The 141,206-nt window shown below is 48.0% G+C and overlaps 7 protein-coding genes across 10 annotated transcripts in view; 2 read left to right on the plus strand and 5 right to left on the minus strand.

Moving 5' to 3' along the window:
• The first annotated feature begins 282 nt into the window (after positions 1-282).
• TMEM17 (transmembrane protein 17) lies at positions 283-6,464 on the plus strand. Its single transcript, XM_081175190.1, has 4 exons — positions 283-708; positions 2,967-3,070; positions 4,079-4,192; positions 5,781-6,464. The coding sequence occupies exons 1-4, from the start codon at positions 591-593 to the stop codon at positions 6,099-6,101; spliced, it is 657 nt and encodes a 218-aa protein (XP_081031316.1). The 5' UTR covers positions 283-590; the 3' UTR covers positions 6,102-6,464.
• A 656-nt stretch (positions 6,465-7,120) lies between these two features.
• On the minus strand, positions 7,121-24,940 carry P2RX6 (purinergic receptor P2X 6). The gene is given in 13 exon segments (XM_081174986.1): positions 7,121-7,997; positions 10,509-10,586; positions 10,773-10,838; positions 11,481-11,574; positions 12,577-12,686; positions 15,426-15,567; positions 17,252-17,332; positions 18,080-18,173; positions 19,890-19,965; positions 21,880-21,951; positions 22,308-22,458; positions 24,401-24,531; positions 24,534-24,940. Coding segments are annotated over 13 exon segments (1,428 nt in total). The 5' UTR covers positions 24,777-24,940; the 3' UTR covers positions 7,121-7,907.
• Positions 24,941-26,695: 1,755 nt separating this feature from the next.
• Positions 26,696-39,470, plus strand: LRRC74B (leucine rich repeat containing 74B). The gene is made up of 11 exons (XM_081175003.1): positions 26,696-26,868; positions 28,820-28,976; positions 29,517-29,659; positions 30,361-30,493; positions 32,166-32,372; positions 35,446-35,555; positions 36,778-36,893; positions 37,012-37,090; positions 37,656-37,751; positions 38,469-38,585; positions 39,376-39,470. The coding sequence occupies exons 1-11, from the start codon at positions 26,758-26,760 to the stop codon at positions 39,382-39,384; spliced, it is 1,278 nt and encodes a 425-aa protein (XP_081031129.1). The 5' UTR covers positions 26,696-26,757; the 3' UTR covers positions 39,385-39,470.
• A 336-nt stretch (positions 39,471-39,806) lies between these two features.
• SLC7A4 (solute carrier family 7 member 4) lies at positions 39,807-61,757 on the minus strand (the record flags this gene model as incomplete). Of its 4 annotated transcripts, none has more annotated exons than XM_081174859.1 (5): positions 39,807-44,624; positions 47,177-47,285; positions 49,213-49,895; positions 52,956-54,009; positions 59,516-61,757. In XM_081174859.1, the coding sequence occupies 4 exons, from the start codon at positions 53,935-53,937 to the stop codon at positions 44,428-44,430; spliced, it is 1,971 nt and encodes a 656-aa protein (XP_081030985.1). In that variant the 3' UTR covers positions 39,807-44,427. The 4 variants fall into 4 exon arrangements, with proteins under 4 accessions (XP_081030985.1, XP_081030984.1, XP_081030986.1 ...); XM_081174858.1 differs by lacking the exon at positions 59,516-61,757 and adding an exon at positions 59,177-59,428; XM_081174860.1 differs by lacking the exon at positions 59,516-61,757 and adding an exon at positions 59,054-59,157.
• A 98-nt stretch (positions 61,758-61,855) lies between these two features.
• DGCR6 (DiGeorge syndrome critical region gene 6) lies at positions 61,856-66,688 on the minus strand. The gene is made up of 5 exons (XM_081175182.1): positions 66,430-66,688; positions 63,363-63,523; positions 62,875-62,975; positions 62,443-62,583; positions 61,856-62,091 (listed from the first exon to the last, which is right to left on the minus strand). The coding sequence occupies exons 1-5, from the start codon at positions 66,609-66,611 to the stop codon at positions 62,008-62,010; spliced, it is 669 nt and encodes a 222-aa protein (XP_081031308.1). The 5' UTR covers positions 66,612-66,688; the 3' UTR covers positions 61,856-62,007.
• A 5,806-nt stretch (positions 66,689-72,494) lies between these two features.
• On the minus strand, positions 72,495-124,272 carry SCARF2 (scavenger receptor class F member 2). Its single transcript, XM_081174812.1, is given in 13 exon segments — positions 72,495-75,261; positions 78,844-78,996; positions 91,569-91,687; positions 92,843-92,960; positions 93,956-94,059; positions 101,693-101,821; positions 105,137-105,355; positions 107,484-108,003; positions 109,061-109,162; positions 117,004-117,062; positions 123,914-124,158; positions 124,160-124,251; positions 124,254-124,272. Coding segments are annotated over 13 exon segments (3,054 nt in total). The 5' UTR covers positions 124,270-124,272; the 3' UTR covers positions 72,495-74,083.
• Positions 124,273-130,764: 6,492 nt separating this feature from the next.
• Positions 130,765-141,206, minus strand: part of PRODH (proline dehydrogenase 1) — a 20,051-nt gene continuing 9,609 nt past the window's right edge. Inside the window, exons 7-14 of the mRNA XM_081174987.1 lie at positions 139,844-139,923; positions 137,743-137,824; positions 135,226-135,318; positions 133,926-134,072; positions 133,325-133,500; positions 132,605-132,703; positions 132,380-132,468; positions 130,765-131,390 (exon numbers count right to left, since the gene is read on the minus strand). Coding sequence (XP_081031113.1) covers positions 131,197-131,390; positions 132,380-132,468; positions 132,605-132,703; positions 133,325-133,500; positions 133,926-134,072; positions 135,226-135,318; positions 137,743-137,824; positions 139,844-139,923 — 960 coding nt within the window. The 3' untranslated portion in view covers positions 130,765-131,196. The remainder of the gene's footprint in view (positions 131,391-132,379; positions 132,469-132,604; positions 132,704-133,324; positions 133,501-133,925; positions 134,073-135,225; positions 135,319-137,742; positions 137,825-139,843; positions 139,924-141,206) is intronic.

Below are 141,206 nucleotides of genomic sequence, written 5' to 3' on the forward strand. Positions count from 1 at the left end.
CATTAGCTAAAGTGGTACCTCAGGTTAAGAACAGTTTCAGGTTAAGAATGGACCTCCAGAACGAATTAAGTTCTTAACCCGAGGTACCACTGTATCTGACTTTTAGAAGACACCTGAAGGCAGCCCTGTTTAGGGAAGTTTTTAATGACTGATGTTTTAATGTATTTTTAAAGTTTTGTTGGAAGCCCAGCCTGGTGGGCGGGGTATAAGTAATAAATTGTTGTTGTTACTGTTATTGTTATTATTAAATAAATAACAGCCCGGGAGACTTTTGCATCCCTTGCTAAGATCCATAGGCAGAAAGTGCTCATAAAGGCATAGGAGCAGCGAAAAGTTGGCAACATCTCTCCAAAAATGCACTAGAAAAGGGGCAAAGAAAGATGTGATAACCTTACCCAGGAAACTTTTGGGTTTTTTCCCCTCACAGCACAGCCGGATTAACCTCCTCCAGCCATATGTCTGAGTGACAGCTGTGCTGCCCGGTCTCTTAATGCAATTAGCAGATCTTCTTTCCCAGCGCTGCCTGATTCAGGTCAAGAGCAGCAGGGTGGGTGGGGGAACAGAGGGCGACCCCCCACACATTGGGGGTGATGGCCCTGCAGACTCCACTGCCTCCCAACCTGCGGAGGGGGCTGACAACTTTCAGCGGGTCCCTCTTCATCAACAACAAGACTGGCGACTGCGGCCTGGCACAGAGCTACCACCCAGGTATGATGAGATTTGAGGAGTGGGCTTTAGTAAGATCTGGGAAAGCTTTTAACCATGGGTAGGCAGACTAAGGCCTGGGGGCCGGATGCGGCCCAATCGCCTCAATCTGGCCCGCAGATGGTCTGGGAATCAGTGTGTTTTCACATGAGTAGAATGTGTGCTTTTATTTAAAATGCATTTCTGGGTTATTTGTGGGGCATAGGAATTCATTCATTTTTTTCTTCTTCTTCAAAATATAGTCCGGCCCATAGCTGTCAACTTTCAGATTTGAAAATAAGGGATCAGCAGCCTCAAAAATAAGGGATCAGCAGCCTCACCTGTCCCGGGGACAGTCTACGGGATATCTAACAATCCGGGATAGCAGCGGGAAACGGTGCTGGAATAAGGGAATTTCCCGCAAAAAAAGGGAAGGTTGACAGCTATGGTCCGGCCCCCCACAAGGTCTGAGGGGCAGTGGACCGGCCCCCTGCTCAAAAAATTTGCTGGCCCCTGCTTAACATTGAACTGGGGCAAACAAGGATTCCGATGAAAGCCCTTCCCAAGGGGGTGGTCTCCATGGCTGTAGATCAGTGGCAGAGCATCTATTTACAATTTTATGATTCTACCATTCTGTGGTTCTATAGTTTATTTGATCTGATTTAATATTTGGAATATTAAATCGTAAGAGTTGGATGGGACCACAAGGGCCACCTAATTTCAGCCCCGCCCCCCTGCAATGCAGGAATCTTTTGCCCAACATGGGGCTTAAACTCACATCCCTGACATTAAGCGTCTCATGCTCTACCGGCTGAGCTATCTCAGGAATGTGTTCCGCTTTGCCAGCAACAAATGTTGAGCTCAAAGCGGCTCACAACAGCACTGAGAACAACAAACACTGCAATCGCTATAACAGCAAAACGAGGCAGCATATTACGAAAGCAAAGAGCAGAAGCAAATTAAACTGTTGGGACTATGCCAAAATGGCAAAAACTGACCGGAAAGCTCAGGAACCAAGAAGACCAAAACTTTAACAAAGAATCGGGGAAATTTTTATAATTTTTCTTGGAGACCACTGTAAGCAGATGAAAACATTAGCAGGATTGTGATAACACTTGTAAGGTAGCAAGTACTGGGGGAGAAAATGGAGTTATATAAAGTATGGACTATTGAAAAAGATGCGGTAGAAAAGGTTTAATAATAGGACCCACTGAAGGGAAGGTGGGAAGTCCAGAGATTTGGAGGAATCTTTAAATGTGTATGTGTATGGTTGTATTATAATTTTATATTTGTAAAATCAAATAAAAATGATTTTAAGAAAAAAAGAAGAAAAGAAAGCAAAGAGCAAAAGCAAATTCATCAAAACAATTAATATGATTTAATAAAGTGGTCGTGATTCAGTTCAGTTGAATAAAATTCCTATATAAAGCGTTTGATATACAGCACTTCAAAGCGGTTTCCGAAAAGAATGAAATTACCGCTTAGAAGCAGCTCTTTAAAACATTCAAAAATAACAATAATAACTCAACAGTAAGTGAAAACCCAGAGTAAAATATAGGTCAGCATTGTACATGTCTGGGTAGGCTTGCCTAAACCAAAGTGTTTTTAGCAGGCGCCGAAGAGAGTACCGGGAAGATGCCTTCTTGATGTCAATCGGCAGGGAGTTCCGAAGTTAAAAACCTGTAAAAGTGCTAGTTCTGCAGATCAGAGCAGTTGAGTGGGAATGCATGGGGCAAGATGGTTTCGTAGGGAAACTGTAATCCAAACCAAGTTGACGTTTATAAGGGTGGGATATACTGTATTTTTTGCTCTATAAGACGCACCAGACCACAAGACGCACCTAGTTTTTGGAGGAGGAAAACAAGAAAAAAAATATTCTGAATCTCAGAAGCCAGAACAGCAAGAGGGATCGCTGCGCAGTGAAAGCAGCAATCCCTCTTGCTGTTCTGGTTTCTGTGATAGCTGTGCAGCCTGCATTCGCTCCATAACACACACACACACATTTCCCCTTACTTTTTAGGAGGAAAAAAGTGAGTCTTATATAGCAAAAAATACGGTAAATTCAACAAGTTAAAAGCTATGCAAGAGCCCCTGTTTGTTTCACAGTAATTTTGAATTGTATTAACTGCCGACCTTGTATTCAACCTTGGGACAATCCCTTGGCAAGATGCCTTATCCAAAGCTTTAATGAGAAAAAATACAGCGCCACTGGCAAACGGGTCCAGAGAAGGTTGTTTTCTCCCTGAGATGCTGCTGCTGCAAACTTTTGGCATCTTTTCCAGACCACACAGTGCTTTCCAGTCTTCCGTTACAGATGATGCTGTACTTCAATGCCTTCTTCTTCCCATTCTGGTGCCTGTCGGAGGGGGTCATGCTGGAACTGAAGGTAGTCAGGGTTTCCCCCCCTTTTCTTTTGTATGTTTCCGAGCACAATTCAAAGTGTTGGTGCTGACTTTTAAAGCCCTAAACAGCCTCGGTCCAGTATTCCTGGAGGAGCGTCTCCACCCCCATCATTCAGCCCGGACACTGAAGTCCAGTGCCAAGGGCCTTCTGGTGGTTCCCTCATTGCGAGAAGCCAAGTTACAGGGAACCAGGCAGAGGGCCTTCTCGGTAGTGGCGCCCTCCCTGTGGAACGCCTTCCCACCAGATGCCAAAAGAGAAAAATAACTACCAGACTTTTAGACGACATCTGAAGGCAGCCCTGTTTAGGGAAGCTTTTAATGTTTGATGCATTACTGTATTTTTATATTGTGTTGGAAGCCGCCCAGAGTGGCTGGGGAAACCGAGCCAGATGGGCGGGGTATAAATAATAAATTGTTGTTGTTGTTGTTGTAAACCGGAGCTGGCCTTTGGTTGGTCAGGCACAGCCTGACTCCCTCCTTTGGCAATCTTCACAGAACTTTAGCCTAATGGTTGCCATCAATTTGAGTTGAATTAATTTTATAATGAAATGATTTTAGAATGTTGTACTATTTTATTGTTGTTAGCTGCCCTGAGCTCGGCTTCGGCTGGGGAGGGCGGGATATAAATAACATTATTATTATTATTATTATTATTATTATTATTATTATTATTATTATTATTATTAGTTTGGCGGAAAAACATCTGCTTTACATGTGGAAGGAGTAGACCCCAGATTCAATTCCTGGCATCTCCAGGTGGGGAGGGACAGACCAGCCTGAAACCCCAAAGCTGTTGGGATCAAGTGTTGTTTTCTTTGGGGGGGGGCGTCATCTGCTGAAGATTCTTTAGCTGTGATTCCCTGCATTGCAGGGGTTGGGCTAGATGACCCTAGGGTCCCCTTCCTTCCTACGGTACAATCACATTTTTCTAAGTTAGAGGAAACACGATAGTCCTTTTCAACTAGTTCTCTCTCTTTCTACCCTCCTTCCAGTATAGCCTACTGCCCGCTTACTATCAGTTCCTGCTGGTCAGTGCATACCTGATGATCATCTCAGCCGAAGGCCTGCGGCTCTACCTGGGGTTTATCGGAAATCTGCAGGAGAAGGTAAGGCCTCAAGGCAGGGAGGACGAACCTTAGGGCTGAGAGCCAAGTGTGGCCCTCCATACCTCTTTGCCTGGCACCCAGGATTTTCTCCAGGCCACTCCCCTCTCTTCTTCGCACCCTCCTTCTTCTTTTTTTAAAAAATGTTTTTTTTATTAATAATTTCAACATATCAAAAGATCAAAACATATCATATTCATTATTTCCCCCCTTTCTGCCCCCACCTCTCCATCAAGCCCTCCCCCCCAGACTTCCCTCAGCTCCTCTCTCTGATTTTTCAGCACATATGATTCTCTGCATTCTGTGAAATTGTAGAAATCCTTATATTATCTATCTGCTATGTTAACAATCAATAAATGTGTGTATGTTTGTTCAAAACCTGCCAAGGAGTCCAATTCATTTTGTTGTCTTTTTAAGTAATTTGTAAAAAGTTCCCATTCTTCTTTGAAGTCACAGTTGTCCTTATCTCGCAGTTTATATGTTAGTTTAGCCAGCTCTGCATAGTTCATCACTCTTGTCCCTGTTCCTTTCTTCGCACCCTCCTTCAATGTGTTTTGCGCTGCCAGTCAGTGTAGACCATTACACAAAACAAAAGAATTGCCGTGAAAATCCCTGAAACGAGAGGTAATCGACTATAGAATTGAATAACAAAAATCAAAAAATTTAAGGAAAAATTAACCTAGAATTAAACAAAGACTTAACGAGATGCCGGCTACAAAACTCTTTTCACTGAACTAATCAGTTTCCTCAGAAGGAAATAAAGAATTTTAAACCTTAAATGATTTTAAGCGATATCAAACAAACTCAAGAGCAGGGCTGAGATGCTTCCTCGAGTTTACAAAAAAGGTATAAAAACCTCAATGACAAGTTTTAAACATAGCCCTATTTAAGAGAACATTATAAACCTTAAATGGTTTTCAGTGATTTCCAGCAAACTCAAGAGGAGCGCTGAAACGCATCCCTGAGTTTACAAAAAAGGTTTTAAGAAAAACTTACAAAGGAATGCGAGATAAGCTGTTTAAGTTTCAAACAAACTCAAAAACAGGGCTGAAGCGCTCCTGACTGCTGATGTTAAAGACTGATACAGAGTGTTTCCAATCACAGTTTTTTATACAGTGGTACCGTACCTCAGGTTAAGTACTTAATTTGTTCCGGAGGTCCGTACTTAACCTTAAACTGTTCTTAACCTGAAGCACCACTTTAGCTAATGGGGCCTTCTGCTGCTGCCGCACCACCGGAGCATGATTTCTGTTCTTATCCTGAAGCAAAGTTCTTAACCTGAAGCACTATTTCTGGGTTAGCGGAGTCTGTAACCTGAAGTGTATGTAACCTGAGGTTCCACTGTACTGTAAGGTGAAGGAATTTTTAAAGGGACAGAACATCTAGTTCGAACAAAGGGCGGGTTTGATAAAGTTTGCAAAGAATAACAAGAATAATATTAAATAGAGTTGTAAGAAATTATAAGAAGGAACTGAAGTCAATATAAGAATTGAGACATCTGGAGGGCCGAGGTTGAGGAAGCCTGGTGTAGGCAATACTGAGCTGGATGGATGGGTAAAAGGCACCTTCCCCTGTTCCTTGGCTCCTGCAGGTCCCGGAACTGGCCGGCTTTGTCCTTCTCTCCTTCCTGATTGAGACACCCGTCCTGCTGTTCATCCTGACCGACGAACACATCATCCGCCTGCCACTGGAGACGGCCGTCCACCTGGTCCTCCTCTTCTTCCTTGCCTCCGAGATCACGGCGGCTGTCTTTGCTCTCAAGGGGATGACCAGGCAGCTAGCCAGGCAGTTCTACCTGAAGCAATTTGAGGAGGGGCCCGGCGGGCTGGGCCCGGGTGCGAGGGGCAGCCAGCAGGGGGCTCGGTTGTCCGTCAGCCCTGACTCCGCCCTGCTTTCTGCACAGGGGCGCTAAATGAGTGACGGGCGGGGGGTGTCTTCCTTTTGAGGCGGTGGTCCTCACTGAGGGCCAGCATGCTGTCGTCGAGTAACATCTGAGAGAACAGAGTTCAAATCCTCACTCGGCCATACGAAGCTCCCTGGGAGACCCCAGGCGAGGCACTGTCTCCTGGGCCAACCTGAGAGCCTCACAGGGTTGTTGTAGGGACTGAACTGAGATGGGGAAGGGCTGTGTATGCTGCCTGGAGCTCCTTGGAGGAAAAGGTGAGATATAAATGCAATAATTATGTTATGTACTGAGTTGAATAGGATCCAAAAGGCAGCAGCCTGATTGGTCCTAGAACAATAGGATTCAGAATGCAGCAGTCTGATTGGTCCTAGAACAATAGGATCCAAAATGCAGCAGCCTGATTGGTCCTAGAACAATAGGATCCAGAATGCAGCAGTCTGGTTGGTCCGCAGGAGCCACCCAATCCAGCTTCAGGTGGAAGTGAATCTGCAACCTGATTGGCCTACAGGAGAATCCCGGAATTAGCCAATCACGTGGGGCCCATTGTGTAAATAATGTATATAAAGCAGACATTCTGGGGGAACTGGCATTCCTCACTACTATGAACTGAATAAAGAGCATGAAATCCACTCTCGACTCCAAGTATATTTCAAATTAAGTAAGAAATAAATAAATATGCAGGCAAACCCTAAAGATGTGGAACTCCCTCTTTACAGTGCTGCGTCGGGCATCATCATTGCATATGATTCATCGTATATTAAAGATGCTCCTCTTTATCCCTGCCTTTGCACAGCATTTGAAGCTGTTTGATATCCTGGGATGTGTTTGTTTGTTAAGGGTGCTGAGAGTTATGAGGCGAGCCCCTCTTCCCCCTCCCAGAGCTGCAGTTCCCAGAGTTCCTTAGGAAAAGGGATTGATTGCTAAACCACTCTGGGAATGTGTGTGTGTGTGTGTGTTTTAAACTGTTTTTATTATTTTTGTACATCGCCTTGAGAGGATTGTGTAGAAGGTGATTAATAAACTGATGATGGTGATAATAATAAATTAATTTTATTAATTGACCTGGGACCTGAGTACTTGATGGAGACCTGTCGTCATGTGCCCCAATACACAGTTTACAGTCAGAGAGAGAGAGAGAGAGAGAGAGAGACCCTTACAGAATCATAGAATTGGAAAGGGCGACAAGGGTCATCTAGTCCAACCCCCTGCAATGCAGGGACCTTCTCATCGTATGTATGCTGAGCACCTTTTCGGGGAGGTGTGGTGGGCTATAAATTTAAATAGACGCCAAGAAAATGCACCAGTTCCCCACGTAAGTAAAGAAAACCTGCAAGTCCCATAGCAAAGGGTGAAAAGAGCAGGTTTCATCTAAAAGTGATCTTTAGGCAGAAGCAGGAAGATAAACTAATGTGGGGAGGTTTTGATTCCCTCGACAGAAGTGTGGCTGAGAATTATTCCAATGGGATCTCTATATCTGAGAGAGGAAGAGAGAGGGGTGGGTTTGATGGGCTTCCCCCACCCTGGTATCTGAGACCCTTTATACCAGCCCTCCCCAAACTACAACTCCCAGGGTTGTTGGGAATTGTAGTCCCAAACCTCTGCAAGGCATCTATATCTACCTCTGTGTTGTTGCTACCCTCTGAAGGTTTTGAACTACAACTCCCATCAACCCCAGACAGCCCAGCCCTGGGGCTGATGGGAGTTGTACTCCAAAACACCTGGTTGGAGGAGTCTGTTTTCAAGCAATACCCCAGTTGGACACCAAATGCATCCAAAGCAGGGAGGAGAGATCTTGCCTGTCTGCTTGAGCATCTATCCCACATTAGGTCTCTCCTGAGATTTCTTGCCTGTGGTCTGTAGGGCTAGTGTGGCTGCGTCAACTTTGGTTTTCGGAGGCTTTGCCTGGAAAAGTAGAAAAGGGACCATATTAGAAAGGTACTGTGGGCATTGGAAAAAGGTTCAGAAAAGGGCAAGCAAAATAAAGAAGGGGACTAAAGATAGGTTGCAGTGTTTGGGACTTTTTAGTTTAGCGAAAAGGCACGCAAGACATGATAGAAGGGGACCAAAGGAGGCTTGGCAGGGAGACAGCAGATAGAGAAAAGTTTTCCCCCTCACACAGAACACCAGAACTCATGGAGAGCCAATGAAGATGAATTTTGGATGATTTGGGACAGAGAAAAAGAAGAGGAGTTTGGACTGTGATATGGTTTTATGAAATAATGATATTGGAAACTGCTATATATAACTACTAAGAAACTCAGATGGAATAGATTTGAGGAAGTCAAATAAATGTTTATGAAGATGGATTTTAATTGATTAATTAAGTTTTAGTTTATGTGGTGATTTGTTGTATTTTATGTTTTATATTCTTTTTTCTTTTTCTTTTTCCCGTTTCATTCTTTTCCCTTTATTATTGTTAACTTTTTCTTGTGTTATGTTTATGTATTGAAAATAATAAATATTATTATGAAAAAGAAGAAGAAGAGTTTGTACTTGATATCCCGCCTTTCACTCTCCTTAAGGCAGGCATGGACCACAGTCCATTTCGGGGTCCTAATCCGGCCCTCTGGTCGGTTTTAACTAGCCTCTGTGGCAGTTTATTTCCTGAGGTAACCCCCCCCCCCAAAAACCTCAACAACGTCAGTCCTAAAAGAAGCTCAACAACTTTGGTTGGCCCTTTGGTCTGCCCCCACGGCCCTTCACTTCATCAAATCTGGCCCTCTTTGAAAAAAGTTTGGCCCTTAAGGAGTCTCAAAGCGGCTAACCATCTCCTTTCCCTTCCTCCCCCACAACAAACACTCTGTGAGGTGAGTGGGGCTGAGAGACTTCAGAGAAGTGTGACTGGCCCAAGGTCACCCAGCAGCTGCATGTGGAGGAGTGGGGAAGCGAACCCGGTTCCCCAGATTACGAGTCTACCGCTCTTAACCACTACACCACACAGCACAGAGTTAAACTGTGGAACTGTTTCCCGTAAGGACCTCCAACTTGGATGGCTTTTAAACATGATTACACAAATGCATGGGAGATCAGACTATCAATGGCTCAATAGAGGCACTGCGTGGCTGGAGGCAGCGATGCTTCTGAATACCAGTTGCTGGAAACAGCAGGAGAGAGAGAGCTTGAATCCTGCTTGTGGATTTCCCACTGAGGCATCTGGTTGGCCACTGTGAGAACAGGATACTGAGCTAAAGGGGCCATTGGCCTGATCCAGCAGGTTCTCCTTGTGTTCTTTCACTTTTAATCTGCCCCCACGATCTGAGGGCTGGGTTTTAGCATGCAGAAAAGCCTGCTTTTACCAGGTAACAGGTAAAGGACCCCTGGATGGTTAAGTCCAGTCAAAGGCGACTATGGGGTTGTGGCTCTTCAGGCCAAGGGAGCTGGCGTTTGTCCACAGACAGCTTTCCGGGTCATGTGGCCAGCATGACTAAACCGCTTCTGGCGCAACGGAACACTGTGACAGAAACCAGAGTGCATCGAAACGCCGTTTACCATCCCGCTGCAGTGGTATCTATTTATCGCCAAGTGAATTTTTATTGTTTTCCTTACATATTCTTTTTCAACAAATTGTAATAGCACCATACATTTCCTTTGACTCTGCCGAGTCACGACCCCCCTCCCTCCCCACAACTGGTATATTTATCCTCTTTCCATCACACACATCATTCTCAAATTAGTACTATTATACATTGGAGGTATTATGTCAATCCTGCTAGTGTCTTGACCTCTTTACAATTCTTCTTTATATATTCAATAAATTTACTCCAGTTATTTTGGTATCTTTGATCTCCCTGGTCCCGGATCCTCCCTGACAGTTTGGCAAGTTCTGCATATTCTGTCAACTTCGCCTGCCACTCCTGTATAGTTGGTATATCTTGTACTTTCCATCTTTGGGCCAGAAGATGGACCCCCCAGTGGTATCTATTTATCTACTTGCACTGGCATGCTTTCGAACTGCTAGGTTGGCAGGTGCTGGGACAGAGCAATGGGAGCTCACCCCGTCACGGGGATTCGTACCGCCGACTTTCAAATTGGCAAGCCCAAATCGGCAAGCCCATGCTCAGTGGTTTAGACCGACGTTCCTCTGCTTTTAGCAGGGACACCCCCCAAAAAAATTTAAGTAAAGGCTTGGGGAGCCAAACACCTTCAGACACACAATCCCTCTCAGGATCCCTGACCGGTCGCTGCCAGTCCCCAGGGAGCATGAGGGGCTGCTGAGGCTGCGATTCCCCACAGCGGGACGATGGGGCGTGACAGCGAGTGCTAAATGGGATGGAACCGGAGCATGCAGGCAAGGCAGCAGCAAAGGGATGTTTACAGCAAAGGGCATGGTGGAGAGAGAGGGAATTCAAAGGAAGCCACATCCACATAAACAAAAGCAAGAGGCCAGATCAGCCCACATCCGATCGCTGTTACCTCCTCGTATTTCTCGCTCCGATAAAATTCGGCTTTCGTATCGAGGTACAGCAGGACGAGGTCGCAAACCACGGCAGCCTAGGATGGCAAGAGTCCAGTATGACATCATTCAGCATCCAGACCAGCCTCGGCCAACACGGCGCTCTCTGTTTGTTTGGATCTACAACTCCCATCAGCCCCAGGGACATCGTACAGCTGCAAGGCCAGGGGCTGATGGGAGTTGTAGTCCAAAAGGGCCTTTTTTATTCTACTGGTCATACTTACAGCTCCAAGGAAGGCAGCTCCTGTTCCCAAGTTGACAGCGGTGGGAATGATGCTGAACTTCCCAGCCTGAGTAATAAAAAGAGTGTAGGGTATTAGGGGAAGGGTAGTAACTCTGGTGGGGGACACATGTTGCACTCCTTCTGGGGTTTTTTGTCTGTCTTTCATCCCCACCCTGCACTCATCTGTGGCTCTTAGAAGCTGTCAGCATGCGACAGAAACCACACCCTGGGAACGGCTTTGACTGGTCGGCTAAACCAGGTGAGGGTAGCTGACGGGTCTCAAATACTTGGTGAGTTAGGGATTTCCCCTGCATTATATAGAAAACTCATCTACTAAGTCAGGCCACTGGTGCACTGAGCTTCTGTGGTAAATATAAGGCACAAATAATTGGGAATATAAGCTCCCCCCCCCCCTTTCTGCCTGTGGCGCAACAGAATATTAGGGGGTAGGTAGGGGAAGGTCTAGACTGTGTGAAAAATGAACATAATATTTTAGCTGCAGTTCACTCATTTTCAGCTTTGTATTCTTGTTATTAAAAAAGCTCACCTAGACATTCCGTTGTTGCACCCGTAACCTCAGTTTAAGGTGCCCTTTAGCTCCTAGCTTTCATATCTCTGTTTCTAACACTTGGGGGGCAATGAATGGGATCCCTGCATAGCACCTCCTCCCCTAGGGATCCGCTGCACATGGGGCCTCAGAGGTCCTTACCTGGCCGTGGACCGAAATGTCAAAGCGGATACCATAGAGTTTTAACAGGCTCCGAGACTGCCGGTTCAGGGGGTCCCGATAATAGGAGGCGGTTCTGAAGAAAGAAAGCAGGCAGATGAGCAGCGTACAGTGGTACCTTGGGTTAAGTACTTAATTCGTTCCGGAGGTCCGTTCTTAACCTGAAACTGTTCTTAACCTGACTCTTGCTTTCGCTAATGGGGCCTCCTACTGCCGCTGTGCCACGACTGCATGATTTGTGTTCTCATCCTGAAACAAAGTTCTTAACCCGAGGTACTATTTCTGGGTTAGCGGAGTCTGTAACCTGAAGCGTATGTAACCCGAGGTACCACTGTACTTGCAGAAGCTGTGGCTTGGCCCACATGCTATTGGACCACGTTTGAGGTTCTTGTATCGACTGGCAGGACCCTTGACGACTTGGGTTCAAGATAATGCGAGGAGTGCCTGACCTCTCATATTATTTATTTAGTTAGTTGGTTTTTAATTATATTTGTATCCCTCCTTTCTGCTAAATTGGGGGGGAAAGTTGGCTTAAAAGCAACATAACAAAATGCAAAGTGATAGCAATGAACTAGCTAAAAACAACCATCAAAATACATCAGAACACATGTGGAACCAGCTATTAAAACACCGTTTGCCCTGACAGCATCACCTGCGCTTCAGATTCCAAAGGCTTGTATGAATAGGAAGGTATAGGAGCACAGGTGGCGCTGTGGTCTAAACCACTGAGCCTCAGTTTTTTAGCACAGCTCTTTCCCAATACATATGCAATTTCCCCCAATATACAAATTATTGCAAAGTAGTTTCCCCTGGTGCATTTGCATATATTCTCTCTTTTTTTTTTGCTAACATATACATTTTTCTGCACATTTCTCGGCATTGCAAAATTCAGAGAAGTGTAGATTCCGAAAGGTTGCTGTGTTTCGTTTCACGTACTGTTTCAATAAACGTGAATTGGGCATGTTCGCCTTTAAATGCAAGCAGAATTGAATCCTCCCCGCCCCCATTCCTACTTAAGACAGAACGGCTGGCTTGCGCGCTGCTTCCTTCACACCCTCCTGCTTGCTGCTGTGCCCACCTGAAGTTGAATTTCTTTTCCAGCAGAGTGAAGGAGTAGCAGGGTCTGCATCTCGAAGGAGGCTGATCCAAGTCACAATCCCAGTTGATCCGCAGGCCAATAGCGCCCCCCTGTGTGGGATCCACCAAATGCCATAAGATTAATATTAATGGGGCAGAAGAACAGAGGGCACTGGGATCTATTAGTATTGAGATGATCATGATGATGATAATAATAATAATAATAATTTATACCCCGCCCTTCCTGGCCAGAGCTGGGCTCAGGGCGGCTAACACCAATAAAATCACAGTAAAAACATAATAGGGGAAAAAGGGGGGGGGGGAGGAAAAAACACCAATTTAAAATACAGGTTAAAATGCAATTTAAAATACAGCCTCATTTTAAAGTAGCTGATAAATCAAGACCATAAAGGGAGGGAAACATAAGGATCAGACCGAGTCCAAACCAAAGGCCAGGCGGAACAGCTCTGTCTTGCAGGCCCTGCGGAAAGATGTCAAGTCCAGCAGGGCCCTAGTCTCTTGTGACAGAGCGTTCCACCACGTCGGGGCCAGTACTGAAAAGGCCCTGGCCCTAGATGAAACCAATCTAACCTCCTTGAGGCTCGGGACCTCCAAATTGTTGTTATTTGTGGACCTGAAATGTGGCTTCAGTGGATCCCCTTCCCACACTGTTCCAAGATGAAGGTCACATCTACAGCGTATATTTCACACTTCCCCCAAAGAATCCTGGGTACTGTAGTTTATGCCTCACAGAGCTACCATTGCCAGCGCACTTAACAAACCACAGTTCCCAGGATTCTATGGAGGAAGCCATGTGCTTTAAAGAACCAAAATGCAGGTGCTGCAAGCTCTCTAATTCTCTCTCTTTTTTATAGCAATCATAGAATTGTAGAGTTGGAAGGAAACTTGAGGATCATCTCGCCCAACCCTCTGCAAGGGAAGAATTTCGACTAAAGCATCCATCACAGATGGTCATCCAACCTCTGCTTAAAAACCTCCAATGAAGGAGAGTCCACCACCTTCTAAGGTGGTCCGTCCCACTGTCAAACAGATCTCACCATTAGAAAGTTCTTCCTGATGTTTAGTTGGAATCTCCATTCTTGTAACTTGAAGCCATTGGAGCAGGAGAAAACAAGCTTGCTCCATCTTCTTTGTGACAGCCCTTTAGATAGTTGAAGATGGCTATCATATCAAGTCTCAGACTCCTTTTTCCCCAGACTAAACATACCCAATTCCCTCAACAGTTCCTTTTAAGGTTTGGTTTCCAGACCCTTAATCATCTTGGTGGCACATGTTTCAGCTCGTCAATATCCTTTGTAAATTGTGGCGCCCAGAACTGGACACAGTACTCCAGGTGTGGTCTGACCAAGGCAAAATAGTGCTAAGATAGGGTTACCAGGTGTCCCCGGTTCCCAGGGACAGTCCCTGGATTTGCAAATCTGTCCCCAGACAAATTCTGTCCCTGGAATGTCACCAGATTTGTAAATCTGTCCCTGGGAAATGTGGCAGTGGCAGCTTCAGCAGCCTGGAGCCAGTCTGATAGCACAGTTGGCTCTGGCTGGCTTCAGGAGCTGCTCGCTGCTGTGGCACCCGCCATTTTTCCTTGCTGGAAGTCCCCATATGATGTGTCTTGTGCTCTGGGCTGCTGACTGCCGCTGCTGCCACCACTGCAAAAGGGGAACCGGGGGCATCCGGCGGTACAGATCTCCTGCCCCCTTCCCCCTTTGTTTTGACTGATCGGGAGAGATTTGGGAGTTGCGGGCGGGCGGCTGTTGCCCAATTTTTTAAAAAGTCTGTGTCAGGGAACTGCCATCGGCTCAGGGATGAGAGGGGAAAAGCCAGATGGATTACAGAGAGCCCCCAAAGATTGTGGGAAGCAGCACCTCCTCAGCGGAGGAGAGTAGCCACGCCTCCAGTGGAGAGGAGCTTCAGGGCTTGGAGGAGGCGAGGCGGTGCCAGGACACCTTGCCTGGGCAAAGCGGGGAGGAGAGAGGTCCTCCGTTGCCCACACCCTCCCTGCACAGTAGGCTTCGGCGCCGAGAGGGGAGGCGCAGATTGGGCGTCAAAAAACTACTCTGCTGGGGAAGGTTTAAGGACCGCCCACTCACAGATTCTGCCAGTGAATGAGTGAGCCACTTAGTGGCACTCTGCATGGTGAAGGGTTTTTGGCACCAATAACGAGGCTTTACAGCCGACCAGGGAGGCATTTGCCTGATTGCTCTCGAGTAACCCCCTGATATCCTTACAGTCTGTGCATTTGTTTCACAGGGTACGAAAGAAGGGCTTTGCACCTTTATACAATATGCATGTGTGCTTGGACCCAGGGTCTTTTGCCTCACCATCCCCACTACTGACTCCCTGTTGCTACTCAGCTTCCAAAAAAAATATGTCCCCGGACTCATTGAAAAAAATCTGGTAACCATATGCTAAGAGTAAGACTTTCCTTGACCTGAACACTATACTTCTGTTGATGCAGCCTAGAATGGCGTTAGCTTTTTTTGCTGCCTTATGCTGCATCAGACTGTTGGTCCATCTAACTCAGTATTGTCTACACTGACTGGCAGCAGCTCTCCAGAGTTTTAGGCAGGAGGTTTCCTACCTGGAGATTTTGCCAGGGGCTGGGCATGGGATGTTCTGTATACAAAGCAGATGCTGAATCGCTCTGCTACGGCAGTGGCACTGCTGGATGGGACTTCATCCATTTCCCATAAGCCACCGCACTCCCTTTCTAAGGTTAATGTGACCTGGAGTTAATGGACTTTTCCTGGGAGGGAAGCAGTTCCCAAAGAGCCCTGGCCCTCCGCGCTTGCATTTGTGGGATGGGTTGCTGAAGCAAAAGGGGAGACCTACCTGGTGAGCCAGCTCCTCAAAGCTCTCCCCAGCTGCCTCGACCATGTCACGAATGCGAAAAACGGGGCAATAAGGGTCATCTACGGCATCATATCGACACCCCTTGAAGTAAGAGCCATCCGTCGTCTTCAGCGTGTTTGTCCTGAACGAAAGCATGAAAAAAATTAAAGTCTTTGGGAAATCTGTTGTAATAGCAGCTTGGGAGAAAGAGCCTTGTGGCAACTGAACTGTTTCCTTTATTTAAAGGTAAAGATAAAGGTAAAGGTACCCCTGCCCGTACGGGCCAGTCGTGTCCGACTCTGGGGTTGCGTGCTCATCTCGCTTAAGAGGCTGGGAGCCAGCGCTGTCCGAAGACACTTCCGGGTCACGTGGCCAGCGTGACGAAGCTGCTCTGGCGAGCCAGCGCCAGCGCAGCACACAGAAACACTGTTACCTACCCACTATAAAGCGGTACCTATTTATCTACTTGCACTTTAGGGGTGCTTTCGAACTGCTAGGTGGGCAGGAGCTGGGACCGAACAACGGGAGCTCACCCCACCGCTGGGATTCAAACCGCTGACCATGTGATCGGCAAGTCCTAGGCACTGAGGTTTTACCCACAGCGCCACCCGCGTCCCTTCCTTTATTTATATGCCACTTAATACTAAAATAGGGACGCAGGTGGGGCTGTGGGTTAAACCACAGAGCCTAGGACTTGCCGATCAGAAGGTTGGTGGTTCGAATCCCCGCGACGGGGTGAGCTCCCGTTGCTTGGTCCCTGTTCCTGCCAACCTAGCAGTTCGAAAGCACGTCAAAGTGCAAGTAGATAAATAGGTACAGCTCCAGCGGGAAGGTAAACGGCGTTTCCGTGCGCTGCTCTGGTTTGCCAGAAGCGGCTTAGTCATGCTGGCCACTTGACCCGGAAGCTGTACACCGGCTCACTCGGCCAATGAGCGCCGCAACCCCAGAGTCAGTCACGACTGGACCTAATGGTCAGGGGTCCCTTTACCTTTACCTAATACTAAAATAGTCACCAAACAGACGACAAAAACAGCAAATACCGTGCGCATGGAGACACACCCCATGAAGTTGAAAGGCTGCCATATCATATAGTGCAGAAAACTGGGAATTATAGTGACAGAACTACTTAAACTGTATAGAAATTTATTTACCGGTATGTATGCTACTACAGCAGCAAGAATGCTACTCACCCCAAAATGGAAAGAAGCAGAAGTCCCAGCAAAGGAAGAATGAATACAAAAACATATGGAAAATGCAGAAATGGTGAAACTTACCGAAAAAATAAGAAATCAAGATAAGCTTCTTTTATATATATAAAAGAACGGAAATGGTTTGTGGAATATTTACAGATAAGTTACAAACAGATAAAAACATTGGCAGGATTATTGTAATAACCTACAGTTTCCAAAGAGTATATATTTAAAGCAGATAATTAAATGAGCAAATTAAATGAATTTGGATATGCAGAAGATATTTAAAAAATAAATTTAAGGAACCGCAGAAGGAGGGGGAAGGATATGTTAAAATGATTGTAAAATTGAAATGTATAAATCTGAAAATTATAAATAAAAACTTTTTAAAAACCACCTGCAATACAATATAAAACAATAACATCCCCAAAAAGCAAGAACCCAAAGAGATATTTTGTGGCACTGTTATAAACTTTGCAGAGTTTCTAGACCATACAGAAACCTGCACAACCTATCTAACCTGTGTCAACAGTGCGTTGGGTGTTGGTGCCATGACTGACACTCCTGTTTGCAAACAGTATCCCAAACCCTCTGTGAAAACCGCCCCCACCCTGCTTTAAAGATCTCAGCCCTTACCTGGAGAAGTTAAACCTGGTAAAGTTGACAGTGTTTTTAATAAAGAGAGTGAAATTCTCCGCTTCAGCCAAGAGTGGTTTCCTAGGTAGAAGACAGAATAGGTGGGCCTTATGAACGCATTCGTGGAAGGAATGCAAGCATTTGGTTTTTACAACCTGCAGGCTCTTGGGGAATAAGTTAAGCTACCTTTCCATGAGAAATTGAAGTTTCTGGTGCATGTCTGATAATACGTGGTGGCAGATTCTTTATTTACTTACACATACAGCATGTCATTTATATGTTGCTTGGTTGTAAGAAGTAGAAAAAAACCCCTCAAAGCAGTTTATAAAAGAACGAATCAATAAAACAGTTAAAAGCAGCTATCTAAAACATTCAAAAAGTAATAAAAATAAAAGATTAGCTAAAAACAATGGCACCAGCCTACATATTTGTTAGGCTTAGCTAAACAAGTATTTAATTTGTTTTCATTTTTAAAAATAATTTGGGCAAAGTTCCCTCTTGGAGACCAAAAATAGTGTTAACTCCCCCCACCCTTGAAGGTGGTTTGAAAGAGGAGTTGGTACCAAGTGCGATGTAGTTGCCTTACTTTTCCCTCTGACTAAACAGATTCTCAAGGCTTTTGGTATCATCTGGGGGGAAAACCTGCAATGCCTATTTGACCAGCAATACACCTTGTGGGAGGGGCCACCTCTCTTAACCAAATGTCTTCTTTGGTTAGCAGCTACTACCTGTTCCCCAGCTGAAGATGTCTGGCTGGCTTGCGGTGGGTTTGGGGGACAGAGATACAGGTAGTCGTTGAAACAGGATCAAAGAGGACAACTTGCATACCTGGACAAGGTCTTGTTTTCCACCGGACACCACCCATAGATCTCACAGGTATTATGGGATGCATCAAACGGGACACACTTCCCTGTTTTTACTCCTGCAAGAGAACCAAACCACATATCAGTTATGTCTTCTTTTTACCGAAGCCCTTTATTCCTTTCAAGGTGCACTGCAGCCCAACTCCCCCATGTAAAGTATTGCTTTAGCCTATATTTTTGGAAACCACTTAGAAATTTTCTGACACTCAAGCTGTATGTGCATGCTGTTAAATAAATGAAATTGGGAAAAGCAGAAACTGAGAGATACTGAGATTGACGTATTTGCCCATTAGACCCCAGAAAGCTCAGATAATCCTGAGCTAGATGGGCAAATGGTTTAATTCAGTATGAGGTGGCTTCATCTGCTATATGTTTTAGAAAATATTCGCTATGCATTTCGACACCTCTTGGAATCATGTGGCCAAATTTTGCCTGCTGGTTCCTGAGATACAACTGGGTGCTGTTTAAATCAAGGTGGCTGACTGAACTTTTCCAAACTGCACTGATTTCCTTTTCCGACAAAATTGTATTCAATTTTCTGTTTTACATTTTAGAATATTCGTTTAAACAACCTTAAAATACCAATGACTTCTTCTCTTTCTATGATTCATTTTGTATAACATAAATCCCTGCATATTTTACATAAACTAAACCATTCAATATTCCATTATTACATCCATCAAAACTTATTTACACTGTTGAATTTATCTTAATGCTTGCCAACGTTTTCAAGTGTACATAATTTCCCCCATATAATCAATAAACATTTTCCAATCTTCTTTAAACATTATGTTCTTCTTGTTCTCCTGTTCTATATGTTAGGTCCACAAGCTGTGCATATTTCATCAATTTAAGTTGCCATTCTTCTTTAGTCGGGACCTTGCTCGCTTTCCATTTCTGGGCTAACAAAACACGGGCCGCAGTAAAGGTACCCCTGCCCGTACGGGCCAGTCTTGCCAGACTCTAGGGTTGTGCACTCATCTCACTCTATAGGCCGGGAGCCAGCGCTGTCCGCAGACACTTCCGGGTCACGTGGCCAGCGTGACAAGCTGCATCTGGCGAGCCAGCGCAGCACACGGAACGCCGTTTACCTTCCTGCTAGTAAGCGGTCCCTATTTATCTACTTGCACCCGGGGGTGCTTTCGAACTGCTAGGTTGGCAGGCGCTGGGACCAAACGACGGGAGCGCACCCCACCGCGGGGATTCGAAACGCCGACCATGCGATCGGCAAGTCCTAGGCACTGAGGTTTTACCCACAGCGCCACCCGCGTCCCCGGGCCGCAGTAGTGGCATACATAAATAGCCTTTTTTGACACCTGGGAATTTCTGTCTGAATTATCCCCAACATAAACTGCACTGATTTCCAATTGGCATCGGTGGTTTGGAATCCTTTAGCAACAACAGCTAACAAGGCTGCTAGTAAGAAATCGAGCAGTTTTTGTAACTTGTGGCACGGCTGGCTGCTTTTGGGGAATGGAGGGAAGGATGCAGAGGAGAAATGTAAAAACAAGAGGGAAGCTTTCCCCAACCCGGTGTCCTTCAGATATTCTCGGATTGCAACTTCCATTGGCAGGGTTCGCCAAGGGTTCGGCCCAGTACATTTTGCAGCCTGAGGCGAAACGGAAAATGGCTCCCCCTGCTGTTGGTTGGGGAAGGCTGCAAGAGGGAGCCTTGCAAGCTGCAACTGCTGAGAAACTGGTGCTATATTCGGTGTTCAGATGTGGGTGATGCAGAGAGCAGCGGGTAGGGACCAGGACTGAAACAGACCTCCTTACCATTTCCGTGGACTACCGGCTGTCCTGGCGAACAGTCCTCATCTTTCCTGCAATTCCCATCAGGGATGGAAGGATGCTGGAGGAGGGGAAGACAGTTGTTGAGAAGGAAAAGCATCTGCAGGGGACCCCTGTGAGACCGTCCGCTTGGCATGCCTTTATAAAGCTCTAGCGGGAAGGGGCACCCACAGACCTGACACAGGGTCTCAGGGCAACTTGGCCGGCCCCTTGCTGCTGCGATGATGTTGACAGGCATCCCGAAACTCGGCCCTCCAGCTATTTTGGGACTACAATTCCCATCATCCCTGACCACTGGTCCTGTTAGCTAGGGATGATGGGAGTTGTAGTCCCAAAACAGCCGGAGGGCCGAGTTTGGGGATGCCTGATGTTGGATTACCTGAACCGACACAGAATAAGCTGCTGTGATGCCTAAAGGTAAAGGGACCCCTGACCGTCAAGTCCAGTTGTGGATGACTCTGGGGTTGCAGCGCTCATCTTGCTTTACAGGCTGAGGGAGCTGGCGTTTGTCCGCAGACAGTCATGTGGCCAGCATGACTAAGCTGCTTCTGGTGAACCAGAGCAGCGCATGGAAACGCCGTTTACCTTCCCGCCAGAGTGGTACCTATTTATCTACTTGGCACTTTGACGTGCTTTCGAACTGCTAGGTTGGCAGGAGCAGGGACCGAGCAACGGGAGCTCACCCCATCACAGGGATTCGAACCACCAACCTTCTGATCAGCAAGCCCTAGGCTCTATTATGCCTACAGTGATGCAATCTGGTCTATGATTTGGGCTGAGAGCAGGCGAATGGTTGAGAGGTGCTTCTCCGGGGCTCGGGCAGAGAGGTCAAACTGCACAACAGGGGTGGGGGAGTTCCAGACTGAATGTGGCCCCCAGAACTCTCTATTTGGCCCTCCCGAAGCCAAACAACCCCTTCCAGGCCGCGTCTCTCCCAGGCCCTGCCTTGCACTCTCCTCAAGAGTTTTAGCCTAGCTGGGACATGTCCTTTTTTAAAAACAATAAAGGTTTGTTTTCATTTCGTTTAATACTGTATATAAAGCAGAGAGGACAAATATAATAACTGATGACTATCAAAAGATGAAAAACAAAACTGTAAAATAGGGACACAGAATGAGTACGGTTGCACATGGGTTAAAATAACAAAGACCAAGTAAAATCATGTATGATCTAGCTAAGATTCCTGAATTGCCTGGGGTTGGACTAGATGACCCTCGGGTTCCCTTCCAACTACTGCAACCCCTCCAACAATTAAATGATATTTTTGACATTTGCAAAAGAGTGCAATACTACCTGTGTAGTAATTTCATTGAGTTTCAATGAGTTTTCTGCAAGAAAACTGAAAGCAGATTTTGTTATGTACTGAAGTTAACCCTGGGCCAGCAGAGGGATACTGTAGATAGTTTTCACTCAGGTCCACATATGCAAATAAGGGATTGAAAGTGACATTCAGAGATTGGATAGTTACAGAAAATGGTTACTGAAGCGTTCTAGTGGAGCTCTATATAAGCAGGCTGGCTGAACCCTTCAGTTCAGTTCTGTTCTGGCCTGTGAATAAACAAGAGCAGTTTGAAGAATCGCTGTGTCGTCTGATATGTTCACCCACAACTTAACAGATTTTAAGGATTGTGATTCCCAAATTCTAGTCCAATCCTTGGGAAGAATTTGTGTGCCAATTCTAATAATTTTTCTATTTGTGTATTAATCTAGTTCCCATATCTTTTAAAGGGGCTGGGGTGTGTCCTTGAACCCTTGCTTCCCTGGATAGAGAACGGCATCGGATGTGATCTCTGCCTTGCATGTTACCTCTGCACTGGCACCAATTTGTTGTACAATGGTAAAATTTACATTTGTTGCTCCACCCACTTTTGCCTCTGGCCCCGCCCACCAGTCATACCTGGCTCCAAAAGGTTCCTGCCTCCAGCGACTGTAGAGGAAGCAAAAAATTACCGATAAAGAAAAGCCAGCGACGTACCTCTGGACATGATCCTTGCACTTGCTTCGGAGTAGCAATGAAATTGGTCACCACAAAGAACACGTTTTCCCCCTATGAAATGTTTCAAAACACGTACATTCAGTTGTTGGTTGTTGTTGTTTTTTTAATGCCCCATATTATTTGTTTTGATATGCATCTTATTGGTTTTATTTTTGGTTTAATGCTCTTGTTTGTTCTTATATGGTACACTGCTGAATTTTTAAGAAACAAAGTGGTGTATAAAAGATTTAAAATAAATAAACAACACAACTTTCCCAGTATTACTAACTTTACCACTACTTTACTACTGTTTGTAACTTTACTCCTAGTAGTAGTATTACTACCACAAACTTCTCCGTCTCAATTTTTCATATGGCCTGATCCAGATGGGTAATTCTTTTGTGGCCACAAGGCCAAAGAAAGGATACCTGAGGGGGTTTCACGTAATCTGCCACATCCCAGATTCGGTCCCCAAGCTCTCGGACGCGTGTGACCGAAATCCCTTTCAGTTTGGTGATCACTGAGATGTGAGGGTCAGTATCTTTCTCCTGGTAGCCCTTTTTGGCTAGAAACACCCACCTGCGAGGCAGCAGAAAGAACAGGGATCCAAGATGCTTAACATGCACACTTAAAAGAACCCCTCTTCCATGCTCCAGATATGTTGCCCCACCCTTGGAGATCATCTGCTAAAATTGCCTCAGCATTTCCAGATGGCTGCAAGGAGCGGGGCCTTTTTCTGTGGTGGCACCCCTGCAGTGGAACACCCTGACCAAGAAGCTCCTCAACCTTACTCATTTCCATCCCTTCAGAGATTAGACTGTTATTTAGTGTTCGACTATGTGTACAAAGGAGTCTGCCCTTTTGAAGGCCTTTTCCAACTTTACAATACCATAAATAAGCATGGATTTGAGCCTGCCTGTTCATTAAGGTCCTCTGCAGCAGGGAACCCCGGGAATGAATGCGGCCCTCCACTCCTCTCTATCTGGCCCTCGGAAGTCTCCCCAGCCACATCTCTCCCCAGCCCTGACTCATGCACTGCTTGGACTCTGCTACGTTAGTCAGAAAACAGCATCTTGAATGCATTATAAACATGCAACACCAGATGGCGCCAGAGAGCAAAAAATTCTATGCGATTTTCTATAGCGGTTTTTTTCCTTTTGTTATAACAATTTAATTTCTGACTTCTTTATAGCATTTCCCCCCTGTGTGTAGATCCATCCCTTGAGTGTGTTTTGCCTGTCTTGAACACTGATCATGCCCCTTGTTTAGGAGGAAGGTCGTGAGAGCTGCACAAGTGTGTGTTGAAACTAACCTACTGGGAAAAGGGGAAATTTGCATTCGTTGCTCCACCCACTTTCGCCTCTGGCCCCGCCCACCACTTTCATGTGGCCCTCAGTCATGTGGCCCCCATCCCTGAGCCTCAGCATGCACGATTGCAATAACTGGATGGGCGGGGTATAAATAATAAAATTATTATTATTAAGCCCGGAGCTATTTCCCTCTGCAGCCTTTCTTGAACTCGGTGCCTCACAGTTGTTTTGGACTGGGGTTGCCATCTTCACTCAGCGCTGGCTGTGCTGGCAGAGGCTCATGCAAGGACATTCCTGCCATGAACTTAAAGCCCAACCCTAAAAGACCCTGGGAGCTGTAGTTTGTTGAGGGTGTTGGGAATTGTAGCGCTGGGATGGGTAAACTGCAGTTCCCAATATGCTTGGGGGCGAGAGAGGGAGGCGTTAAATGTATGGTGTGTACCCAGCCTGAGTCCAAAAACTGCTTTGAGGTTTTGTTTTGTTTGACAGTCCAGGGTATATGAATGTTATGAAATAAATAAATAAACTTATTTACTCATTTCATAACATTTATACACTGCTTGATTGTAAAAAAAACCCCTCAAAGGGGTTTATAAAAAAGATAAAACAATAAAATTATCACTAAGAATAATAAGATTTCCAAAAAGTTAAAATAACAAAAGACTAAAAGCAAATTGAAACTTTCACCAGCTTTCTAAGCACCTGGGTCAGCTTGTCTAAACAGGAATTTTTTTTTTAATAGCAGACATTGAAAAGAATACAGTACAGAGAAGGTGCCTGCCTTATGTCAATAGGCAGGGAGTTCCAAAGTTCCAGGGTGGAGAAGACTGTGTGTTGCTTCCCATTCAGCGAATTGGGGACTGCGAGCAATCTACCTGCTTTCACCACCGTGATTCATTTGGGCAAAAACTCTGACGTCGGCGTTAAAAGGCAGAGGAGCAGGGCTAGCTGGAGGAATGTGGCAACCCCAGGCAAAGGTGGAACAAGGGTGGGATGTGTGAGGAAGCTGGATTCCTGCATGGCTGCAGTTCCTCCTGCAAAAGAGGCTGCTTCTAGGGCACTTAAAAAAGAGAGCCAGAAGTCAGGCTGGAGGACCGTAAATCCACCCAATGCAGCAATTCACCAGCTCACCAGCAACGTCTCAGAAACGTCAGTGACTTGCGATTTCAAAGGCTTCTCAACACCCGTCTCGCTGCTTCCGCAGCTCTTACCCGAGGATGTAGCCCACGATCCCGAGCTGGATCAGGCGGTGCAAGACTCCGACCTTCCTATTCCTGGTGAGCGCAAACTTCTCTGTTTTATAATCCAGAAAGCCGAAGCAGGAATGGCTCCAGGAATCCCCCATGGCCGGCTGGCTGTGAAATCCCGACAGCAGAAGCTGACGGAGGATGCCACATCCTCCTGGCCTGCTGCCCAGGTGGAGAAGAGCAGGCAAAGAGGCAACTTTTCAGAAAACGCAGAAGATGTGAGGATCTGTGTCAGCATCTTCCAAAGCAGCAAGGAGGGGAGGGTAAAATAAAGCTGGCCTGATAATGGGCGACTAAAATTGGAAAGGAGGGTCAACAAGGACGTGGCTGTTGTCTCCATGGGCTAACTGGAATCAGAACTGTAGAGCTGGAAGGGATCCAAGGATCATCTAGTCCAACCGCCTGCAATGCAGGAATCTCAACTAAAAAACATCCAACCTCTGCTGAAAAACTTCCAATGAAGGAGAGTCCTCCACCTTCTGAGGTACTCCGTCCAGTGCCCGGACACTGAGGTCCAGCGCCGAGGGCCTTCTGGCGGTTCCCTCACTATGAGAAGCCAAGTTACAGGGAACCAGGCAGAGGGCCTTTTCAGTAGTGGCACCCACCCTGTGGAATGCCATCCCATTAGATGTCAAAGAGAAAAATAACTACTAAACTTTTAGAAGACATCTGAAGGGAGCACTGTTTAGGGAAGCTTTTAATGTTTAATAGGTTATTGTATTTTAGTGTTTTGTTGGAAGCCGCCCAGAGTGGCTGGGGAAATCCAGCCAGATGAGCGGGGTATAAATAAATTATTATTATTATTATTATTATTATTATTATTATTATTATTATTATTATTATTTAGGTTTGATGAGGCCCTTAGCTACTGAAGGTAATGGGGCCCTTTATATGTCCAGCTGCCCTTTGTCAACAACAAATTGTTGCTGTTTTTTATGTTGCATACAGTGGTACGTCGGGTTAAGTACTTAATTTGTTCCGGAGGTCCATTCTTAACCTGAAACTGTTCTTAACCTGAAGCACCACTTTAGCTAATGGGGCCTCCTGCAGCTGCTGCGCCGCAGGAGCACAATTTCAGTTCTCAACCTGAAGCAAAGTTCTTAACCCGAGGTACTATTTCTGGGTTAGCAGAGTCTGTAACCTGAAGCGTATGTAACCTGAGGTACCACTGTATATGCTATATGGTAATTTATGGACTTAATAGGTATCTAAAGCCCTTTGCACATGTTGCCATGCAACCAGTCCATGTGGAATGTAGGCACCCTATATATATAAAGGTAAAGGTAAAGGGACCCCTGACCATTAGGTCGAGTTGTGGCCGACTCTGGGGTTGCGGTGCTCATCTCGCTTTATTGGCCGAGGGAGCCGGCGTACAGCTTCTGAGTCATGTGGCCAGCATGACTAAGCCGCTTCTGTCAAAGAGAAAAATAAATACCAGACTTCCAGAAGACATCTGAAGGCAGCCCTGTTTAGGGAAGCTTTTAATGTTTAATAGACTATTGTATTTTAATATTCTGTTGGAAGCCGCCCAGAGTGGCTGGGGAAACCCAGGTAGACCGGCGGGGTATAAATAAATTATTACTATTATTATTATTATTGCAAAATAAAATAGGAAATATCATCACAAATTAAAATGACCGCACCTTTCCTGGTGTTTTGGATTTCTGGGGCAGGGGCATCCTGGCATATGAAATGTAATGGTAACATTTATTTCCCTTTATTGAAAACATATTCACAGTAATATTATACTGGGGGGGCCTATTGGGCTTTTGTTTTTATTTTTATTAGGCATTTTGTGGTTTTATATCTTCATTTTATTCTGTGACCCGCCCTGAGACCCCTGGGGTATAAGGCGGTATTATTATTATTATTCAATTATTATTATTATTATTATTATTCAATATTATTCAATATTATTATTCAATATTATTATATTATTCATTATTATTATTATTCAATAAATAAAATTAATAAATAATAAATAAAATACTGTAATAATAACATAAAATTGCTTTGTAACCCCGCAAACCAACCCTGAACCCCGTTTTCGAACAGATTACAATTTTAATTCGAAATAAGCCACGGCGTTTCCGAGGGGGATCGAGCTTGCGATCCCCGGAGCAGCTCAGGACAAAGTTTCCAACTCCGCTCGACAGGACGAAGCTCGAAAACGACCTTACATCGCCCACAAATACTTGATAGGTTCGCCTAGTCACCTCCCCGTCCAATCGGCTTCCGCGATGCCGGGCTGTGCCCGCCCCTCCCTGGCGCGACGCCGTTGCCACGGCAACCGACTGGTAGACTAGGCCCGAGCCGCGCCGATGCCGAAGCTGCCGCTGTCGCCGGTGCCCGAGCAGGAGACCGACGTCGGGGATCGCCTTCCCAGTCGCGGCACTCCTGCCCCCGCTCGTCTGGGCTCCGGCGGCTCAGCGGTGAGGAAAAAAGAACCGAGGAAGAAGGCCGCGGTCTTAAGGAGGAGCGGGAGGCCTGCGGGCTGGTGGGCGGGGGACTAGCGTGTGACGTAGACCATGGGGGTTTCTGGGAATTGTAGTTTTAGAGGGAAAGGCTGGGGTCTGGGAAGCTCATGCAGCGCCTTTCTCTCAACGGGGCCGCTAAAAATAAGCAGCTAGGAAAAACCCACAGGCAAAAGGACACCACTTGTAGTATTCCTATAGATGCGATTGGACTACAACTCCCATCATGCATCAGCATGGGCAACGATCAAGGATGAGGCAGTGCGGTATAGTGGTTAGAGCAGGCATCCCCTAACTCGGCCCTTCAGCTGTTTTGGGACTACAACTCCCACCATCCCTAGCTGACAGGACCAGTGGTCAGGGATGATGGGAGTTGTAGTCCTAAAATAGCTGCCCGGGCCGAGTTTGGGGATGCCTGGGTTAGAGTGTTTGACTAGAACCCAGAAGGCCAAGGCTCATACCCCCACTTGGCCATGTGAAGCTCACCGGGTGACCTTGGGCCAGTCACTCACTGCCAGTTTAGCCTACCTCACAGGGTTGTTGTGAAGATTAATTTAGCTCCTTGGAGAAAAAGGTGGGCTATGAATGCCATGGTTAGAGTGTTGGACTAGGTGAGATTTTAAAAGATTCAATCAATAAATCCAGCCACATCTGGTTAGCAAAGCAGGTGCCTTTTTGGATGTTGCTGCACTACAACTCCCATCATCCCTGGCCATTGGCCGTGCTGGCTGGGGCTGATAGGAGTTGAAGTCCAGCAGCATCTGGAAGGCGAGAGGTTCCCCCAATCTTGCTTTAGAGGACTCTTCCCCAACCTGATGCAACTCATACTCTCCAATGTTTCTTCGATGTAAAAGGGGACATCCCAATTCCATAATGATAATTTTACCGTTTATACTCCACACATCTTACTGGGTTGCCCCAGCAACTCTAGGTAGCTTCCAACACATACAAAAGTAAAGGGACCCCTGACCATTAGGTCCAGTCGTGGCCGACTCTGGGGTTGCGGCACTCATCTTGCTTTATTGGCTGAGGGAGCCGGCGTTCAGCTTCCGGGTCATGTGGCCAGCATGACTTAGCTGCTTCTGGTGAACCAGAGCAGCGCACGGAAACGCCGTTTACCTTCCCCGCCAGAGCGGTACCTATTTATCTACTTGCACTTTGACGTGCTTTCAAACTGCTAGGTTGGCAGGAGCAGGGACCGAGCAACGGGAGCTCACCCCGTCGTGGGGATACAAACTGCTGACCTTCTGATCAGCAAGTCCTAGGCTCTGTGGTTTAACCCACAGCGCCACTCGCGTCCCCTCCAACATATATAAAAACAGAATAAAACATTAAACATTTTTGCCTAAACAACTAAACAGCTGAGCCAATAGATTTATTAAGAGGATACAGTGTTACGTATTGTGATTATATGTAAAACTAATAAAAATTATTTTTTTTTAAAAAAAAATAAACATTTTTTGAAAGCTTCAGTGTGCAGGATTGCATTTAGATGGCTCGGGGGTCCGATAACTCCATACCCTCCAACATTTCTCTAATGAAAATAGGGACATCCTAAGGAAAATGTGACATTCCATATTCAAATCAGAAACCGGGATGGCTTCTCTAAATCAGGGATGTCCCTGAAAATAGCAACACTTGGAGGGTCTGGCAACCATCCAGATGTTTTAGGTCAACATGGCCATATGATGTTGGGGCTGATGGGAATTGTAGTCCCAAACACGTTCTCAGTACGTCTGAACAGAAACAATGTCCTCCTGTGATTGTTCCAATTCATCACTCAGCACTCTGGCTGTTTGCTATCATTGTTTTCAAATCGACTTTCTCCTTAGTTCCCAGGGTTTGAGTAGATGAATTTTGACATGACTATTTGCTTGGAGTAAAATCCTATGCGTATGTCTTTCCTCAGACTTTTTTAAGGTCCGCTGACGAGCCCCAGACTGTACATGAGGAAAGTGGTGCCTGTTACCCAGAGAATGCTGGAAACGATTCTGAAGAGGAGGAAGAGGAGGAGGAGGAGGAGGAGGAAAGGGATGAAGACTGGGACACAGACCTTGAAATAGAAGGTATGACTTAGAGGAGGGGGTGATGGCTGATCTGCGGCCTTCCAGATGTGCTTGGACTGCAGCTGCCTTTGGCTGGGCTTCATAGGGTACTCACTATTTCTAGAATTATGAGAGAGGGAGAAACAACTATTTCTCGCCTTGTGACATGCAGTATAGTGGTACCTCGGGTTAAGTACTTAATTCGTTCCAGAGGTCTGTTCTTAACTTGAAACTGTTCTTAACCTGAAGCACCACTTTGGCTAATGGGGCCTCCCGCTGCTGCTGCACGATTTCTGTTCTCATCCTGAAGCAAAGTTCTTAACCCTAGGTACTATTTCTGGGTTAGCGGAGTCTGTAACCTGAAGCATATGTAACCTGAAGCGTATGTAACCCGAGGTATCACTGTACATCTTTTGTGATTCTGAAGGTCACAGTGCCCTTGGGTGGACTGTCCATTAACTGCAGATGCTTTAATGGCTTGCCTTACATCTAAATAGCTTTCTTGCTTTGCAGAGTTATCCCTCCCTACGTTGACTCTTTTTTTCTCCCTCCCAACATTAGATTCTAAGACATCCCATGACCCAACAGGAAAAGCGAAATATCTCAACACCTGCCGAATGCATGGCGTCGTTCCCATTTCATATTTTTTACGCCACATGAAAGATTCTGAACTGACCCTGAAGCACTACGGCCTTGGACCCAAGGTATCAATTCCCATCTGCCCCAGTAGACCGGGCTGTTTTGGACTACAAGTCCCATCAGCCCAAGTGAGCGCTTGTCGAGAACCTGCTCGACATCAGTAAGAAATCAGTCTCACACCAAGATAGGTTGAAGAAATATAGCTGCTCTGGCTCCTCCGGCTCCTCTGGCCCTTGGCTCCTGGCTCCTTTAGAGCTACTGCAGCACAGCCTTTATTGTGTGAAGTCAGAATGATACAAAATACAAGCAAAGCAATTTGTTCTCAGCCAACAGATAAGGGCCATCGCACTAGACCACGCAAGTGATCAGGCTATGTTAGTTGACCAATCATTTGGGACAGCACGAGCTATTCACGCGCTGTTCATGCTCCAAGGATGCTTTTAGCTATGAAATCACCCTGCAACAGTAAGAACTTTGCTCATGCTCTCATGTACAAGCAATCATTTTCCCACAAGCGCTAGCCTTGATTGTCAAAGGCAGTGATGCTGTTGAATACCACAGGAGGGGAGAGGGCTTTTGTGCTCAAGTCCTGGGTGGCATTTGGGTGGCAACTGTGAGGACAGAAAGCTGGGCTAGATGGGCCATTGGGCCCTCCTATGTTCTTATGACCACAGCCATGTGTAAGAGCGTTGGACCCAATGGGACTTTGCCCTGATCCAGCATGGACAATCCATGTATTTCTTCACTTTTCTCTTCTGTATCTCAGGGAGCCAAAGCTCTAGCTCCTTCCTTGGCAAACAACACATCCATTGTGAAGTTAAACCTGAGTGACAACTGGCTGGACGGAGAGGGAGCAGCAGCCGTGGCCGAGATGTTGAAAGAAAATTGTTACATTTCAGGTGTGTCCCTTAATTTTGAGGTTTCGAGAAGGTCTTTGTAGCAAGGACGTGGCAAAATAGAGGCCTTGTGACAGACAGGCCCGAGCTGCTTTTGCTGTGGAGGTTTTTTATGGTATAGCACGGTGCTTGCTGACCTAGTGTCCTCCAGAAGTTTTGGACTACAATTCCTTTTTTTAAAAAATGGTTTTCACATCTTACTTTACAATACAGATGTACCAAAGCTGTTATGTACTGAAGTTCTCACCCTGGGCCAGCAGGGGGATACTGTAGATAGTTATGCAAATGAAGGATGGAAAAGTGACGTTCAGTGATTGGATAGTTTGTATGCAAATGAAGGATCGAAAAGTGACGTTCAGCGATTGGATAGTTTTAGAAAATGGCAACAGTTACATTGTTCTGGAGCTCTATATAAGCAGGCTGACTGAGCTCCTCAGCTTTAGTTCTGTTCCAGCTTACAAATAAAGAGCTGCTTTGGAAGAATCGCTGTGTCATCTGATATGTTCGCCCACAACTTAACAAAAGCCAATACCATTTCCTCCCCACCCCCCATACATTTACATTTCTATTTCCTCAATCCATCATATTGTTCTTTTCTCCTTCCTCCCACTTCCCTCTGCCCCCACTCGATTTCCTCCACATTATACAATTTACAATAATCTTTGCATTCTACAACCTTCTCAAGTCATCTATATATTCTTATTATCTTTCCTTACTAATTTTTCTTCCATCCACTACTTCACATTTTAATCTAGGCATATTAGCATATATATTTTTGAGCAATATTTTGCCATATATTCATCAAAACATTTCCACTCCTTTTAAAATTTTTGATTCGACTGATTTCTTATTATAGCAGTTAATTTTGCCAACATTAAATATTCATTTAGTTTACAAATCCATTCCCCCTTTGTGGGTATAGTTTGTGACTTCCACCTAGTAGCAATCACTATTCTAGTAGCTGTACTTGCATATAGAAAAATTCTACAATTCCCATTAGCCCCAGCCAGCACAGCTACACACCCATCATATAGGCATGTTGGCTAGGTTGGATGGGATTTGTGGTCCCAAACATCTGGAGGGCACAAATTGGTGAAGACAGGTAAGAGTGGTTATAATGTCAAGACCAGGACCTGGGAATCTAGGATTCAAATCCCCCGTTAGTCAAAGCTCTATAGGCCTCCCTGAGCCAGTCTCTGTCTCTCAGTCTTCCGTACCTTGCAGGGTTGTTAGGAAATAAAACCAAACACACCCTCATGAGCTGCTTGGAGACGAGGCAGGAAATAAATGTAACAAATAAATACAAATAAAAGTGCGTAAGTGAGACCTAATAATACAGTGGAACAGCCCTAAGAAACCCATCCTCTCAGAGTTTATGTTCTGTATCCTGAGTTTGGTTATTCCTTTTTTTGTTTGTTTTCCAGAGTCCATGAGATAATATAATTGATATTTTTATGGCAAAGTGGGATTAGGGGAGGTGATTTTCTCCTTTGAGGAGCTGTCAACATGTTCAGTTTTTCAGAGGTGACCACTTCTTGACCTCCTCCGATCTGAGATTGTTCAAGGGGCCAACTGAAGGTCCTGGAAAGGTGGAAGGGGAATGGGTCTGAAATGAGAGATGGGTTTTATTTTGTGGGAGTCGGGGCTAAAAGTCTGTCTTGTTCTTCCCTCTCAGATGTTGATTTGTCAGAGAACAGGATTGGAGTGAAAGGGGTGAAGGCTTTGTCCTCCATGCTTGGGGAGAATAGGACACTACTAACCCTGAAGCTCTCTGGAAATGAATTAGATGAGCGTGCGGCCAAATACCTAGCAGATGCTTTTGTGATCAACAACAAACTGGAGTCCCTCGATCTGAGTCATAACATGCTTGAAGAGCTGGCAGGTAAAGCAGCTTCCCTTGCAAAGAAAGGCAGAGAACGGCCTTTGCCAACTTTGTGCTCTCCAGATGTTTTGGATTACAACATCCATCAGCCCCTGCCAACAGTAATGGCTCTGTCTGTTGAGGCTGGTCCTACTCCTAGTTTCCCAAAAGAGCTGGAGGGCACGAGGTTGATGAAAACTTAGTTGTTCTGAACTTCCCCTTTAAGAAAGAAGGTATGGAGTGGGGAAACTTTTTCAACTCAAGGGACACATTCCCTTATAGGCCACGTGCCGGTGGTGGGTGGAGCTTGGGGCAAGAGTGGGCGGGGCTATGGGTGTGACTCCATCTGCACCAAACAGTACATTGGAAGCTGTATCATACCACTTTAAACAGCCATGGCTTCCCCCACAAAATCCTGGGAGATGTAGTTTGTTAAGGGTTCTGAGAGCAGTTAGGATACCTCTATTCCTTTTTAAAAATAAATAAATATTGATTTGGTTTTTCAGATTAAAATTTTACAATCATATATCAAACATAAATCGTAACAAGAAGATTCCAAGGAATCTCCTGGACTTCCATCTTCCCCTTTGTGGGTCCTGTTATTAATCATTTCCTCCTGCATCTTTTATGATGATCCAAATCTTTTACATCTCCATTATATCCAAAATTCACCATTAAACTACAAGTGATATTCAATCCCACTAACGATTTTAACTGTTTACAATGGTCTTTAACATAAGTTATAAATTTTCCCCATTCTTTATTAATATTTTGGTTTTCCTGATTTCTGATTCTTCCGGTCATTGTAGCCATTTTGGCATAGTCCATCAACTTCATCTGCCATTCATCTCTGGTAGATGAAGCTCCCATCTCTGGGCAGGAAACCTCTATTCCTTTTCCAGAGCTACAATCCCCAGAGTTCCCTGGGAAGAGGGATTGACTGTTAAACCACTCTGGGAATTGCAGATCTGGGAGGGGAATAGGAGATCTCCTACCAACCTGGCATCCTCCTGATGCTTTGTTCCCCCCTCCAAAAAAACCTTCTGTCAGGCCCAGTCAGTACAGCCATAGGATGCTGCAGCTGATGGGAGTTGTAGTCCAAAGCATTTTGAGGGCGCCAAACTGGCAAAGTCTGCTTCAGGGACAATTAATATTTGATCAAGGAGCTGTGCTCTATTTACATCTGAGAACTCACCTGCATATTTTTGCTAGCAAAGGGATTTCCAGATGGAAATATCACTTGATCTGGGTTTTTTAAGTTATTTGCAAATGTGTGCTAACAGCTGTCAATATTATTTTCCAGGGTGCAACAGCCATGATTGTTCCCTCCTCTCCCTCATCCTCTGTACCAGCTCCTCTTCTGCTATTTCAATTTCTGCACCATTCTTGATTTCTTGCGCTATAGTACCGGGTAGTCGCTGCCTCCTACTTCTCAGTCCCCTTTTGCTATTCTTACAGCTGCCTTTCCCTTGTCCTTGGCTCCTTCCCTGCTGATATTTGGCATTCTCTCCTTCGCCTCCCTAACTGAAGAAAACCTCCTTCTCTGGCTGATCAGGTCTTTCTCCCTTCCCATTTACCTTTTGATGAGGTCACAGGGAGTTGATGGAAAACAGGAGGGGACAGACAGAGAGATTGAGAGAGAGCACAGGAAATAGCAACAGTCTAGGCTGAGTTGAGAGAGAGAGAGACAGAGAGAAAAAGTAAGAAAGGTAGGACTCAAAAGAGGTTTTAAAATTTATGTATTATTAATATTGTTTATTTATTTAGAGCATTTGTACCCCACTCCACAGCCAAAAAGACTTCCCGGAGAAGACACCTACCCACAGGCTTGCAATTTAAAAAACCACACGCAACACATAAGGGAAAAAGGAAAACATACAGACAATAATAAAAATGATTTTCATCCATGAACGGTACAAACAACATCAATGCAGTATTAAAAACTTTTAGGGCCTCGAGTTTATTGAGTATATGGAAAATAACTGTGTACAGCTGAAAACGCTGGCAGCATTAAGATAAATTCAACAGTGTAAATATTCTTTGATGGATGCAATCATGGAAAACCGATTGGTATAGTTATTGTAAAATATGCAGGGATGTAAGATACGCGAAATGAACCACGGAAAGAGAAGTAGTTGTTGATATTTTAAGTATGTAAAATGTTTATTTGAAATTGTAAAACAGGAAATTTAATAAAAATTATATAGATAACATAAAAACTTTGAGGGCCTTGAGCTTGCACCAATTTCCTGCCAAGGCCCAAGAAAACTGGTATGTTTTAACTTCGCAGCAGAATCCCCAAACAATAGTTTCCATCCATCTGAGTGGAGAATGAGGGCACACCCTGCCACCTGACTGCGGCTGGAAGAACCAGGGTGGAAGAGCAGTCCTACCTACCCCATCCAAATTAACACAGACACCAATCCACCAGGAAAGTCTCATCTGCAAGCCTTTGGGGTTTTTTTCTGGGTTTTTTTTTCGGTGGAGCACCAGCTCATTTCAGCAGGGCTACTGCAGGAGATCTTCCCATATACAGCTTTTAAAACACAGAATAATAGAATTGTAGAGTTGGAAGGTACCCCAAGGGTCCTCTAGTCCAATCCCATGGAATGCAGGAATCACAGCTAAAGCATCCATCCAATGGCCATCCAATCTCTTGTTGGTGTTCCTTCTGGTTGGAGAGTCATGTAAGCTGTTTTCTTTTCCCCAAGGTGCAGAAATTTGAAGTCCATGAATTCCTGCATTGTAGGGGGTTGGACTAGATGTCTCTTTGGGTTCCTTCCAACTCTGCAATTCTATGATTCTTTGAACTCCCCTGAGGTTTTTTGCTTCATACATACCTGCTTCCTGCAGAATGCTTTCTCTTTGCTTGTGGTTTCTACTCATCTCATCCCTCCCCTTTTTCTGCTCCATGGGGAGAGAGAGCAGTAGCGTAGGGGATATTGGGTCATGCTGATCTCCGATTGTGAGATTTCCAGCTTCCTAAGTCAGGGGGCACGTTGGCAAATGCTGGAGGGGACTTCTGGATGTTCCAGTTCTTCTTATCTAAGGCTTGTGCTTTTTGGCCCATTTCTTGTGTTCTGCGTTTAACCAGGCGGGGTTCTTGGAGCAGCGATTGCAGAAAACGTCGGCCTGAAGGAGCTTGATCTCAGCTGGAACCACTTCCGGGGCAAAGGAGCAGTTGCTATTGCCAAAGGCTTAGGGGTAGGAGAACTGCCTGATTACAGTTCAGCTACAGTTGTAATGTCATGTCTTAAGCATCTGTTCTGCATTTAGAAGGTCTCAGATTAAATCCTCAGCATCTCCAGGCAAGAAGGCTACTGCCTGAAATCTTTGAGAGCTGTGGACAATACTGACCTAGCTGGACCAGTGGTCTGAAGTTTGTAGTTTGAGTAGAAGCCCCTGCTTTGCTTGCAGAAGTTCTCTGCTTTATTCCACAGCAACATCTCCAAGTAGAGCCAGGAATGTCCTCCTGCCTGAAACCTTGGAGAGCTGCTGTCAGTCAGTGTTGACAATACTGAGCCTGAATCAGTTTAGGTCAGCTTTCCATGCTACTTGCCACTGGAAATATATTCTCACCAGTGCATGAAAAAACCTTGTGTCATGTTCAAAGGGATGCTTTGGTTCTCACTGTTCCAAATCCTTCCAGATTACAGCATTCCTATTTCCTTATTAAAAGCTTAGGAAAGTCTGCTTATGCGTCTCTGTTGTGAACACAGCAAAGCAACCCCAACTGGCCCCTGGCGTAAAGAAATCAAGAGTGGGGAAGGCATTAGCACATTGCCACATTCTGTTTCAAAAAGGTTGGAGGAGGCAGAGGTGGAGACTTAAGCAAAACTATTCTTCCTTTCTGGATCAAAATAGACCGATCTGAGTGATCAGGGGTGGCAACTTGCTCAGCGAGTGGCAGGGTGCCCTGAGACCCACCTCCCTCCAATGTAATAATGTTTATTTTATTTTATTTGCCGGATTTCTTACCCACCCTTCACCTTAAGGTCTGAGGATGGGTTACATTGATACAAAAGCACAAGTTTAAACAATTTGCAGTCAAGCAGAGTGGGCCCTAAAAACTTGCATCTCAGATGCCATATGATGAAAGCTGTACAGTGAAAATGCCAGATGCACTTCTGTGGGGAGGGAATTCCACCGCATAGGAGCATGCCCTCTCCTGGGCTGCCAAGCTTAGTACACAAGAGGGTCTGGAAGGAAGAAGGTGGTCTTTTAGATATTTCAGATCTGTTTAATCCTAGGGTGTCTGAGCAGGTAGGACATCAGAAGAAGCCTACTGAACTAGCCCATCCAGTCCTGTTCTCACAGTGACCACCCAGATATCTGTGGGAAACCCTCAGAAATGTTGAACCCAGAGCCCCAGAGGGTTTCCCCACCCAGAGCTTTGCTAAGGCTGCGTCGCTCCTTCCCTCCTCAGGCCAACATCTTCCTTCGGGTGCTGGACCTTTCGTACAACGGCTTTGGCAACAGCGGAGCGACTGCCCTGGGTGAGGCCCTGAAAGTCAACAATGTTCTGGAAGAGCTGAACGTTGGGTAAGTGTGCTCAGCACCCAGGTTCTGCTTGGCATCCTGGGTAGATTACAAAGAGAGATAAGAGAAGGGAAAGGGAAATGAGACGGTTGAGATGGTTTCCTCTTCTTCTCCTCCTCAGGAACAACCGTATTTCTCTGGAAGGAGCCCTCTGCCTAGCTTTGGGCCTGAAAGAAAACAAAACCCTCAAGATCTTCAGCGTAAGTGGCTTTTCAGAGAGTGTCTGATCCTCTAGTGTAGTAATAGCAAAACTGGGGGCAGTGGCAGACCTTGGGGTCTCGAATTTCAGCGATGCCCAAATTCTGTGATCCCTGCTTCTTGCGATCCATTCTAAATAATAGTTGTGGTGCCCCTGAGGCTCTGTGCCCAGTGCGACTAAACTGATCGCCCTCCCCGAAATCCGCCTCTGCTGTGGGCCTCCAGGTGTGGTTAAATTCCAACTCCCATAAGCCCCAGCAGGCAATGTCAGGGATGATGGAAGTTAGAGTCCAGCAGCTTTTGGAGAGCCACATGTTATCTGATCTAAGAAGTAGCATTCCATACCACATGCAAAAGATGGAGGAATTCCTCTAGAGAGAAGAGAGATTGCTTCTTCTGCAATCCGGGTGGAAAGTCTGCGACCCTCACCAGGTGTCATTGGACTCCATCTCCCATCAGCCCCAGCAGGCAGCATTGCCAATGGCAGTTGGGAGTCCAGTTGCCCAGCCCTGTTCTTAGTGCTTTGCCCTAAACAAACCCGGCACGTTTCTGTTCTCTGACCTGCAGGTGGCCAGGAACCCCATTCAGAGTGATGGCTGCATTGGGATCCTCAAAGCCCTCCAAGCAAATCTTAATGCTGCCTTGGAAGTCCTGGATTTTTCAGTAGGTATCAGTCAGTCAGTGGTTGGAAGAGTGGTGTGGTGTGCTTGTGATGTAGTGGCCCAATCTTCACCAGCCTGGTGCTCTCCAGTTTTGTTTTGTTTTTACTAGAGCTTTCAGCAGTTCCACGGTCACAAAACCACACTGAGGCCGCTCGGAGTTGTAGTCCAAACCATCTGGTGCAGGCACCATCTTGGCAAAGGCCATAGTAGGCAATGTGGGATTGGAGAAATATTTATGTACAGTGGTACCTCAGGTTACATACGCTTCAGGTTACATACGCTTCAGGTTACAGACTCCGCTAACCCAGAAATAGTGCTTCAGGTTAAGAACTTTGCTTCAAGATAAGAACAGAAATCGGGCTCTGGCGGCGCGGCGGCAGCAGGAGGACCCATTAGCTAAAGTGGTGCTTCAGGTTAAGAACAGACCTCCGGAACGAATTAAGTACTTAACCCGAGGTACCACTGTATGCAGTGAATCTTCTCCAACAATTCCATGCAGGGACTGGTGTGCCCTAAGTGAGGACAGCACTATGAATAGAGGTTCACATTTCATAGAAACTCAGGCTATAACTGCACAACCTGGATTGGCTGGAAGGTGATGGACTCCCACCCAAATGGAATAGGGGGATAAGACCCCCTGCCACACACCTCTTTGAGAACCGTCTCCACCATGCTCTTGATGTGGGAATGGAGAGGGTATCTTTTCTGTCTTTTTCAGGAGATTGTCATCAAGCAGGATTTTGCAGGGCTTTGCAATGGCATCCAGGTAATTTTCCCGAGCCTTCAGATCAAGCACAACTGGAGCAGCCGCTCGTTCAAAACAGACCCGTCAAAGGTACAGAAAGCCCAACCCCTCTGCTGGGCTGCAGGGTCTTTTTTGATGGCTCTCGGTGGGTTCTCATCATCCCACTGCCGCCTCTGATCAAATGGGTTTTTCTAGCATTAAAAAAAAGCAAAATACAGAACTTCCTGAATCGCAGGAGACAGCAGAGGAGAAAGGGGGGAAGGGGTGTCCGAAGAACAACGATGCCCCTAGCACACCTTCAGCTCTTGGGGGGACAGACCCAATTACCCTCTCTGTACCAGCCATTGAGCAAACACCCGGGGGGGGGGGATGCTAGGGGAAATAATGCAACACTTTCCCCCAAAAGCATTTCATTTGTTCTCCAGACCCTCCCTCCCTCCGCTAACTGGAAAACTTATGGTAGTGTCATAGTTGCTGGAAGTGGCATTTGAAGCAGTGGTCACTCTTAAGGACCCAATATTGTTAGCCTAACCTTCTCCACCCCCCATTGATTCCTGGGGCATGTCTCCCAGTTCTTTAGTCCAGAGACGTAGGGGTCATCTTCTCCAACCCCCTGCAATGCTGGTCATGTACTCCAACTTGTCTGCACTGGGTTTCTACAGCTGGCCCCAGGACTCTCACACGACACATTGGTGGATATTAAGCCAGGGCTTTCAGCTTCTCTGGCTAGAGCCTGCCTTGAATACCTATCCAAGGGATTTCTCTCCAAGGGCCATTAAGCCAAATCTGGTGCTTTGCAACTTCTTGGCTGGGAAAAAGCGTGGGAACGAGTGATGCCAGAGAGGGTTGCCACTGACTTATGGAATCCTTCTTTTTGTAGGTTTTCTGAGAAGACACCCCAGCTATGGACAGTCCTGGGAGGGATTGCTCATCTTTCCTTCCTTGACTACCTGAAAAGTGAAGAAGGAGCCCATTGTGTGTGTGTGTGTGTGTGTGTGTGTGTGTGTGAGAGAGAGAGAGAGAGAGAGAGAGAGGGAGGCTGTGCTGTTTCTCCCTGTCTTTTAGCATCTGTTAAAAACACTTTTGTTTAGACAGGCCTACCCAGATGTTTAGAAGGTTGATGCGAGTTTTAATCTGCTTTTGGTCTATTGCTATTTTAACTTTTTGAAAGTTGTAAATCATTGCTGTTAATATTTCTTATTCATAGCATTTTATCCTCTTTGTAAATCGCTTTGAGGGTTTTGGGGTTCTTGTTTTTTAGAATCAAGAGGTGTATACGTTTTATGCATAAAAATAAACTCACAGCCAAGGAACAGGGAAAAAAAATCTTTATATTAATTGGCTTCTTTGCCACAAGCTGTCGCACAGAGCAGAGTCACAGCATGACAGGCGAAGGCAGTAGCGAGGAGGGCTACTGCTACGAATCTAGTGATGGGAGCAAGCAAGCAAAGGTCAGAGCACAGAGCAAAACAGCAGGCGCTGCCTGTGGGATTCACCAGCAAACCGGTGAGACATATGTGTGGTAAAACCCAGCTTCCAGCATCTCATAAGCAGCTGCACAACCTCCCTCCATCTGTGGGTGAGAGCAAGGAAAGACTTTTGCTCTCTGGGCTTCCATTGCCAGCAATCTGCAAGAAAACCCTGCCTTCCTTCTTGGGACCTCTCTTGGCCTCTCAGTGTTTTTGCCCTGGCCTCTGAGACAACAGAAGCTGATGCATCCAAGAGTCAGCGTGAGCAACAGGTAAGTGATGCCACCCCTGATGGCGTGTCAGGCACAGCGGCAGCGGAGGTCCCCAGGCAAACTATTTTATACGGGAAAGATTGGCCCTTGGGATCTGCTTCTGGGAAAGCCAAATGCACACAGGTGAACACAGCCTGACAAAGTGGGGCTGGCAGTGGGTCGTGAAGGGCAGTTGCAGTGCTCAGATTCATGCTAAGCAGTTGAGCAAATACTCAGCCGGTTCTTTGGAGAAGGAGGGCAGCTTCACGAGAACAGGGAGGCCATTTTGAGATTCCTAAGCAGCCTGCGGCCTGTGCTATGGCAGGAGGTTTGGCCCTGAGTTAGTGTGTGACCCGGTGGGTGGCAGTATAAACGGTCCTTTTAAGAAGGCTGTGAAAACTTTGCCAGTCTGGTGCCCTCCAGATGTTTGGGACTATAATTCCCATCAGCTCCAACCTCCATAGCCATAATGGACTATAACTCCCATCAGCCTTTGCCAACATGCAGAGGCATACATAGGCTTCCTTGCACCCTTGGCAAATGGTGCCGCCCCCCACCCCTCTTTGAAAATAAATACATGACATAATTCAGTAATCACAAATTACTCAAAAACTGGATGTTTTAACAGCACAATCCTATAAATGTCTACTCAAAAGTTAAATCCCACCAAGTTCAATGGGGCTTACTCCCAGGAAAATGGGTACACAGGAATGCACCCTAAATCTGGCGAGCCAGAGGCAGGAACTTTGGACAATACTTTGCTTGCCTTCCTGTTACTTCTGACAAGGTGCCAGCAGAAAGGCAGTAACTCGGAGGTTGCACTCCCAGTGCACACTTTACTCGGAAACAAGCCCTGTTGAAGTGTCCTGGACCGCTGAGAGGCATCAGCTGGGGAACCCCCAAAGGAAAAAGGCTCGGGTCCTGGGGAGTGGTGATGGGACAACAATGAATGGTCAGAGGGAGAAGACTGGGAAGAGGCAACAGGGCTTGGTGAGAGGAAGAGTTGGTGGAAGAGAAGCCCAGAATCGGAGGCAGAAGCTGAAGTGGGTTATGGAGAGAAGGGAGACCAAGAGGCAGAGATGAGTAAGGCTGGTGAAGAGTCACGGGTGTTTCCTCCTGCTTCTGTGATAAGTTCCCTCCCCACTTTGTCTCCCAGAACCAGAAGAGAGCTGAAATGGGCAGAACAGTGGCAGGCTGCACCCAGGCATAGTCTCTGGTTGCTTGGAAAAAGCCGTGGAGTGGAGGGGACTTAGACAGCTGTAGGGAGGCGGGGACTTTCTGCAGCTGATTCATGGGGCCAGGCCTACTGGGGATGAGCTGCTATGCTTATTAGACCCGACACTTGGCCGACTGTGAAAATTGTGCTTTGGCTAGTAACAAGTTAACTCCAACTTTGCCAGTGCAATTTACATCTGGCTGGTTCTTTGACATTAAGTCAACAGTCCTTGCTTTCTGGGTTAAACCCACGGCGTCACATGCCCCAGAAATTGGTCAAGGCGGAAAAGAAACCGGGGGAAAGCAACTCGGCTGTGCTAAATGAAGAGCCTCGCCTGACATTTCTTAGCCACCACATCAGCTGAAAGTCCCTTCTGGGGGCACGCAGTGGGAGTGGAGGGTGGGACATAGTGTAGAGAGGACAGAGGACCAGGCAGGGATGTTGTCACGGGGAGCCCCACTGCACAAACTAACCACCAGCGCTGCCAGGAAGGTGGTTCTGCAGGGCTGCTATGACGGCGTCCAGATTCCTCTGCCAAGGCGCTGAGAGAGATGCCATTTTTGTGCCCTCTGTGCCTGTGCAGTTGGCAGGGACCAACCTGGCCAATCCCTAGGTATGTCCCAACCAGCATGGTTGGGTTGTCTGGGGGCGATGGCGGCGGCCGTCCAAACCAAGCTGGGAGGCACCACATGGGGGGGGGGGGAGAGCAAGTGTTTTCCTCACTCAAAATTGAACACAACAATTCCATTTTTCAGAAAGACTTAGCAGTGCAGCCCCCCTCCAGGTCTAATCAAAAGCAAAACCCCTCAGAGTTCAGTGAAACGTTCTCCCAGTTATCTGCTGCAAGTTATCTGCAGCAACCCCTAAGTTCTGTGCTATGGAATGAATTAAAGACAAACCCGTAAGTGGCCATAGAGGAAGCTCCCTGCTGGATTTGTGCACGAGTCCAGGCTGTGGCCTTGCCATGAGCCTCACTATTAGCAGGTGGGGTTCTCTAAAATAGGTACAATTGGATGGTTTAGCCACTGCTACTGCAGAAAGCTGCCCTGGAAGAGTCTCTGACATGGAAACAGGGCAGATGGTCTCCCAAGGACAGGTATCTACTTTATGAACCAGTGGATTCAAGTCACAAGGAAGGAGATTTCGACTAAACTTCAAGAAGAACTTTCTGATGGTAAGAGCTGTTTAACGGTGGTGGATTCTCCTTCCTTGGAGGTTTATAAGCAGAAGTTGGATGACCATTTGTCGTGTATCATTAGTTGAGATTCCTGCTTTGCAGGGGGTTGGATTCAATGACCCTCAGGGTCCCTTCCAGCTCTACCATTGTATGATTTCACCTTTTTGTATATAGCCCCTTCCCACTGGAATATTTCCAGAATGAGGAATGGCCACACACACACTTAACTTTTCTAGTGTGATTTTTTTTTAAAGTACATGTCCAAGTTCAATTCTGGGAGCTACTAGTATTGTGGGGCATACTTGAGTTGTCACCAATTAAGGTATCGTTTGCCTGGCTGGCACCTGTTCAATCCATGCCATCTTTGAGCTGCTGAGAGGGGGGAGTTGGTTATCGAACACTAAAAGGCAGAAGGGGCTGAGAAATGGTAAGTTGATTTGGTGGAGAAGGTGATAAATCCCTTCCCTTCTTCACCAACCTGGACTTTAACACCCACCCCCAAGCTCTTTTAACTTCCAGACTGGATTACTGCAATGCAGTCTACGTGGGGCTACCCTTGAAGATGATTTAGAAACTTCACTTAGTCTAAAACACAGCAGTCTGATTACTGGCTAGGGTAATCCATTTAGATCTCCCGCATTTTAAAACAGATGCGCTGGTTGACAGCTCGCTTCTGGACCCAATTCAAGGTGCTGATGTTGGTGTTTAAAGCCCGAAATGACTCAGGCCCCAAATACTGACAGACCACAGTCTTCCCTAGAGACCATCGGATTTTGAGATCAGCAGGGCAGTCCCTCCTGGTAGTTCCTCTGCCCTCAGGGGCTTGGGGTGGGGGCGGTCTGGGAGAGGGCCTTCTCTGTGGTGGCCCCTAAACTGGAGAAGTCCCTCCCCGCAGAAGTGCATCTGGCACCTTCATTGTGCAGCTTTTAGAGGATCCTGAAGATGCACCTCTTTACTCTGGCTTTTGACATGAGGTGTATATTTTTAGGACCCAACTTATAGTTATGGTTGCAAGTTGTTTGAAATTGCTTTTAATGTTGTGTTTTAATGCTGTAAACCACCCTGGGACCTTAGGGTGAAGGGCAGGTTGTCAATCAATCAATCAATCATCATCACCATCAGGCTATGCCGGCTGGGGATGATGGCAGTTGTGGTCCACGCTTTCTGGCATACACAATCCACCAGGCATCATTGAGAGACAGACGCACTCACAGTGCGAAAATGCCTACTGCCTCGTTCTATGCAGAGATGCCATTTACTCTAGCGTATTTTGTGGCAGGCAAGAGACAGCCTTCTGTCAAAGCAGAGCCAACTCAGTCAGGGAATGAGAACCGACCCCTGAAGCTGGCACAGCGGTGCCCCTCCCATCTTGCCCTTTTGTACAAACCCATCAAACAGGAGCCACCCCAAAATAATCTAAACGGGACACCTGGAATGAAGGTTGCAGGCAGCCAGAGCAGCAGCCTGGAGGAAAGAAAAGGGGGGAACACGTAGATAATGGAAAAGTACAAAGACAGCCTGCCCCCTGTCTGCTGCGGGTTGAGACGGGCTGTCTGCAGATCAGCTCTCGGTTCCAAGCTGGAGGGCAGGATAGACTGGGCAGTTTTCAATGGCAAGATGGGTCCAGCTTTCCAGAGCAGAAATACAGACCAAGCAGGAAAGCAGCAGCAGTGGGTCTCTGCTCAATAACACTCCCAGAGTCTTCCTGGCTGAATCAGACGAGGGCTCCTCTTCTTTCTGCCAAAACACTGGAGAGTAGTGGGTGGGCTGGGGGTGGTGGTCAAAGGGAAGGGTCTCCTTCAAGTTAGGCCTCTCTGCATCACCTCTTGGCTTCTTCCTCGCCTGCCATTTCCTCCAATCCCTGAGAGGGCTGAGTGCTGGGCTGCACAGCCTGGACTGTCTCTTCCAGGCTGCCACTTGGGAAAACCACGTAGCGGGCACAGACCGAGTGTGCCGTGGGCTCCCGTAGGTTCTCTTTGCTGTGCCAGATGCCGTAACCAAAATAAACCAGCAGACCTGGAAACGAACGCACAAAGAGACAGATCAGCAGCCTTAACCCCCCAAACCCAACACCAGAGCCCAGAATGGTGGCATGCATCTAAGACCAACATTCCCCAACCTGGTGCCCTCCCCGGGTGGTTTGGATTACAACTCCAGCCCCAGCCAGCTGGCACAGACTCTCATTGGCCGCTCTTGTTTCCTGGCAGATGGGAAAAGGGCAGACTCTGCTTTTTCTACTTGCAGGCTTTTGGTGAAATATGATGGGCTGCTTTAAGGTAAAGGGACCCCTGACCATTAGGTCCAGTCATGGCCGACTCTGGGGTTGTGGAGCTCATCTCGCTTTATTGGCCAAAGGAGCCGGTGTACAGCTTCCTGGCCATGTGGCCAGCATGACTAAGCCGCTTCTGGCGAACCAGAGCAGCGCACAGAAACACCGTTTACCTTCCTGCCAGAGTGGTACCTATTTATCTACTTGCACTCTGAACTGCTAGGTTGGCAGGAGCAGGGACCAAGCAACAGGAGCTCACCCCGTCATGGGGATTTGAACCACCGACCTTCTGATTGGCAAGTCCTAGGCTCTGTGGTTTAACCCACAGCGCCACCCGCGTCCCTTGATGGGCTGCTTTATATGTTACTAATTTCCTATTTTTTCTCAGTTAATAATTATCTTGCTGGTGTTGATTTCCTTGTGAGGTTGTGTAATTTTCAATACTTTGCAGAGAAATTGTTATTCTACAGTTTCGTTTTTGACTTTTTGCACTTTGTATTTCTGTAGGGAGAAAGGCGTCTAACAAATTTAATAAATGCTAATTCAGATAACATCTGAAGGGCACTGCTTTGGCTAACCCCCAGTTGCAATGCTTAGATCCAGCTCCACCTGCCATTATACATATGTCAAGGACCGCCTATCTCCAGATGAACCAACCAGGACCCTGTGATCAACATCTGAGGCCCTTCTTCATGTGCTCCTTCTGCGAGAGGTCTGGAAGGTTGCAACCAGTGGCGTAGCGTGGGGGGTGCAGGGGGGGCCGGCCGCACAGGGCGCAACATCTGGGGGTTAGGGTTAGGGGGCGCAAATCCACGGGTTAGGGGGCGCAAATTACTTGCCTTGCCCCGGGTGCTGACAACCCATGCTACGCCACTGGTTGCAACACAAGACCTTTTCTGTGGTGGCTCCCCATTTGTGGAATGTTCTCCCCAGGGAGGCTCATCTGGTGCCTTCATTACATATTTTTAGGTGCCATGCAAAAACATTCCTCTTCTCTCAGGCCTTTGGCTAATTAAACAATCTATGGCCTTTTAAACTGCGTGTGTGGATTATTGTTTTTGTTAATTACCACAACTCCCATTAGCCGTAGCATGAGACAACTACTGACTGAGGGTGATGAGAATTGCAGTCCAAACTGTCTGGAGGGCCCCAGGTAGGGGAAGACTGCTTTAGACATTAAGGGTGGGCAAATCTGTCAAACCCGGTTTCTCCTTTTCCCAGCCTTAAGTTCAGTAGTTCCCCACCTTCCCATAGTGGTCTGCAATTTATTTATTTTTTAAGTCCTCATGAACATTCACCAGCATTTCGGTGTGAATTTCTTCTCAAAGCCATTTCCCCCAATGGAATGGATTTTTGTCTGCTATCCTCTTTAATTACAGGGGAGCCAAGTAGAGGGGGGCAGCCCCACAAATTTCCAATGAAAGGGTTGGGGTCCCCAAAGTTGATGGGCATTGCCATTCAAATGGTGTGTGTGTGCCATGTCATGTGATCAATTATGTGGTGTAGGCCTTACCTGCCCCCCAATATATTATTCAAGTTGGTGTTAGGATATAGTTCCGTTCCACCTTATAAGGGTACAGGTATGACTGTTGTGTGTCACATGCCTGTTTACTTCTAGCGCTTGCTGGGAACTTCCGTTTGTATATACCTTTTGTATTGCTGCTGTTTTGCTGGAGACGAAGGGAAGCAGACATGTTTTTTCCTTTGTTCCTGCTGCTGAATAAAATGCTGTAATATACTGCTTACACATGGCTCTGTCCGCCTCTTCTCCTGTGAGAAGATTTACACACTCTGCTGATAGAGCGTGCACGAGGCTCATGTCCCTGATTGATGCCATTCCAAGGGAGACTGGTGATCGTCCGGCTGCCGGCAGGTGGCTGGAGCCAGCTGGGGGCCTGCCTGATGCCCCCGTTTCCCTGGCAGTATCCCAACAGTTGGCACCCCTGATTACAGTACAGTGGTACCTCGGGTTACATATGCTTCAGGTTACATACGTTTCAGGTTACAGACTCTGCTAACCCAGAAATAGTGCTTCGGGTTAAGAACTTTGCTTCAGGATGAGAACAGAAATCGTGCTCCGGCGGCGCGGCAGCAGCAGGAGGCCCCATTAGCTAAAGTGGTGCTTCAGGTTAAGAACTGTTTCAGGTTAAATACGGACCCCCAGAACGAATTAAGTACTTAACCCGAGGTACCACTGTAATTATATTAATTTTTTAGGCACGTTTCCTTCCACGTTACTTCTCCCGATTTCTCCCCTCACTCTTGGGTGCGTCTGTGTGCACCCGATCCCCAAACTCACCCGCAACCAGCCACACAGAGAACCGGATCCAGGTCATGTAGTTGAGTTTCAGCATGAGGTAGACATTGATGAAAATGCTCAGTGCTGGAGTCAGTGGCACCAGAGGGAGCTGAAGAAAAAGAAGACCCAGGGAATTGAGAGCAGGAAAACGGGAGGATGCACTTAGTGGTCTTTTCCAGCAGGGCTGATTGAAAAAACACGGGGTGGGAAAAATGCCATCCCTTACATGGGTGGGTTAACCTTCTCTTAAGACTCTTTGCACCTCTTGTTCTCTGAATGTCCATTGATAACCGGTAGTCAGTGGTATCATGGTTTGCTGGTACCCGAGGTAGGATGAAAAGGAATTTGAAAACATCCCTGTTTATCCAGCTGTTGGGGGCTGAAGAATACTGTTCCTGGCAATCCTAAGATTTTTGGAAGGGAAGAATGTTTTTAACTACTATTAGATGTTTTAAATTGCCCTTGTTTTTAGAACATTTTAACTGTTTTAGAATTTTTATACTTTGTTCTTGTTTTTAAGCTGTGTAACTGATCACTTCCCTGGGGCTCTTTTCAGAGAAAGGACAGGGTATAAATTTAATTATTGATGTCATAAATGATGATGATGATGATGATAATAATAATAATAATAATAATAATAATAATAATAACAATAACAACAATAATAATAATAATAATTCCTGTCTGGAGAACTAGCATTGCAAAATTCAAAAATGTGTGAATTTTGACAGCAAGCTGTGTTTCGGTTGGTGTACAATACAATCGTATCTCCCGTGCATCTAACTTGTGCGATTTCAACCGTATTCAGCTGGAGGCCAGCTACCGTATTTTCCGCTCCATAGGGCGCACTGGAACATAGGGCGCACCTAGTTTTTAGAGGGGGAAATCAAGAAAAAAATCTTATTTTCCCCCAGCCCCAAAGAGCAGCATACAGGCTGTGCGCAACCTCTCCCTGCCGGAGGGGTTGCGAACGGCTATGGCACAAACCAAGACAGTGAGCGGGATGGATCCCGCTCACTGTTTCAGCTTCCTCTTTAGCTGCGCAACCCCTCCAGCTGGGAGAGGCTGCGCAGGGCTAAAGAGGCCATAGCCGTGTGCAGCCTCTCCCTGCTGGAGGGGCTGCGCACAGCTATCCCTGAAGCCTTCTGAGCACAGCACAAGTTCCCGCTGCGCTCCTCAGGCTTCAGGTTCCTTTTGTTGAAGCTGGGAGAGCAAGACTCTCCTGGCTTCAGCGAAAGGAATCTGAAGCCTCCAGAACGCAGCGGGAACTCGCGCTGCGCTCCGGAGGCTTCGTGTCACTTTTGCTGAAGCCTGGAGAGTGAGAGGGGTCGGTGCGCACCGACGCCTCTCGCTCTCCAGGCTTCAGCAAAAGCGACATGAAGCCTCCGGAGCGCGGAGGGAGCGCCCCCTCTGCGCTTCGGAGGCTTCACGTTGCTATCGCTGAAGCCAAGGAGCCTGCGTTCGCTCCATAGGACGCACACCCATTTCCCCTTAATTTTTGGAGGGGAAAAGGTGCGTCCTATAGAGCGAAAAATACGGTAATTAAGACAGATCAAGTTAAACCTAAGCAAGGCAAGCAGCTTAAAAGCTCTTTTTTTGCACCATACTTGCTTGGAGATACTGGCATCCCAAGAGTTTTTAAGTTCTCTGCTTTGCTCGCTGGGCAAGGCCGGCTCCGTGTGCCGGCTCTGGGAATATGGACAATACTGTTTTATTTGGAGAGTGGGGTTGTTTTAAATCATTGTTGAATGTTACATGTTAATTTAGATTTTTGTACATGTGGGCTGGAGTATTGTCTAGGGGCTTTTGTTGGGGAAGGTATTGTTTATTAGTGTGTATACATTAGCATTTTTAATCATTTTGATTATTATGTATTTTGTGCTCCGCATATTGCAACTTTGTGTTGTGAAGCGCCCTGAGATCTACGGGTATAGGGCAGTATACAATTAATAATAATAATAATAATAATAATAATAATAATAATAATAATAATAATAATGAATGCAAACGGTGTCAAATCTCTCTCCCATCTCTACCTGGAATGTCTGGGTGCTTTGCTGCTGCTGATGAACACTGATGAGGACCACGCTGAACACGAAGGCCAGGCTGAAGAGGAGGACCAGCAAGGCGTAGCTCCATGTGGGGAGGTGGAGCTGGTTCTGCCCAAATACCAGGATGGAGGATAAGCAGATTGCTGACACCATAAGGATAATCACGGCCACTGTGACCACTTCGCCGGGGTCAAAGTCAGCCAGGAAGCCTAGGTAGGGTTCAAAAAAGGCCTTCATCTGACCTCCTTCTCGCCTGCTTTTTGACTTCTCCTTGCCCACCAAGTGGAGCTTATCTGAGAAAGACTCGTATTCCTTGGGTTCCGTGGTGCCGATGCTCTCGGTGGATGCCGGGGCAGAAGCCTCACTCCTGGCAGATGTGTTGGAAGCTTCCTCCGTCTTGACCTTCTGGAAGCGCAGAATGATCACGCTGGCAGCCACAAAGGTGTACGCCAAGAGGGTGCCGATGGACAGGAACTGGACCAAAGCCTCCAGGTCCAGGCTGAGGGCCAGGAGAGACATGAGGATGCCAAAGACCACAATGGCCACCACGGGGACCTGCGTCCGAGGGTGGACACGCGAGAAGACCTTGAAGAAGAGCCCGTCCTCTGCCATGGCGTAAACGATGCGAGGGAGAGAGAAGAGGTTGCTGAGGAGAACGGTGTTCATGGCTGGAGAGAGAGAGAGAAGAATGGGAAAGGGCAGGTGAGCCAGAGAGATGCCACCCACAAGGCAGGCAGTCTCTGCTAAAGCTTGCTGGAGGAGCAGGACAGCCCTGGACAGGCCCAGACAGAGGGAGGGGGCCACTTGGCCCGGGCCTCCAATTCCAAAGGGGGCCTTGGTCAGCATATTCACTTAATATAATCCTTTCCCCTATGTATTTTTAAAAGCACTACAGTGGTACCTCGGGTTACATACGCTTCAGGTTACAGACTCCGCTAACCCAGAAATAGTGCTTCAGGTTAAGAACTTTGCTTCAGGATGAGAACAGAAATCGTGCTCCGACGGAGCGGCGGCAGCAGGAGGCCCCATTAGCTAAAGTGGTGCTTCAGGTTAAGAACAGTTTCAGGTTAAGAACGGACCTCCGGAAAGAATGAAGTACTTAACCCGAGGTACTACTGTATTGTATATCTATATTTTCCATTTTGTCTTTATATGCAGATATGGTTCAAGGCTTGAAAAGAAATTATTTGTCAGCGTAACTTTTGTGAAAATTATTTATATACTTACTTATTTATAAGACTTCAGTTATCCCCAGGGTAAAAAAAGGGGGGGGCACATTATCTACCTGGCCCGGGCCTCTGCAAGGCCCTGGCCCTGGAGGGATGGAGTAGGGAAAGCAGAAGATCATGCCAAAACAGAGGAGTTACCCCAATGTAGCCGGCTAGCACCTTAGACCCATAAAGGCAAAAGGCATCCATGGGTCACAGCAGCCATCATGTTAGGTCACCCAGTGAGCCAAGACAACAACAACAACAACTATTATTACTATCTGCTGTCAATCGAGGCTCAGATAGCCTTAGTCGCCCAGAATGCCTTCCATCAGCTTTGGCTGGTGGCCCAGCTACGTTCCTATCTGGACATGGATAGCCTAACTACTGTTGTCAATGCTCTGGTAATCTCAAGGTTAGATTACTGCCATGCGTTATACATGGGGCTGCCTCTGAAGACTGTTTGGAAGCTTCAGCTACTGAAGAATTCAGCAGCCAGGTTGCTCATTGGGGCAAGATGGTTTGAACATATTACACCTATCCTGCTCCGACTACACTGGCTACCAATTACTTTCCGGGCCCAATTCAAAGTGCTAGTTTTGACCTATAAAGCCTTGAATGGCTCAGGACCACAATACCTTAAGGCCTGCCTCTTCCCATATGAACCTACCCAGATCCTGAGATCATCTTCAGAGGCCCTCCTTCATGTGCCTCCTCCTCGAGAGGTCCGAAGGGGGGCAACACGAGAATGGGGCCTTCTCTGCAGTGGCTCCCCGTCTGTGGAATGCTCTCCCCAGGGAAGTTTGCCTGGTGCCTTCATTACACACCTTTAGGCGCCAGGCAATAAAATTCCTTTTAAACCAGGCTTTTGGTTGATTTGATTGACATCCTATGCCCTTTTAAAATGTGGGGTTTTTTTGGGGGGGTGTTATTGGGTTGTTGTTTTTATTTTGATTATATAGTTTGTAGTTTTATATTTTGTTCTGTGAACCACCCTGAGACCTCCAGGTATAGGTATAATAATAATAATAATAATAATAATAATAATAATAATAATAATAAAACACCTATTTGACTGGGTTGCCCCAGCCACTCTAGGCAGCTTCCAGCAAAATATAAAAACACCATAGAACATCAAACATTAAAAACTTCCTGCTACAGGACTGCCTTCAGATGTCTTCTAAAAGTTATTTATCTCCTTGATATTTGATGGGAGGGTGTGCCACAGGGCAGGCATCACTATCTAGAAGGCCCTCTGCCTGGTTCCCTGTAACCTCACTTCTTGCAGTGAGGGAACTGCCAGAAGGCCCTTGGAGTGGGACCTCGGTGTCCAGGCCAAATGACGGGGGTGGAGATGCTCCTTCTTCAGGTATACTTCAGGTATTGCCTCTTCCAGCTTAACTTACCTCCCAGGGTTATTGTGGGAAGAGGGAGTGGCTACTAAACCACAGAGTGCAGCTCTGTGAGGGGAATAGGGGGTCTCCTCAGCATACTGAAGTTCTATGATGGAAACTACAGTAACCTTACTCTTTGCTTTCAGCCTACTCAGATTAAAGAACTTTCCATCTGTTCAATATATAATCTCTAACCCCTTCGACAAAGTGTAGGATCATGGCAATGAAAATAACTAATGCCAGTGCACTGGAAGAAGCAAAGATCACCAGTGTCAAAGCAATGATTCTTCAACATCAACTTTGTTGGACTAGTCATGTTGTTCAGATGCCTAATTATCGTCTTCCAAAGCAATTACTCTATTCCCAACTTAAAAATGGAAAGCGTAATGCTGGTGGTCAACAAAATGGGTTCAAAGACTCTCTCAAGGCAAATCTAAAAAATATGTAGTATAAACACTGACAATTGGGAAACACTTGCCTGCGAGTGCTCCAATTGGAGAACAGCCTTTACCAAAGGTGTCATGGGCTTTGAAGACGCTCGAATTCAGGACACAAAGGAGAAACGTGCTAAGAGGAAGGCATGCTTGGCAAACCCTCACCATGATCAGCTCCCGCCCGGAAATCTATATCCCCACTGTGGAAGTGTGGATCCAGAATTGGCCTCCACAGTCACTTATGGACTCACTGCTAAGACTGTGTTCATGGAAGACAATCTTACTCGGCTACGAGTGATCGCCAAAGAAGAAGAGGGGTTCTCCTAACAATTCTCAGCCCCCTTAACAAATGAGAGCTCCCAGCATGCTTTGGGGGGAAAGCATGTCCATTTAATGGGGCATGATTCTGTATGTGTGGCATGATTCTGCCGTCTCCCAGGCCAAAGCCCCCACCAGCCCTGCACTTCTTAAGTGCTTTTATCTGGCTGGAATGTCTTCCAAAACGGCATCAAAGCCTTCTTGCTAGCGTGGAGAGTTCTGTCCATTCCTCCACCCACTTTTGCCTCCGGCCCTGCCCACCAGTGATGTGCGGCCTCTGGAAAGTCGCACATGATGGAATGCCACCCTCAGGCTGAAAGAAAGCTCCCTGATTTAGAAAGAGCCCACATCCTGGAAAGGCAGCTCTGACTCACCACAGATGGACCCGGCAGCCACGATGAAGCCAGCCCAGGAATAGCCCCTCTGGTAAAAGGCATCAGCCAGCGCCGAGTCAGGATTCAAAGAGTGCCAGGGCACCATGAGCGTCAGCACCATGGAGACCAGGATGTAGGCTCCCGTGGCGAGGCTCAGCGAGATGGCGATTGCTCTTGGGATGGCCCTCTGCGGGTTGCGGGCCTCCTCGCTGCATGTGGCGATGACATCAAAGCCCACAAAGGCGTAAAAGCAGGTGGCCGAGCCGGCCATGATCCCCGAGACGCCGTACGGGGCGAACCCCCCTTCGGCGGCCCCCCAGTTTTGAGGCCGGGCCAGGACAAAGCCCATGATGAGGATGAAAAGGATGACCCCCATGCTGATGGCAGAGAAGACGTGGTTGAGCCAGGAGGAGACACGGGCGCCGAAGGAGATGAAGGCCGTGGCCACGAGGAGGATGCCAAAGGCCAAGAAGTCTGGGTAATGGGCCAAGAATGGGATGTGCCAGCTGCCCACGTGTGTCTCTGTGAAGTTCTTGATCCGGTGGTCAAAGATAGCATCCAGGTAGCCACTCCAGGCCCTGGCCACGGCCGCTCCCCCTATCATGTACTCCAAGATGACGTTCCACCCAATCAGGAAGGCCCAGATCTCGCCTACGGAGACATAGGTGAACATGTAGGCCGAGCCTGTCTTGGGCACGTGAGCGCCAAACTCAGCATAGCAGAGGGCGGCCAGCAGTGAGGCAATGCCAGCGATGATGAAGGACACGACGATGGCCGGCCCAGCCGTCTCCTTGGCCACTGTGCCCGTGAGGACGTAGAGGCCGGAGCCCACCATGGCACCGATGCCAAGGAGCGCCAAGTCAACGGTGGTGAGGCAGCGGTTGAAGGACGTCTCCATCATGTCGTCCTCCAGGGTCTTGACCCGGTTGAGCTTCTGGCAGAAGCGGGCCAGGTCCGCCGAGCGAGGGAGGCGGGTCACCATCTTGCCGCGAAGGACGGAGGGCCGTTTCCTCTGTTTGAAGGTTTGGGGGGAAGGCAGAAGCGTCTCCGACTCCTGGGCAAAAGTGAGGAAGGAAAGGTTTGTAAAATCAGAGGTGCTCATCAGGGCTTTGACCAGCTGTAGAAGCCAGCTGGGGCAGAGATTGGGGCTGGAGGTTGGAAGTTGAATAGAAGCAAACCAAGGGCACTGTGCCGAAGTTCCTGCAGAACAGGTTTGGCTTTTTAAAATATCCTGTTTGATGGGCTAGAGTGTTCCTGTGTGGAAAGTTTTCCTTCCAGGCTGGTTGTGCGAGGCCCTGGGGGAAGGGGCAGATTGGAGAGGGATCCCAGCACACATAGGATTTCAGTGTAGAAACTCATTTTCACTATCATAGCTTGCCTTCAGCATGCAGGAACAAAAGCACAAGAGACCCTCTGCCACTGCACACTTATACTCTTGTGTGCTGCCCTATATTCTGTACAGTGGTGCCTCGGGTTAAGTACTTAATTCGTTCCGGAGGTCCGTTCTTAACCTGAAGCACCACTTTAGCTAATGGGGCCTCCTGCTGACGCTGCACCGCCAGAGCACGATTTCTGTTCTCATCCTAAAGCAAAGTTCTTAACCCGAGGTACTATTTCTGGGTTAGCGGAGTCTGTAACCTGAAGCGTATGTAACCTGAAGCGTATATAACCTGAGGTACCACTGTACTGTGCGGGTGGCACTGTGGGTTAAACCACAGAGCCTAGGACTTGCTGATCAGAAGGTTGGCGGTTCGAATCCCCGCGACGGGGTGAGCTCCCGTTGCTCGGTCCCTGCTCCTGCCCACCTAGCAGTTCGAAAGCACATCAAGGTGCAAGTAGATAAATAGGTACCGCTCCGGCGGGAAAGTAAACGGCGTTTCTGTGCGCTGCTCTGGTTCGCCAGAAGCGGCTTAGTCATGCTGGCCACATGACCCGGAAGCTGTACTACGCCGGCTCCCTCAGCCAATAAAGTGAGATGAGCGCCGCAACCCCAGAGTTGGTCACGACTGGACCTAATGGTCAGGGGTCCCTTTACCTTTACCTTACCACTGTACTGTGGAATACTATTTTCCCTTTTCTCTTTACCTGCTCTGTAACAACCTGTCTTGCACTGGCTGTTAAACTTTATTTTTTAAAGGAACTATTAGCAGTTTTTAGGAATGCACACAGCCTTGGAAGCCTTTCCACTCACGGCTTGGTGTTTTGATATGAGGGTGCATCTCTCTCTCTCACACACACCCTCCAAGACACTTAACTCCTAGAGGACAGGGTTGAAGGCCCATAGCTTGGTGACAGAACCTCTGTCTTGCAAGCAGAAGGCCCCAGGTGGCAGCAATCCCTAATGGCAGCATCTGCAGGTAATGCTTGGAACGTTCCCTGGCTGAAACCCCGGAGAGCAGCTGCCAGTCAGAGTAAGAGACACTGCGCTAGATGGACCAATGGCCTGACTCAGCATAAGGAATCAAAGACAGGTCATAGACAGAACCCAATAAAAAGTGATAGCAATATAAGCAAGTACATGAGAAGCCAAGGCCACTATGTAAACAGCAGAGAAATTCTCCAAACAATAAAGAACATTCTTTTTTTGTACTTCTTCAAATGTCAATTGCAGAAAGTGCATGGGCGGTGGATATTAACCCTTTACTGCCTCCATTTTTGTTCCTGGGTTTTTTTTCTTCCTTTCAAGGGAACAGCATCGGATTGAATTTCTGTCCTGCACTTCTGTGCATCTGAGCATAAACAGGAAGGTTATAACTCTCAATGCACTGTGGCCCAAAATGGAAGAATTCTCCATTCATAGATGAGGGGCAGCAAACGTATTTAAAAGGCTATAATTCAGTGGCAGAGCATCTGCTGTGCATGCAAGTTCAGTCACCCATGGCATCTCTGGGTAGGGCTGGGAGAGAAACTTCCCTAAAGCTGCTGCCAGTCCGTGCAGGCATTGCCAAGCTAGGTGGGCCCACGGTTCTGACTCAGTAGAAGACTGCGACCTATATTCCTGTGAAGCTTGCAGAACAGCATGGACACAACCGTACACACTTAACACTGTTTTGTTTTTTTCAAAAAGACTGACACAAAAGGCAAGGTCGTCATCCAAAGAAAGCTGTTGACCTGGGATTGGGGCCGGAAGATTGGAGACTGCCCCTTCGTAACTGGGGACCAGTTTGCCTGAAGAAAGAAAACTCTTTCCCGAGGGAAGAATCCTCAGCAATTATTGTGGGTTATTTAAAATGCAGTAAAACCATTCATGTTTTGCTAGATAGGCACATAATAAGGAGCCGAAGCTGACAGTGCTTTTATGTAAGTTTGCTGGAGAGAACTCTGCGATAGACACTTCCACAGTGCCCTGACGGGCGTGGGCATTTCTATATATTCAATGTGGGTGGCGCTGTGGTCTAAACCACAGAGCCTAGTGCTTGCCGATTAGAAGGTCGGCGGTTTGAATCCCCGCAACAGGGTGAGCTCCTGTTGCTTGGTCCCAGCTCCTGCCAACCTAGCAGTTTGAAAGCACATCAAAGTACAAGTAGATAAATAGGTACCACTCCGTCGGGAAGGTAAACGGCATTTCCGTGCGCTGCTCTGGTTTTGCCAGAAGTGGCTTAGTCCTGCTGGCCACATGACCCGGGAACTGCCTGCGGACCAATGCCAGCTCCCTTGGCCTATAGAGCGAGATGAGCGTCGCAACCCGAGAGTCATCCACGACTGGACCTAATGGTCAGGGGTACATTTACCTTTACCTGCCGGGGTATGTCCTCTTTTCCATCTCTTTCCATCTTTTCCCACCATGCCAGCAATGTGAGAGCATCTGCTCTCGACTTAAGTATGGCTTTGTAACCGAATTACCATTTTAAACCTTCTGAATCTGTTACTCTTCTGAGTGAGTAAATGTTATATTTTACATTTTACGAGACTGTGTGGTTATTGTTGGAGGGATGGGGGGAGGGGGAAATACCAGGAGAGTCCAGTCTGCCTTAAAGCACTCTGGATTACTTAAACTGAAAAGCTAAAACTAGACTATCTAAGCTTCCGTTCAAGCTACAAAGGGGCACCACTGCTGAGTGAAGGAAGGAAGGATAATACCTAATAAATATATCCTCTCCTAGCATCTATTCCTATCTCTGCTCAACAATAATAGCAGCTTGGGTGGGTGGGGCTGCAGGGATGTCAACAAAGCAGGCATGAAGAAGACCGGGTGCAGAAGAAGGGGAGAAACAACAACTCCATGGAAAAGGGGTGGGAAGATGACAAGAAAAAGAGAAAATATGAAATTGTGTTTTGACTGCATATGTTTAAAATGTTGAAACTGAATAAAATATATATTTTTAAAAAGCAGGCGTGAGGGAATTATGTGCTTGGGGGGGTCATTTAGGGAATCACAGAAATAGAGTTGGAAGGGACCCGCAATTGTCATCAAGTCCAACCCCCCGCAACTGAGGAAGTGTTGCCACCTGCCCACCTATTAGACTACATGTGTTTATTTCTCAGGAGAAGCAAGCATATTTCTTGGATTATAAATTATGTGTATCTACGTGTATATTTACACATGTTAAAATGCTCTTAAAATTGACTCTTTTTACAGATGAATATTGAATATCTCTTTTTTTCCGTATTCCATGTATTCTGCAAACTGTGAATTCCCTCCTCCCCACTGAAAAGGTCGCCCCCTGCCTCAAATCCCCACACTTAGGCATATGTTCACAAAAACAAAACAAAAAACCCTCTGGGAAAATATGTCGAAGGCCTTGATGGCAAAAGAGTCTAGCCCTGAGTCAAGGGTGTGTGTGTGTTTTACATATCCCCAAGGGACCCCTCTGACATGCAGGGCACAATCTATGTCACATCTAGTTTGACCCTAGATCTAAAATGGTCCCTCTCCCCCCTTCCCCCAAATTGGACAAGTGACGACTGGTGCCCACCGGGATTGGTAGGGCGGAAGGCAGGGAGCCCAACAGTAGGGGGCGCCAGAGCCAGTGACAGACAGAGCCAACTCAGGCTAGTTTTCTTCCCCCCTTTCTCCCTGCTAGGTTCTACAAAGGCAACAGGAAAGACTAAGGAGGAAGGAGCTGACAGGAGGTGCTGCCACTCCTTGGACTGGATGGCACTAAGAAGGCAGGCAGGTGAGAGAGCAGGCTGAGGTTTGTGGGTCAGTGCCCCCCTTTTGCCTTAATGAACTGGTGAGCAGCGCTCCCTTTGTAAACAGGGGCGGGGAGAAGTGCTGGAGCTCAGAGCTGCCTCGGGTTTTTGCCTCCCTTCCCCAGAAACCCCTGCCTTTGACCCCGGTGCACAAAGGGGTGTCAGCTCTTCAAGCTGCCAGGACAGGAGCGGAACTCTGCACATGCTCCGATGCACCGCTTTTGCCACACCTCCCAGAAAACGGGGGCTTGTTCTGGATCACAATTTCAGGGCGGTGGACAGAAACGTCTCCGCTGGCGGTGGAAGTCAGTGGCAGAGATGGGTGTTTGGGGTAACCAGCTGTGGCTATGGGAGGAGGAAGGAAAGCAAGCGGCTAAGAACACCGATGTTGAAATTAGACACAAGTGAAGCCAAACAGGAAGCCTTAGACAGAGTCAGACCATTGGTCCATCCAGCTCAGTATTCCATACACTGGTTGGCAGCAGCCCTCCAAAGTTTCAGGTAGAGTCTCCCCCATCTTTACCTGGGAATTGAACCTGCAGCCATCTGCATGCAAATCTGGGGCTCTGGCCCAGTGTTATTTTCCCCAATGAAGACAACCCCCCCCATCCAGTTTGAACCACAAGATTCCCCCTTTCCGTTTTTTTTGCCATTGGGACAAAAAACCTGTCCCCTTCCCCCAAATATTAAAGGCAGGAGGAGGAGGCCGCCTCGGCTCAGCACTTGCCCCACCCTGGACAGCTCCCCGCTCTCCCGAAGACAGAGCAGCGCCTGGGTTAGTGGAAACACCTGTGCGGATGCTCAGCCGATCCCAAAAAAGGCACCCGGGACAGCTGCTCGCGGTTAGACACCCTGAGGCAGGTGCTGGAGGTTAGGCTCCTGGAGGCGGACGCGGGCCGATGGCGCTGCCCTGCGGGAGCCTCCGCCCAGTCCCGGGCCCTGCTGCTGCCTCTGCTCCTCCTCACCTGCCAGGCTGGCGGATGCAGGCGCACCTGGCGCCGGCCGGGCAGCAGGTGGGACCCTCCCCGATGGGGATCGCCCTGCAGAGCCGTCCCGGGTCGTCACCCCCCCCCCCGGTTGCTGCTCACCTGCCGGAGGCTGCTCCGCTCGCTGCACCCGGCGAGGGCCTTTCCTGCTCGGCGGCAGCAGCGCCTCTGCGTCACGGCCTTATTTGTTCTCCAGGAGAGGAGGGAGGGAGTTGCTTTTAATCCGCCCCCCCTCCCGCCGCCCCCCTCACCAGCTGCCCAGGCGAGCCCGGATGGGACTCAAAGGAAGGAGGTGGGTGGGGGGAGAGATGCTCTAAAGCAGCCCAGGTATTGGGGAGGAGGGGTGCTCTGCAAAGGGAGGGGGGCATATCCCTCAGGGCGGGGCACTCTGCAAAGGGTGCCCATCCCACTCCAGCCCCCAACCAAGGACAAACTCCCTACCTGCGTTTGCTACTTTGCGCGGGGATTGTTGTTTGCAGATAAAATGGCAGAAATCCAACCGGTGCAGCTTTCTCTCGCCCGCTCCCCTGGGGAATGGCGTGGGAGGGGAGGTGGGGAAACCAGACGCTGTGTTTTTGAAACAGCCTTCTTGGTTATAATCCTGATCTCACTGCCTGGGGAGTAAGCCCCATTGAATTCACTAGGCCTTAACCTCTGATTAAGGTTACCAGATTTTTTCCAATAATTCCGAGGACACATTTCAACATCCATGGATTTTGTATGGAGACTGATTTGTAAATCCGGGGACTGTCCCCAGGAAACGGGGACATCTGGTAACCAAGGGTTAAGACTGTCTATGGGAAGTGTGTGAGGTGCATGGATTTCTTTAAACATGTGCTGGCAAAATGGACTCTGGCATGGCTACTCAGGAGTAAGCCCTGCTGTGTTCAGGTAAGCCCAGAGCCTCAGCCTTCCTTTTCCCCAAAGTCATCCCCACCAATGTTTGGGAGATGGGATGGTGGATTGCCTTTCCCCCTGAGGTGGCAAGATGGCTTTTAAAGCAGCTTTTAGGGTAGCCTTTGACAACCAACCTGGTCTCCTCGATATTTGGGTGACTGCCACCGCCATCACATGGAAGTTGGAGTCCAAAATGTCTGGAGGTCACCAGGCTGGCAAAGGTCAGAACATGCTTGGCAAACTGATGCTTTTTAGCTGATCAGTGCTACCTGGTTTGCTCTGTTGTGAATTTTGTGTTTGGAAACAAATGTACAACTTGATGAATTTGTATACTGGATTAAGACCTATTTGGAGATAGTATGAGGAGTGGCTGAATAAACTTTGCATTGGTGTGGTCTCTACAATTTGATGTTTATTTTTAAAACATTTATATATGCCTATTGATTATTGGCTAGGGAATATTTTCCTTTTGTCTGTGTAATTTCCTTCCCCTCTTCCTCAAATTAGACAATTTCATGGAAGTGGATCTATCAATGTATATTAGTCATAATTAAATGGTGCCCCCACATTCAAAGGCAGTCTACCTCACAATGTGGGCTGCAAATGGGGGGGGGGGATCTTCTTCACATCCCACCTGTGAGCTGTCCAGAGGAACCCAAAAAACTGGATGAGACGTTGTTACCTACTCTGGCATAAAGGAAACAATTCTATTTATCAATTTGCTTAGCCAAATAATTCTCTTAAGTGGTACAGAACCAAAACTGTAGATAAAGCGCGACTAAGATTCACCAAATATTCCCTGGCACTAGACCAGGCAGAGGGTTTTCTCAGTAGTGGCGCCTGCCCCGTGGAATGCCCTCCCATCAGATGTCAAGGAAATAAACAACTATCTGACTTTTAGAAGACATCTGAAGGCAGCCCTGTTTAGGGAAGTTTCTAATGTCTGATGTTTTATTGTGTTTTTAATATTCTGTTGGGAACCGCCCAGAGTGGCTGGGGAAACCCAGCCAAATGGTCAGGGTATAAAAAATAAATTATTATTGTTATTTCCATCCTGAGCTTTGGCTAAAAAAATGTTTACTACGGAAATCTTTATAATATCTGTAATTCTCAATAGAGGTCTTGAAAACTCCCAAACTAATAGCAAAAGGGACTTGGCTGAGCTTATTTCTTCATTTAAGATACAACATCCCTCCAGTCAAAGACAAAAAGCATTTTCCTCAGTATCAGCCATCTCCGATTGATGACCAGCAGGGGAGGCCCAGCTGTTGGTGCTTCCTGGCTGGCACTGACAGGGCCTTCTCAGTGGTGGTTCCCAATTTGTAGAATGTCTTCCCTGGTGAGATGGTCAAAGAAACCCTGCTCCAGTGGTGCCAAATCAAACATTGAGAAATTATCCTGCAATGCTGACCTTGACTGGCAGCATAGACAGCCCCCTTCAGGGTAGACACACCAACCCACTGTCTTCAAGAATCTCAAAAATAAAAATCCACTGTTGCAATAAAGAGAAGTAGCCTTGCTGAGGGAGTGGACACTTGATGGCCTTCACCGAGCCAGACTATTAACCCCCTGGTAAGCACTTTGAACCACAGGTCCAGTATCCCCACCCCGTCATCACCCCCAAACCCCTAAACTAATGCTGCTTACTGCTCAGAATTCCTTGGTCACCACTGCAAAACATCAACCTTGAGATAAACGACAGCTATATGTGTGTCATGTGTGCATATATATATATATATATTTTAAAAAAACAAGATAGATAATAAATAAACAAACAAACACAGAGTCAAACCGAACTTTGGGGCTTCCTTGGATGTTAAGACAGCAGCAACCATGCTTCCACCCCACACTGAAAAAAGGGGGCAATTCTCCTCCCCCACCCCACTGAGGTCTGGCAAGGGAACTGGCTGTGCCAGCCTTTATGTATCTATATAAAAACACTGAGTAATTTCGTTCAGCACCTCTCCCACAGAGGATCGTGGCTAGAAAAGAGGGAGAGGGGGGAAGAGCAGTTATTGTGCCCTTCTGTCCTTTGCTCAGGAGAAAGGCTTTCTAGATTGCGATTCCTTTTGCTGCAGTTTTCGGATCAGCTCCAGCAGATTCATCTGGAGAGTCAGCTCCTGTAAACAGAAAGCAATTGGTTGTTTTTTTTACACCACAAAGAGTCCTTTTCTTCCACCCACCCCCAAACGGTCAATATTAGGGTGCAATATGAAGTTATCCATTGGGTTTGGAAGCAGCCAAAATGTATCAAGCCTTAATGCAGTCTCTCTCTTACGTAGCTGCTTGGCTAGTCGCTTGTGGAATCATCTCTAGACAACCAGGAAGGTGTCCCACCCCCTACTTTGAGGGCTCAAATAACTAACATAAACATGTAGGCCATGGATTTATTTGCAAGGCAGCTATATCCTTGGATTACACAGGTATGGGGCAGCATCTGTGGAAAAACCCACTCCGTTCTACACACAGACCTGCGGGTTTGTCGTGATATAAAAGCCAGAGACGCCAGCTTTCTCCAGCGTGTTCTGCTGGTCAACAACTTTCTGATCCAGTTCCAGGACAATCTTCTCGTCCATCATCTGCTGCTCATCATGAATCCGCTGCTCCAGGGCCTGAGTTAAAGGTGGAAATGGGGGTGGGGTGTAAAGTGCAGAAAACCCGGCTGAGAAAGAGAGACATCTCAGAATCGAACAAGAGGGAGAAACACCAGCCAGTTCAACACAGCTCGCAGTGAAGGACTGCCTGCCATTGTGGTCACAGTGGGCTTCCCTTGCCAACGAGCCAAGCTGTGTACTACAGAGGGAGGGAAATGCCCCAAAGCAGCCGCTAGCTAATCACTGCACAAGCACGAGAGGCAACGTTCAGATAGGGAGGCTGCTCTCTCAAGAACATGAAGGCCTTACCTCCAGCTCCCTCTGCTGAGCTGCTTTGAGAAGAGGCAAGTTGTGAGGCTTGCAGCCTTGCTGGGCTTCTTTGTGCTTATACAGCATCTCCTGCTTGAGAACTGCGGAAGGAACAAGCAGCAAAACATTATGTTTTTGTATTGTGGGGGATGCAGAAAGGCTCTGCTCCAAGCTCCTAAAGATCAGCCTGCTCCCCCCCGCCCCGGGTGCTCTGCCAAATATGAACAGCATCCCCAACTGCTCCATTTTTCTCTTCTGCAAAGTGTGTCGTGTGGGAGCACATATGTGCCTCTCTGGTCGTGCACAATAATTTGGAACAGCCACTTCCTGATCCTGTACTCATCAGCTGGAAGACAGTCCTTGTCTCACTCATTCAGAGGACGAGGAGAAAATCGCTTCCTGTATTTTAACCACCCCTGACTGGCGATTGAGAGAGGCTGTTTGATGAAGGCCTGGCCAATTCCTACAAGGAATCGAGCCCCTCTTACCTCGGTGCTCGTTGTGGAGCTTGAGCCGCTGGTTGTAGAGGTTTCTTTCCATCAGGTGCTGGATGTCGAGCAGGCCTTGGACGATCTCAAAGACCGTCCCATCAATGAGCGCCATGGCCAGGTCATTGAGGATGGTATAGGACAGCCTCTGCTGGGAAGAACTGCCAAGAAAGCACAGCACAGAGTCAAGGGAACGTCGGGCACCCCTGTGCCACTCAGAAGTTGGTGTCAGGATGGGAAATTTGTGGTCCTCCAGAGGTTGCTGAGCTCCAACTCCCATCACATCTGTTGACTCTGGTTGAGGGGTAAAGATGCCTCAATACAGTGGTACCTCGGGTTAAGTACTTAATTCGTTCCAGAGGTCCGTTCTTAACCTGAAACTGTTCTTAACCTGATACACCACTTTAGCTAATGGGGCCTCCCGCTAATTCTCCCGCTGCTGCCGCACTGCCGGAGCACGATTTCTGTTCTCACCCTGAATCAAAGTTCTTAACCTGAAGCACTATTTCTGGGTTAGTGGAGTCTGTAACCTGAAGCGTATGTAACCTGAGGTACCACTGTACAAGGGTGGCTTGTGTCCACTGGGACTGGTAGGGCAGAAAGCAGGGAGCCCAACAGTAGGTGGCGCCAGAGCTGATGAAAGGCAGAGTCAACAGTTCATGAAGGAGGCGGGGCTGGCTGTTAAGTAAGAAGGCTGGCCGATTGTGGCTGGCTGAGGGCATACCAAGGTTGGTGGGGGCACTGGGGCAAAGCCCCCCATTTTTCCAGATGGTAAAGGTTAAAGGACCCCTGGATGGTTAAGTCCAATCAAACTTGACTATGGGGTTGTGGCGCTCATCTCGCTTTCAGGCTGAGGGAGCTGGCATTTGTTCACAGCTTTCCAGGTCTGATGGCCAGCATGACTAAACCGCTTCTGGCACAACAGGACACTGTGATGGAAGCCAGAGCACACGGAAAAGCCATTTACCTTCCTGCCACAGCGGTACCTATTTATCTACTTGCACTGGCGTGCTTTCAAACTGCTAGGTTGGCAGGAGGTGGGACAGAGAAATGGGAGCTCACTCTGTTGCAGGGATTCGAACTGCCGACCTTCTGATCTGCAGGCCCAAGAGGCTCAGTGGTTTAGACCACAGCACCACCCGCCCCTAATGTCCAGATGGACCAGCCTGCCTCAACAATAGTTCATAACTATTTTCATAGCTAGCATGCTCTTTTAGGTAGTCCCTGAGATTATGATGAAAATTTGCTAAAGAGGAGGTAAAGGTTTCTTGTTTCTTTTCAATTTAGAAACTGAAAGCAACTTGCCTTTTCAGCAGCATAAACAGCTCCAGCGGAAACATCAGAAACTTTTTTGCTCCCCTATGCAATATTTGAGGTTTTTGAGTTTTTAGGTTCTCTAGTGGCATGAGAAAAGGAGAAAAAAATTATTTCTCCACCCCATGCATAAATTTATCCACCTTCGCCTATCCTTCGCCTTATTTGCTCCCCCTGCCTAAACAAAAAAGCATCAAATATCACCACCTTTATCCATAGGGGTGTTGCTGCAGCAGCCACGAACTTTTTAACAACAAATCTGCCACAATTAATATTTTTATAATATAGAAATAAATGATAAACCCGTTAAATCCTGAATGCCTCCTCTGATGGCCTTATGATGATTTTGCTGGGCCTTTTTCTGCAGAACTGACTTCAGTTATAAGTTGTTTCGAGGCGTTTTTACGTAGCCAGCAGCTAATAACTGTAATAGCAGTACTAATAATAACAATTAACAGTTTTGTGGTTTTATGTTAGAATTGTGAGCTGCCTTGAGTATCATTTCTGCAGAAAGGCGGAGACACAAAACACTGCAACAAAATTATTATTATTTAAATATGCGTAATAAATGCATATTAAGCATTTACACCACATCTTTTCCCTAAGTAGCTCAAGATGGCTTCCTCCCTAGTTAATCCCCACAACAACCCTGTGAGGTTGGTTAGGCTGACAGGCAGCAACTGGTCCTACGTCACCCCAGTGAGTTTGATGGTTGTGCATGGATTTGGTCTCCCGTGTCCTATTTTGATACTCTAACCACTACAGCACACTAATAATAACTTGCTGGTTTTGTATTAAAGCAGCGAATTGCCTTGCACACGGTTTCTGCAGCAAGGTGGAAACACCACCACCAACTGGCCACTTTGTGGTTTTAAAATGAAAACGGTGAGCTGCCTCAAGGGGAGTTTCTGCAGAAAGGCGAGACACCAACCATTGCAATTAGTTATTATTACTACTGTTACTACCACTGTCTGCTGCTTTGCGGTTTTTCAGATTAAAATTGTGAGCTGCCTCGAGTGCCATTTCTGAAGGCAGAAACACAATACACTGCCATCATTATTATTATTATCACCTGCAGTTTTGCATTAAAATTGCGTGATGCCTCGAGCAGTTTCTGCGGAAGGGCGGAGACGCATACCAGAGCAGCGAAATAAGTAATAATAAACTATGACCGGAATGTAATAGAAATTAGTAAGATTCTGGAACGCAGAATTAAAGAAAACCATCAAACCATCCATTCTAGCACGCGGGGGCCCACCTTATCTACATTATACAATTCGCTATTTGATCGATTGGTATTAGTAACGGTATTATAAATTGGTATTGTTATAACAAGGCTATTATTGGATTGTAATGGAAAACTGATATAAATTATTATATCTGAAAATAAATAGTAATAATAATTCGCAGTTCAGTGGTGGTTGTTTTTTAAATATTGAAATCGTGGGCTGCCTCCAGTCCCGTTTCTGCAGACAGGTAGACGAAGATAATACTAATAATAATAATAATAATAATAATAATAATAATAATAATAATAATAATAATAATAATGGGATGCAATATCCTCCAGCAGCATCCTGCCCCCCTTTCCCTTCCCCCCTTTTTATTGGGGGGCTTTTCCTTCTTCAAGCCCCTCAGGTGTGGGGATCCAAGGAAGGAAAGCCGTCCCCCTGTCCGGCCCGGGCCCTTCCCTGCGCGCTGCCCAGCCGGCGGGGGTCCGAGGCGAGGCGGCCTCCGCTTCTTCTCCCCGCACCTGGGCAGATCCTTGACGAGGGCCTGCAGCTCGGAGAGGAGCTGGTAGTGGCGCTCCTGCTGACGGGCCAGCCGGTCGCCCCCGCCGAAACCTCCCAGTCCCCCGGCTCCTGCTGCTCCGGCTCCGGAGGCCAGGCTTTCCCCGTCGTCGTCGTAGGCGAAGCCCGCGCCGAAGCGCGCCATGGCTGAGGGAGGCGGCTAGGCCCAAGCGCCGGACTCCGCCTCCCCGAGCGCCTTCCCCTCGCGCGCGCTCCCTCCGAGAGGGGCCTGCCCTTAAAAGCCAGGCGCTGCTTGCCGTGCCCGCCCACGGTGCCTCTGGCCGTGGGCAGAGGGCTGTCCTTCTCTCCTCCGCCGAAGCAGAACCTGCCCTGAAGTGCTTCGCTTTAGAGTGTGCAGAATGAGGGCTGGGTGCTTCTGAGCATGGACAAAGCGCCCTTCTAACCCTCCCTTACCCAAAGCAGACCCTGAAGGGTTTTCTTTGGCGTTTAGAAGTGCAGAATGAGGGCTAGGTGCCTCTGAGCATGGGCAGAGCGCCCTTCTAACACTCCCTTACCCAAAGCAGAACATGAAGGGTTTTCTCTCGCTTTTAGAAGTGCAGAATGAGGGCTGGTTGTTTTTGAACATGGGCAGAGCGCCCTTCTACCCCCCCCTCCCCAATCAGAACCTTAAAGTGTTTTCTCTGGCTTTTGGGTGTGCAGAATGAGGGGTAAGTGCTTTTGAGCACGGACACAGCACCCTTTACTTCCTATACCCCCTCCCAAAAGCACAACCTGATGTGTTTTCTCTTCCTTTTGCCTGGGCAGAATAAGGACTGGATGCCTCAAAGCATGGGCAGAATGCTGTCACTTCTAAAACAAAAACTGAACAATTTCTCTTCCTTTTGCGTATGCAGAATAAGTACATAATGGCTAAGTGCCTCTGGACACGAGCAGAGTGTTCTCACCCCTTAGCAGAATAGCAGGGTTTTGTGACGTGAGGATACAGCAATGAATTATTTCTGAGCATGTACTCATAAGAAGTAGCATTTAAAAAAATAATCACGGCAAGCAGAGAGTGTATTTGAGCAGAGTTCTACTCAGAAGTAAGTCCCATTGAATTCCGTGGGGTCTACTCTCTGGTAAAAGGGGTTAGGACTGCATCCTATTGTGTTCAGGTTTGAGGCCTACCAGCCTATATTTATCACTCAGGCCACTTTTGCTTCTGGGTGTTGAGCATCCTTTGCCCATGTCTCCACTCTGGCATCCCCTGGGCCACTGCTGGCAACCACAGGCTGTGCCTTTTTAATGCTCTCCTGCTGCCTTGGTGCCCACCAAAGTCTCCTTCCCCCAAAACCACCACTTGTGTTGCCTCTTGGAGTCATTCTCACTCCAGGTAAAAGCCTCCCCCTCTCCTCACCCACCAAAGGATATTGTAGAGCTGGGAAAAGGTTTAACAAAGGGCAGCCCATATGATCAAGGGGGTGAAGAAAAGTTGTGGCGTTTGGAACTTTTGAAAAGGTAAGAGCTGACATGATAGTTTATAAAATGATGCATGCTATCATTTTGAGAGTGGATAGAGAAAAGTTTCTCTCCCTCTAGAGGTGGTGGACATCCAATGAATGTTGGAAGATTCAGGACAGATTTTTAAAAAAAGTCCTTCATGCAACACATAGATAACCAAGGAACTCTCTCCATGGATGGCTTTAAGATTGGATTTGCACATTAGTGGAGAGGGCTTTCAGTGGCTACTTGCCGCAATGACTGTGGTGGAATCTACACACATTTTTAAAAACACTGAAAATGTTATTTAAAAAACTTTTTTTTGGGGGGGGGGAATTACATTGAATTTGCCTTAGCTCACTGTTGCCATCTAGTGCCACATTTGTATATTGCACTTTAAAACACACTTAAAATGCCTTATGTGCGGCTGTATAGCTGAGTCCTGTCTCTGTGGTCAGAGGCAGCAATGCTTCTGAATACCAGCTGATGGAAATCACAGGAGAGGAGAGCACTCTGGTACTTGAATCTTGCTTGGGGGTTTTCCACAGGCATGTGGTTGTCCACTGTGAAAGCAGGAATGCTGGACTAAACGGGCCACTGGCTTGATCCAGCAGCCTCTTCTTATGTTCTTAAAGCTCTCAGATCACCCCTCTGATTCCCTTAGCACTTTGTAGACCAGTCTTCCCTAACCCAGTGCCCCCTGAGGCTGATGCCCCCAAGCAACCAAAGGGCACCAGGTTGGGGAAATCTGCTGTCGGCTGTATCGAGTCTCCCACAATTCCCTGCACTCCTCTCTCCCCCTCCTCTCCCCACAACCCCACTCAATAGCTACCAGATGTAGGTCCCAGGCGTCTTCCTAATTCGTCTGGCAATAGCCTCCGTGCAGTTCTCGGCTGCCTGCCTGTCTCTGGGAAGGGCTGGGTTCTTTGTGGGAACCGCAGCGGTGCCCAGAGATGTTTAATTTGGCAAGGAGCTTGCGGGGTACCGCTAGAGTAATGCTGATGCCTCTCGCAGGCCTTGTTGAGGTACTCTTGGCAGGCCTGGGCAGTGGGGGAAATTGGGTGGTGGAGGTTGCAGCAAAGGGCCCGTCAAAACATTTGCAGCCAGTCCAGAGATCCCCTTCCATTTCCTATTGCATTTCGATGAGCAGGCACCAGGAGGCGCACAACTGGGATATGCTGGGGTGAGAGCTGCTCAGGGGCAGGCTTAATTCTGTAAACTGGGGGCCCAATCCATTGAGAAGTTTATGCCATTGCAGTTTGCCTCAATCCTTTTCTGTTACGTCACTTCTCCAGGAGTGTTCAGTCCTTTGGCTGCAGGGTTCCCTGTAGGATACATGCTTGCTGAAGCAGCACCTACCATTGTCTGGGGAAATGGCCTCAAAGGGATAACTCCAGCAGTTGTCAGTCTATTATTTCTAGCGCAAATCTGAACTCATGGTTTCCTCGTACAGTAAAGAAGAACGGGGGCAGGGAGGTGGTGGTGAGACAGTTTGGCCTAGCAAAATGGGAGAAGCGTTTTAGAAAATGTGCTCAGTGCTGCGTCTTATTTAAATCCCCGGTATGAAGATCACCAGGGACGCGGGTGGCGCTGTGGGTTAAACCACAGAGCCTAGGACTTGCCGATCAGAAGGTTGGCGGTTCGAATCCCCACGACGGGGTGAGCTCCCGTTGCTTGGTCCCTGTTCGTGCCAACCTAGCAGTTCTAAAGCACGTCAAAGTGCAAGTAGATAAATAGGTACCGCTCCAGTGGGAAGGTAAACGGCGTTTCCGTGCACTGCTCTGGTTCGCCAGAAGTGGCTTAGTCATGCTGGCCACATGACCCGGAAGCTGTACACCGGCTCCCTCGGCCAATAAAGCGAGATGAGCGTCGCAACCCCAGAGTCGGCCACAAGTGGACCTAATGGTCAGGGGTCCCTTTGCCTTTTATGAAGATCACCAAAGTCAGAGGCAGTAATGCTTTTGAATACCAGTTGCTGCAAACCACAAGGGGACTGGGAGAATGCTCTTGTTCTGCTTGTAGGCTTTCCCCCTGCAGGGCCACGGCTCCAGCAATGCGGGGCCTCTCTGCTCCTCAAAGGTTGAACGGAGGCTTGTGCTAGCATCTTCCCAGGCCCACTCTGCACCTTTCAAATCTCAGAATGGATAGTTCCTTCTGGCTATGCTCTGTCTCCACGACCGAAGGCAGGAATGCTCCTGAATACCTTGCTGGAAGCCACAGGAGGAGAGCATTCTTGAGCTTGGGTCTTGCCAGTTTCCCACAGGCATTTGGTTTGCCGCTGTGACAACGGGATTCTGGACTCGATGGGTCATCGGCCTGATCCAACAGAGCTCTTTTTTATGCTCTCCCGGTGGCTGGCTTTTTTCAGGGGCGATGCTCCACCAGGAACCAAACAGACTTTGCTCACTTACTTTGGAGGCTCCTGCATACAACCGGTTTATACAACATTCACCTTGATTTGCTTGCACAAAGCAGAGAATGGAAAGGTGTCGCTGCGCTCCTGCGTCCTCCACAGCACATATTTTGGGTAAGGAGGCCAAGGCATCAGCTGAGGCGGCTCACGTGGGCCCTAATGAAAGCCAGACCCTGCCATAGTGATGACATTGGGCTGTGATTTGTGCTCTCCTGCACAGACTAAACAGGCAGGGGGGAAAAAGAGGAACTTTGGCACAAGCCACATCTCAGCTCCAAATATAAACCAGGAAGCAGCTGACGCCTGCCCAGGCTCCAGCAAGGGGGTCTGTCCATCTTTTTCCGGTTTCAAATACTCATTGCCTCAGCTGGATTTTGATGGCTACAGAAAAGGGTGTGATCATTGCTCCGAATCTTGCTTATAAACCCAAGGAGGGACATGGAGAGCCCATGAAGGAAGATGGCAGCGTTTGGGATTATTTTTTTTCATTTAGAAAAAAGGCAAGCAAGAGGTGACTGGATGGACGTTTATTTAATTATGCCTGGCATAGATAAAGTGGATAGAGAAGTTTTTCTCTTATAATGCTGGAGCTCATGGACCTCCATTGAAGCTGAATGTTGGAAGATTCAGGACAGGCAGAAGAAAGTAGTACTTCATGCAGAGCACAGCTGACCTATGGAACTCCCTTCCACAGGAGGCAGTGATGGCCACCAACCTGGATGGCTTTAACGAGGTCTGGGCAAATTCATGGGGTAGAAGCCTGTCAACATTCACCAGCTAGCTATGATGGCTATGCTCTGCCTCCACAGCCAAAGGCAGAAACACTTCTGAATGCTAGTTGCTTGGTGCATTTGAGGAGAGGTTGCTTGGAGTATTCTGTAGCATGTCAGGGGTGTATATGTATATGGGTGTGGTGGGAAAGGCCATTTCTTAAGAGTTTGGTGATATACAGCGGTGTAGTGGTTTGGGGACTTGGGGAGTTGAAGCCCTGTTACTATTTCTGCAGCAGGGTCCCCCATCTCCAGCATCCTGGAGCCGCCCAATCAGCATGAAAGGGAAGCCTTTTAGCCACTGAGAGGAAGCCTCCTCACCCTATTGTGCCGGCTGGAGCCAATCAGGAGGCAAGTCAGCCCCTGAGAATGGGCTCCTAGGGCCACTCCGGGGGAAGACATGCAGGAAGAACACTGAGTTGTTCTATACGCTCCAAAGCGAAGCATCTAGGAAGCCTGAAAATGCATGGTGCTTCAGTTGCAAGAGAACAGCGAGTGCAAGTTCCGCTCCACACAGTAGAGCTTCACGTTAAACACAACTTGGGTCTCTCTGGGAGAAGATACTGGAGCACTAAAAATTATTGCCTGTGCGTGTGCACAGAAAATAGCAAATCTATCTTTAAGGCAACACATGGAGATCTGCAATGCATCCCTAATTATTGGAAGAGTAGCAGATAATCTTGCATGGCTGTGACTATCATGAAGGTACCCTGCACACCTGAGCCTACAGCTACTGGCAATATAGCCCTGCAGGGCTTTTATAGTTCTGTGAAGCTGAGGATGTGTATATTTGGCCACATACCTGCATTTGGGTCCATTTAACTCAGGAGTCACCAATCAGGGGCCCTCCAGGTTTCTGCAGAGTACAATTCCCCATCTTCCCTGGCCATTGGGGTATGCTGACTAGGGCTGATAGGGCTTGTAGCCCAACACTCATGGTGGTTGTCACTGGCTGTGGCTCTTCAGGATTTCAAAAAGGAGCCTAGTCCCAACATACCTGGAGACACCACTTGGTTGATGACCATAGCCTTCTAATAAAGGGCAGCTCTTCTTCTCGGGAAATGGCTCTTGGGTCGAAAAAAGCGGAAAAAGTGCATTCTAGTGGACCTGGACATGCTTATGCACTCATCCTTGCAGCAGCAGTGGGCTGCTGTAAGGCGCCATTTGGAATGGCCAAACCAACATGGCAGTTGCCCCAGGGCACTGTGGGAGATTCAGCACAGCGGCTCTCGCCACCCCACCTGCCATGGTTCCTTGAGGGTGCTGATCTCAGGTGTGCTGGAGGGCCAGCCGACTCTTACCATATTGCAGGGAAGGGCCCAAACAGTTGGCAGAAGAGTAGACAGCTGCCAGGAGAAGAGGTCAGGAAAGGCCAAAGCACAGGCACCAAAACCACACACGGAGATAGAAATACAGAGTTTCTTTTTAATGGAGGAAGCTTTCAATGGAGACGCTAGACTTGTGTACCAAACTGCCCTTGTCGTAGCCAGGACAGGAGGCCTCTTATGGTGGCCAGAACCACTGATGCAAAAAAGGGGGGGCAGGGCGTCCATCGAAGCCAGCTCGAGGCAGCACAGCTGCAAGGGAGGACGGTGCCCATATTGGCACCACAGGATGAAAAAGCTCCAGCAGAAGGCGTGCCCAGTCAGGTCTGGGATGCTATCCCAAGACTGGGTGTGCTGAAGCTCCAGGCCAGTGCGAGGCCTGCACACATGGCCAGCTTGAAAGGAAAGTTGCCTCCCGCCTCTATGCCCGCAGAGCAGCCTCCTTTGCCAACCTGATGCCCCCCTTGCGCACCTCTGGCCTGTATCTCCCATCAACTGCTAATGCAATTCTAGGCTGTGGCAAGAGAAGTCCAGGGTTGAGATCAAGGGAAGTCATAGCACCACACTATTCTGCCTAGGCCAGACCCCACCCGGAGTCCTGTGTCCACCACAGTTTAAGAGGGATAGTGGCAAGCTGGAATGTGTGCAGAGGTGGGCGGCCAAGGTGATTGAGGGTCTGGAAACCAAGCCTTATGAGGAATAGTTAAGGGCATGTTTAGCCTGGAGGAGACTGGGAGGTGACATGAGAGCCATCTTCAAATATCTGAAGAGTTGTCACACGGAAGATGGGAGCAAGCTTGTATTCTTCTGCTCAAGAGAGAAGGATCTGAACCAACGGATTCAAATGACCAGAAAGGAGATTCCCACTCAGCGTTAAGAAGGACTTTCTGACGGTGAGATCTGTTTGACAATGGAATGCACTCCCTTGGAAGGTGGTGGGCTCTCGTCATTGGAGGTTTTTAAAACACAGGTTGGATGCCCATCTGTCAGGGATTCTTTAGCTGTGATTTCCACAGGGCGTTGAATTGAATGACCCCCTTTGGTCCTTTCCAGCTCACCAATTCTATGATTCTACAACCAGCCCTGGTCAGCATGGCCCCATCATAGCCCCAGCGTCAGGCGGATGTTTAGCTTGGGGCTTTATGTGAGCGATAGCCCAGGACGTCGGGAAGCAGGGCAGCAGATTGGCAAAGGTCTCTGCCCCGTGGAGCTTATGCCATGGCCTTTTGCGACCACCATGCTCAGAACCTGAAAGCCAGCGACTCCATTGATGCAGGTTATAGCAACTTGGAAATCCCTAGGGGAGAGAAGCATGGCATACGCAATTATAATACTGGTACAAATAAAAGCCACCCAACCCACCCTGCTAAGCCCTCCCCCTCCCCGAGCCCCAGGCGCCCAGCGCTTGGTCCACAAAATCCCTTTCCCGCTCCACAAAGGGGGGAGCAAAATCAGAAGTGCTTTGGTTCTGCTGTTGGTGGGGGGTGAGGGAGAAGGCCTCTGTTGTCAATACGGTCCACGTCTCACTGGTGGGGGGCACCCTCAAAAGAGTCTTTGCCAGTCTCCTGGCTTCCCCCGAGACAAGTTCTGTGCTTCCCCCGCAACCCCCAATCCTCACTTCCTTTGTTTGTTTGTGTGTGCAGTCCTCTCTTAGTAACATGGCCACCCTCTACTGCACGGTTTGAGGTGACGTGGTGGCCGCTTTGGGCTGCTGCTCCATGGCGGCTTCTCTGCTCTTCTTCCTGGGGGGCTTTTTGATGGGCGTTTTCTTGACCACCTGGTCCCCGGCCACAGGCGTCGTTGGCTCTTGGCTGCCACCGGAGCTGGGCTTTTCCGCCTTTCTGGGCTCGCCAGCTGGCGCCTCCGCCACAGGGCTGATCAGTTTCTGCAAGTTCGGGGAGGTTGGCAGCACGGGCTTGCTGGACTTCTGGCTGCCGGCGGCCATGGAGCGCTTGGCCTTCTGCGGCGGGGTGGGCTTCTCCCTCTGGGCCGGCAGGGGGCTTACCCCGTTCTGCCGTGTGCCCCCATCACCCCGGTTTAGGCTCTGAGTCTTTTCCTTCAGCTGTGCTGCCAGCAGCGTGGCTGCCTCTGAAGACAGGTGGGGGTGAATGACTTCGGAGCGTAGTTTGCTGTGACTGGGGCTTTTGGGGGCATCGCTCCCTTTCCGGTCCGGAGGGTAACTGCCCATCTTCTTGATCACGTTCTGGACAGCTCCGTTGATGTTCTCCATCTGCTCTGCGCTGGCCTTGTGCCTCTGCTTGAGCTTGGACGGGGACAGCTGCTCCCCGGACAGGGAGAGGGCCTTGCCTTCGGGGGAGCTCAGCTCCCTCGGGTGCTTCGGGGCTTTCTCTTTGCCCCTGGCGGCAGGCACCTTGCCATGGACCCCGGCCGACGTCTCGCTGGGGCTCCTCTTTCTCTTCGCCAAGCCCTGTTTGTGCTCCGTCAGGTCAGCCATCCCAATGGCGGGCAGGGAGTTGGACTGGTTGGAGCTGTACTTGCTGTGGATCCAAGAGACTTTGGGCTTTGTCGAGGGGTCTGGCGGAGGGGGCTTGGCTCTCTCCGGCGACGGGGGCTTGGCGGCACCTGCGTTGTCATCCTCGTCTCTGGACTGCTTAGAGAGGCGAGCGATCCGGGCGTAGAGGGCCCCGCTGACCGAGCCAGACCCCGAAGAGGAGCGCTCGCTGTCAGAGGATTTGAGCAAGGGTGTCTCGCTGCTGTCTGCTGGGATGGAGGTGCTCTCTTTCAAGACGGTGTACTCTCCGGCTTCCTCCTCGCTGATGGGTGGTGCCACCTTCTCCATTGGGTTGCAGGGAGCGGAAACTCTGTCCTTGCTGTCGCTCACACTCTCTGCAGAGAGAAAGCAGGCAGGGGTCATTAGGGGTCAGTGTGGAGCCATGTTTTAAATATCCCACAAGGATGGAGGACTCTTGTGGCCCTCCAGGTGTTGTTGGGATGCCAGGGACTGACAAGTGTGCATTGAGGAAAGGGGGTCTGGAGTCTGTCTCAGGAGGGTGGGGGGCAGTGATTTGTGGGGATCTGTATCAGCGGGCAAGAATCAGAGACTGGGAAGATTCAGAGCTGAAGGAAGAGGAGGAAGTTGCAAGGCTGGCAAGTGAAGGGCCGGGTGCTTCCCCACCCTCTCCTGCACCCCTATCTCCCAGAATCAGGAGGGGACTGAAGAGGGAAGAGCAGAGGCAGTTTCCACGCAGGCATAGTCTCCAGCTGCATGCATGCAGTCCATCAGGAGGTGGTAGTTAACTATCTGCTGTGTCTGGGGTGCATCTGTGACATGGGACTACAGATGGGATTGCTGCAATGTGCTTTAGGTGGGGCTGCTCTCGAAGACGATTTCAGCTGGTTGAAAACACAGTAGCCGAGTTCCTGGCTGGGTTTCTGTTTAGATCTCATATAACCCCTGTTTCTAAACAGCTGCACTGGTTGCCAAGTTTGTTTCCAGGTCCAATTTATGGTGCTCATGCTGGTGTTTAAAACCCGGAACAAACTTAGGCCCCAAATATCTGAAAGGCAAATCCCTTCCTGACAGAGCCTCTCGGTCGTTAAGTTCAGCAGAGGGGGCCCTCTTGGTAGTTCCAGTAACCTCAGAAGCTTGCAGCTATCTGCAGTTTGGGAGAGGTTTTTCTCTGGGGCAGCCCCTAAGTTGTGAAACTCTCATCCCACAGAGGTGCAGCTGCCACGTTCACTGTACAGTTTTTGTTGAGTACTGAAGATGCACCTCTTTATCCTGACCTTTGGCACTTGATACGTGTATTTTCAGGACTGAACTTATTCTGATGACTTAAAACTATTATTAATCTTTTATTTTAAATAGCTGTGGCTCATCTTGGGCCCTCGGGGTAAGGGCACATAATAAATGATACATCATACCCTTGACTATGCTGATTGGGGATGATGGGAACTGGAGTTCAACCACATCTGGAGGTCATGGGTTTCTCATCCCTGGCATAAATGAAGTTATGAATGAATTATGGAGAGTGCAAGCTCCTTTCCACTTCTGCTTGAAGGGGGGGGGGCACTTGATCCATCCCCCCCATTTTGTAAGATGTGTTAAGGCAGCCTCTCTCAAACCTGTGGCACTTCTGCTGTTTTGGACTACAACTCCCATCAGCCATAGAGCTCAGGTCCTGCTTTTGGGCTTTTTAGGAGAGGCATCTGGTCGGCCACAGTGAGAACAGGATGCTGGACTAAATATGAGCCTTTGGCCTAATCCAGTAGCCCCATTCTTTGGCTGGGGCTGGTGGGAGTCCAATGGGGGAGTTGGGTGCCTCATTGGTTTTTTTCTACCTGTGGAAATAAAGGACTGGGATCCCAGGAGTTAATTTCCACTGGTGGGAAACTCTCTGCCTGGCAATTATGGTTTTCTGTTTTCTTTTTTCTCCCTCTCTTCTGGAGTCACGCATGTGTGGCCTTAGAATTCTTTAGTCATTACAGGGCTATTTCATGAAGGCCTGCTATTTGCTGCAGAAGGGTTGCGGTGGAGCTGGGCTCACGCCAAATTCCTTTGCTCTGTAACGATTGCCAAAATTAAAGGAAGAGGGAAAAGAAAGGAGCTCTGCGGCTGGTATAGCAATTTAACCTCCTGGCTATGGTTAGGCTGCAAGATGGGAATGTGGACTTCAAGCATTGTAAGCACTGATGCACCCATCCCAGTTCCAGACAACCCCAGCTCTCTTTTTTAAGGGTTCTAGTCCTCAGTGCCGCAGATGAAAGCTTAGAGATGACATCAGGGTCTGCTGATGTCATCTTCAGAAAATATTCATTGCAATGAATGGGATAATTCCTTAGGTACAGTATGAGAGTCTTAATCTCAGGGTTGTGGGTTTGAGACCCATTTTGGGGGAAATAATTCATGAATTGGAAGGGGTTGGGCTGGATGGTCTTCGTGGCCCCTTGCAACTTTACAATTTTATGAGTCTCTGACTTAAGGTAGGAATGTAGGAAGCAGACAATTGGGCCCATCAAGTTCAATATTGTCTACACTGACTCGCAGCTTCTTTGCAAGATTTCAGGTGGGGTCTCCACCAGCCATTAGGGATTGAACCAGAGACCCCGTGCAAGCAAAGCAGAAGCTCTACAAGTGAACCCTTCCCAATACTAAGTCTTATACTGAGTCAGACCATTGGCCCATCTAGTGCAGCATTGTCTGTACTGACTGGCAGCAGCTGCCCGGGTTTTAGACAGGGTTCTCTCCCAGCCCTCCCTCGATCAGCCACTGAGGACTGGACCTAGGCCTTTCTGCATGCAAAGCAGATGCTGTACCACTGAGCTACATCCCTTCTCCCCAAAGCAGCCGTATTCATTAATTTAAATGGGTCAACTCTGAATATGACATTATTAGCTACGGCTCAAAATATTTTTTCTACATTACAAATGTTCAATGTGTCACTTGACTCATCACCTCAACACACACAAGGAAAACCAGATATAGTTATGCTCCGGTTATCTCCCGCTTGGACTACTGCAATGCGCTCTATGTGGGGCTGCCTTTGAAGGTGAACTTGGAAACCACAACTAATCCAGAATGCGGCAGCTAGACTGGTGACCGGGAGTGGCCACCGAGACCATATAACACTGGTCCTGAAAGACCTACATTGGCTCCCAGTACGTTTCCAAGCACAATTCAAAGTGTTGGTGCTGAGCTTTAAAGCCCTAAACGGCTTCGGTCCTGTATACCTGAAGGAGCGTCTCCACCCCAATCATTCAGCCCAGAGACCGGGGTCCACCTCCAAGGGCCTTCTGGTGGTTCCCTCACTGCGAGAAGTGAGATTACAGGGAACCAAGCAGGGGGCCTTCTTGCTAGTAGTGCCCTCCTTGTGGAACACTCTCCCATCAAATATCAAGGAGATAAATAACTTTTAGAATACATCTGAAGGCAGCCCTGTATCAGGAAGTATTTAATGTCTACTGTTTTACATTTTTTTATGTGTTGTAAGCTGCCCAGAGTGGCTGGGGAAACCCAGCCAGATGGGTGGGGTAAAATAATAATAATAATAATAATAATAATAATAATAATAATAATAATAATAATAATAATAAAAAATTATCCTGGCCTAAAGATCTAGGGTGATGTAGTGGTTTGAGTGTCAGACTAGGACCTGGGAGACCAGAGTTCAAATTCCCACTGGGTGCGACCTCTCAGCCTAACCTACCTCATAGGGTTGTTGTGGAGCTTAAATGAGAAGGGGAAGAAGTACAGTGTGTGCCACCTTCAACTCCTTGGAGAGGAATGGTGGGATATAAATGCAATAAATTAAGTTCAACTAAGTTTTTTACTTTGGAAGAAGCCATGGCAGCAGGGGATGCTGTAAGAAGGTGGCAATTTTTTATGGCAGATGCGCCCGTTGAGGCTCAAAAGTCTGGACTGCCATTGTACTGGGGTTCCCCAGAGCGCTGCCTTTCTGCCCTGCTCACCTTCGTGTGGCACGCAGTAGACGGGGCCCTCATCCGTAGTGTCGAAGGATGAGAAGGAGCCCCGGGAGGACCACGAAGGCGACGGCTGCTCCACCACTGATGGGGGCTCAATGAAGCTGCAGTTCATGGTGTTCTCCAGGTCATGATGAGCCACTGCAACACAGAGAAAAGGTTGAGAAAGAGGTTCTTGGTCTGCATCTGAAAAAAGCAGGGCTAGATTTAGGTTTGATGAGGCCCTAAGCTACTGACGGTAATGGGGCCCTTTATATGTCCAGCTGTCCTTTGTCAACAACAAATTGTTGCTGTTTTTGTGTTGAACATATGGTAATTTATGGACCTAATAGGTATCTAAAGCCATTTGCATATAACAAATAGGAACCTACACAACACAAAACACTGTTGCTGTACGTAGGTTTTATTTTATTTGTTTTTTAATCTTATATTTTGGAAATGTACATCCAGTTTTATTTCCTTCAATGGGGGGGGGCAAGAGAGTGGGGCCCTAAGCTATAGATTGTTTAGCTTATACGTAAATCCAGCACTGGAAAAAAGCAATGAAAAGAAGAACAAGAGGGGGGAAAGTAGCCATGTTGGCTCAGAAGGAAACAAAATCCACACCCGAGAGACCAGATTCCCTTGATTATTAGGCCAACTGAAATCTCACCAAAAATTAGTGTGCAAGCTTTTCAGTTTTTCAGATTTCTTCATCAGGCTAGAACAGCGGTGGAGAACCCATAACCCTTATTGTGTGTGTGTGTATTACTGGTAGTTTTTTTTGCTCTTTAATTGCTTTGAGATTTTGTTTTTTGTTTTACAATCAAGCAGTGTACACACACACACACACACACAATGTATATACTTCTTGATTGCAAAATAAAAAACAAAATCTCAAAGCAGTTAACAAAGAACAAAAAAAAATCAGTAAAAATATTTAAAGCAGCCAAAAATATATATAAATCAGCAATAAACTAGAAACAGCAAAACATACACCAACATTCCACGTGTCTGATAGGCTTGTTTAAACAACTTCTTTTTTTTGCAGGTGCCTAAAAGAGTACAGTCAATAGTCAGGGAGTTCCAGAGTGCATGTGCTGCCACACAAACACATTTATTACAGATGTGGAACATGTATTATCTGGCACCTGTGACAGCCACAGTTCCACAGATCAAAACATTTGAGTGGGCCTATATGGGGGGAAAGCGACCTCATAGGTAAACTGGTTCCAAGTTGTTAAGGGCTGTATATACTAATAGTAACACCTTGAATTTGCCCAGGTAGCAAGTTGAAAACCAATGCATATCTCTGAGCGCAGGTGTTATATGCTGATGAGGCCTCACACCCTCTGCTGGGCAGAGATGGCAGCTGTGGACCAAAACACCTGAAGGCCATCAGGTTGAGGAACAATGGCCTATGGTGCCTTCAGGTTGATGCTGCCCACAAACACTGTAGCCTTCAAAGGTGTTTCATCTCTCATCTGGTTGCCACTTTTTGCACCTCTTCCAACCAGAAGTTTACATTCAGTATTGGCAAAGTAGCCACATTGGATTTTCTTCCTTCCATGCATTCTAAGAACATCTCTTTAAAACCCCAAGAAAGGGAGGGAACCTAGAATATATCACAAACTCCTGCAACACTTCTTGGGTGGTTTCCCCCTCCCTTTTGTACCAGTGCAAGGCATTTGGGATGGATGAAGAGCCCCAAAAGGAGAGAACTCATTCGCATCATGCTCACCCAGAGACAGAGGCAAGAATTACAGGCCATAGACAAGCATCTATCTGGACCTTGCAGACACTGGCTTCCAAGAGAGTTGAAAGTGGTTTAAGGGAGTGGTGCTGTTTCTCACGGCGTGGAGACATGCACATCCGTCTCTTTTGACCCACTGCAACTTGCAGTCAATGTTTTTGGAATAATACACAAAACTGCTGAACTTACTCAGCCAGAAGCAAAAGTGGGGTGGGGTCGGCGTATGCACCCATAAATAGCAACCTCTCATTTCAGCTGCTGATGGGAGTTTCAGTCCCTGATTGTTAATTCTTAATATTGTACTGCTTGGTATTTTATATTAGTACTTTGATAGGAGTTTTATTGACAGCATTTACCGTATTTTTTGCTCTATAAGACGCACTTTTCCTCTCCTAAAAAGTAAGGGGAAATGTGTGTGCGTCTTATGGAGCGAATGCAGGCTGCGCAGCTATCCCAGAAGCCAGAACAGCAAGAGGGATTGCTGTGCAGCACTCCCTCTCGTTGTTCTAGCTTCTGGCTTAGATGGGCGCAGCCTTTTCAGGGCAGCAGGGAGCCTTCATCCCGCTGCCCTGAAGAGGCTGCGCAGCCAACCCAGAAGCCAGAACAGTGAGAGGGATCACTGCGCTCCCTGTCGCTGTTCTGGCTTAGCCACGCTCTGTCCCTTCCCCCACCTCCCGCAAAAGCCTCCAAGAGCCGCGCTCCCTTTAAAGAGCCTGGGATGCAGACAGGCTCTGCTCAGCGTTCCCTTCAAAGAGTATTTTTTTTCTTGCATCCCCCCTCTAAAAACTAGGTGCGTATTATGGTCAGGTGCATCTTATGGAGCGAAAAATATGGTGCGATATCTGTGTTAATTTTTAGATTGCACTGCTCGGTATTTTCTTTTAATAATAATGATTCTGGATTTTTACCAAGAGTATTTTCATTAACCTCCCCACACACAATCAGAATGAATGCTCAGTGAAGACCAGGAATTGGGCTAACCTCCACAAAAGCTTCGTGCGACCAAATCAGGTTGAATGTTTGAATAAGCAGGCTGGCTTCAAGGAGGAACCATCATCCTAAACTCAAGATGATTAAGAGAGACCCAGAAGTCCTCAGAAAGAAAAGAGAAACTTTTAATTTATTCTAACAGCAGAGGGTGCCCTCTCCCTTTCTGGCTAAGGACTGCCTCAGGAGGGTTTATGCCGCCTGCTGAATTTGGCTGTCCTAGGAAATGAGAGGGTGCACACAAGGCACTGAAGCTTATCCACAAGAGATAAGAAAATTGGGCTGAAGGGGATGTGAGGTCAGGGGCAGCAATGCTTCTGAATCCCAGTTGCTGGAAACTATAGAGCAGGATATATTGCGCTCCTGAATCTCAACATCAAAAAAACTAAGATCATGGCCATTGGGCCCATCACCTCCTGGCAAATAGAAGGGGAAGAAATGGAGGCAGTGAGAGATTTTATCTTCTTTGGCTCCATGATCACTGCAGATGGTGACAGTAGTCACGAAATTAAAAGACGCCTGCTTCTTGGGAGAAAAGCAATGACAAACCTAGACAGCATCTTAAAAAGCAGAGACATCACCTTGCCAAGAAAGGCCCTTATAGTTAAGCTATGGTTTTCCCAGTAGTGATGTATGGAAGTGAGAGCTGGACCATAAAGAAGGCTGATCGCCAAAGAATTGATGCTTTTGAATTATGGTGCTGGAGGAGACTCTTGAAAGTCCCATGGACTGCAAGAAGATCAAACCGATCCATTCTTAAGGAAATCAGCCCTGAGTGCTCACTGGAAGGACAGATCCTGAAGCTGAGGTTCCAATACTTTGGCCACCTCATGAGAAGAGAACACTCCCTGGGAAAGACCCTGATGTTGGGAAAGATGGAGGGCACAAGGAGAAGGGGACGACAGAGGACGAGATGGCTGGACAGTGTTCTCGAAGCTACCAGCATGAGCTTGACCAAACTGCGGGAGGCAGTGGAAGACAGGAGTGCCTGGTGTGCTCTTGTCCATGGGGTCACGAAGAGTCGGACACGACTAAACGACTAAACAACAACAACATATTGCGCTCCAGTCCTGATTTTGGGTTTCCCATTGAGACATCTGGTTGGCCACTGTGAGAACAGGATGCTGATAGGCCATTGGCCTGATCCAGCAGACTCTCCTTATGTTCTTAACTGATATTTAGAGGCACACTGCCTGCAACAGTGTAGACAGAGCACAGCTGTCATGGATAAGTTTCTCCTCTGAATTTTTCTAGCCCTCTTCTAAAGCCATCCAAACTGGTGGCCATCCCTGCTTCTTGTGGGAGCAAACGCCATAGTTTAACTCTGTGCTGTGTGAAGAAAAACAACAACACTCTTTTTTTCCACTTGTCCTGAATCTTCCAGTGTTCAGCTTCATTGGGTGGGTCCTGTATGGTTCTGGCATTATAAGAGAAGAAGGCAAACTCTCAGCAGCTGGCATAATGATGGGTTCTGCCAAAATAGCTAAAATGACCGGAAGAATCAGAAATCGGGAAGATCAAAACTTTAATAAGGAATGGGGAAAATTTATAACTTATCTTAAAGACCATCGTAAACAGTTAAAATCGTTAGTAGGATTGGGATATCACTTGTAGTTTAAGGCTGAATTCTGGACACAATGGTGATGTAAAAGACTTGGATCATCATAAAAGATGCAGGAGGAAATGATTAATAATAGGACCCACAAAGGGGAGGATGGAAGTTCAGGAGATTGCTTGGAATCTTGTTTTTATGATTTACGTTTGATTATATCTCTGTGGAATTTTAATTTGGGGAAAAAACACAAATAAATAAATTTAATGGAAAACTCCCGGCAGCCACTTTAGAGTGAGAATGAAGATGCTGGGAGAACAAATCGCCGCGCACTCGCACAATAACATGGCCGCTGAGCCTTCGCCTGCCGCATAACGCTTTGCAAACGAGACTGGGACCTGCTTGCCTGAACAGCCCCTGGGCCAAGGAGACCCCAAACAGGGCGGCTTCTGTGCAGAGTGAGCCCTCCGAGGGATGCAGAGTTTCCTGTAGCTGCTCGGCACTCAGACATCTGGTTCTGGGTGACTCGTTGCCAAATAAATCATGCCAAGAGCGGCTGCAAAAGCGCCGCGCTGCTTCCTGCGGGCCTCTCGCTTCCAACCAGCGCCACCCCCCTCCCAGCCACAGCGTTTCTCCCCACAGATCCCCGTTTTCACTGGCCTGCCTCCTGGGCCAGCGCTAGTCAGAGGAGGTCTCAGCCCTTATTTCCTTAAAGTTAGAGAAGAAGGGCAAGGGCGGGTGGTGGGGGCAGGATAGCAGTACATCCGCTTTGCATGCAGAAGGTCCCGGGTTCAAACCCTGGCATCTCCAGGTAAGACTGGGAGAGACACCTGAAACTCTGGAAAGCTGCTGCCAACCAGTGTCAACAATACTTAGCTAGATGGAAGAATGGTCTGACTCAATGTAAGGGAGCTTCCTGCCTCCTTATCGACATAGGTATCTCCAGACTTGCCATATGTTCACAAAAATTCTATGGATAAGATACTTAAGTTTCCTGTAAATATATATTTTTTCATCAGGCTGATGTTTTTAGTTTCCTCCGAAATATTTATTTCTGTTGTCTATAGCTCTGGTAACCTTTTTTGGTTAGATTACTGCAATGCATTATATGTGGGGCTGCGCTTGAAGATAGTTCGGAAACTGGTGCAGAATTCGGCAGCCAGATTGGTCACTGGGACAAGATGAACTGAGCACACCACACCAATTCTGGCCCAACTGCTCTGGTTGCCAATTAGCTTCCAGGCCGAATTCAAACTGCTGATTTTGACCTATAAAACCTTACGTGGCTCAGGACCCCAATACGTTAAGGACAACCTCCCCCCATACAAACTGGCCTGGACATTGTGTTCATCATTTGAGGCCATTCTTCGTCTGCCTCCTCTATGGGAGGTCCGGTGGGTGGCAACACAAGGAAGGGCCTTTTGAGTGGTGGCTCCCCACTTGTGGAATGCTCCCCACAGGGAGGCTTGCCTGGTGCCATCATTACAAGTGCCAGGTAAAAACATTCCCTTTCTGCCAGAGCTTTGGTTTTTAATTTTTCTGCAACCTTCTTCAGTGGGTGGAATGTTTTAATCCTGCCTTTAAAAAACAAGAATGTCTTTTTAGATTTTTCTATGCTTTGTTCTATACCGGTTTTAATGTATTGTGCTTGTTTCTATATGTATTGTAAGTTGCTTTTGTAAAAAAAAAGGGGGGGGAGCAACTAATAAGTTTAATAAATAATGTAAACCTATAGTTTTCATAATATTAAATTTCCATTGTTTTTAATGTTTATACAGCAGTAGGCATCCACAATCCTTTTAACTCTTTCGGTTTTGTGCCTTAACTTCCAATGAAGAACAGTTTCAGCATTTGGGACTTTTTAATTTAGAGAAAAGCCAAGTACGAGGAGACATGATAGAAGTTTAGAAAATGATGGAGAAAGTGGAGAGCGAAAATTTTCCACAATGCTAGAACTGGTAAAAGGTAAAGGACCCATGGATGGTTAAGTCCAGTCAAAGGTGACTATGGGGTTGCGGCGCTCATCTCGCTTTCAGGCCAAGGGAGCTGGCGTTTGTCCACAGACAGCTTTCCGGGTCACGTGGCCAGCAGGACTAAACCACTTCTGGTGCAACGGAACACAGTGATGGAAACCAGAGCGCACAGAAATGCTGTCTACCTTCCTGCCGCAGCGGTACCTTTTTATCCACTTGCACTGGTGTGCTTTTGAGCTGCTAGGTTGGCAGGAGCAACAGGAGCTCACCCCATCGCAGGGATTCGAACCACCAACCTTCCGATCGGCAAGCCCAAGAGGCTCAGTGGTTTAGACCACAGCGCCACCCGCTTCTCCCTGCTAGAACTGGTAGACATCCAGTGAAGCTGAATGTCGGAAGATTCAGGACAGACAAGAAGGACCAGCTTCTTCACACCTAGCATAGTTAAACACCCTCCCACTGTAAGCAATGATGGCTACCAACTTGTATGGCTTTAAAAGAGGATTGGATGAATTCATGGAGAATGCAGCTACCAACGCCTACTGGACAGGATGGCTATGGCTCTGTTTTCCACAGCTGGAGGAAGTAATGTTTCTGAAGATCAGTTGCCAGGATCTGCAGGAAGGGAGAGAGCTCTTGTGCTTACAGGTTTCCCAAAAGAGGCATGGTTGGCAGCTGTGTGAACAGGATGCTGGACTAGGTGTGACCAGATGCACTGACCTAAGCCAGCAGCCTCTTCTGATGCTCACCCTATGGCATGGTCCATAGTTGCTGCACCAATGTTGAAGCCTTGTTGCTGGATTTGCTGTTCCAAAGAGAAGGCTGGCACCATCTTCCATTCCGTGGCGTAGCGTGGGTTGTCAGCACCCGGGGCAAGGCAAGTAATTTGCGCCCCCTAACCCGTGGATTTGCGCCCCCTAACCCTAACCCCCAGATGTTGCACCCGGTGCGGCCGGCCCCCCCTGCACACACCCCTGCTACGCCACTGCTTCCATTTCCTGCTCAGGGGAGGAGGAGCTGTAGGAGAACCCACCTCCTCCTCCTCCTCTTCACTTCCATTCCTCCTCCTGGGGAAACTGAAAGGCCTTCATAGTGAAAGCGCCACCAGATCAAAAGCAGCTTTGAAGGCCACAGGAGAGCTGACCCGCTCCGGGCAGAACAAGCAACTTCCTCAGCTACTGCATAAACAGAGACTTCCTTCGCCGTCAAACAGGAAGGTTAGGCCTGTTCAGGAGTCTGCTTCTACCTCACAGAGCCAGGGCACAAGATCTGGGAAGGGCACTCCAGGGCAGACCCTGTGCGAGCCTGGAGGTGGGTGGTGTTTATGCATTGAGGGGCATTTTTTTAAAGCTCCCAGATGCTTGCAGCTCATGCTTTTTTTTGCATGCTACGAGTGACGAGATAATCACCTCCCCCCAGTGAAACCGCCATGTGCCAGGGCAGTCTATCTTGGAACACCAGACGCTGGAGACAAACACAGGAGGGCTGTTGCTGCACACAGAGGAGGTCATAGTGTGTGAGAGGGAGAGGCAGGCAAGTTGCTCTCTCACGCAATAATCTTGCTTGGGCTGCGCTGCTCAGCTCCATCCCAACAAGGGGATGTGGCAGCCCTTTCCGCCATTTTGAAAAAGCACTTTTGGTCAATGTGTTGAGACTTTCAAGCGGTATAAGAGCGTGCCTTTCTGGATGCATCCCATGGCAGGACAAAAGTACAGTGGTACCTCGGGTTACATTCGCTTCAGGTTACATACGCTTCATGTTACAGACTCCGCTAACCCAGAAATAGTACCTCGGGTTAAGAACTTTGCTTCAGGATGAGAACAGAAGTCATGCTCCGGCGGCGTGGCAGCAGCAGCCCCCATTAGCTAAAGTGGTGCTTCAGGTTAAGAACAGTTTCAGGTTAAGAATGGACCTCTGGAACGAATTAAGTACTTAACCTGAGGTACCACTGTAATCTCATTTCAGAAAATGGCCTTGAAGATACCTAATGGTAAAAGACCAGAAACCTAAATCTATTATAAGTAGCTGTATGAACTAATAAAAAATAATTCATGTGCTGGTTGCGGGCACCCAGGAGGCACTGGGCTGCATGCAAGATCCTGCGCCTCCTTGCTCGGAGCACTAACACACAGAAAACCCACAATGTGTTGCTCTATCTAGCTTAATATTGCCTACCCTGACTGGCAGCAGCTCTCCATGGGTTTCAGGCAGGGAACATTGGAGGTGCCACTGGTGGCTGAACCTGGAACCTTCTGCATGCAGAGCAGACGCTCAGCTACTGAGCTGCTACGGCCCCTTCTGCAGATCGTGGGCTGGCTTCTTAAAAACTGTGCCAGTTTTGCAGAAAGAAAGGAGGGGTGGGGAGGGAAGAAATGGAAACCTAAAAGGGGTGAGTGGGAGAGATGGTCCTCTTGCCCTGGTCTCCCAGTGGCTCCAGTCTGCAACCCCCCCCCCCCGGCCCTTGACTACAGCTGCGCGGGACCTCAGCCCTCCGCAGTCAGGGATGGATAAAAAGAACATATGGCGAAGCCTGCATGCCAAGGCAAACAAAGGAGCCTGTGACCAAAGCATTTCATTCCAGTGAAATAACAGCCCCTCTGGCAGTCGAGCGAAGCCGCGGGAAGGAAGGCCAGCCTCGGAGAGGGTGTCCGCAGACAGGAGAGAGCGAGCAGATGCAAATTGACTTCTTCATGTCACAGGGTCTTGGCTGCGAGGGTGGGTTGTCTGCTTTCCAAAGTGGACGCGTCCCCTGTGGGGTAGTGAGACTCCCTGGGGGTGCGTGTGTGGCAAGGAGGGGCAAAGGGATGCCGGAGGCGCAAATGACTATCACAGAACTATAAAGACTAGAGTTGGAAGGGACCTCCAAGGGCCATCAAGTCCAACCCCTTGCCTTTTCCTCTACGCAAGACATGTCCAACCGGCCGGGCGTGATCTACAGGTAGATTGCCGGAGTGCTCCAGGTCCATCGCTGGATTAAGAAAAGTTATGTTTGCTCCTGATCAATCGTGCCGTGCCGCACCCCCGCTCTATGTCCCACTGCCACTGCTACAGCTGTGAAAGCTTGTCTTCTCAGAGGCGGTGGCATAGTGGGGGAATGAGGGAGGGCGTCGGACTGTTTAGTGATTGATTTAATGCAATCCCACCCCCGCAAATAGCTCAACAACAAAAGCCCAACCACTCTTGTCAATCCTTCCTAAAAGGCTCAGCAACTGGGCAATGCTCCCCCCAAAAAAGCTCAACAAATCTGGTCTGCCCCCCCAAAAAAAACTCTTGGCAATGACAATGGGTAGATCATTGCCAGTTTTATTATACAGTGGTACCTCAAGTTAAGAACGTAATTTGTTCTGGAGGTCTGTTCTTAACTGGAGGTACCACTTTAGCTAATGGGGCCTCCCACTGCCGCCACCATGCAATTTCTGTTCTCATCCTGAAGCAAAGTTCTTAACCCAAGGTATTATTTCTAGGTTAGTGGAGTCTGTAACCTGAAGCATCTGTAACCTCAAGTGTCTGTAACCCGAGGTACCACTGTACTGGGAGTAGATCGCAGTCTCTAGAGAGTTTGACATGTCTGCTCTACACTAAAACTCTGCAAGCTTTCCTCACCGGGGAATCGCTCCATCCCCATGATGGTTTTAGTTCACTTTTCCTGAGCTTTTTCCAACTCAACCTCAGCTGGGTAGCCAGGAGGTGCAGTTTCCCACACCGGGTGCTGATGCTGTTTTCCTGCATGCATCTTCATCCTCATCTAGGGGGTCTCACACACAGTTAGGAAGTGTGGCACTGTTCCTATTGCTTTTAGTTTAGTTAGGTAAAGGTAAAGGGACCCCTGACCATTAGGTCCAGTCGTGACCGACTCTGGGGTTGCGGTGCTCATCTCGCTTTACTGGCCGAGGGAGCTGGCGTACAGCTTCTGGGTCATGTGACCAGCAGAACTAAGCCGCTTCTGGCGAACCAGAGAAGCACACGGAAACGGCGTTTACCTTCCCACCGGAGTGGCACCTGTTTATCTATTTGCACTTTTGTGCTTTCAAACAGCTAGGTTGGCAGGAGCAGGGACCGAGCAATGGGAGCTCACCCTGTCGCGGGGATTCTAACCGCCGACCTTCTGATCGGCAAGCCCTGGCTCTGGTTTAATCCACAGTGCCACCCGCGTCCCTCTTAGCAGGCAGCAAAAAGCAATACGGGGGCAGGGGGAGGAGCAGAGCTGCTCTGAGCTGGACTATCCACTCTTGCACAAATGGTATTTCACCCCCTTTGGGAATAATAATAATAATAATAATAATAATAATAATAATAATAATAATAATAAATTTATAAGCCATACATCTGACTCATTGTCCCAGCCACTCTGGGCAGCTTCCAAGAAATTAAAACACAGTAACACATTGAACATTAAAAGCTTCCCTATACAGGGCTGCCTTGGGTGTTTTCTAAACAACTATAGTTTTTTTATTTCCTTGACATTTGACGGGAGGGCATTCCACAGGATGGGCTTCACTACTGAGAAGGCCCTCCGCCTAGTTCCCTGTAACCTCACTTCTTGCAGAAGGCCCTCCAAGCTGGACCTCAGTGTCCGGGCTGAACGATGGGGGTGGAGATGCTTCTTCAGGTATACTGGGCCAAGGCAGTTTAGGGCTTTAAAGCTCAGCACCAGCACTTTGAATTGTGCTTGGAAACATACTGGGAGCCAATGTAGGTCCTTTAGGACTGGTGTTATATGGTTCCAGTGGCTGCTCCCAGCCACTGGTCTAGCTGCCACATTCTGGATTAGTTGTAGTTTCCAAGTTGCTTTCAAAGGTAGCCCCATGTAGAGTGCATTGCAGTAGTCCAAGACGGAGATACAGTGGTACCTTGGGTTACAGACACTTCAGGTTACAGACCCAGAAATATTACCTCAGGTTAAGAACTTTGCTTCAGGATGAGAACAGAAATCGCCCAGCGGCAGCAGGAAGCCCCATCAGCTAAAGTGGTACCTCAGGTTAAGAACAGTTTTAGGTTAAGAATGGACCTCCAGAATGAATTAAGTTCTTAACCTGAGGTACCACTGTAACCCGAGCATGCACCACTCTGGCAAGACTGTGGAGGCATGTAGGGTCTCAGCCAGCATATCAGATGGAGCTGGTAGGCAGGTAGGCCCTGGATACAGAATTGACCCAGAAGTGTCTCTGTCCAAACCCAGGGTCCTCTTTGCTGATTCCGGCAGAGGCAGCAGTCAGCAGCTCCAGCCTCCAAAGCCAGCAGAGGCCAAGAGGGGAGCCTCTCACTGCCCCGTTTATACAAAAGCCCCAAGCAGCAGGGAAGTGCCAGGAAATGGGGAAACAGAGGCCCATTCAGCCTGGGCCTCTGCTTCACAGAAGGAGCCTCTATTCAGAGAAGAGGGGGGGAAACTCAGCCCAGCGGCGCTTCTGTAAACACAGCGCTTGTTATCGTTTCAGTGGGGAAATGGTTGCTGCTGCTCTGAGCCGCAGGCTTTTCAGCGCCAGGGATGTACCACTGTGCTCCCCTGACCGAGATGGGGGGTGGGTGGGGAGGCAGCTCTCAGAAAAGCTGAGTGCAAAAGAATCCTGACCAGCTTGAAATTGCTTAAAGGAAGAGACAGGATCGTGTTTCTACCAGAGCTGAGCCAAAGGCTTCACAAAGTTTAATATTTGGAGCAAAGACTGCAGCAGAGAGGTCCATGACCTCCCTCTCTTTTTTGCGCATTTCCCATGCCTGTTTGCAAGCCATGGTTCCCCTGGTCTGGTGCTGCTTTGTAGACATTAACCCCTCCCCAATAAAATTTGAAAGGGCTTCCTCACTGCTAAAATCCCAGCCAATCAGGGATCACATAGTGATCATGTTGACATCACAGTGCCAAGCTGCCTGTTCTATGGTTGTAGTCACACCCATATTTAAAACACAGCTGCCTCAACTGTGGTTTGTTCAAGCCAACAAACCATGAATCGTTTCGCAGACCAGCCATAGTTTCTGTAACCAAACCCTCTTGCTTTGTGCCTCTGTAGCTTGATTGAGTATCTTGGTGGAGCAAAACACACACACACAAAACCCCTCCACAGTCAGGCAAGGCTGACAATGCGTTCTGACATAACACAAAGTCATAGCTAGGAACAAGCCATGGTTTGTGAGCTAACAGCAAACTGCGGCTTCACACTGTGGTTTGTTGCAAGAAAACAAACCCTGATTAATTCTACCAGGCTGGGCTTAGCCATTCAAAGACATGACACAGGGGCACTGACTGAACTGTCAGAATGGATCCTGACACATTTGCAAACCTAATTTAAGCCTCCGTCACCGTGACAAGAATTCTGAATCTTGCACGCCAGTTCATCATTCGTTTGTCTACACCGGGATCGTGATGCCACACAGTCAGACCTGCAAACCATGGTTAGCTATGGGGCCCTTAACAGGATGTGGGGAACACATAATAATGGAGCTTGGGGGGCAGGAGACAACCGGAGCTGGTCCTTACCTACAACCTTTGGCAGCTTCTGGCGGCGAAGAGGGATGCGTGGAAGTTTCATGCTGATGCGGCTGAACCTCCCACAAAGACGCCTCGGGGATTTCTTATGGGGTGGGTCCTGGTTTGAGCTGCAAGGGAAGATGTGCATTTTGGGTTAGACTCCTGGCAGATGTTAACAGTGTGGCTGCAGATGGACTGGGACCAGGGTTGTCCTGGTGGATAGTGTGATGAAGGCCCCCATCACTTTGCTTTACTGTCCTCTGTTAGGGTTGCCCCCTCTTTCTGCACTGCAGAAGGTTGGAGTAGATGCTCCTCCAACTCTACAATTCTATGATTCTTCTGGCACTGTGTCTGGTCAACATGGGCAAGCACAATGAGGAAGTAGCAGAGTCTTGAGGTGGCAGAAGGGGCTATACTACTTTCAGCCTTCTCACATGTGAATTCTTCCTATCCTCTTTTAAACCCATCCAATTTGTCGGACATCACTGCCTCCTGTGGCAGGGAGTACCATATCTTTGTAAATTTACCGTATTTTTTGCTCTATAACTCACTTTTTCCCTCCTAAAAAGTAAGGGGAAATGTGTGTGCGTCTTATGGAGCGAATGCAGGCTGTGCAGCTATCACAGAAGCCAGAACAGCAAGAGGGATTGCTGCTTTCACTGCGCAGCGATCCCTCTTGCTGTTCTGGCTTCTGAGATTCAGAATATTTTTTTTCTTGTTTTCCTCCTCCAAAAGCTAGGTGCATCTTGTGGTCTGGTGCGTCATATATAGAGCAAAAAATGCGGTATTTATTTGGTTTTTCAAATTAAAATTTTATAATCACATATCAACATACAATCGAAAAAACAAGACTCCACAGAATCTCCTGGATTTCCCTCTTCCCCTTTGTGGGTCCTGTTGTTAGTCCTTTCCTCCTGCATCTTTTATAATAAACCAAATCTTTTTGCATCTCCATTATTCACCATTAAAATTCACCATTAAAATACAAGTGACAGGGAGTACCATAATTTAAGAAGCTACGTGAAGGACTCAAATTTTATCTGTCCTGAATCTTCCAACATTCAGCTTTGTTGGGTGTCCACAAATTCTCTGCCTGCCGTGTACAATTTTATTCATTATCATGTGGCCTCTTGCTCACCTTTTCTCTAAACTGAAAAGTCCCAAATGCAGACACCTTAGGCAGAAGCAGACCAGACCCCCTCAATCACCCTCCCTCCTGCCCACCAAGGAGCCTCGGTAGCCCCCCTGCCAATGGGCTCAGGGTTCCCAGCATTGATGCTTACTCCCGGGAGTGGTCTTTCTTGCGGCAAACGCAGCAGCAACACAGGAGGGAGAGGAGGAGGAGGAGGAGGAAGGCCAAGAGGGCACCGGCTCCAATGACACCCATCCGCTGGTTAGCCTCTGAAATGGAATCAGGAGAGAAACAACACCCCCCCCCCCGTCTTGTTTTATTTTATTTAATGGAATTTGTACATTGCTCCATTGTAAAAAAAAAACCTCTCAGCAGTTCCCAGAAATAAAACATGCATTGAAATGATTGATCAAAGTCAGAGTTAAAAACTAAATTAAGCAGAAACAACAGCCCCCCCATTAAAAAATATAGACATTATAAAATAAAATTAACCTATTAAAATGCATGTCAACTTTACACATCCAGGTAGGCTTGCTGAAATAATCAAAATAGGCTTTTGGCAGGTGCTGAAAAAAACACACAGTGATGGCAGCTACCTGATTGTAAAGGGGCGGGGAGTTCCAAAGTATAGGTGCTGCCACACTAAAGGATTAACTCATTGAACGTGCAGAAAGACACTGCAGTTCTAAGTGGTTCGGCAGGCATATAATTCCAATTGCTTTCAGTTTCTCAATCTTAAATCAGTTCTCCACATTTCCACATCAGTTTGCATTTAAAAAAAAATAATAAGAAGAAAGTCCTCATGCAAATTCAACAGCATTTTAGCATGTCTTTCTACTTAAACTACATTTTTGGATGCAAAATTGCCTAACCTGCATATTTTGTCAAAACAGTCCCCCCTAATATGATGCATTTTCCTATGTCACCTTCACAAACTTATGCATTTATTCGACTTGGCTGCAGAACTGCATTGCAAAATTCAGAGAAGGGCAAAAATTCGTAGTGTTTTGACTCACCTATTATTATTATTTTTTAAATAAAGGGTGAATTTAGTTAAGTTTGCCTTTGGATGCAGAAGGAATCAATTCTATCTCTCATCCCTAGTTAGGTAGGATGGAAACTAGTCCTGTTAGCCTGCAGAGGGAGCCTTGCCATAGAACTCTGCAGACTCCAAACTTCCCAATGGGAACAGTTCAGAACTAGCAGCCCAGGACTCGACTCAGCTGATGGATGCTGGTAATGTCTGTTCCCCCAAGCCACTTACCCATGTGGCAAGATCCAGTCAGTGGGTCGCAAGAATCTTCGTGGCACTTGCAGGATTCTGAACAGTTCACCCCGTAGTGACCAGTCTGGCACGTCACGTTACACCTGTGGGATGTGATACACAAGTAGCAGTCAAGTACAACATTCCTTGTTTGCCTAGAGTGGACATGCAAAGGGGATGTTTGTTCCAGCCAGTCGAAAACTTCCTGTTTCCTCCTGGGCTGGGACATACTTCCTTTTGCATGTGACTAGAGGTGGGCGTGACCTTACCTGTGCAGGTAACAAAAGCACCAGGCACGCAGCACACTCTCTCTCTTTGACTTCCTCTCTTCATTGGAGCAGCTTTTTTCAGAGAACAAAGAGACTATCTCCATATGGTATAGACTCACATGTATATATCTGTAACTAAATCTGCCTTCAGAGATCCAACTGTGAACTGATGATGATGTGAGTAAACTTCTTTTATATACCTTAAATAAGATTGTGGCGTGTTTATCCTTTTAATAGGGAAATAAGGGATCTTACCAGGAATCAGTATTGAGAAGCTTAAACAAGCTTGCAACCAGCTACCTGCTGTGTGTTTAAAGGGGAATGTTAAAACTCTGCTAAGTTATAGAACTTGCTAGCTCAAGTTAGGAAGTATATTAAAAAGGTAAAGGTACCCCTGCCCATACGGGCCAGTCGTGTCCGACTCTAGGGTTGTGCGTCCATCTCACTTAAGAGGCCGAGGGCCAGCGCTGTCCGGAGACACTTCCAGGTCACGTGGCCAGCGTGACGAAGCTGCTCTGGCGAGCCAGCACCAGCGCAGCACACGGAAACGCCGTTTACCTTCCCGCTATAAAGCGGTACCTATTTATCTACTTGCACTTAAGAGTGCTTTCGAACTGCTAGGTGGGCAGGAGCTGGGACCGAAAGACGGGAGCTCACCCCGCCGCGGGGATTCGAACCGCCGACCATGCGATCGGCAAGCCCTAGGCACTGAGGTTTTACCCACAGCGCCACCCGCGTCCCATAGAATATTAATAAACAATATATCCTCTCCTGCCTCTCTGAACATTCCCACAACACCTGAGGAATGAATTATCAGGTGAGTGGGGGGAAAGAGAGAGAGAAGGCAGGCAAGTCACCCTTTGCTCTACCCTCCAGAAGCAGGGGTGGCTATTAAATCACCCAAGGGTGTCCTAACGTAAAGCGTATCAGAATGTCGTCGTTTCCAGCTGATGCCGAAAGACAAAAATAAGGGTTAGGAGAGACAGAGGGAAATGGAATGATAAGACCACGCCTGGCTATGAGAACTAGAAACACGCTGAATTTCAGAAAAGAAAACTGATAAGGCCACAACCCAGCCTTCAAGATCTATGATCACGCTGTCTAAAGCTGACCAGAGGTAGCATTATTCTCAATTTATGATGGGGTGGAAGGTTTGCAGGCTAGGAAGGACCTGCTCACAAATTTATTGACAGCTGCACGAATTATGATAGCTAGGAAGTGGAAGGAGCAAGCAGACTATAAAATGGAAGAATGGTATGAAGAGGTGAGGGATATAGCTATTGATGATAAATCAACATGTGCCATTAAGGTAAGATGGGGGGAATAAGCAGGAGAAATGATTTTGAGGAGATACGGAGGGTGTTTGTAGAATTTGTACTGTTAAAACAGAAAGGGGTCAAACCATCGCAAGGGGTGTTGAAATTTTGGGAGGTTGGATGGTTACAATGGAATGGTCTTGGTGGTGGGGGGGCATTTTTATTCTTATTTATGTATGATTATTACTTTGTCAATAATAATAATAATAATAATAATAATAATAATAATAATAATAATAATAATAATGGTCTATGATCACCTGCCTGTGTGTAGGAACGGGTTACATCCCAATTAAATGTGTGTCAGTTCAACACTAGGCCATGGGTTGCTCCCTTTCTCTACGGCAAAGCTATGCAAAGACAGCTGACAAAAAATGAAAAGGCATTCTGGAGAGCTGCTGTCCGTCAGTGCAGACAGCATTGAGCAGGTTGCAGGTGGAGGCCAGCTGCTGGGAATCAGCAGTGGGGAAGGGGCTGCCCTCGTGTTCAGGTCCTGATTTTGGGTTTCCCTTGATGGGTGTCTGGCTGGCCACTGTGAGCAGAGGATACTGGGCTGGTTGGGTCGCCGGTGTGATCCTGGTGGGCTCTTCCAATGTTTTTATGGATCAAGGTTCTGACTCAGTATAAAGCAGCTTCCCATATCGCTACGATTCCTTTATTGTATCTGGTTGGTACAACATCTCACAAAAGGTTGGGTGGTCACCTGCCAGGGTGCGATTGCCACATTGTGTGGGGTTGGGCTGTGTGGCCCTTGGGTTTCCTTTCAGCTCTGCAATTCTGTATTTCAGCTAAAGGAAGGTCCAAGCTGCAAAGCTGCATGTCAGATGAGAGCAGCTGCTGCCATTCCACAGCCATCAGATTCTGTCAGGGATTTTCATGCCTCTTGAACATCCAAAGCTCTCCCGCTGGCTAGGGTCCCTGCCTCCCCGGTGCCACGTGCCTCTTGGCAGAGAAAAGGGTAGGGGCCACTCACGGCCCGCAGAGCAGCTGCAAGCAGGCCTGCTCTAAAGGACTTCTTCGCACAACGTGGAATTTATTTGCAGGACCTGCTGTCACAAGAGGTGGTGACGCTCAGGAGTCCAGGTGGTTTTCAAAGCAGGATTTGCTGTGGGCTAAAAGGATGCTTTTAGTCCAGGGATGGAAAGAAGTCCCTACCAGAGAGGAATGGCAAACTACCGTATTTTTCGCTCTATAACACACACCCAACCATAACACGCACATAGTTTTTAGAGGAGGAAAACAAGAAAAAAAATATTCTAAACGAAACAGTGGGTGTATGATTTTTGTGGTTCATGCTGTGGCCACAGACATGTGATCTGACGGTGAGTTTGGGGTAGCCCAGTGCAAAAATCCTGAGGATCCATGTGGATCCATGCTTTGTAACCATGTTTTAAGTGGGGAGGGAAGAAAAAGCACCCAAGGGACAAGGAACACGCGTGGGGTGGGTGGAGAAGGATGCTGTTAATAATGCAGAAGAGGGGTATAAGAGGAGAAGGCTCCTCTCCTCTCCCGCTTTGCTGTGTCAAAGCGAGCCACGGAGGAGGGAAGGAAGGGGAACCAGGGATCCTCTGCTCACGACTGCAGCAGATCCCCCCGCCACCCATAGGCATTCGCTCCATAACACGCACAGACATTTCCCCTTACTTTCTAGGAGGAAAAAAATGAGTGTTATGGTGCAAAAAATGCGGTAAATTGCTGGAATATGCAGAAATGGCAAAAACGACTGGAAGAATCAAGAGGACGAAAGCTTTCACAAAGAATGGGGAAAATTTACATTTTATCTGTAAACAAATGAAAACATCACCAGGTTTTTTAACAACACTTGCAACATTAACAAAAACTTTGGATAATAAATTGAAAAAATAGAGGAGGAGATAATAAGCAGTTGAAGAGGATAACATAAAGATCCATGGAGGGAATTGGGGGGGGGGGAGTCTGAGAGTCAAGAGAATCTTGCATTTTGAGTGTAATTGTGATATTGTTGGAATTTTGTAGTTGTAAAATCAAATAAAATGTTTATATATAAAAAAACAAAGCAATCTTTGCTCACCCGGCCCGCACCGGATGTTTTGGACTTTGTCTCCCATCAGCTCCAGCCAGTATGGCTGTATGGTGCTGGGTTGATGGGAACTATAGTTCAAAACATGGTGCTGAATGGAGAGCTGCTGCCAGTCAGTGTGGACAAAACTGAGCTGGGTGGACCAATGGTCAGATTTGGCAGAAGGCAGGTTCTTATGTTCCCATTTAAACCAGGTTTTTATTCTGAACCATGAGGACTAGAATCTTGGGGAGGCATCCAGTTAAATAGAGCTGCTAACGCAGTATTTCCCAAACTTGGGTTTCCAGCTATTTTTGGACTACAACTCCCAACATCCCCAGCTAGCAAGACCAGCGGTCAGGGATGATGGGAACTGTAGTCCAAAAAACAGCTGGAAACTCATGTTTGGGAAACACTGTAGTAGTGCAAAGATCTTTGCTTGCACAACAGAAGTTCCTCTCCCTCTCCTCCCTCTTTGCCACCCCAAATCTGCTCCAGAGGGTTGAAGGAACACCCAAAACAAATTTGGAGGGTCATTGGAAGAAGGACGCTCAGCTAAAATGGAAGCAGGTCTATTTAGATGGATATTGCCCTTGCTTTATTTTAAGAGGAAAGAGAGTAAGCCCCAGGGTCTTGTGTTATTGTTGTTGTTTGTTCTAGAAAGGGGCAATATATATACGAATTCTGATCAATAAATAAACAAAACAGCACCTTGGCACAAATTCTGTTCAGTGCAACGGCTGCATGACGGGAAGCAATGAAACCATCCGTAGGAGGTCTATGAACTATCCTTTAGCTTTTTGTGATGGAAAAACAACAAAAAGCCCAAATCGAAACAAAGAGCCCTCTTCAGACAAACAGGACACTTTGCTCTGTGTTCCTTTCCAAGGAAGCTCTGCACAAATCCCTGCTTCCAACTTTTGTGGTGGAGAGGAAAGAACCGTAAAAGGAAGAGAGGAAGAGCTTTCGCTTGCAAAACAATCACACCACGGAGCCCGTTTGAACACACAGTCATTCTCAGTAGCCAGCAAGCAAGCTGATGAGTAACTCCTGACCAAATCTTATTTTTAGCCTGCTCAGGGCTTTCCATGTGCTGACGCAGCTCTGAAGCCGCGCAGGTTCCTCCGTTTGCCAGGGCTGCTGTGGGCAACAAACATCAGCATCTAGCCTAGTGGTGTCAGCACTGACTGGCAGCCACTCTCCAGGCAGGGATTCTCGCCCAGCCATACCCAGAGATGCCAGGGACTTAGCCTGGGACCTTCTTTATATAAATCTTCCCTGTCACTGTATAAGGCAGCCTTATACTGATTCACATCACTGGTCCCTCTACCTCAGTATTGCCAACTCTGACTGGCAGAGGCTCTCCAGGGTTTCAAGCAGCGGGTGCTCCCAGCCCTCCCTGGAGGTGCCATTGGGGATTGAACCCGGGACCTCCTGCATGCAAAGCGGATGCTCTAACCACTGAGCAATGCTCCTCCCGAACGCTAGAATTGCACGTGCTGGATACGAGGACTCTTAACATCGCACAACCACAAATGGAACGGCTCTCATCCGGTGACAGACAGATGACTTTTGGCACATATACTAAGATCTGAGAAAGTGGGGGAGAAGTTCTCATATACACTTCCAGAGAGAAGTGCTTGCTGTGCTGAAAATATACCAAGTATTTGTCAAGAAATGGAAAAATGCAAGCAAGGCCCCGCTGCAGATTGGAGCTGACAGAGGAAGTGATGAGTAATGATCTGAAGGCAAAACTTGCAGAGTGGGCTGTGCTAACAGAGTTAAGGAAGAAGACAGCGAGACGCCCCGGTGGAACTACCCCCCCCCCAAAAAAAACCCCTGGTATGGTTCACTGAGCCCAAATTGAGCCTTGGAAACAGACTAAGCAGCCAAATGTAATCAGGCCAGCTCTCGGTAGAACAGCAGCAGCAATAAAAAGCTGGTTTCTCCCTTAATTCCCAGGAGACGAGAAATCCAGATCCGGAGGCAGAGAGGAAGAACATGATGCCGTTTTTGAAAATGTCTTTTAAAAAGATTTATATCATTGGGAAATGACTTGGGATTCAGTGGGCAAACTTGCAATTTGCAACTTTGCAATGTTTCCAGCGCACAGTTAAACTGCGGAACTCACTGCTACAGGAGGCAGTGACACTCACTAACTTGGATGGCTTTAAAAGAGGATTGCAGGATAGGGCTATCAGTGGCTACTAACCATGATGACCATGCTCTGCCTCTGCAGAAATACTTCCGAACTTAAAAATGGTAAGCGTAATGCTGGTGGTCAGCAAAAGAGGTTCAAAGACTCTCTCAAGGCAAATCTTAAGAAATGTAGTATAAACACTGACAACTGGGAAACACTGGCCTGCGAGCGCTCCAACTGGAGAACAGCCTTTAACAAAGGTGTCATGGGTTTTGAAGATGCTCAAACTCAGGACGCAAGGGAGAAACGTGCTAAGAGGAAGGCACGCTTGGCAAACCCTCACCGTGATCAACTCCTGCCCAGAAACCTATGTCCCCACTGTGGAAGGATGTGTGGATCCAGAATTGACCTCCACAGTCACTTACGGACTCACTTTTAAAAAATGGAAGACAATCTTACTCAGCTATGAGTGATCGCCAAAGAAGAAGAAGGATGCTGGACTTAGATGGGCATTGGCTTGATCCAGCACAGCTTTTCTTATCCTCTAAAAAGGTAAAGGGACCCCTAACCATTAGGTCCAGTCGCAGACGACTCTGGAGTTGCGATGCTCATTTCGCTTTATTGGCCGAGGGAGCCGGTGTACAGCTTCCGGGTCATGTGGCCAGCATGACTAAGCTGCTACTGGTGAACCAGAGCAGCGCACAGAAACGCCGTTTACCTTCCCGCCGGAGCAGTACCTATTTATCTACTTGCACTTTGACGTGCTTTCGAACTGCTAGGTTGGCAGGAGCAGGGACCGAGCAACGGGAGCTCACCCCGTCACAGGGATTCGAACCGCCGACCTTCTGATCGGCAAGTCGTAGGCTCTGTGGTTTAACCCACAGTGCCACCTGCGTCCCTCTATCCTCTTATCCTCTAGAAACTAAGAAAATGACACCGGTGATTTTCTGGGGGACAATTTGCTCTTCCGAGCCATCTTTAAATGAGTGCAAAAGAAAGCAGAGTGCAGAGGGTCAACTGCGAAAACACTTTCATTTCTTTCCCTGGGTTGGTGTTTGTATGGGGGGCAGGAATCACGAGAATTTTTTTTTAAAAAAACACCCCCAACACAAACACATTATTATGTCCTGGGAGGAAAAAGCCCAATGGCAGCACAACTGATTCTATAGGGCGTTTTCTGTTTAGCTTTTCACTTTTTTCTGGTTACCCCTGACCCACACCAAAACCTGGCAGAACAGACTTAAGAACATAAGGGCGTCAGAAGATCCTGCAGGATCAGGCCAATGGCCCATTTAGTCCAGCATCCTTCTCTCACAGCGGCCAATGTTCTCATACATGGAACGGCTTTTCCTTTCAAAATTGCTTCGACGTACCTTATGGGAAGCGATTCATAAACGGCGTCAAATAAGTGATAACTGTTTTGTGGAATATCAGCCGCACAACTGTAGAAAGGTTGGGTTTTTTTTTTTTACAGTGGTACCTCTGTTTAAGAACTTAATTCGTGCTGGAGGTCCGTTCTTAACCTGAAACTGTTCTTAACCTGAGGTACCACTTTAGCTAATGGGGCCTCCCGCTGCTGCCGTGAGATTTCTGTTCTCATCCTGAGGTAAAGTTCTTAACCCGAGTTACTACTTTTGGGTTAGCGGAGTCTGTAACCTGAAGCGTCTGTAACCTGAGGTACCACTGTACTTCATTGAGTTGAATTTGTAATATTTAGCATTTTAAACTTATCGTACACAGATTCAAAGAGTTGGAAAGGAACCTGAGCATCACCTAGTCTAACCCCCTGCTATGCAGGAATACGCAGCTGTCCCAAAATTGGGGGTCAAACCTAAAATCTTATTATTATCAGCACTGCACTGCAACCAGCTGAGCTATCCATGCTGCTTCTTTGTGAAGCAGGGGGCAGGCCCGTACAGGAATAATTAAAAGAGCAGAATGGAGACCCTTCATTGGGGGTGCTGAGTCACTTACCAAATTCCTTGGAAGCCTGGCCGGCAGAGGCAGCGTCCCGACTCGAAGTCGCACGTGCCGTTGAAACAGTCGTTGCAGACAAAGGCGCAGTTCTCGCCGTAGGTCCCATTGCGACACTTCGTCTCACACCTGGAGGAAGTTCAAGATGGTGAGCGGGCAGTGGGGGGCAACAAGAAGGAACAGCCGCTCTCAGAACAGCTTTCAGCACAACAGCTGTTGTAGGTTTCTGAGCGCAATTCAAAGTGTTGGAGCTGACTTTTAAAGCCCTAAATGGCCTTGGTCCAGTATACCTGAAGGAGCGTCTCCACCCCCATCGTTCTGCCCAGACACTGAGGTCCAGCGCCAAGGGCCTTCTGGTTGTTCTCTCGCTGCGAGAAGTGAAGCTACAGGGAACCAGGCAGGGGGCCTTCTTGGTAGTGGCGCCCAGCCTGTGGAACGCCCTCCCATCAGATGTCAAGGAGATAAATAACTATACAACTTTTAGAAGACATCTGAAGGCAGCCCTATTTAGGGAAGCTTTTAGTGTTTGATGTTTTGTCACTTTATTATTATTATTATTATTATTATTATTATTATTATTATTATTATTATTATTACAGTGGTGCCTCGCAAGACGAAAAGAATCCGTTCTGTGATTCTCTTCGTCTAGCGGTTTTTTCGTCTTGCGAAGCAAGCCCATTGAAGGATTAGCGGATTAGCGCTATTAGCGCTTTTAGCGGCTTATCGGATCAGCTGATAAGTGGCTTAGCAGCTTAGAAAAAGGGGGGGGGAGGAAAAAATCCAGCAGGAACTCGCAAGACATTGTCGTCTTGCGAAGCAAGCCCATAGGGAATTCGTTTTGCGAAGTACCTCCAAAAGGGAAAACTCTTTCGTCTAGCGAGTTTTCTGTCTTGCGAGGCATTCGTCTTGTGGGGCACCACTGTATTATTATTATTATTTGATTGGGAGCTGCCCAGAGTGGCTGGAGAAACCCTGCCAGATGGGTGGGTACATACAAACAAGCCATACTGCAACCAAACACAACTAAGCAAACCCTGGACCCTCCAATCTCTCACAACACCAATAAAAAGATAACTGTATAAATAAAGGACCGACCCACGAGACGCTGACATAAAAACCCTGCACAAAGACTATGCTATAGAATGAACAGATAATCATCTCCCAACCCCCTCTCTCTTCTGTCTTTCCCCCCAAAATCTATGACAATAGTGCCCCATTCCAAATGTAAACAGATTGTAAAAAAGACCCAAGATCTGAACGTGGAGGTGCTAATACTGTGTGTACTTTTCCTTATTTATTTGTTTGTTTTGTATCCGAAAAATCTTTAATAAAAACTTTTTTAAAAAACAACAACAACAGCTTTTTGCTTCTGCTTCTTAGCTTACTGACACGGCTTTTTCACATTACCATCTCCAACAGTGCACTGCCTTGACCACAAGCGGGTGGAGAACAGCTCAGGATCTGCCGTTAGATCTCTGCCTGATTTGCAGTAGATTAGTAAGCCTTTCCAGCTCTTGATAACAGCAGCAGCAGCAACGTTTATATATTTCTAAATCGGGCTGCTGAAATTGAGAACCGAACGTTGGAAGATTCAGGATGGATTTTTATTTATTTATTTAAAAAGCCCTTCTCCCTATGCAGCACGTAGTTAAACTGTGGAACTCGCTCCCACAGGAAACAGTGACGTCGGGTGGCTTTGAAAGAAGAATGGACAGATTCATGGCAAATTTGGATAGCTATTAGCCATGACGGTTATGCTCCAACTATGAAGGCAGCAACACTTCTGAAGACCAGTCACTGGATATTGCATGCAGGAAGGGAGAATGTTCTCGTGGTTGGGTCCTGCCTGCCTTCTTGGCTACTGTGCAAACAGTATGATGGACTAGATGGGCCTGACACTCTTTTTATGTTCTTAACTCTAACTAGGAGTGGACGTTTGTATCTCCACTTAGAGAGAGCCAGAAGTCAAGTGCTCCAACGCATTAGGGACATAGAGCTGCAATGTCACATGGGCAAAATGGATAAATATGCCACAATTAGAGACTTTGGGAGAGGCTGATTTACAAATATCTAAGTACAGACACTCCTTTACCCTGGCCAGATTTAACGTTTTGCCCTCTGCCCTGTTGCTAGGCAGATATGAGGGCAAACCATATGCGTCACGTGTTTGCCCATGTGGCTCATCGGAAGTGGAAACAAGTATGCATGTATTGCTACACTGTAGTTACTACGAGGATCTACGCCTGACCTTTATTGCCCCAGTTCTACAAAAGCGTAAAAATGAACCAGAACTCCAACGTATGAGAGCCTTGATAGAAGATAAGGTTCCTGAAATTACGATCAATGTGGCCAAATTTTGTGTAGCCGCTATTAGGCGTAGGAAACAAGAGCTTTCCAATGTCAATATGCAGGCGAAGGCAAATACTTAATTTTATGTATGTTGTCTAATTTTAAATTGCTGTTTTGGCCTAATCTGTATTGAAACTGTCCTTTGTTTTTTCTGGTGCTAAGCTTTGCTGACTAGTTGTATGAGTTAATCTGGTCTGTGACCGTTTAATAAAATTTGACTTTGACTTTGTATCTCCACTTCAGTACCCAGCTTTGGTACTGAAAACTAATTGTTGGGCTCAGAATGTGCTCAGAGCAACTCTGACCTTGAATCCTCTCTGTCTTTTAAGGTTATGCTGAATCAGACCACCTAGTCCAGTTTCCTGTTCTTACAGGGGCCAACCAGATGCTTCAACAGGAAACCCCAAACCTGTCCCCCCCCCCAGTTGGCATTCAGAACCATCCTGCCTCTGACAATATGCATTTTGCACCAGGTGTTTCAGAGGTTGGAAATCTAATATAAAACAAAGTAGAATTGGCAAGCCTGAAATCTGCCTGGCCATAACCATCAGGCAAGCAAGTACAGAGTGTTGGCATGCAGAGGGCTGGGAGGCCAGCTGGCTAGCCCCGGCTGGGCCATTCCTTTCCAGCTGTCCCGCTGCGAAGACCATCACCTCTGCTCCAACGTAAATGAGCAACTTGGGCTTACTCAGCCAGGGCACACTATCAGCAGATCGAACTGTGCACACAGAATAGGCGTGAGGCTTGTGGAAGCATGCTACAACTACAGATTTATTAATCATAAATCAGGACAAAGAAACATTTTGTCTCTCTCTCATGTCGTCTCAGAGAGAACGGCTAAAAGCAACAGCTATACACACAACTGAAGTTCCCAGCATACTGTGCTGGAATGTAAACAGACATGTGACACGTAACAATTCCATGTCTGTTCCTTAAGGTGGAATGGAAATGTCAACACAGAGATCATTATTACTGTTGTTATTGTTATTGCTCTACCACTGCACTGTGGTAATAAAGATGGAGGTAGGGCAACTCACAGCCTGGTGCTCTAAGGGCCCTTGACAAGCCCATGCCAAACTCCCTTGCTAGACTCACCTGTCCCCGATCCAGCCAGGATTGCAGTGGGAACACTTGCCGTTGATGTGGTTGCAGGTGTGGCCGTCCTTGCAGGGAGGGCAGGTCTGGTCACAGCCCTCCCCGTAGAAGCCTGCCGAGCAGATCTGGTCGCACTTGGTGCCATTCCAGCCAGCTTCGCATGCCAGGCAGCGCCCGTCCGCAATGGTGCAGGGCTGAAGCTCCTTGCATTGCCCACACCTGGAGAAGCCACAGAGAGGCAGGTCAGTCAGGAAGGAGATCAACAAAGCCCTGCAAAGTAACTGGTCCTCCCCAAGTGTAGCAGGCTGGGGTCACAGGGGGTGCAAAGCCTGTTACTATTTCTGCAGCAGGGTCCCACCCTCTAGCATCCTAGAACTGTCCAATGAACATGAAAGGAGAGGGTTCTTTTTAGCTACAGAGAAGACGCCTCCCTTTTAGTACTGATGGGAGCCAATCAGAATTTAAGGCGGTGAGTCAGCTACTGAAGATGAGCTCCTAGGCCAGTGGTGGCCAAACTTGGCCCGCCAGCTGTTTTGGAACTACAACTCCCATCATCCCTAGCTAACAGGACCAATGGTCAGGGATGATGGGAACTGTAGTCCCCAAACAGCTGGAGGACCAAGTTTGGCCACCACTGGCCTAGGGTGACTCTGGAGAAGATGAATGGGGTAAGGCAAGGAGGACTTGTTCTGTGCACTCCAAAAAGCAAAGCATTTAGGAACATGGAAACCCACAGTTTCCAGAGATTGGGCTAGATAGGTACCTTTTATCACATGTGGTGGCTGTGTAAGGTAATAAAAGCATTCTGGGAAATGATATATAATGAACTGAAAAAAATGTTTAAAATAACTTTTGTAAAACAAAACAAAACCCAGAAGCTTTTATATTAGGAATTGTAGGTACCAAGATTGCAAAAAAGCAAAAAAGACTTTTTATGTATGAGACAACAGCAGCATGGATGCTACTAGCCTAGAGATGGAAGTCCCTATCAGAGAGGAATGGCAAATTAAGCTGTTGGGGTACCCCAAAATGGCAAAACTGACTGGAAAGATCAGGAACCAAGAAGACAAAAACTTTAAGAAAGAGTGGGGGAAATTTGCGACTTATTTAGGAAGCCACTGTAAGCAGATAAAAACATTAGCAGGATTTTAATAACACTTGTAATGTAACAAATGCTGGGGACAAATATGGAGAGATATTAATATATGGATTGCGAAACAATATGTAGCTGAAGATGGACCCACGGAGGGGAGGGGGAAAAGTCGGGAGATTGAGAGAAATCTCAATGTATGGTTATCTACTTGGTATTGTTATAACTTGGTGTTCGTAAAATCAAATGAAAATTATTTCAAAAAGAAAAGAGAAAAAAAGATGGGACCTTTTTGGCCTGAACCAGGTACAAAGCTCTTCTCACATTCTAGTTTACAGGAAAGGTAAATAGAAGTAGAAGAAGGAGGAGGAGGAGGAGGAGGAGGAGGAGGAGGAGAGTTTGGATTTGATATCCCACCTTTTACTCCCCTTAAGGAGTCTCAAAGCGGCTAACATTCTCCTTTCCCTTCCTCCCCCACAACAAACTCTCTGTGAGGTGAATAGGGCTGAGAGACTTCAGAGAAGTGTGACTGGCCCAAGGTCACCCAGCAGCTGCATGTGGAAGAGCAGAGACATGAACCCGGTTCACCAGATTACGAGTCCACCGCTCTTAACCACTACACCATGCTGGCTCCCATGGTGGGAAGCTGAGGAGGCGTGACTAAGTGGGAGGAATCAGGGGCGGGGCTTGGGGATATTATTCTGGGCCATCCCTCGTTCCCCAAAACCAGAGCACTGATCCACCTTTCGGTGCATGAGTTTCCGCTAGGCATGATTTGCAATTTCGCCACACATGTTTCGCAGGGGACTCTTGGCTGGGGGGTTGGACCAGATGATCTTTGGGGGTCTCCTAAGGTTGTAAGAGGGACGCGGGTGGCGCTGTGGGTTAAACCACAGAGCCTAGGGTTTGCCGATCAGAAGGTCGGCAGTTCGAATCCCTGCAACGGGGTGAGCTCCCGTTGCTCAGTCCCTGCTCCTACCAACCTAGCAGTTCGAAAGCACGTCAAAGTGCAAGTAGATAAATAGGTATCACTCCGGAGGGAAGGTAAATGGCGTTTCCGTGCGCTGCTCTGGTTTGCCAGAAGCGGCTTAGTCATGCTGGCCACATGACCTGGAAGCTGTACGCCGGCTCCCTCGGCCAGTAAAGCGAGATGAGCACCGCAACCCCAGAGTCGGCCACGACTGGACCTAATGGTCAGGGGTCCCTTTACCTTTACTAAGATTCTATGATTCTATGACCGCTGCCCCCCTGCCTTACCTCCTCCGGCAGCCTTGCCCATAGAATCCGGCCGGGCAGGGCTCCCTGCAGAACTTCCCCCGATATCCCGGCTCGCAGGTGCAGGTCCCATCCAGCTGGTTGCACTTGCCCATGTGGCACTGGCAGTAGCGGTCGCAGCGAGGGCCGAAGGTGCGCCCCCGGCACTGGCACCGGCCCGTGAACTGCTCGCAGGGCGAGTTGTTGCAGGAGCACTGGTTGTTGCAGCTGCGGCCCCACCAGCCCGGCTGGCAGATGCAGGTGCCCACCTGCTGGTCGCACTGGGAGTTGAGGCTGCAGTAGCAGGCGCTGGAGCACTGGGGGCCCCACCAGTTGGGCTCGCAGGTGCATTTGCCGGTCTTCTGGTCGCACTTGCCATGCTTGCACAGGCAGGCGTTCTCGCACTTGGGCCCCCAGCGGTTGGCGTTGCAGGTGCACTGGCCCGTCACGTCCTCACATTGCCCGTTGGGGTGGCACTGGCACATCTCCTTGCAGTCGGGGCCCCAGAACTGGCGGGGACACTCTGTGGGGGGGGGGAGGGATTGGGGAGGATGACGACAACAAGGTTAGCGCAGGGGCTGGAGGAGCGGGAACCTGTTTTTTTAAAAAAAATCGAGACCGAGGGCCGCATTCGCTCCTTCTGAGGGCCACATGATGTGGTGGGCAGGGCCACAGGCCAAAGTAGGCGGAGCAACAGGTGTAAATGTAGAGGTGTGTACAGTGCGTTGTATACTGGGCATGACTAAGCAAGGCCTGTGAATTTCAATGGGTCTACTCTGCGTAAAACGTGGATGACTACCACCCAGTAGGAGAGTCTTGTTTAAAATATATTTGATGTAGTTGTGTTTTTATGAACAGTATAATAATAATAAGACCCACCCATCTGGCTGAGTTGCATAAATCGTCTTATTTAGAAGGCAATTAATAAATCAATGATAATGATAATAATAATAATAATAATAATAATAATAAAAATAATAATAATAAAAAAACATTCAATTCAGCCCTTAACATAGAGGTTTTGTTGTATATATATTATGGAATACAGCTTCATATACAGTGGTACCTCTAGTTGCAGACACGATCCGTTCTGGAGCGCTTTTTCGCATGCGCAAAGCGTGCTGAACGCTTTTGCGTATGCGGCGAAACCCGGAAGTATACACTTCCAGGTTTGCCGCAACCTGAAAATCCACAACATGAAGCGAACGCAACAAGAGGTATGACTGTATGTGTCATTTCAATTTTTAAATGTTCAGTATATGCATATTCAACCTTGAAGAATTGAAATGTCACAGGTCAACTCTGAATAGCCCTTTTATTTTATATTTAACAAAAATGAGATACCATGTACCAGAACAGAAGGCCTCTAAGCCGTTTACAGTGGACCGCTTAGTAAAACCATCAAGGTGCTAAAAATGCTGTCAATTTAAACACACACACACAGCTTCCCCTCCTCATTTAATTCCCACCAACCACACTGTGAGGCAGCTCAGGCTGAGAGGCAGTGACTGGCCCTCAAGCCTTTCCTGGGTTCTAGTATGGCGCTGTAACCACTATACGGCCCTGTCCTCTGTACTCACTGGTTTCACAGTTGGCACCAAAGTAACCATGGCGGCAGCGGCATTCGTTGGGCCTCACGCAGACCTCATTGTCCTTGCAGGTGAAGTTTCCCTCGCACGCAGCTACGAGGGGGAGAGAAAGAGAGGGGATAATTGAGAAAACGGGGACATGTGGAACTGATGGCTGGCGGGACACCCGTGTGAAGAGAGTGGGAGCCTCTCCCCCACCCTTGCGCACCCAACAGAGGTGCCACTAAGCCAGAGACCCCCTAGCGGGTGTCAGCAGGTGACTAACTTGGCTAGAGTGTCAGTTCAGAGAGGGATGAAAAGCAGCTAATTGGAAGAAACACACCAAACAAACCTTGAAGGAATGCCTACAGAAAAGGATGCCGGTTCGCCAGCTATGACCATTCCTACACTGGCATAGCCTGGCCTCAGCTGCCCATGCGCTAGTGACCTTCTGCTTGACTACTGCAATGTGTTGACTGTGGGGTTGCCCTTGAAGACGGCCTGCAGGCTGCAGCTAGGGCAGAATGGGGCGGATAATGGTGCATATTCTTGAAGGGAACATGTATCGCTGGTCCTGAAAAGGCTGCACTGGCTGCTGCTGAACTACCAAGCCCGATTCAAGGCCTAGTACGAGCGTATCAAGTCCTAACTGAATTGGGGCCTGAGTACCTAAATGGGTGCTTTCCCCAATATCAACCATCTTGGACCCTACGATTGGTAGGTGAGGACTCGTTGGTGCTACCTAGTTGGCACTGACCCCCTGGCAAGACCTTTTCAGTGGTGGCTCCCTGTGTGTGGAACGCCCTCTCTGGTGAGGTGCGCCTGTCTCCCTCAGGACTGGCATTCAGGAGACGTTTTAAATTCCTGCTCACTCAGGCACTGGGCGTCTGCAAGACACTGTTCCTGACAAACCTTGAGAGAATGGCTTTAAACCTTTCGTAATAGCGCTTTAAGCTGTGTTTAGAATGCTATTAACAGTGCCTAGGTTTTCAAGAACGTATTAGCGCGGCTGGGTCTGGGTCACTCTGGGCTCCTGAGAGAATTAATTACCAGAAACAAGTTTACTTGGGAGTATGTCACATTGTGTGAATTGAGGTTTGCTCCCGAATAAGTGTGCCCAGGACTGTCTTCCTGACGCTGGAGTCTCTGTGGAGAAACTCCAGCAGATAATAGCAAAGATGGACTGCAATGAATGAATGCAGGGGGTCAGACTAGATGGCCCCTGGGGTCCCTCCTTCTGACTCTTGGTTAAAAGAAGGTAGCTCACTTTGGGCAGACAATGCAGAGTTTTAAAATGGAAACTAAGAGAGTGACAGGGACAGTTTTGGAGGAAGGTTTTTAATTTGATTCGGTATTCTAACTTTTGTCAGTTTTAAAATAGGGTTGTAATTTTTTCTTGATATGACTGTTTTATAAACCGCTTTGAGGCATTCTTTCTTTCCTTTCTTTACCACCAAGCAGTGAATCAATTTTATGAAGAAAGCAAGCAAGCAAACAAAAAAGCTGAGCTAAAATAAAATAGGCTTTTGGGTGGTAAAATGGCTCCAAGTAAAACCAGGTGGGGTGTGTCAGAAGCTAGAGAGTTTTTAGCTCCTCTGGGTTACTTTGAAAATACAAGACTTTTTTATTTTTTACCTCAACAGGTTAATAATAGTGGGGTAGGCAAACAAACACCGCCCTATTTGTAGAAATCGGATGGTTTTTTGGGATGTGTTTCATTTACAGAACAAAAACCGAAAATGGAAAGTGGTTGAAATTTTGGGGGGGCACTGTTTACTATTGCCCAGCCAGGTGATGGGAACCTAAAAAAGTTGTGTTGTAGGTCTAGTTCACTTACAGCATCATCAACCTTCCTTCATGAGGACATGGGTCTTTAGCAGGCTGCACATTGACGATTTCCAGACTAGGTCACTCGTGGGACGGGGGACCGCAGGCAGAGGCAACCCCCCTGCCCCAAGAGGCTGCTGAGAACACCATCCTTCCTTCAGGTTTCCAATTCAAGCCTTTGCTTCTTAAAAACCAGACTAATCCCTGAGAAAAGTGCCTCATTTGCCCCCCTGGGAACCCCCACTGAACAGACATTGACAGGTACACAGTCCCCACATGGGAAGGAGGCAGAAGGTTCCAGAAAGCCCAAAGACGGACACCAGAAAGAAATCTAGTAAAGCACAGAAACATTATTAGGCAGCAGCAGGCTAAGCCAAGAGAAGGAAAGAGTTTAGCATGCACACAGGAAGATTTTTTAAAATAAAAAAAACCCCACAGAAACCCAGAGAACACCCAGTTCCCATCACCTGTGAGATGGCAGGCAAAGCACTTACTTACCCCATGGACGGTGGAGACACTACTCTGGCCCCAGCGGAAGTGCTTTGGGTAGGATCCGGCCAAGGCGCTACAGACATGCAAAGGAGGAGTTGAGGGAGGGGGGAGTTAGTTAGAAGAACTCTGAGGTATTAGTTGGTTATTCAGCCTTTTAAATACACAGGCAAAATGCAGAGGAGCACTGCTAGTTTTCCCGCATGGCAACCGTTTCCAGAGAGGGCGGCAAAAAAGAAGAATCCTGGGGCACATTAAGGACTAAGGAATTTGTGACGGTACAAGCATCCGGGGACCGCTGTCCCTTTCATTTGTGAAAGCTTAAGACTTTTTTTTTTACCAGCCTTCAGCTGTTTTGGACTAGAACTCCCATCTGCCCCATCAGAATAGCCTACTGGATTGGGCCAATGGCCCACCAAGCCACGGCAGCTAGACCAGTGACTGGGAGTGGCCGCCGAGAACCTATAACACTGGTTCTGAAAGACCTACATTGGCTCCCAGTACATTTCTGAGCACAATTCAAAGTGTTGGTGATGACCTTTAAAGCCCTAAATGGCCTTGGCCCCGTATACCTGAAGGAGTGTCTCCACCCCCATCGTTCAGCCCGGACACTGAGGTCCAGCTCCGAGGGCCTTCTGGCAGTTCCCTCCCTGCGAGAAGTGAGGTTACAGGGAACCAGGCAGAGGGCCTTCTCGGTAGTGGCACCCGCCCTGTGGAACGCCTCAGGGAAATAAACAACTACCTGACTTTTAGAAGACACCTGAAGGCAGTCCTGTTTAGGGGAGTTTTTAATGTTTGATGTTTTCTCGTGTTTTTAATATTCTGTTGAAAGCCGCCCAGAGTGGCTGCGAAAACCCAGCCAGATGGGCAGGGTATGTATGTATGTATGTGTGTATGTACAGTGGTACCTTGGGTGAAGAACTTAATTCGTTCTGGAGGTCTGTTCTTAACCTGAAACTGTTCTTAACATGAGGTACTATTTTATCTAATGGGGTCTCCCGCTACCGTCGCCGCGCAATTTCTGTTCTCATCCTGAAGCAAAGTTCTTAACCCAAGGTACTATTTCTGGGTTAGCAGAGTCCGCAACCTGAAGCGTCTGTAACCTGAAACGTCTGTAACCGAAGGTACCACTGTATGTATGTATGTATGTATGTATGTATGTATGTATGTATATATGTATGTATAAATAAATAAATAAATAAATAAAGGAATCGTAGAATTGTAGATTTGGAAGGAACCCTGAGAATCATCTAATCCAACCCTCCGCAATGCAGCTGTCCTTACGGGGAACGAACCTGCGACCTTGGCATTGTCAGCACCACGCTCTAACCACCTGAGCTATCCACTTAGTCCAGCATCCTGTTCTCACAGGGGCTGCCCATAGGTCTGTGGGAAACCCGCAAGCAGGACCTGAGTGCAACAGAAACTCTTTCCTCCTGCGGTTTCCAGCAGCTGGTATTCAGAAGCATTGCTGCCTCTAACTGGGGAGGCAGAGCAAAGCCATTGTGGCTGGTACCCATCGATAGCCTTTTCCTCCATTAATTGGTCGGATCCTCTTTTAAAGTCATCTAGGTTGCTGCCCATCTCTGCCTCCTGTGGGAGGGCGTTCCATAGTTTCACTCTGCCCTGAGTGAAGGACTTTCTTTTTTCTGCCCCGAACAAACATCACCAGAGGTTGCAGAAGCCCCTCAGCTTGTAGCAGGTCTGCTGCCGACCTGGAGATTTGAACACTGAGCTGGACAACTGCACAGACGCACACATGCACACACGTACATATGTACACACATACAGACTGGCTGCTCCCGAGGCCAGGAGGCGGCCGCTGTTGATCAGCACCGAGAAATATTACTCCACAGGAAAGGAAGGGGGGCCTCAGCCAACTGGAACGGCGGTGGATTTACTAGGCCTCCAAAAATAGCTCCTCCAAGTTTCCCAGCAGCGCCTTGGGACTCCAAGTCCCGAGAACTTGTGCAGCCTCCCTCTCCCCGCTCGGCCGAGTTCTACAAAGGATTCCAGCCGGAACCCGGGGTTGCCAAGTTCCAGCGCCGAGGGGGGACCTTCTGGCTACGGACAACAGAGAACAGTGAAGGAACGGTGGAGAAACTGCTGCTTCCTTTCTTCCAGCTTTTTGCCTGGGCAAGCGACAACTCTGCTAAGAGTGAACAGGACGGACGGACCCTGCTCCCCCGTACCCGGGCCGTTCAGGGGGCATTTGTTTATTTATTGTACTTCCACCCACCCCTTTTGTCCAAGCGGCTCAAAGTGCCGTACCTGGATCTGCTCCCCTTCCTCATTTAATCCCCAAAATGACCCCAAGAGGCAGCGACTAGACCCAGAGATCACAGGCGGTGAGCTTCATAGCCAAGTGGGAGGATTCGAACCCTGGTCTCCCAGGTCTTAGTCTGACACTCAAACCCCTACACCACCACTGGCCTTGCCTCGGAGGAGCCTGATTTAAAATAAGGTGTATTGGGGGATTTGTTTACAGTGGTACCTTGGGTTAAGTACTTAATTTGTTCCGGAGGTCCGTTCTTAACCTGAAACTGTTCTTAACCTGAAGCACCACTTTAGCTAAAGGGGCCTCCCACTGCTGCTGCGCAGCCGGAGCATGATTTCTGTTCTCATCCTGAAGCAAAGTTCTTAATCTGAGGTAATATTTCTGGGTTAGTGGAGTCTGTAACCTGAAGCATATGTAACCTGAAGCGTATGTAGCCTGAGGTACCACTGTATTTACTGCATGAATAAATTGCATACATGGAATTGTATCTCACCTTATTTTCTCCCAGGAGCTCAACGTGGTATGCCTGGCTCACCCCCCCCCCCACTCCTCATTTAGCCCCCACAATAACCCTGTGAAGTAGGTTAGTCCGAGAGGCAGAGACTGGCACAAAGTTGCCCAGTGAGCTTCATGGCCAAGTGGGGATATGAACTCCCAGGTCCTAGTCTGACACTCTAACCACTACACCACCGCTGCCTCTCACATATGGTGCATCCCCGTTTGTTCCCTCAGGTGGTCAAGAACCAGGGCTGCACGCCACACACTGGCAAAATTCAAATTCTGCAGCATGAAAAGCTAATTCTCCAAACTGCACCAATCGTGTGAAATTTATCCACTTTCTGCCAGCAATCAGGGTAAGAAGCAAGGAGCTAGAGAATACAGGGCAGTGAAGCTGCCCCCCCATGTAAACCACCGAAAAGCTTCCTCTGCAACCTGAGACTTCTCCCAGGTGATGCCCTCAAATTTCCAGGCAACCCTGGGCAGTCATGAGGACTACTAACTTGATTAAACATGGCACAGAGAAAGCAGATAGAGCAGTTTTTTGTGGTTAGTGGATGAGGGGGACTAGGCTATTCCCCTAAATGTCTCCAGTAAGTATTAAAGCATAGCGCCTCCTTTCCCAAAGCCCGGGAAGCATCTGCCCACATAGGGAGGGAGGTGCGATGCTCATGCGAGCGACATTCCCTCACAAGCTGGTGCCTCTGGCCCTCACTGTTCCCCTGAGAAAAATTTCACTGCATACCACTGAGATAGAGAAAAGTTTTCCTCTCTGTCTTGCAACACTGGAACTCATAGGCACCTAGTGAAGCTGGGCGTTCTACCAAAAAACCATATCAGAACGTCGTCATTTTTAGATGATGGCAAAAAGCAGAACGTGGGTTAGGAGAGAAAGAGGGAAATGGAGCAATAAAGCCATGTCTGGCCATGAGGACTGCAAACATGCTGAGTTTTAGAAATGAAAGCTGACACACCCAGGGTTTTAGTCAAGTTGCTGGAGTCTGCATTTCAAAGCCCGACCCAGCCTTCAAGGCATGGCTACAATCCAGGGCTTCCCCTCCTCCCAGCCGGAACTCGCCGGAACTGAGTTCCGGCACCTCTCAGGTGGGCACCATTGCAAATATAACAAGGGAGGTGTTAACGGTGAGTTCTGGCACCTCTTTTTTCTAGAAAAGGAACACTGATGATCACCGGCTCTGTGTAGGAAGGCATTAAAAGGTAAAGGGCCCCCTGACCATTAGGTCCAGTCGTGGCTGACTCTGGGGTTGCAGTGCTCATCTCGCTTTATTGGCTGAGGGAGCTGGCATACAGCTTCTGGGTCATATGGCCAGCATGACTAAGCCGCTTCTGGCAAACCAGAGCAACGCACGGAAATGCCGTTTACCTTCTTGCCGGAGCGGTACCTGTTTATCTACTCACCCTTTGACGTGCTTCCGAACTGCTAGGTTGGCAGGAGCAGGGACAGAGCAACAGGAGCTCACCCCGTTGCAGGGATTCGAACACCGCCGACCTTCTGATCAGCAAGTCTTAGGCTCTGTGGTTTAATCCACAGCGCCACCCGCATCCCATTGTAGGAAGGCATTACATCCCAGTTAAACAGTATGACAATCTAACACAAGGCTACAGGCTACTCCCCTTCTCTATAGCAAAGCTTTGCAAAGACAGAGCCATCGGAAAATTTACAAAGGCATTCTGAAACCCAGGAGAGCTGCTGCCAGTCCGTGCCGACGATACTGAGCAGTAGTAAGAGTTGACTTGAGAGAAGAGCGTTAAATTTTGCATGGCATGGAGAACGCCACCAGAGAAAAGCATTTCTCCTTCTCTCCTGACTCTAGAAGTCATGGGCAGCCAGTGAAGTTGAATGTCGGGAGATTCAGGACAGACCAAAGTAAGGAGTTCCTCACACAGGCTCTTCTTTAGCCCATAGTTCCCATCAGCCCCGGCAAGCACGATCCAGTAGCCAAGGATGATGGGAGTTGTAGTCCTACCTGGAGGGGAAAAGTTCCCCACACTTGAGATGAACTACTGTATTTTTCGCTATATAAGACGCACCCGACCATAAGACGCACCTAGTTTTTAGAGGAGGAAAACAAGGAAAAAAATATTCTGAATCTGAGGCCCCTTCCCTCCTTGCGCTACGCATTCAAGCCTTGCCAGGGGCTGCCTATGCCGCAGCTACCGCTTCTGCTGCTTCCAGCACGTCAAGGGGCTTGTGAGGAATAGAGCCAGGCAGCCGGCTTAGGGGGCAGCCGGGCTCTTGGGTAGGCTCGAGAGAAGCCTGAGGCAGGTGGGGAAAAGAAGAGGAAGAGGAAGGAGGAAGGAGGAGGGAGGATCAGGCTAAGCAGCTGCCGGTCTGTCCGCCCATAAGGTTCTCTTCCGTCCCTCATCCTGCTTCGCTGGGAAGGCAGCACAACAAGAGGCGCTGCGCAGCGATCCCTCTCGCTCTGCTGGCTTCAGTGATAGCTGCGCAGCCTGCATTCGCTCCATAAGACACACACACATTTCCCCTTACATTTTAGGAGGAGAAAAGTGTGTCTTATGGAGCAAAAAATACGGTGCGTGAAAATGAAACAGGCAAAGTAGATGAAGCAAGAGAGAGAGATAGATCAGTGGAGAGACAGGCGAACAGCATCTCTGTTTCGCTCTGATTCGGGACAAGGCGGCTTCCGGCGGACCCTCAAGAAGGAGGGCATCAAACTGAAGACAGCTGTACATGCCAAGGGACCATCACCCTAGAGGCTCTTGGGAGATGGAAGGGAAAGGACTCCCCTCCTCGAGCCGAAAAGGGAGGGGGTTATTCTTTCAGGCAGCCTTGAACCTGCTTAGAGAGGGAGGAGAAAAGCGGGGGAAGGCTCGCTCTTACCTATCAAACATTCCTCGCCCTGTTGCTTCCATCCTGAGCAGCAGACGAATCCAGCAGAGCTGTAGGCAGAGAAAGAGAGCGCGTTAGAAAAGGCTTGGCTTGAAGAAAAGAAAAGAAAAGAAAAGAAAAGAAAAGGTAACATTTTTTCTCCCCAGTCCGAGGGCCACACTCCCCCAACGGTGACTTTATGGGGGCCGCATGCCAGTGGTGAGAAGGGCCAAACGCACATGAGCCGGGGCAGTGTAGTGCTTAAGAGTGTCAAACTAGGACCTGGGAGAAGCCAAGGGTTCAAATCCTCCCACCTGGAGATATAAATGCAGTAAGCAAATAAAGTAGAAGGGGCAGAGGAGCGGATGTGGTTCTTTAGGCTGGATTTGGGGGCTGGAACCCTCATCTCCCAGGCTATAAAAGGTAAAGGGACCCCTGACCATTAGGTCCAGGCGTGACCGACTCTGGGGGTTGTGGCGCTCATCTTGCTTTATTGGCCGAGGGAGCCGGCGTATAGCTTCCGGGTCATGTGGCCAGCATGACTAAGCCACTTCTGGCGAACCAGAGCAGCGCACAGAAACGCTGTTTACCTTCCTGCCGGAGCGGTACCTATTTATCTACTTGTACTCTGACGTGCTTTCGAACTGCTAGGTTGGCAGGAGCAGGGACCGAGCAACAGGAGCTCACCCCGTTGTGGGGATTCAAACCGCCGACCTTCTGATCGGCAAGTCCTAGGCTCTGTGGTTTAACCCACAGCACCACCCGCATCCCTTCTCCCAGGCTATAGTCCTCATTTAATCTCCATAACCAACCCGTTCCTTAAATGTGCATAAGGGAAATTCACCTTTAATTGGGAATGAAACTGAATTTTTGCTGCATCCCGAGTCAGTCTCAGGGGCTGTTTCAAGATCTCAAAAAAAAAAAAGGTCATGTGAAACCCCCTTCCCAGATTCTGTCTGGGTGCACACCCCAATAAAGCTCTTAGAATGCTGATATAAAGAACTGCTCGTTTCACATAACTGGCATCAAGCTGGTTAAGCGACAAGATTCCCGCCAGCTAATGCCCACAATGATGTCACTGGCTCCCTCTTGCATTTTCCCACCCAACATCGAATGTGTATATTAAAATCACATGGTGAGCCCCACAGCCTGGCCCCATGATGTTTTGCTATCCCAGAAAAAAATATTCTTAGGGGAACAAGAACAGAAGTGGATGACCCAAAAGCAAGTGGTGTGGGAATTTGGGTGTGTGTGTGGGGATTCCCATACAAATTAAGATAGAGTAATTTTTGAATTTGCATTGGAAGATTTCCTGACACCCTAGAAAAAGATATCATGCAGTATGTTGAATTTAGTAAACAGCTGAAAGGTTGACTAATATGCCATTATTTTAAACCCTTGGTGTTCACAGCTCTCTCTGATGCCGAAAACAGAGGGGGAGGTGAAAACTCTTGAGGGTTTAAAAATAATTAAAATGAAAGGAGGCTGGTACTGTGTTTGAAACTGCCATTTGTTCGTTGCTACTAATGAACTTCGCATGGGACGTGGGTGGCTCTGTGGTCTATACCACTGAGCCTTGGGCTTGTTGATCAGAAGGTCGGCAGTTCGAATCCCCACAACTGGGTGAGCTCCCGTTGCTCGGTCCCTACTCCTGCCAACCTAGCAGTTCGAAAGCACATCAAAGTGCAAGTAGATAAATAGGTACTGCTCCAGCAGGAAGGTAAACGGCGTTTCCGTGCGCTGCTCTGATTTGCAAGAAGCGGCTTAGTCATGCTGGCCAAATGACCCGGAAGCTGTACCCCGGCTCCCTCGGCCAATAAAGCGAGATGAGCGCCGCAACCCCAAAGTCGTCCGTGACTGGACCTAATGGTCAGGGGTGCCTTTACCCTTTACCTAATGAACTTATGAAATGGATTTTCCCCAAATTTTGGAAAATTATTTTCCCATCCAAAAGGAGCACTTCTGGCCTTCCAGAATTCCTGAGGGGCACATCTGGGAGGATATGGAACTGCAGGATTGAGCACACAACACGGACTGGCAGCAAGCACATCAGCGGTGGCTTGGTATGTACCATATTAAATACTGTACAAGCAAAACACAACTTATTTATTTATCTGTTGTGTCTTTCCCTCTGCAACCCCCCCGCCCCCCGATAATAGCTTAATTGGTTACAGCATGGTGTTGAGAATGCCACGGTTGCAGGTTTGATCCCCGCATGGGACAGTTTCAGGGGGTTGGACTAGATGACCCACAGGGTCCCAACTCCATGATTCTAATTAATGCCCCACAACAACCCTGTGAGGTAGGCCAGGCTGAGAGGCAGTGGCTGGCCCCCAAGGTCACACCCCGTGATCCTGGTGGCAGAGTGGGAATTTGAACCCTGGTCTCCCAGGTCCTGGGCACACACTCCTACACCACACAAAAATAACTCATCTAGGAAAGAGATTGCAGGGTGCTCCCAAATGACCCGTTTATCGAGCATTCATCCTGATTTTCTTTTACAGCGTTTGCAAGGAGTTTAGGGGCCATTAGCTCTTTACTGAGTGTTCATTCTGATTTGTTTGCAGGGAGGTAATAATAATAATAATAATAATAATAATAATAATAATAATAATAATAATAATTTAATTATTTATACCCCACCCATCTATCTGGGTTTCCCCGCCACTCTGGGCTGCTTCCAACAGAATATTAAAATACAACAGTCTATTAAATATTAAAAGCTTCCCTAAAGAGGGCTGCCTTCAGATGTCTTCTAAAAGTCTGGTAGTTGTTTTTCTCTTTGACATCTGAAGGGAGGGTGTTCCACAGGGCGAGTGCCACTACCGAGAAGGCCTGGTTCCCTTTAATGTGGCTTCTTGCAGCAAGGGAACTGCCAGAAGGTTAGACGATGTTGCATCAAAAGTGTTATCCCACAGCTTTTTTTAGGGGGAGAGGGCAGAGTTGCTGAGCTTCTTTTAGGGGGAGAGAACAGAGGTGTTGGGCTCTTTTCTTTTTTTCCAGTCACTCGCTGAAGATCATGCGATTGACCAGGATCGACCAGGAGCAGCTCGCAATCAACTGGTTGGACTGCCCTAAGACCTTCGGTTGTAGGGCGGTATAGAAATAATAATAATAATAATAATAATAATAATAATAATAAGAATAAGAAGAAGAAGAAGAAGAAGAAGAAGTCTATAACACTCTCTTCCAGGAAGGTTACTGAAAACTGAGAGGAAATTGGAGGGGAGTATGTGGGACCAGCTTCCACAAGACCTCCCTGGCTGCCTAGTGCCCTCTCATCAAACATGTGCTGTAATGTGGGGAGGGGGGTGTAGCCCAGAGCTCTTTCTCTGAATGGAGCCATTATCCAAAGACCTGCGCTCGCACACAAACACACAGGGATGGATGACTCTTTTCAATTTTTGGTCTTTTCTCTTTCTCAAATCTTAACTTCAGCTCTCCATATTTCTTCAGCCATTTGCAATTTAAAAAATATATATCATGGAAATCCATCAACTTTTCAGTCCAAATTTTCCCTTAATAATACACGTTGATTGCCAGCCATTTCTCCCTGAACATAATGCAATTATTTGGAAGTGAACTTCACAAACACGGGCATAATTTAACCTGAATATAACACACTTTGGGCTGTAGAGCTGTACTGCAAAGTGCACTATAGTGTGACTTTTCAAAGGGTGGTTTATGTAGCCTTTCAGAGAGTTCAGGAAGATTGCCTTTAAATGGGACTCAAACTGGCACTGTTACAGCCACCAAATAATACCCATACCACGACTTTTAGTGTTTTAGCACCCAGACATTGGAACTCTCGGCCTCTTGATATTAGGTAAGGAGATTTTGCTGTTCTTTTTTTCCATCGCCTGCTTAAAGCATTTTTGTTCAGGAAAGCCTATCCAGGCTGCCCTCCAGATGTTCTGGACTACAATTCCCATCAGCCCCAGAAATGCACCGCCATGCTGGCTGGGGCTGATGGGAGTTGTAGTCCGTAAAACATCTGCTAGGCAACAGGTTTTGGGATAGCTGCTCTAAGCACATGAATTTGTCTAGAGCACCAGAATGGAAAGCTTCCAGTTTTCCGTACAAAAACCCACTCCCCAAATATTCTGGATTTCGACAGCCTAACGAGGGGGAGATCTCAGTTGCCGTTACTGCTAAACAACTGGAAGTCCAAATGTTTGGGCACTCTAAAGAAACACGAAAATCTACTAACAGGTTTCAAGCTGAGGCAGTGTGGTGCAGCAGTTAGAGCGTCGGATCTGCAAAACCAGGGTTCAAATCCTCACTCAGCCACCAAACTCACTGGGTATGAGGCCAGTTACTGCCTCTCAGCCTATCCAACCTTGCAGGGTTCTTATGGGGATTAAATAGGGGCAGGGAGAGCCATGTACACTGCCTTGAGCTCCTTGAAAAGGCAAGAATTAAACACGATAAATGAAATAAGCTCCTTTCTGATCTCCCCTAGAGTTAGAGGCAAATTTTGATACTGGGGTTTGAGGTTTGGGCTGCCATACATTTAAAACAGCCATCTCGCAAGAATCCCAGGAACCGTAGTTTGTTAAACGCGCTGGGAACTGTAGCTCTGTGAGGGGTAAAGGGACCCCTGACCATTAGATCTAGTCGTGGCCGACTCGGGTTGCAGCGCTCATCTCGCTTTATAGGCCGAGGGAGCCGGCATACAGCTTCCGGGTCATGTGGCCAGCATGACTAAGCCGTTTCTGGCGAACCAGAGCAACACACAGAAGCGCCGTTTACCTTCCCGGCGGAGTGGTACCTATTTATCTACTTGCACCAGCATACTTTCGAACTGCTAGGTTGGCAGGAGCAGGGACGGAGCAACGGGAGCTCACCCCGTGGCAGGGATTCGAACCGCCGACCTTCTGATCAGCAAGTCCTAGGCTCTGTGGTTTAACCCATAGAGCCACCCGCGTCCCTCTGTGAGGGGTAAACGATGGTTATTTTGGGTCTGTGTGCTTTAACTGTAGGGAGAATCTTTTGGGGCCCTTCAGCCTGTGAGCAAGTACAGTTAATCTGGCTTTGTGGATCCCGCTGTTTGATGAAGCCCCCCTCGGAGGGCGCCCACCCAAATACCCTAAAAGAAGAAGAAGAAGCTAAACCACATTTCTGCCCCTCTCCCATCGAATTGTGACCAGCTTTTCCCTTTATCATAAAACAGACTTTGTCTAGCTCAGGAAAAACAAGGACCAGAGAGCGTTTCTGGGGTGTGTGTTTGTCTGTGTTTTGGGGGGGGGGCGGTTATGGTAAAAGTGCGAGAGAGAAACCTCATCCAGAAATTCCACAGCAGAGCCTGCAAAGCCCTCTCGCCTAAGCGAGCTTGTTTGCAAGAGTTTAAATCGAAAACAGATGTACCGTCTCTTTCCATCGGGTTTTAAGTTACACTTGGAAGGGGGATGGCGGGTGGGTTTCTTCCCCCCCCTTTTTTGGCGTGCCGTTTTGTTCTTTGATGGAAAAAATGGGGGGTACCTGTCAAGAAGGGGAGGGGATCCCCTGAAATGTCAGAAATGGTTTCTTGCTTCTATTGCCATAATTTTTATTTGGGGGAGCAGCCCTGGCACGATCTGGCTCTCAGTGGGCAATGTGCCCTGTGTGTGTGTGTGTGTAAAGCGGTTACCTTGGCAAGATGGGGGAGGAAGGGGGAACCGAAACCCCCACATCTTGAGACCGTTAAGTATAGGATGGGGTTAATCCTCTGGAAAGCGGTTTTTGCTGGAGGGTTAGGGGAAAGCAGAGGCTTCCAATCAGAGCCTGCTGCTGCTGGTGGTGGTATCATCCACAGCCTAAATACAGGGTTCCAATAGACTGTCTCAATTAACACCCACCACCCCAAGGGCCCCCTTTAATCCCAGTGAGGTGGGGGTGGGCTTCAAGTTAACCTCCCCCCCCCATCCTTGCAAGCAAGCCTAAAAGTGACCATCGCATACCTAAAAGACGGGATTCTCTCAACTCTCGAGGGATGCCCCCTCCCGAGAGGAAATTGGTTCAAGCAGGCACGAGAGGTCTCCAAGCGAAGAGGGAAGGGGTTTGGGAGGAAGCTGTCGAAAATGCCTGAAGGAAATCCACGCGGGACGACAGTGGGAGTGGGGAGAAAGCCTGTCCAGCCAGCAGGAGGGAGGGAGGGGATATGGACCCCTTGTTTGCACACACACCCCCTTTGGAAAGGAGCACACAACCCAGCTGACATGATGGGGAAGGGGGTGTGTGTCACCCACCTGTCCCAAAAGCCACCAGCACTGCCTCGTAGCCCAGCAAGGAGAACTCACCAAACTTTTTTTTTTTTAAAAGGGGGACATAATGGCAGTCGGGAGGCCCTCCATCAATCTCCACATCTGGTTCAAGAAGGGACATCTTCTCTGCCCCGTCTCTCCTCCCACACACGTCCCATGCCAAGAGACACTGGTTGCTGGGGGTGGGGGAGAGAAGCTTGCGGGACGGGTGGAAGGAAGAGACCCCCCTCTTCCAGGAAGTTTGGGGGAGCGGGCATCATGTACGGAAGGGATTAGAAGGCATATCCTATCTCCTTAGAAAGGCCGGGGGCCAGATGTGGTGCAGCATCACACTGGTGGACCAGGATTCTATCCACCCAGCCCCAGTAATAAAGGAAAAAGCAGTAACCCTCAGCCATACTGAAGACACCCGCGCCCCAAATGAATGTCTAACAGAACACAATAGCGCCCCTGCGCCTCTTCCAAGGGCGCGGACGCACGAGACGAAACGAAATCCAAGCCTTTGGCTGCTTCAAACGAGGCGGGTAGGGGGAAAGTGGCTTCCCAGAAGCGCCCCAGCGCACCCCATGGAGCAGAGCCCTCTCCGCGCGTCTCCATTCCCCGCGCGTAAAAACTTGGCAAGGGGGGTCTCGCTGGCGCGCCCCGGACCTCTCTCCCCGCGACGGCTCGCTCTTGCTTACCCCGGCGCCGGGCACACGTTCCTCCCGCGGGGATTCAGCTCCTGGGCGGCCGCCGCCGCCGCCGCCCCACAACCCAGCAGGAGAAGGAGAAGGAGCAGTAGCGAGAGGAGGAGCGCGCTGCAGCCGGCGGCGGCGTCTCCATCTCCGGCGCGCCGGGCCCTCCGCGGCGGCTTCTCCATGCGCTCTGGGGCCCTTCTCGGGCAGCCTGGCTCCCCAGCGGCGGCTCCGGCTCCTCCTGGCTGCTGCCTGCTGCAAGAGCCCGGCCGGAAGCTGCAGTGCGAGCGCCGCCGCTGCCTCCTGCTCGCCCCTCGCGGCGGCGGCAGGAGGGGCGGCCGGCCAGCCAGGAAATGCCGCATTGGTTCTCCCTCCTCCCGGGTCAGGCGCTCCGGCGGCGGAGAGAGAGGGAAGGAGATCCAGGGACGGAGGCTGCTGCTGCTGGTCCTGGCTGGACGGCTGCAGCTCCGAAGGAGATGGCTGCGGTGGGGGTCCTTATTTGGGGGTCTTCAGTGGGGTGCATAGGAGCCAACTCCTAGCCCCCCCCAACTAATAGGCATTGCCATTCAAATTGTGTGTGCGCGCCACGTCTTGTGATCGATTATACAGGGTGGGGCTTACTCCCCCCTCCAATCTTTTATTCAAGTTGATTCCCCTGGTGTGGGGGCGTCCTGGTGTGGGGGGCAGGGGGGGGGGAAGGCCCAAGCGCAGGCTTAAACTACCTAGTTTAGGATCGCACGGTTTGATTCACCGCCAGTGGTTCCGGCCACCTCCTCACTCGATTCCATAAATTCATCCCCGGTGCCCGCTACCCTATAAAAAGCATTATTCAGGATAGCAGTTTGCACGAAGGAAGAGAATAACGCAATGAAATTTCATACAGTAGCAACTGGTTTCGTTGAATGAAAATCCAATTAAAACTCTTCAGTTTAATTGATTCAGCAAAACTGATGAACTTGATACAGTCATACCAGCTTTTCAGTCATTTGCACCTGTGGCATCCTCTTGCATGCAAGAAGTGGTAGGATGCTTCTGTTCAGAGAGCAGGATTCTTCAGCCACTAAATGCACCTGGGTAGAGATGAATGCTTTCATACTCCTCCTAGAGCTGGAAGGGGTGCCAAGGGTCATCTAGTCCAGCCCCCCCCAATCACAGCTAAATAAGCCCTGATAGATGGCCATCCAATGTCTTTTTAAAAACCTCCAGCGAAGGAGAGTCCACTCTCTTCCAAGGGTATCCTTTCCATGGTCAAACAGCTCTTACCCTCAGAAAGTTCTTCAGAAAGTGTCAGAATCTCATTTCCTGTCATTTGAATCCATTAGTTCAGGTCCTCCCCTCTGGAGCAGGAGAAAACAAGTTCGCTCCATCTTCCATGGGACAACCCTTTAGATCAGGGGTCAGCAAAGTTTTTCAGCAGGGGGCCGGTCCACTGTCCCTCAGACCTTGTGGGGGGCCGGAATATATTTTGAAAGGAAAAAATGAACGAAATCCTACGCCCCACAAATAACCCACAGATGCATGTTAAATAAAAGGACACATTCTGCTCATGTAAAAACACGCTGATTCCCAGACAGTCCGTGGGCTGGATTTAGAAGGCGATTGGGCCGGATCCGGCCCCCGGGCCTTAGTTTGCCTACCCATGCTTTAGATATTTGAAGATGGCTTTCATATCACCCCTCAGTCTCCTCCAAGCTAAATATATCCAACTTCTTCAACCATTCCTCATAAGGCTTGATTTCCAGGCACTATTATCATCTTGGTCACCTTTCTCTGCACATTCTAGGTTGCCAATACAGTGGTACCTTGGGTTAAGTACTTAATTCGTTCCAGAGGTCCGTTCTTAACCTGAAACTGTTCTTAACCTGAAGTACCACTTTAGCTAATGGGGCCTCCTGCTGCTGCCGTGCCGCCGGAACCTGATTTCTGTTCTTATCCTGATGCAAAGTTCTTAACCTGAAGCACTATTTCTGGGTTAGTGGAGTCTGTAACCTGAAGCATATATAACCCAAGGTACCATTGTATCCTTCTTAAACGAAGGTGACAGGAAACTGAAAACTGAATACAGTGGTGCCTTGGGTTACAGATGCTTCGGGTTACAAACTCCGCTAACCAGGAAGTGGTTGCTCCAGGTTAAGAACTTTGCCCCAGGATAAGAACAGAAATCACATGCCAGCGGCACAGCAGCAACAGGAGGCCCCATTAGCGAAAGCGCACCTCAGGTTAAGAACCGTTTCAGGTTAAGAACGGACCTCTGGAACGAATTAAGTTCTTAACCCAAGGTACCACTGTAGTGATGGCAACAGGAGCAGCTCACTAGGGAGGGCATTCCACAACTAGGGAACCGCCACCAAAATGGCCCTGCCACAAGGCAGCGCTCACTGGCGAGACCACCAAGCCTCGTGTCCCAATCGTAGGATGAACTTTGAACTGGCTCCCTGTTGAGTATTGTCTGGTTCCTCTTTCAACATCAGCCAGCTTGCGTGCTTCTTTCAGGTGCCAATGGACCCAAGCCTCCATCAGCCCCAGCCAGCATGACTAATGGTTAGTGTCAGGTGGCAGTGGATCCAACCCCCACGGCAGGTCGCCAGGAACGGATAAGACAAGCAAAAGTTCTTACCAGCTGCTTCTTATTAAATATTCACAGAGAGAGGCTTGGAAATGCAGTCTCTTGGAAATAATGGCATAGCCCTGAGTGAGTCTCCACTAACTCCCTCTCTCTCTTCATGCGTCATCACTATGGGTGCTGAGAAGTGCCCTTTGCCTCTGAGCCCTTTGCTCTCCTACTTTCAATGCTTGCCGGGTTCTGGGAGGGGGGGGGGTCTGGAATGCTTTCTAAAGACACTGTCCGTCAGCTGTTCCCCATCTGGTGCTTCTTCTCCCTTGTCTCCCATTACAGCTTTCCCCCCTTATCTGAGCTGTGATCTCCCTCAAACCCCTGTTTTAATTCTGAACTGTCTTCTTCTCTGAAAGGGTCAAGCTGGGCAGGTGGTCTGTACCATTCCTCCTCTGCCCAATCCCTGACAGTTAGGGATGCTGCAAGGTTGAGTCCAGCAGCACGTATAGGGCCACAGATTCCCCACTGCTCATGTAATGGCAGAAGGATGTGTGTGTGTGTGTGTGTGTGCGTGTGCGTGTGTGTGTGTAAAACAATCAATCTCTGCTGCAGGGAGTTGTGCTATACTGCATATAGCTCAGTGGTATGGCATCTGGTCCTAGGTTCAATCCCTGGCGTCTCTGGGTAGGGCTGGGAGAGACCACCTGAAACCCTGGAGAGCTGCTGCCAGTCAGTGTAGACAATACTAAGCAAAATGGACCAAGGGTCTGCAGCAACTCTCCACTGGTCCATATAGCTAAGTAATGTCTATGTGATGGATAGCCAACATAGCATCCTCCAGATGTTGTGGAATGCCTCTTTCACCAGCCAATAACCAGGTATGATGGGAGTTGTAGTCCAAAACATCTGGAAGGCTCTATGTTGGCTGCGCCTGGTCCACACACAGGACTCTCGTTGGCACTGTGAACGGTGCAGAGCTTTTTCAAGTCTTGCTGATGTCGTCACGCAAACCATTTATGATCGCCGTACAAGAAAATTGGAACACGCTTGATCTCCTCTGCCCTCTAGTGGACAAGATTTGTAACTTTTAAAAAATGAAATGCTTTGAGAGATTTCGCTTTCCCGTTAAGTTAGGCTGCTTCAAATAGGGATCTTCATTGCATACCACTTTCATTTGTAATGTTTCAGTTCCGATACTTTGCAATACTCTGGCTGATGTTTTAAGACCATGGTGCGGGAGAGGCCATGCCAGCCCTCATCCAACAACCAAGGAGCAGTATCTGCTCCAACAATCACTTTCCTCTTCCCTTCACATCTCCTTTTCCTCTTGTATTATGTCTCTTCCATAGTGAGCTTGCAGGCAGGGATTGTTGTCTTCTACGTGCACAACGCTGTAGAAAATTTTAGACACTTTATGTTAAAAGTGTTAAATGAGAATGCTGAGCCATAGCCCACATTCTGTCCGGTAGTGCAAGAGTCCTTGCGTTAGGGGATGGCAGGGTTTAATAGCTGCAGAAGAAAGGAATCCAACACAACAGCTGCAAGAGCAGGAGCTTCTTCTGCATCCATCTTTGGTTATGCCTTTTGGTTTCCCCTTGTGCAACGGCATTCCATCGGCACAACACATATACCATTAATTGAGGGCTGGATCAAATGCAATCCCAAATCCCTGTGCTCCTGTCCCCCCCCTTCCATCCTACCCTCCCTCTCCCCAATCTGTCCCCCCACCTCTCAAGTCAGCTGTCATTCCATGCTGTTGAGATCTTAGGGAGCTCTTAGCATGGTTTTCCCCATTTTTCTATACATTTTTGGTAATTTACCTTGTGTATAACGCCACCGTCAGTACCTCTCTAGTGGTTGGGTACTTTTGGTTGCATAAGTGGAAGTTCACATTCATATGCAAACAGGCATAGCTTGAAACAAAAGGGTTGCAGCATGGAGTGGTTTCCAGTCACACTGTTCCATCCCCTCTTCCCATTCATTCATTCATTCATTCCATTCATATCCTACCTTTTCCTGCAAGGAACTCAAGCTGGTATAGGCTTCCACCTCCCCATTTTATATGGGATGCGGGTGACGCTGTGGTCTAAACCACTGAGCCTCTTGGGCTTGCCGATCAGCTCCTGGCAACCTAGTAGTTTGAAAGCACACCAGTGCAAGTAGATAAATAGGTGCCACTGCGGCGGGAAGGTAAATAGCATTTCAGTGCACTCTGGCACTCATCACAGTGTCCCGTTGTGCCAGAAGCGGCTTAGTCCTGCTGGCCACATAACCCGGAAAGCTGTCTGTCGACAAACACCAGCTCCCTTGGCCTGAAAGTGAGATGAGCGCTGCAACCCCATAGTCACCTTTGACAGGGGTCCTTTACCCCTATTTTATGCTCACACCAATCCTGCGAGGTAGGATAGGTTGAGAGTGAGCGATTGGCCCAAAGTCATCTATTGAGTTTCATGGCCAAGTGGGATTCAAACTCTGGTATCCCAGCTTCTAGCCTGAGAATTAACCAGTCTGGCTCCTCAATTTCTCAGTATTCTGCTTGTCCTTTGAGTACTTCTCTCTCCCTGTCAGGTGTTGTGTTTGTGTGTTCATATGTTGGCAAATACCAGCATATTGGATACCAAGAACTCAGGAGCATTCAAGGAAGCTCAACAGTGGAACAGGCAAAACAAAGTACTTCACACACCACCTAGTGAAACTATGGAACTCACTCCCACAGGATGCAGCCATGGCACACGGCACAAGTGTTTTTATTTTGCAGCTTCCCCACAATGGCATCAAAGTGCAAACTGATATTTCAGCATGCCTCCCCATTCACATTTATCCCATTTCTGATGGGGTAAGCACAACTGTTGCCAATGACTTGTTTGCAATATTAAGCCAACCTCACCCTGCTTGGAAATCTGGAAGCTCGCTCAGTGTGCCAGAGGCCTCAGAGAGGCAATGGGTGGGAGAGAGACCTGCCGGCAGGAGTAAGAGGCCCAGGCTGAACCCGTCCCCATAAGCATATCAGAAAAGCCTTGCTGGATTAGGGCAAAGGAGGTCTGTTCAGTTCAGCATCCTGTTCTCAGAGCAGCCAGCCAGAAGCCTATTATAGAACTCCTGCAAGCAAAACAGCTGCGAGGCAGCAATGCTTCTGCATACCAGTTGCTGGAAACTGCAGGAGCAGGGAAGAGACACAGTTGACTCAAGTCTTGCTTGTGGGTTTCCCACAGGGATCTGCTTGGCCACTGTGAGAATAGGACGCTGGACTAAATGAGCCATTGGTCTGGTCCAGCAGTCTCTTATGTCCATAAGTTCAACAGTGGTTTCTCCACTTGAGATTCCCATCCAGACTTTACTGCCACTGACAGTGCAGGCAGAATATAGTCACTGTGACTAGTCGCCACCGATCGCCATGGTTCTCCTGGGATAAACCTGTCAAGGTTTGTGAGTTTTATGGATGCAAAACTTTCTCAAAAAATGCTTGCAGCTATTGTTTATCTGCTTAGTCTGTGAGACTCAAGGTCAATGCTCAGAGGCAAGGTAATCAATCTACCACTGAGCAGTTCTGTATTCTTTTCTATGTCTATTGTGTTTTGCTTTTGTAGCAGGGTGCACTCTTGAGTTGAGGTTTTGTGGGTTTTGGGGAGATCCAGTAAGACCTTTTACGCTTATAGTAATAAGACTATTACTATAGGGATGTGGGTGGCGCTGTGGTCTAAACCACTGAGCCTCTTGGGCTTGCCGATCAGAAGGTCAGTGGTTTGAATCCCCGTGATGGTGTGAGCTCCCGTTGCTCCGTCCCAGCTCCTGCCAACCTAGCAGTTTGAAAGCACACCAGTGTAAGTAGATAAATAGGCACCACTGCGGCAGGAACATAAATGGTGTTTCCATCATGGTGTTCCGTTGCGCCAGAAGTGGTTTAGTCCTGTTGGCCACATGACTTAGAAAGCTGTCTGTGGACAAACGCCAGCTCCCTCGGTCTGAAAGTGAGATGAGCGCCGTAACCCCATAGTCGCTTTTGACTGGACTTAACCATCCAGGGGTCCTTTACCTTTTACCTAAACTATTACTGATGAATTCTGCTGCCTTTGTGTGTGCCTCTTTGAACTCAGCACAGGAATTGCATTCCACGCATCCAGCTATTCTGCTGCTTTCTGCCCATGCTCTGGAACTGCTGTACAGAGGCATGGAGACAGGGGTGTGTGTCAGAGACTGGATTTGCACACCAGCCCTGTCAAAGCCTGGGCTCACATTCAGGAGGGCTGGGAGTCCTTTCCCCACCAACGCCCATAACATTAACATCGCAACAGACCAAAGAAACTTTAGTCGAGTTAATTTTATTGAGCGACAGCCATCTCCATCTTAGGTGCTACAGAGCCGAGGGTTAACCCAGAAGTGGCGAGTGGTGCTCAGAGGTGATCCTTTCTATCTCCCTACATTCCCACATACACGTAAACACTCGCAATCCATCAAATGGTGAAAGGCAGGGCACCTTGGTGCCGGAACAGAAACTTCAATTCTTGCATGGCAAGGGGGAACTACAAGGTTCACCCGCTCCTCTTATGTACAATCCCAGCAAACAACACACCCGGACTGCTGTAATGTCCACTGCCAACTGGGACAGCACAGTCACTTTGGTTTTTTTAAAGAACGGCAAAATGGCATTGGATGCTTTCAAGCCTTCTTTGCACCTTTGCACCAACGGTTCTACCCATACCCACCTCCCCAAGGAAGTGGGACCCGGAAGGCAAGTCTACAGTAAAGCTGGGGCCGAGAGAAGGGTTCCCGCGAACAACCGCCTCTTCAGCTCCATCCAGAGCAGGTCTTGCTCCTCCTTGGCTCTTGCCATGAAGCCTTGATTCTCCTGGGCTCTCCGGGAAAGGTAAGGGAGGACTTCGTTGACGGGCCCGTAAGGAACGTACTTGTACACAGGGTACCCCGCCTGACCTGAAGAACAAAAGAATGGGAGTTGGTGCAGGCACAAGACTCCGTACAGGCCCATCTGTGGTGCTGAATGAACAGATTCGAGGGCAAACAGAGCTTCAGGAACGCTGCGTTCTATGCTTAAGGCAAGGGTGTGGAATTGGTGTCCTGCGAGCCTCATCAGGCCGGCCAGACTTTTGCCCCACAAGCTGGGCATCAGGGGTTTAAAAGGTTAGTGTCTGTAGCTATGTGAACCCTTAATTTTTTTTTTAAAGTTGGTATTTTACTCTTTCCCTCCATTTCTTGGAGAAAAAATATGTATACAGTGGTACCTCAGGTTACATACGCTTCAGGTTACAGACTCCGCTAACCCAGAAATAGTGATTCAGGTTAAGAACTTTGCTTTAGGATGAGAACAGAAACGTGCTCCGGTGGCGTGGCGGCAGCAGGAGGCCCCATTAGCTAAAGTGGTGCTTCAGGTTAAGAATGGACCTCCGGAACGAATTAAGTACTTAACCCAAGGTACCACTGTATTGAAGTTTTCACAGTACAATTCAAAGAAGAAGCTGATCTGCCAGAAATGATGATCTACAAGAAATACAGTCATACCTCGGCTCCTGAACCCCTTGGGAGTCGAACGTTCCGGCTCCTGAACGATCAAAACCCGGAAGTGAGTGTTCCGGTTTTCGAACGTTCTTTTGGAAGCCGAATGTCTGACGGGGCTTCTGATTGGCTGCAGGAACTTTCTGCAGCCAATCAGAAGCCGTGACTTGGTTTTCGAACATCTTGGAAGTCGAACAGACTTCTGGAACGGATTCTGTTCGACTTCCGAGGTATGACTGTAATGTAGAAATAATGGCAGTGGCATCCATCTGAAAGGTGCCGGAACTCAGTTCTGGCGAGTTCTGGCTGAAAGAAAGCTCTGGTTTAGGGGAACCCTTGGTTCACAGTGACAGTTCTCTAACTTGGGGGGGGGGGTGAGGGGGTCCGTGAATACACACATGCTCACTTACCAAGAGGGAAGGTGATTTGGTCACACATGCCCAGGAGCTGCCCAAAGTAGATCTTGTTCTCTGAAGGGTGGATTCCAAGATCTGCCATCCTGCATAAGGGAAGAGGGGCAAATTACGGTCTATGCAAAATGTTGCCCCTTCAAGAGGCTTTGCTGGCCTGGGAGGCTCCCAGCTGCCAAGAGGCACAGGGGCTACAATGTGTGTGTGTCCCCCAATCCCCAGTACCTGCGAAGTGTGAACTTGACTGTGTCTTTGTTGTGGGAAGCCACCATCACGTTGGCCTTACGGCTGTGCCGGATCTCCTCGAGGATGTAATCCAGGCATCTGCAAGGAATCACAGTATTGTGGAGTTGGAAGGGAACCCCAAGGGTCATCTAGTCCAACCCCCCCGGAAGAGGAGATAGGTAATCATGCCATTGCTACTGAGCCTGCCTTTTCCCTCCAGTGGCTTTCAAAAATCTGAAGATGCACACCACAGGAACACCAGAAGCTGCAATTCCACTGATTCAGACCGCTGGGGTACATCTAGTTCAGTGCTGCCTGCACTGGCTGGCAGTGGCTCTCCAAAGCTACAGGGAGGAGACATTCCCAGCCCGACCTGGAGGTGCCATTTGAGACTGAACTGCATGCAAAGTTGGTGCTCTACTGCTGAGCCTCAGCCCTTTCCCTAAAAATAAGATTCTAGTCCATATGGTTCAAAAAAGAGCTGAATCAAATAGGAAACTGCCTTATACTGACTCAGATCCATCTAGCTCCATACTGTCTACACTGATTAGCAGCAGCTCTCTGGGGTTTCAGGCAGATGATATGCCCAGATTCAGCTGGAGATGCCAGTGGGGAATGAACAAAATAATAAGCAAAGCATAAAAGGAAAAAGGATTGGGGAGGGAAGAGGAAAGCGAGCACTGGAATGGCAAATCCTCTGCCACTGAGCAACAGGCCCACCTGTGGTACATCTCGCTGGTCGCTTGGTAAGTCGGATTGATTGGATCCTCATAGCCCACTTCGGCTGCCCGGCTGCGCTCCTGCTCCATGTAGGCGCCTCTCACCAGCTTGGCACCAAAGTGCCATGCTTCCCGGCGTGAGAGCTCCACGTCCACCGTCACCGTGTCGTAAGCATCCTGCTCACAGGGAGGCAACACAGAGAAGATGCCTGGCGTTGAGTCAGACCAACCACGTTGCCTACAACCAGTATACTCAGTATTACCCACACTGACTGGCAGCAGCTCTCCCAAGGTTTCAGGCTGGGGTTTGAACCCGGGACCATCTGCATGCAAAGCAGGTGCTCAACCACTGAGCTAAGATTCTGGTCCTCATGGTTCCCAATCAAAGAACAAAGCTCCTTTAAATTGAGTCAGGCCATTGGGTCCCTCTACCCTAGTGTCGCCTACACAGACTGGCAGCGGCTCTCCAGAATTTCAGGGTCTGCCGCACAGAATCTCCTGCATCAGCCGCAACCTTGCACGGATCCTGAGGATGCCCACCCCCACCCCCGTTGTGTGCAAGAGCAAGCTCTCTTGAACCCACTCCCGGGATGGTGCCTCACCTTCAAGTAGCACTGGTAGGTGTTGAAGACGGAGGCTCTCTCCTGGTTGAACTTCCGCTGCATCTCCAGGGTGAGGCGGCTGATGGCTGGCTGGAAGTAGGTCTGCTCAGCATCCACCATCAGCCTCACACCCGTCTCTACGGCTTTCTGGAAGCAAACAAGGCGGTGGAGTGAGTCACAGAGGCACAGAGGACATCGCCAGAGGTTGTTTTTCTGCTACCTAACTAAAGCCACTGTCTAGATAAGAGATGGTGGAACCTTTCTGGCCCGGGGCTGCATTCCCCTTCTGAGCGAACTTCTGGGGCCACATGCTATTAGATAGATAAATACAGTGGTACCATGGGTTAAGAACTTAATTCATTCTGGAGGTCTGTTCTTAACCTGAAACTGTTCTTAACCTGAAGCACCACTTTAGCTAATGGGGCCTCCTGCTGCCGCCGCGCTACTGGAGCATGATTTCTGTTCTCATCCTGAAGCAAAGTTCTTAACCCAAGGTACTATTTTCTGGGTTAGCGGAGTCTGTAACCTGAAGCGTCTGTAACCTGAAGCGTATGTAACCCGAGGTACCACTGTAGATTGATAGATGTGTGTGTGTATGTATGTATAATTAAATTTCCAAAAACTTCACACAGACATCATATTTTCTTTCCTTTTTCCTTTTCCAAGTTTTTTTTTTATATTCCTCCTGCTTACTGCATCCTATCTTTCCTCTTTTATATCGTAACAACAACACAACAATCTCTCATTCCTTCTGTCGCCCCTAGTTCAAATCCTGCTCGTGAATTCACCATCCTGTAATATTCAAACAGTCCGAAAAAGGCTTCAATTCTTCCATAAAGCAATCGCTGTTAAGTTCTCTTATTTTAGAAGAGTTTGGATTTGATATCCGGCTTTATCACTACCCGAAGGAGTCTCAAAGAGGCTAACATTCTCCTTTCCCTTCCTCCCCCACAACAAACACTCTGTGAGGTGAGTGGGGCTGAGAGACTTCAGAGAAGTGTGACTGGCCCAAGGTCACCCAGCAGCTGCATGTGGAGGAACGGGGAAGCGAACTTGGTTCACCAGAATACGAGTCTACCGCTCTTAACCACTACACCACACTAGCTGTTAACCTGGCTGATTTCAGCATAGGCCTTTACCTATCCATGCTTCTTTGGCAGGAACTTCATCTTTTCATTTTTGTGGGCTACGTGCTATTTTTAATGGGCGCCTGCTTCTACACCTCACCCAAACAGCCCACCTCTCTCTCTGGCAGACCAAGGAAGAAGAAAAAGATTAAAAACCCTCCCCAAATTCTTACCTTGGCGAGAACGTCCATCCTTTGCAGCATTCGCTTCATTTGGCGCTCTTCCTCCTCAGTGAAGCGAGAGAGAAGTGGCTCCAGCTGCCCTGTCTGGAAGAAAGGAAGACACTGAGGATGTGGGGCAGATTTTTTTTGGGGAGGGGTGTGGGAGGGCAGGGGACCCTCATTGTACCCACAGAAAGAGGATTGTACATGGCAGCAAATCACTGTCACTGAGTTAAGATCCTCAAGGTTCTAAATAGATTTTTTTTAAAAGGTATCAGGATTCATAGAATTGTAGCGCTGGAAGGGAAAACACATATACTCAAACCGCTGGAAAACCCAGTGCAAAAAGAGCTTTTAAGCGCTCTACTTTGCATGGGATTAATCTGTGCAATTTCAACCGTGCAGGGCTGAAATTGCTCAGGTTAAATGAGCGTAAGATGCAATCATATAGCACAATTTTTTGGATCCAGGATACCCTAAGGAACCCTTGTATATCCCAGCTTGATCACGGAGATGATCTGGAGCACCATAGCTAGCTGATTCCTGTGTTACAGAGGCCTGGCTGGTCTTGGCCACAAGTTGGGCATCTGGTTTTGCCAGTCCAGTGTTGTGGAACACTCTCTTAGCAGAGGAACACTCCTCGCATCTCTTGAAGATTTTTTAATGCAGCTGTTTAAAATCTCCCCTGAGTAGCCAATTTAATTTTGGTACTGCTTTGCATTGCTTTTAAATATCTTTACGATCCTGTACACCACCCTGATGTATTGTGAGACAGCAGTATGTATGCATTATTATTAACAATAAAATATTAAGCACAGTTGTACCTTGGATCCCGAACTCCTTGGAACTCACACGTTTTGGCTCCTGAATGCCACAAACCTGGAAGTGATTGTTGAAGTTTGTGAACGCTCTTTTGGAACCCGAATGTCTGACGGGGCTTCCATGGCTTCTAATTGACTGCAGGAGGTTCCTGCAGCCAATCAGAAGCCGCGATTTAGTTTTTGAACGTTTTGGAAGTTGAACGGACTTCCAGAATGGATTCCATTTGCCTTCCAAGGTACCACTGTAGTAGTACTAAATAAAAGAGAAAAGTGGTTTTGTAATTTGCTGGAAGCCACAGAGTGGCTGGGGGACCCAGTTAGATGGGTGGCATATAAATAATACATACATACATTTATTTTTATTAATATTATTATTATTAACAACTCATAGGTAATTGGATAACTAGCTGCACTTTCCAGAAGCAACTGAAGACTTGATCCAACAGGATTTTCCCAGCTGAATAAATGGGTCTACAAGTGTTCAACTTGTTAGGGTTTTTGTCTTGCTTTCAAACTATGTGCCATTTTTGCCTTTGTAAAGTTATCAGAAGGCAATTAATATATCAAAGACAATAGCAATAATAAAGAGCAACTAAGCAACTGATTAGGGATGCAGGTGGCGCTGTGATCTAGACCACAGAGCCTAGGGCTTGCCAATCAGAAGGTCGGCGGTTTGAATCCCTGTGACGGGGTGAGCTCCTGTTGCTCTGTCCCTGCTCCTGCCAACCTAGCAGTTCGAAAGCATGCCAGTGCAAGTAGATAAATAGGTACCGCTTCGGCGGGAAGGTAAACGGTGTTTCCGTGCGCTGCTCCGGTTCACCAGAAGTGGCTTAGTCATGCTGGCCTCATGACCCGGAAGCTGTACGCCGGCTCCCTCGGCCAATAAAGTGAGATGAGCGCCGCAACCCCAGAGTCGGTCACGACTGGACCTAATGGCCAGCGGTCCCTTTCCTATTTAAGGAACTGATTAATGTGCTTTGCAGCCAAAAGAGGGCGCCAGCCAGGCACCAGCTCTGGGATCAGCCCTGCTGCCGATAGCTGCTACCCAACCTGGTTTTTCCCTCAGCTGGAGAGGAGAGATTAAGGCACAGCTGGTGATATAGAAACAGGATGACTGTTAACATGCATAGGCAGATCTAGTGCAGGCTTGGCCAACCAATTGGTCCTCAGCTGCTTTGGATTAAGCCTCAGCCACTTATGGCATATGATGATAAGGAGTGAAAGAAGCTGAAGTCCAAAATAATAATTTATATACCTCCCATCTGACTGGGTTTCCCTAGCCACTCTGGGTGGCTTCAAACAAATTAAAACACAGAAAAACCTTTTCTCTATCCACTTCCTCTGTGCCATGCATAATTATATGCTGCCTCTTCCTTGCCTTTTCTCTAAACCAGCTGTTCCCAAACTTGGGTCTCCAGCTATTTTTGGACTACAACTCCCAGCATCCCTAGCTAGCAGGACCAGTAGTCAGGGATGACGGGAACTGTAGTTCAAAAACAGCTGGAGACCCAAGTTTGGGAAAATTCCCAAACACTGCAAACTTTCCTCAGAGCGGGAGACGCTCAAACTCTGTCAATAATTTCAGGTGTCCCAAGGATCTCACTGCTTTCATTTTGATAGTGGAGAAGATGACAGGAAGGGTTACTTTTTCCAGCACCCTGAGGGACCTATGTATGTCCCCCCTGCCCCTCCTTGCAAAGCCATTTACCTTAATGTTTGGAGTAAGCAAGAGTTTGGAGATCTCCGTCCGGGAATCAATTAGGCTGTTCCAGTCGAGCAGGTCCACTGTTCTGGGGGTGAAGGGAAGAATGAGAATGGAACTGTTGCATGACCAGGCTTTGAGAGGCAGGTAACTTAACAATAATTTTATTATTTACATGCAGTCCATCTGACTGGGCAGCCCCAGTCACTCTGGGCAGCTTCCAGCAAAATATTAAAATACAGTGGTACCTTGGGTTACATACGCTTCAGGTTACAGACTCCGCTAACCCAGAAATAGTACCCCGGGTTAAGAACTTTGCTTCAGGATGAGAACAGAAATTGTGCTCTGGCGGTGCGGCAGCAGCAGGAGGCCCCATTAGCTAAAGTGGTGCTTCAGGTTAAGAACAGTTTCAGGTTAAGAACGGACCTCCGGAACGAATTAAGTACTTAACCCGAGGTACCACTGTACAACAATTCATCAAACATTAAAACTTCCCTAAACAGAGCTGCTTTCAGATGTCTTCTAAAAGTCAGATAGTTGTTTATTTCCTTGACATTTGATGGGAGGGTGTTCCACAGGGAAGGAGCCACTACTGAGAAGGCCCTCTGCCTAGTTCCCTGCAACTTCGCTTTTCGCAGTGAGGGAGCCACCAGAAGGCCCTCAGAGCTGGACCTCAGTGCCACACTATTGGTCACTCGAGCTAAGTGTCGCCCGCACTGACTGGCAGCAGCTCTCCAGATTTTCACACAGGGAGTCTTTGCTAGACCTTCTGCACACAAAACCAATGCTCTACCTCCAAGTTATGGTCCTTCTCTGAAGACATAGGAAGCTGGACCTTAAGTGTCAGTCCATTGGGGCCACCTAGTTCGGTAGTGTCCACTCTGACAGGCAGCAGTGGCTGTGCAGAGAGATTTTCAGGCAGTAGTCTCTTCCGGCCCTACCTGGGGATAGAACCTGCAACCTTCTGCATGCAAGGCGGTGGCTCTGTTCCTGAGCTACAACCCACCCCGGCCAGAATGGGGAACAGGAGCTTCACCCAACCTCAGAAGCTCATGCAGGGATGTGCCCTTCCCAGACACCAAGATGCCTAAATCCACCCTCGAGGAAGGAAGGCTCTGGATTTTTGCAGCTGGAATTCATCATATGTGATAGGGCTTTATTTTCACTAGAAAAGCAAGGCCTAAAATTCAAGGGTAGGGAATTATAGGGACCCTGACATGTTGATGGACTTCAGCACTGATAGCACACAGTCAGGGAAGATGGGAGTTGGTGTCCGGTAGCACCTGGAAGTCCACATGGGGACCATGGCTCAGTGGCAGAACTTTGCATGCAGAAGGTCGCAGGTTCAATTCCTGGAATCTCTCAGTAGGGCTGGGCGAGACTCCTTATATGAAACCCTGGAGAGCTGCTGCTAGACAGTGTTGACAATATTGAGCTGGATGGACCACATGATAGAAAGAAACTCTGCATGTTCTATATTACCGTATTTTTTGCTCTATAAGACTCACTTTTTCCCTCCTAAAAAGTACAGTGGTACCTCAGGTTAAGTACTTAATTCATTCCAGAGGTCCGTTCTTAACCTGAAACTGTTCTTAACCTGAAGCACCACTTTAGCTAATGGGGCCTCCTGCTGCTGCCATGCCACCGGAGCATGATTTCTGTTCTTATCCTGAAGCAAAGTTCTTAACCTGAAGCACTATTTCTGGGTTAGCGGAGTCTGTAACCTGAAGCATATGTAACCGGAGTTACCGCTGTAAGGGGAAATGTTTGTGCGTCTTATGGAGCGAATGCAGGCTGCGCAGCTATCCCAGAAGCCAGAACAGCAAGAGGGACCGCTGCACAGCGATCCCTCTTGTTGTTCTGGCTTCTGAGATTCAGAATATTTTTTTTCTTGTTTTCCTCCTCCAAAAACTAGGTGCGTCTTATGGTCTGGTGCGTCTTATGGAGCGAAAACCCCTTTGTGTTAATATCCCCAGACGTGCCAGCCATTCCCACTGCCCCAGAAACAGCCCAACCGATTCCCCAACATGTACATTGTCCTTGCCACTGCTCTACAAAGCTGCCCCCCATAGTCTTGTTCCTTGGACTCAGAAGCGAGGGGGCTTACCCTGACACGCCCAGCTTCTCGCCTGTGAACCAGTGCTGACTCTCCGCCTTAGTGGCAACCCCCAGCTTGGCCAGTGCTTCCTGCCAAGAAACCAAAACGAACCCATTTTAATGGTTAGATATGAATATTTATGACATTGTTATGCTGTTTATCGCTCCCTGAAAGGGATTCCAGAATAGCTTGACAAGATCCATGATCGGGCTTGCAATTGTTTTAAAAAAGAGGAATATTTGGGGGGGGGGGGGAGGCACAACACAAAAGGAAAAAGGATTGAGGAGGGAGGAGGAAAAACGAAACCAAGGCACCACTTCTGAAAATTACAAGGTTCTATCTGATGTCAGCCTTACTCAGATACCCACTGAAGATAATTTCAGTGGGTTGACTGAGCAACCAGCTGGGGTGGAAACAATTCAAGCATCTCCCAAGTCCTGCATCATAAATTTATCTCCCCTCACCGTCCCCTCAAACCTTCTCCCTCACACATGGTGCTAAGAGCGGCTTTGTAGGTGTGGACTTTCGAGCAGGGAACAGACACAGCTTCTCAAAACCAAGTTGGCTTTGAATAAAGCAGAGAGCTGGAAGGGTTTTGCTGCAGATCTCCTGAGCCCCACAAGAGCTCCCTCTTTCATCAGAGACTCACCACAGCTTTGCGCACCAAGACAGGAATGTGAAAGCCAGCGGTGAATTCCAGAAATAGTCTCTCCTGCCTCCCCCCTCCGCTCCTTTTACAGAAGAGGAATGAACCCCCTGCCAAATCACACCCAAAGGTTTACTATAGTTCAGGCTCTTGTTTCTATCTAACAGGCGCCTCCAGGAAAATACTACAGATGGCGTATGACGGCCAAAAACTCCTCACACCCTCCCACAATCAGGTTTTCAGAGATATGCTGATTCTACGTGTGGAGGTATGATTTTGCTACCGGAACTAATAAGGCATCAATAATCCATCTACTCTAGGGTAAGGGGACCTCAGCTTGTTTCAGGTTCAAGTTTGCTCTTTGTCTGAAGCCAAAGAGAGCATGCTTTATCGCAGCAAAGGAAGAAGAATGGATACAAAAACGTATAGAATATGCAGAAATGGCGAAGCTTACCGGAAGAATAAGAAATCAAGGTAACAAACTTTTTATAGAAGAATGGAAATGGTTTTTGAATGTTTACAGATAAACTGTAAACAGATAAGAACATTGGCAGGATTATTGTATTAACCTGCAGTTTCATAAGAGTATATATTTAAAGATGTACAGTGGTACCTCGCAAGACGAATGCCTCACAAGACGAAAAACTCGCAAGACGAAAGAGTTTTTTGTTTTTTGAGTTGCTTCGCAAGACGAATTTCCCTATGGGCTTGCTTCGCAAGATGAAA

Source organism: Podarcis bocagei, assembly GCF_964188305.1.
Source record: "Podarcis bocagei genome assembly, chromosome: 16".
Taxonomy (NCBI): Eukaryota; Metazoa; Chordata; class Lepidosauria; order Squamata; family Lacertidae; genus Podarcis; species Podarcis bocagei.

What these genes read in the sequence shown, in the direction of transcription:
- DGCR6 (XM_081175182.1), bottom strand. Translation starts at nt 66,611, where the DNA reads ATGGCGCGCTTCGGCGCGGGCTTCGCCTACGACGACGACGGGGAAAGC. An exon ending in CTCGTCAAGGATCTGCCCAG is followed by an intron (nt 63,524 to 66,429) that starts GTGCGGGGAGAA and finishes CTTTCTTGGCAG; the next exon opens with TTCTTCCCAGCAGAGGCTGT. An exon ending in ATATCACGACAAACCCGCAG is followed by an intron (nt 62,092 to 62,442) that starts GTCTGTGTGTAG and finishes TTCTGTTTACAG; the next exon opens with GAGCTGACTCTCCAGATGAA.
- TMEM17 (XM_081175190.1), top strand. Translation starts at nt 591, where the DNA reads ATGGCCCTGCAGACTCCACTGCCTCCCAACCTGCGGAGGGGGCTGACA. An exon ending in GGGTCATGCTGGAACTGAAG is followed by an intron (nt 3,071 to 4,078) that starts GTAGTCAGGGTT and finishes CCCTCCTTCCAG; the next exon opens with TATAGCCTACTGCCCGCTTA. An exon ending in TCGGAAATCTGCAGGAGAAG is followed by an intron (nt 4,193 to 5,780) that starts GTAAGGCCTCAA and finishes TGGCTCCTGCAG; the next exon opens with GTCCCGGAACTGGCCGGCTT.
- LRRC74B (XM_081175003.1), top strand. Translation starts at nt 26,758, where the DNA reads ATGCCGAAGCTGCCGCTGTCGCCGGTGCCCGAGCAGGAGACCGACGTC. An exon ending in ACTACGGCCTTGGACCCAAG is followed by an intron (nt 29,660 to 30,360) that starts GTATCAATTCCC and finishes TCTGTATCTCAG; the next exon opens with GGAGCCAAAGCTCTAGCTCC. An exon ending in CTGGAAGAGCTGAACGTTGG is followed by an intron (nt 36,894 to 37,011) that starts GTAAGTGTGCTC and finishes TCTCCTCCTCAG; the next exon opens with GAACAACCGTATTTCTCTGG.